Genomic DNA, 144179 nt, shown 5'->3' on the forward strand with positions numbered 1-144179 from the left:
ACGTGAATGATCAAGTAATTTTGAAAAAATGTCCCTTGAAAGTTGCATGTTGAGGATAAAGCAATGATGTCCAATTTTCCATGAAGTGGTCAGAGAAATTCCATTTGTCATCTGCGATTATTTGGAATGTTGAGTAGTAGATTGACAGCTTATATGAAATCCCAGGAAGCAGACGGTGCTGTAATTGAGGAGAGTAGGACATTTGGCTTTTACATTCTGTAGTAGAGCTACAAGCCACAACTTATGTTGTACGGAGCGTTAAGCTGCTACTCACACATCTAGAAATGCATAAGAATCAGGACGGGGCAGCCTACAATATATTCTGTGAGGTAGATTGGTGTCCCACTGTTCTGACACTATGCCCCTCATTATGACTTCGGCGGACGGAAAAGGCTGTCCGCCGAAGTCACGCGGTCGGGTTAGCGCCAGTGCAGTCCCCTTCCTGTGGCCCCTATAAAGAGTTTCCGGCTGGGTCAGCGGGCAGAAACAAAGTTTCCGCCCGCTGGCCCAGCCGGACACAGCCCACAACATTGACGCCGGCTCATAATTGAGCCAGCGGCAATGTTGCGGTGCGTAGGGTGCACCAGCAGCCAGACAGTGAAAATCGCGACAGGCAGGCTATGCCAGCTCGTAATGTGGCTGTCAGACTGCCACATCGTCGTAATGAGGGGCTATGTGCTTTCGCTCATCATAAAATAGAGACTTTCGAACTTTGCGCACATTTTAGGAAAGTGTCAATTCTATGACTATGAAAGATGGAAGCTAATGATGTCTTGTTCAAACAACATAACATATGAGCACTAACTATAAGAAAAATCATGAACTCTAACATGATGACCCTGAAGTTGATTGACTATTCTGAGGACTTTAATATTATTCTATATGCTGCGTAACTGATATATCTTGCTTTGCATGGATGGCTACTGTAGGAAGCTGGCTCTGTATATACTGAATCAAAATGAGATATAGTATGCACAGAGTCCAAGGGTTCCCCAGAGGCTTAACAGAGGCTAAAGTAGATAATACTAATGCTCTCTTATGTGGTAGTGTGGTCGAGCAGTTAGGCTTATCAGAGGGTAGTACAAAGCATTTATTCTACACACACAGACAATAGAAGAAGCACACACTCAATGACAACTCCAGACCAATGGTTTTTATGTATGACAAATATATTTTCTTAATTTATTTTTAGAACTACAAGATTCAAGTTGCAGGTAAGTACTTCAATAGATTCGTATTTCATACATGTATCAACAGTACTTTGTTTGAAATCAATAAGTTATACAGTTTTTGAAATAGTGGCAATTATCTGTTTTAATAATGGATACACTGCAATTTTCAGAACAGTTCCTGGGGGGAAGAAATGTTAGTTCGATTTTAGGTAAGTACAGCACTTACAGTTTCAGTCTCCATGTTTTAGGAAATCGACCGGTTGGGGTTCAAGTTAACCCCAAACACCCACCACCAGCAACACTGGGCCGGCAGGGTGTAGAGATCGAAGGTGAGCAAATTTAACGTGGGCTCCTACGGAGACGGGGGTACTCGGACTCAGGCCCGCTTGTGGTAAGTACCTGCGACTTGGAGGACAGACTAGAGGGGATTGAAGGAGCACTGGGGGTGGGCCACAAGTAGGCACCAAACACACACCTTCATTGGCACAGGGGCGGCCAGGTGCAGGGTGCAAACAGGACGTCGGGCTTCCAATGCTGGTCTGTGAGGGGACCCTAGGGGTCACTCAGAGGGTGCAGGTGAGGTCCAGGGGGGTGTCTCGGGCACGCCTCCAGTTGGACAGGGAGGAGGGCTGCCTGCTGAACGTGGCTGCACCGGATGTCGGTTTCTCCAAGGCCTGGGGGCTGCGGGTGCAGTGTGTCCTTAGGTGTCGGATATCTTCGTATGGAGCTTCGCGGTCAGGGGGGTCCTTGTGATTCCCTCTGCAGATGTTGTAGTGGAGGGGTGGAGAGGTCAACCCAGGTTGTGCACTTGCTCACAATCACCTGGGGACCCTCTCTAACTGGGTGAACCACCTGCACACGGGCCGTGGGCGTTGGGTGCAAAGTGGTCAGGACTCACACATCCGGAGTGAGGAGAGAGTCCTTAGTTGTTGGCATTTCTTAGACAGGGCTGCTGTCTTCAGGAGTTCTTGGTCCTTCTGGGTGCAGGGCAGTCCTCTGGAGCTTGGCAGAGGTTGCTAGTCCCGCTGGACGCGTAGCTGCACATAGGCTCTCACCCCATGTGGTCAGAAACTTGTCTGAAAGTGACAGGCTGGCACAGACTGGTCAGTCCTACACTAGCAGTTTGGCTAACATACAGGGGGCATCTCTAAGATGCCCTCTGTGTACATTTCTCAATAAATCCCACACTGGCATCTGTGTGGGTTTATTATGCTGAGAAGTTTGATATCAAACTTCCCAGTATTCAGTGAAGCCATTATGCAGCTGTGGAGTTCCTAATTACAAACTCCCAGACCATATACTCAATATGGCTACACTGCACTTACAATGTCTAAGAATGGACTTAGGCACTGTAGCAGCATATTGCTCATGCAGCTATGCCCTAACATGCAGTATAGTGCACCCTGCCTTAGGGCTGTAAGGCCTGCTAGAGGGGTGACTTACCTATGCCACAGGCAGTGGTTTGTGGGCATGGCACACTGAGAGCGGTGCCATGTCGACTTTGCCTTTTTCTCCCCACCAGCACACACAAGCTGCAAGGGCAGTGTACATGTGCTTGGTGAGGGGTCACCTAGGGTGGCATAGTAATTGCTGAAGCCCTTGGAGACCTTCCCTGGCCAAAGGGCTCTTGGTATGATGGGTACCTTTTACAAGGGACTTAGCTGTGTGCCAGGGTTGGGCCAATTGTGGAAACAAAGGGACAGATTTTGGAAAAGAACACTGATGCTGGGGCCTGGTTAGCAGGATACCAGCACACTTGCAATCAAAGTTGACATCAACACTAGGCACAAAGTGGGGAGGTAACCATGCCAACAGTGGCACTTTCCTACAGCTACCTCATGTCAAGAATACCTTAATGTCAAGAATGACCACGATTATGCTAAGAATGTTCACAATATGCCAGAGGGCCGTCACATGCCAAGGCCTTCATGTCCATAATATTCCAAAAAGGGCTACTGTGTGCCTAGTTCAGCATAATAGCTACAATATGCCAAATATGGTATTTTATGACAGGAAAGAGCTCTTGAGAGAGTGTGCAGTGATCATGAGAGGCCAGAGGTGGTGAACATAGTGCTAGGGGGTGTCAGCTACCACATATAAACGACTGGTGGGTACTAGAAGGTGAAGGTGGCCACCACACCCTCACACATGCATGCAAATGCACACACATATGCTCAGGTATATGCACACACGTGCAAAGTAATATGATGGGCACACATGCTCACACATAGACACACTTAATGGCTCATGTACTCAGGCACAGAAACAGACAGACACAAAACGCACTTGTGCACAGACACACTCTCCATTTCTCTATTCAGCACGTGCCAGCTACTCTTCCTCTGCTATCTTGTGACAGTGGCATTGGATTCTAGGGACAGCATCATCAGCATTCTCCTGCACAGCAGCATATCCTATGCTCACGCAAACTAGTGGGACTAGAAGCGCATGGCCTTCAATACATGGTCAGTCATTATCCAACCTCTAGTGGAACAAAGGGTATTGGGCCATGGTTTGCAGGCCCTGAGCTGTCAGCCATGCTGTATGTTTAAGTATTGCTATAGAACCCTAAGATTTCTGCACCCAAAAAACAAAGTTGGCACTAAAACACTAAGCTGTTATTTCATTGTAGTGGCCACTGTCGTTCAAAGAGGCTTGACCGGTGAGGGGCCACCTCTTGCAGTTTGCAAAAGGTGGTGCCAGACACTTCCATTTCCACGTAATTAAATTTTTAGGAAACTTCTGCTAAAACGATTCCCAATACGTTTACAGGGAAGCAAGCACTGATATTCACATCCTTTAAATGTAGGCCCTTTATGTTTTTTCACATTAGTCAGAAATCCTGTGTTGCAAACCATTTTCCAAGAGTGGATAACACTGTTGCAGCTGCCTTGTATATCACCTCAGTGACTTTGAACAATCTTGAATTTCCAGCCATAATGACTAGACGTCTAGACCTATGTAATTCATAGAAACCCACAGTTGGATATTTCTGGACAGTACTAAAGAGGACACACTTTGTCAAAGGCCCTGCACATAAAGATTTGTATGTGATCTGGCAGATGTGACAACTCTTTATGGTGTTGTTGATCAAGTATACAACATCAGAAACGACATGTTCTGGCAGTTTGATATTTTGTGTCCATTACTCCTCTAAGACTCTCATACACCTCACTGTCATGGCGTCTTTGGTGTGGATTCATCATATCATAACCCCATTGTAGGTTAACTACATTTCTCCATTTGCTCATTTGCAAGGATTTCATCTTCAACATAGGTAGAAGATTTATTGACATCAGTGATGTACCCAGTGCTTAATTTTAGCCGGTGGTTCCCGGTGCGGAGCACCAGCAATTATTTTTGAGGGCCGACACTTAGGGGGTCATTCCAACCCTGGCGGTCGGTGTTAAAGCGGCGGCCAACCCGCCACCAGGCAGGCGGTAAAAAAAATGGAATTCTGACCCTGGCGGGAACCGCCAACACAGCCCGCCACTTTAACACTCCGACCGCCACGGCGGGACAAACAAACAGTGCGGCGGTCACCGCCAACAGGCAGGCGGCAGACAATGTACCGCCCACCCTATCACAACTCACCAATCCGCCACCTTTTCCGGAGTGGGAGCCCCGCCGATAAAAACACGGCGGAAACAGACTACGAACGGGAAAACGCTCACCTCTATACACTCCACGAGGAATCAGGACAGCATGGAACCCGAATTAAACATCCTACCAGCTATTGTCTACCTGCTCCTCTACCAGGAGCACGAATGCTGGCGCAGACGACAACGGTGAGTACTGCACCTACGACACAGGGGAGGGGGGAGGAGAAAAGGTTACGGGCACACACATACGCGATGCGCCCCCCCCATGCCCCCCCCAAATACCTACACACCAATGCAGAGCAACAAGTCAGAGTGACACCCCCCAAACCCCACGGAATAATGCAAAGACAAAATAAAATGATCATTAAAACTGAAGTATATTATAGCAAATATTAAGTAATGTGAAATATGAAATATATAAATTACATAGAATCATTAACAATATATACCTATGGCAAAAGTCCGGCACATTTTGGCAACCTTCCATTGTCCGTGGGCCAATGTGCATAAACACATGGGCAAAGCCCACACACGAGACCCGATTCCATTGGAGAGAACACTGCTGGGGCATCAGATAATAAAACTACAGGCACCTCAGGGGGAAGGGAAGGGGGGCACCTCAGCCACATGAGTCCACGACGCCAGATCCACGAGGGGCCTCCATGGCCACTGTACCATCCTGGGGAGTGCAAAGCCACAGTCTCTCAAGTCTCTACAGTGGGTGGATTGCCCACTGCTGCATCCTGGGGAGTGCAAAGCCACAGTCTCTCAAGTCTCTACAGTGGGTGGTTTGCCCACTGCTTTATCCTTCCTGGGGAGTGCCAAGCCACAGTCTCACAAGTCTAAACAGTGGGTGGATTGCCCACTGCTGCATCCTGGGGAGTGCAAAGCCACAGTCTCACAAGTCTAAACAGTGGGTGGATTGCCCACTGCTGCATCCTGGGGAGTGCAAAGCCACAGTTTCACAAGTCTAAACAGTGGGTGGATTGCCCACTGCTGCATCCTGGGGAGTGCAAAGCCACAGTCCATCAGGTGGATTACAGACTCCACTGGTTATGGAGGAGGCATGGTGGCCAGAGTGCTTCGTGAAGCCCTGCCCGACACAGATCCGGCCCTGCCAATGGGCCAGCGGTGCTTGAGAGGAAGGGCCCAGCAGAGCAGTTCAGAGATGGCGGTGCCCAGCAAAGCGGTGCTTGAGATGAAGGGCCCAGCGGAGCGGTGCTTGAGAGGAAGGGCCCAGCGGAGCGGTGCTTGAGAGGAAGGGCCCAGCGGAGCAGTTCAGAGACGGCGGTGCCCAGCGGAGCGGTGCTTGAGATGAAGGGCCCAGCGGAGCGTTGCTTGAGAGGAAGGGCCCAGCAGAGCAGTTCAGAGACGGCGGTGCCCAGCGGAGCGGTGCTTGAGATGAAGGGCCCAGCGGAGCGGTGCTTGAGAGGAAGGGCCCAGCAGAGCAGTTCAGAGACGCCGGTGCCCAGCGGAGCGGTGCTTGAGATGAAGGGCCCAGCAGAGCGGTGCTTGAGATGAAGGGCCCAGCGGAGCGGTGCTTGAGAGGAAGGGCCCAGCGGAGCGGTGCTTGAGAGGAAGGGCCCAGCGGAGCGGTGCTTGAGATGAAGGGTCCAACGGAGCGGTGCTTGAGAGGAAGGGCCCAGCGGAGCGGTGCTTGAGAGGAAGGGCCCAGCAGAGCGGTGCTTGAGATGAAGGGCCCAGTGGAGCGGTGCTTGAGAGGAAGGGCCCAGCAGAGCAGTTCAGAGACGGCGGTGCCCAGCGGAGCGGTGCTTGAGATGAAGGGCCCAGCGGAGCGGTGCTTGAGATGAAGGGCCCAGTGGAGCGGTGCTTGAGATGAAGGGCCCAGCGGAGCGGTGCTTGAGAGGAAGGGCCCAGCAGAGCAGTTCAGAGACGGCGGTGCCCGGCGGTGCCCAGCGGAGCGGTGCTTGAGAGGAAGGGCCCAGCGGAGCGGTGCTTGTCACGGCGGGCCCTGTTCAGCGGTGCTTGTCACGGCGGGGCCCTGTTCAGCGGTGCTTGTCACGGCGGGGCCCTGTTCAGCGGTGCTTCTCACGGCGGGCCCTGTTCAGCGGTGCTTGTCACGGCGGGCCCTGTTCAGTGGTGCTTGTCACGGCGGGGCCCTGTTCAGCGGTGCTTGTCACGGCGGGCCCTGTTCAGCGGTGCTTGTCTTGGCGGGGCCCTGTTCAGCGGTGCTTGTCATGGCGGGCCCTGTTCAGCGGGGCTTGTCACGGCGGGGCCCTGTTCAGCGGTGCTTGTCACGGCGGGCCCTGTTCAGCGGTGCTTGTCTTGGCGGGCCCTGTTCAGCGGTGCTTGTCACGGCGGGGCCCTGTTCAGCGGTGCTTGTCACGGCGGGCCCTGTTCAGCTGTGCTTGTCTTGGTGGGGCCCTGTTCAGCGGTGCTTGTCTTGGCGGGGCCCTGTTCAGCGGTGCTTGTCACGGCGGGCCCTGTTCAGCGGTGCTTGTCACGGCGGGCCCTGTTCAGCGGTGTTTGTCACGGCGGGGCCCTGTTCAGCGGTGCTTGTCATGGCGGGCCCTGTTCAGCGGTGCTTGTCACGGCGGGGCCCTGTTCAGCGGTGCTTCTCAGGGCGTGCCCTGTTCAGCGGTGCTGGTCTTGTGTTCCTAGGGAACCAGATCTGGCCAGTATTTCCCGCTCAGTCGCCATCCGACCTTTCGCTTGCGGGGCCCTCCTGTGCTGGAGTCCTGGGCCCGTGGGTGTCCTCCGTCACACCCGCAATGGGGCTGGTGGGGCCCTCCTGGGCAGCTCGCCTGCTGCCGGACTTGTCTGCCCTGCTGCCCTTGCCCTCCTTCGCAGAATCTCTGGGGCCCTTGCCTCCCTTTGTGGATGTGCCAGGTGACGGGGCAAGGCTAGTGTCCTTGGGGGCAGCCGTCTCAGGCCTGTTGCGCCGGGCCTTGACTTTTTTGGTCCTCTTCCCAGGGGGTGGGCTGGCTGTCCCCTTGCTGCTGGCCGATGTTCCTGCCCTAGGAGCTGGTGGACTCCAATAGCCCTGAACTATGGTCCTAGAAGATGCAGGGCTTGTGGTGGCTGAGGTGCTGTTTGGACTCTTACGAGATGGAGGGGGTGGGTCAGTTGTTGGAAAGAGGTCAAGGTTGGAAAGGAAAATCAATTTAGAAAGACAGGGACGGGTAGGTGTAGTGGGTATGGGAGTGGAGGAAGAGGATGTGGTTGTAGGAGAGTCAAGTGTGCTGTCTTTGGGTGCAGGTGCTTGTGACGGAGGCTGTCGTGAGGTGGATGGCTGTTGGGTGGGTGGCTGCCTGCGTTTGTGTGGTTTGGAAGAGGGGGTGACAGACACACTGGGAGAGGACACAGGGGACGTGTAAATGGCAGTGGGGGTGGTGACTGCACGTGTGCGGACTGTACTGGAGGGTGTGCTGGTGATAGACGTACTGGCTGATGGTGGTGTGCATGCAGGTGTGAGAGGAGACGTCACAGGGAGGGAGGAGGGAGACGAGGAGGAGGGGGACAAAGAGGAGGCAGTGGCTGTTGGCATGTCTGCATGTGGATGTTGCTTGGGTGAATGCTTGTGTGATCTGTGGTGCTTATGTCTGGATGAGCTGCGCTTGGGTGTTGAGGTGTGTGCAGGCTGGTCTGTAGGTGTGGATGGGATAGGCAGAGGAACAGGGGAGTGGGACTGGGTGGAGGGAGTTGGAGGAGGGAGGCTGGAGACAGGGACAATGGCTGCCGTCAGTGCTGAGGCCAGAGCGTTGAACGATCGCTGATGGGCAGCCTGACCCGAATGAATGCCCTCCAGGTATGCATTGCTCCGATGCACCTCCCTTTCTACACCCTGGATGGCATTCAAAAGGGTAGACTGCCCAACAATGATGGTCCTCAGGAGGTCAATGACCTCCTCACTGAGGGCAGCAGGGGTAACTGGGGCAGGGCCTGAGGTGCCTGGGGCGAAGGAGATGGCCGGCTTCCTGGCCGAGCGGGCACGGGGCGAACGCTGAGGGGCTGCTGGGAGGGCGGAGCTGGTGCGCTGGGTGGCGGCTGTACCTGTTGTAGCGGTGGGCACGGATGTTGCCGCCACCACAAGGGAGCTCCCTTCCGAGGACGTGTTGGTGTCGCTGACGTCTCCACGGGTCCCCGTTGTGGAGCTCCCCTCGCCCTCCGTCTCACTGGTGAACTCGGAGTCGGTTGCATGGCCCTCAGGGGCCATGTGAGATGCAGCTCCCTCGTGCGCCGATGCCACTTCTCCTCCGCCTGATGATGCTAATGCACACATGAACAGGAAGACCAAAAAAAAGGTGGGGAGAACAAATAAAGATATGTTGAGTGCATGCATTGGCGACACCGTTGGCGGAGAGGACAGACACAGAAGCCCACTGCACTACGCCGCGCACTTGGGGTAGGCACCCTACAGAGGTGGGGGGTGGGGGCAGAGGGCCATGCCTCACGGAGGGGCCTAGCCTACAGAAATCGCCCTGGCCTAGGGATACCCACAGCCCTCCTCCCCCAACCAGGCACCTCCACTGCGCGCAAAGATAGCAGAATGTGCTGGTACTCACCCCCTTGTGTCTGCTGTGATGTCCTCACGCGCCCATCCAAATCGGGGTAGGCCACCGCCAGGATCCGGGACATCAGAGGGGTCAATTGTCGTGCGGCACCCCTCCTAGGTTGGGAGGCCATCCCCAGCAGAGCCTCGGCGGTCTTTCTGCTCCCGCGGCGGATGTCCTCCCACCTCTTGCGGCAGTGGGTGCCCCGTCTGTTGTGGACCCCCAGGGCCCGGACGTCCTTGGCGATGGCACGCCAAATGTCGATCTTCTGATGGGCGCTGACCTATGTGACATGTACAGGGTGGGAAAAGAAACATCATCACTTTTCTGCATGGTCGATGTGAGTGGCCCCCCCTCCCCAACCTTGCCATGTGGCACATGCTCTCATCTGTCGTGCGATGCATTCCTCATTCGCTCCCCTCCCCACCATTGTTCATTCACCCCACTCAACCCAGGCATTGCCCACTAAGCATGGTCCCAGTGTACTCACCTGTTGGTCTGGAGGACCGTAGAGTAGCACATACTGGGGGAGGACCCCATCCACGAGTGTCTCCAACTCTTCTGAAGTGAAGGCAGGGGCCCTTTCCCCAGTCGCAGCAGCCATTGTCACTTCCAGACCGAGGTCGCAGCAGCACTTGCAGTATAGGTCCTCTCCTGTGGATGATCAGGTCTCGAGTGATTAAGCAGATAGAAAATGGCGGTCACGGCCGCGGCGGTGCGTACCGCGACCGCCGGCGCACATCCTCATTGGCTCCTGAAACCCATAGGGTTCAATGTTAACCAATGCGGCTTTGCACAGCGGTCTTCAACCGCCTACCGCCACGGTGTGCCACGCCAGCGCAATGACCTCACATCACATTGTCACACTTCACAGGTTAGGCAGCCGCCATTTCAAAGGCCCACATGGCTTAATTTCTACTGCGTCACACAGGCCTAGGCCTTGCATTGCCACTCATACAAGCCATTCAATGCATAGAGAATCGTGTACAGTGCAAGCTGTGTGAGCGTACCTGTGGGTTGATTGACTCTGTGCTCCATGTTGTCCTTCCTAGGCACCGTCCACAGGGACTTGTGAGGAGATGGAGGGCTGTTCCCGTGTACAGACCGCTGGTGGACCTGTCGACAATGGCAGAACGACATGTCATACTCACCTACAGACTTGACCGTGCCACTATACAGCAACTGTGTGCCCAGCTGGAGCCAGACCTGATGTCACCCATCCGCCAACCCACAGGGATCCCCCCTCTAGTGCAGGTTCTGCCGGTACTCCATTTTTTGGCTAGAGGATCACTCCAAACAACAGTGGCCATTTCATCTCGGATGTCTCAGCCTATGTTTTCTAAGGTTTTATCCAGAGTGTTGTCTGCCCTGATGAAATACATGCGGAGCTACATTGTTTTCCCAGAGGTGGAGAAATTGGCTACAGTGAAGGGTGATTTCTATACCCTTGGACATATTCCCAACGTCATTGGTGCCATTGATGGGACCCATGTGGCTTTGGTACCCCCCAGAGGAAGTGAACAGGTGTACAGGAACAGAAAAAGTTATCATTCGATGAATGTCCAGGTGGTCTGTTTGGCAGACCAGTACATCTCCCATGTAAATGCCAAGTACCCGGGATCAGTGCATGACGCGTACATCATGCGAAATAGCAGCATCCCTTACGTGATGGAACTACTTCAGAGACACCGTGTGTGGCTAATAGGTGACTCTGGTTACCCCAACCTGTCGTGGCTATTGACCCCAGTGAGGAATCCCAGGACAAGGGCAGAGGAACGGTACAATGAGGCCCATGGGCGGACTAGGAGGGTGATCGAGCAGACCTTCGGCCTCCTGAAGGCCAGGTTTAGGTGCCTGCATATGACAGGTGGATCCCTAATGTACTCACCAAAGAAGGTGTGTCATATCATCGTGGCCTGCTGTATGCTTCACAACCTGGCTTTGCGACGCCAGGTGCCTTTCCTGCAGGAGGATGGTCCAGATGGTGGTGTTGTGGCAGCGGTGGAACCTGTGGAGAGTGAAGAGGAGGAAGACGACGGGGACGACACAGACAACAGGGACACAGTGATACTACAGTATTTTCAATGACACACAGGTAAGATTCAACATCGGCATTTTACAATTACTTACAGTCTCCTGCCTCTCTACTGTCTGGCCTATTCCCCCAATGTATGTTAACTGAGTTGTGACTTTCCCTTCCAATTTCAGCGATGTGGCCCCCACTGCGTGACCTCTGCTTTGTTTTCCCATGGACTACAGCTGTATGACATTGGTATTTTTTATCACTGTGTAACTGGACATTTTGGCAGCATTATGTTCAATACATTTGTTCACAATACAGGCAGACTCCAGTTTGTTTTTGTGCAATAAGTGTTTTTATTAAAATGCTGAATTTAGGGACATCGTGGGAAATCGGTGATGGGTGATGGTGGAGGAATGTCCATGGCAGAGACCAGCTTTTCAGTCTCACAGGTGCATTGTCCATATGCCTGTGGAAGGTGGAGCAGGGGCAGTTCAAGGTTGGACAGGGTGACAATGTGGGACAGTGGGATGACATCAGGGGGTATCCTTAGCTGGCGGGGGTCTTGACATCCTACTCTGTCTTCTTACGAGATCTCAGGCCCCGCTTGCGGGGTGGTTCTTCTTCTGCAGGAGGTGGGGTTCTGGTGGCCTGTTGTTGTGTGGGGGCCTCCTGTCCACTAGCGCCGGCGGAGGTGGTTACCTGTTCTTGGTCCATGCTAGTGACAGGGGCCATTTGTGGTGCCACATGGTCCCGCAATGTGGTGACAATCAGGTTGAGTGCCCCTACGATGGTGCCCATTGCGGAACTGATGCTTCTAAGTTCTTCCCTGAACCCCATGTACTGTTGCTCCTGCGTGACCTGGATCTCCTGGAAACTGGCCAGTACCGTCGCCATCGTCTCCTGGGAGTGGTGGTATGCTCCCATGATGGAGGAGAGGGCCTTGTGGAGAGTGGGTTCCCTGGGCCTGTCCCCCCCCGTCGCACAGCAGCCCTCCCAGTTCCCCTGTTTCCAGGTGCCTCTGTCCCCTGGACCGTGTGCCCACTACCACTGCCCCCAGGTCCCTGTTGTTGGGGTGGTGGGTTAACCTGGGTGCCCTGTAGTGGTGGACACACCGCTGATTGACGTGTCCTGGAGACAGAGGCATGGGCCCGCTGGGTGGGAGCTGTGCTGGTGTTCCCAGAGGGGGTTGGGTCTGCTGTGGCCTGTGGCTGTGTGAGGGGAACCGACTGTCCCGAGGTCCCCGATGGTCTGGGCTGGTCATCTGGGTCCAGGGAGACAGAGCTGCTGTCATCACTGGGGGCCTCTTCTGGGGGTGGGATGGACATTTCTGGACCCTCCTGGGCGGTGTGGTGGCGTTCGGGTCCTGCAAGGGTATAGAGGTATGGTTATTGCTTCAGTATGTGCCATAGCGGTCAATGGGTGGGTGCCCGTGTACCCCAGTGCTGGCATTCCTGTGTGTGGGCGTTTGTGAGGGTGGCTTGTGGTGGAGATGTGTTTGTGCAGTGGGCATGCTTTGGTGATGGGTGTCCATGCTTTGTGGACGCATGCAGGTCTTGGTGTTGGGATGGGTGGGTTGTGATGGTGAGCCATTTGCAGGGAGTAGGTGTGATGGGGTGGGGGTGAGGGTGGGGGTATGTGCTGGCATGCAGGTGGGGTGGGGGTGGGAAGATGTAGTTAAGATTTGACTTACCAGAGTCCATTCCTCTGCCTACTCCTGCGAGGCCCTCAGGATGCAGGATGTGCAAGACTTCCTCCTCCCATGCTGTAAATTCTGGGGGAGTAGGTGGGGGTCCGCCGCCAGTCTTCTGCACCGCAATGTTGTGCCTTGATACCAAGGAACACACCTTCCCCCGTAGGTCGTTCCAGCGCTTCCTGATGTCATCCCGATTTCGTGGATGCTGTCCCACAGCGTTGACCCTGTCGACTATCCTTTGCCATAGCTCCATCTTCCTGGCAATGGTGGTGTGCTGCACCTGTGTCCCGAAGAGCTGGGGCTCTACCCGAACTATTTCCTCCACCATGACCCGGAGTTCGGCGTCTGAGAACCGGGGGTGTCTTTGGGGTGCCATAGGGTGATGTGGATGGGGTGTGGGGTGGTGTATGTGTTGTAGAGTGTGGTGAGTGTGGTGATGTGTGGTGTTTTATGCGTGGATATTGTGTGGGTGATGGTGTGGTTTGCCTCTGTGTGATGGTGTTCTCTAAGCAGTGCTGTCTATCTCTGGCTTTCTGTCGATTTTTTTTTTCGAAGGGGTTTGTGGGTGATGTGGGTGTGTGTTTTATATTGTATTGGGTGTGTGGGAGTGGTGTGTGTATGTGTCTCAGGTGTGTGTATTTTGAATTGTCCAATGTGGTTGTGTTTTGTAAGGGTGTGTGTATTTTGACCGCGGCGGTGTGTACCGCCAATGGAATACCGCGGGTGAAAGACCGCCGCGTGGATTCGTGGGTCGTAATGGCAGGGGCGTTTTTCTGTTGGCGTGACGGTGGAGGTTTGGTCATCGCCAGTTTTTCGCTGACCTTTGGTGTGGCGGACTTTTGTGGATGTCGGGTTTTTGGCGGTTTGCCAGTTGTGGGTCAGAATGACCGTGGTGGTTTACCGCGGCCGCGGCGGTGTTATGGCGGTCTTCTGACCGGCGGTAAGCGCCTTTTACCGCCGAGGTCAGAATGATCCCCCTATTCTTCTGTCTCAAGCACTTACCGCAAGTTAAAGATACATATGGGAAAGATGGAGGAAGAGAAAAAAGAAAAAAGCCTCACAAAGAGAGAAAGCAGAAAGCTGCAAGAGTGAGCTGAAGGGGCAGGGAGTGGCTGCAAATGGATTAAAGAGGCACGAGATGGGTTCAGGATTGCGCTGCCTCAGTTTTCTATGCTCGCACATTTAACTGCAGCAGCTGCGTGTTTCAGAGGAGAGCTGACACCTGCACGCTTTATTTTACAAATTAAGCACCAAATGTACCTCTTTCTATAGGTGTTAGAAATAGCTCTTGTAAGGGGAAATTTCCCTTGCCTGTTTCCAGTTACTCTCAAATTGTTTTGCTGCAGTCAACCATTGCATTACAAAATTGATGTATTCCACTTCTAGAGAAACATGAGTAGTTGATTGGTACAAGGGAAATGATAAGAAGTGGAACATCTGGGGCTGTTAGATGTCCATTTACAGAAATCCTGCTATGGGGGTGCCAGAGTGCCTCTGGCATGACTGTATTTAGTATCAATGTCTGTAAGCCTTACTATGAGAGAGTATGATAGAATAATTATGAAACAATATATTTGTCTTTCTGGCGGACTCCCTAAGAATATGTTTTTTGCACCATGGAGGGACTTGTGTTAAAGGGTCTACAGTGGCTGTGTGGCCCTTCCACAGTGTGCCGTGCTTAATCCACAGGGCATTAATGGCTGTGCAGTTGGCTACCTGCACACTATGCAGCACAGTGGCTCATGCAGCGATGCACTTAGGGCCTGATTTATGAAAAGTCAGCGCTAAATTTAGGTCATTTTTTTTAAGCAAAAGCGGTGCAAATGAACAAAATATATTTGTCTTTTGTAAGTTTGCGCCGCTTTTGCGTCAAAAAATGACGTAAAGGCGGAGCTAACTTTTCATAAATCAGGCCCTTAGTGCTTAAGTTGAGGAGGTGGTTGCAGGTGCCACCGCCACTCATTTGTTAGGGTCCAGCACTTATTTTTCTTCAAAAAACTTTGATCCATAGCAAGAGAGAAAAAACACACAAAAGGGGTAAAGAAGGAGGAAGGAAAAGGTGGAAAACCAGTGACAAGGAGAGAAAGCAAGGATGAAAAGGAACCTGCAAAAGTGAGAAAGAAGGCAGGGAGTGTGTGGTGGTGGATTCAAAAGGCATGAGGTGGACTCAGGACTACACAACTTTGATATACGACAGCGCGGCCTCCGATAGCCCTGGCAGCGGGCTTTTTAACAAAACTTTGGGCCCGGCACATATTCCTTTAGAAACTACATATTGGATGCAATTATTAATCTTGGGGGTACCATGAAGGCAGGCGCTGATGTGCTGGGGGTGGTAGTCTCTGCATTTTGGTAGCTATGGTGTCTTGGTGTTGTACAACAGGCAAACGGATTAAAATTCAGGTGAGCCTGTCATACTCTCATTTCAATATCCCCCAAATATATTCGCTATTGGACTTGTAATAAGGCAGATGGGACTTCAGGGCACTCACCTGCTAAACTCTAAATCCGGCCCTTTGTCTTCCACAAGTGTGGACATGTTCCAAAGAGCTTTTACGACAAGGAGAGGGACCAAAACCTGTACTTTCTGTACTGTAATAGTCTGTCTTCAGCAAAGAAGCCCTGAATATAAGAAATGTTCTCATCAAATAATTACTTAAGAATCAACTAAAGCTCGAGTTGCAAACCATTGCTTTGCGATGTCCAGGGCGTGCAACGGAATTTGACCCGATTCGTCAACCGCTGCCATCATCCTGGAGGTAATCAATTATTTAATCTGTCTTTAAAGAGTTTCTGTTTGTCACTGTAAAGCCAAATATCCAAAATAAACAAGCTGCCTTTTCACAAGCTAACATGACTCAGCAGCTAAGAGCATAACAACGTATCATGCCCTTCTTATAGCTAATCCCTAAATTCCTCTTAAATCCTCAGATGAATTTGCCAAATGCCAGCATCAGTGCCTTAGTATAATTATTATTTATTCATTTAGAGGGAAGTCCAGGGCTCCATCAGGGAGCCAGAACTCGACCCTTTTATCTTGGGCCACTCTAAAAATAAAAGACGTATTGACTAACACATGTGAATGTGTTTTTTCACCAAATTGCATTAAAAAATATTTTTATTAGGTTTCCAACAGACAGTGGACACAGAGATCAAAAATAAGATAAAAACAAGAAAAATGTTATCATAGTTTGGATTTCTTACAGAGATTAGCTTGTGAATCATGCCACTGGCATTCCAGAAAGGCGTCATTCGATGCATTGTGGCATACGCCCTAAGTCTTCCTCCTTAGACAGTGCCACCCAGTGGCAGCTGCCACTGAACGGGGGTGGTGGGGTCAGGGAGGAATACAAATAAAATAAAATAAAAAACCACACATGTTTCCTCTGGAGACGGGTTTGTTTCCTTCGTCCTCCTCGTCTGGGAAGTGCAGAGGCTCCCAGACTCCCCTCAGCCAATCACAAAGCTGCTGTCACCAGCATGACAGCAGCTTCGTGAGTGGTATGAGCGGCCTGCTTCGGAGCTAACAGAGGGAGTGAAGGCCTGTGCACTTTCTCCTCCTGGCTGTGCAATACAGCCGGGAGGAGAAATGTAAAGAGTGCAAGTGTGTTTGGCTGGCCCAACATCGCTGGCCAAGCAGACATGCGCACTTTTATTCCACGAACCACTCCTCCGTCCATCCCCGCCCCACCCTAACCTGGCTCAGCTGAAAAATAAAATGATAATAACATATGTTATTATCATTTTATTTTTCTGTCTGCTAAAAGCAGTGAGGTGACGCTCGCCAGAGGAACCGCCCCTGGTGCCACCACAGAAGGTCTGGCAGTCAGTGTGGCATACATTTCTCTCCATTTTGCTAAATCCTCCATTACCTTCCTATCAGTTCGTACTATTCCAGTTCCAAAATTCCCTCCCAGCAGCCAAGTATAGGCTGCAGCCCTAGCAAGCAATGTTGTACAAGAACTATTGCTCCGCCCACAGTTGACTATGCTCCAGTAATCACCATCACTTGCCATTGCCATCTGACATGTATAAAATTTGCTTCAGTTGCGGTGTATCTAGAACCTTTTCCCAAATGGGTTGTGTACTATATTGAAATTTGTACTGGGCATACCAAAATCTAGCTTTAAATTTGTATTATAAATTAACATTTTCTGACAGACCCCAAATTTCTCTATCATCTAGATTTAACTTTTAAAATGATTCTTGGGCAGTGTCTGTGGCGCTCTCTATAGTTTAAGGCTATGGGTCTGCCTCCCCCAGTCAACAAGGCTGATTCCAACAGTGTATGAGTTTCCAGTGGTCTTTCTAGTTAGTCCTCCCATATGAGCCTTGTAGTATCTGTTAGTTGAGCATATAGTAAGTGCTGACCCGGTTGAATTTCAAAGTGGTCCCATGGAACTGAATGTAAAGAACTTGTCCTACAAATCACTCATCATGTTAGAGCAGCCGGTATCCTATTCATCACCTTGGTTTGGTTATTCAAGACCATAAAATGAGGAAAACCCCAGATCACAGAATCCATAGCATATGAGGAATGTTGAACCACTGTCTTTACTACTCCAGCCCATACTTCAGACTTCCCTATCCCATACTTGAGGCAATAGAACGATCAAGTGTGTGGTCTCAGTACTCTGGTCCAAAATGACATACGTAGCGTATTTAATGGTGTGCATCCTTGGCAGACTACCAGCAGTGAACACTCTCTATTAGACTGTATATTCAACCACTGTTGCAAGTGCTGCAGCTAAGAGGCAAAATAACTCTAGGTCTGGCATTGCCAATCAACGTTCTTCATGCATCAGCTTAGGGGTTGTAGGTTTTATTCTCGGTCTGGACTTAGCCCATGTTTGGGAAACCAGCATGGGCAAAGTCTCTAAACATAGCATGTGGTATCAGAGTTCCTTGGAACATGCAGACATTGAAGGGGTATTACCATCTTTATTAGTGCCACTCAACCCAGCAGCAACGAGGGTAGCGTAACTGAGAACTCAATGGATCTACATATCCCATTCTTTACTCTATGTTGTCTCTGTCTTATTGCACCATTCTGATCCACAGGTATTTCAAGACTCTGGGCTTTCATGTCATCCCCAAGTCAGGCAAGACTTAAGTCTAGTTTCTTCTAATTTCCTTTGCAATGAAAGGGAGCAGAATAATGCACCTGAGCACCCATCATTGCCATGGTGTCACTTAATGCCCTGGAGACAAAGGCATGGCCCTGGTCCAAATGGAATGCTGTGAATGCATATTCCCCGATGAAGACTTGCAAACAGTTTGAGCATCAGCCAATCACTGTGGCCATAGGAATCCGGAGCAAGAATTGACAGCAAGTAAAATATATTTGTATGCACCATCTGGTTGTAAGAAACTGCAATGGTCCAGGTACACACACTGCAAAGGCTTGTTGGAAATTAGGAAGGAATCTGCGGTGGGCGTTTGACGGTGGACCCTTTAATTTGTTGGCAAATGTTAAATAAAATCATAAACATACACAGGTCAGTAATCTTAAAATCCTACATTCAGAAAAAGGCTAAAAATATTGCATGATTAGGATTAAGCGAACACTAGTGCAAAAGAGCTATTTAAAATACAAAAATAAGTGATCCAAGCCTTTCATGGCCTGTCTGACCACACAAACCAAAATAGAAAGTGCATTGTGCAAACATTACGTGCAAAGCAGAACTCAACTAATCGTGCAAAGAACGCAATATGAAAGCATGAAGGCGGGACTACTCTACTGCAAAAACATCGTCCTTAAGCTTGTAGGGCCGTAGAGCAAGCTCTATTACCCAGGGCTGAACAGCCTGAGTGGTCGGGATGGAAGTCAATGATCTTTGCGCCATGCCCGTAGGCATTCGTGTTATTTTGTTTGCATGGTTAATTAAACATTTTGCATCCATAAGACTGTGAATTTACACCAACATATAAAATAATTCCACAGAGCAATATTCTTAAAATAAGGTTTGGTAATGCCACTGCAAATAATTTCAGGAAGATTCTTAGAAACACTGGAGTGGCTGGTGCTCCGTGTAAGCATGTAAACGCACATTGAGCATCAGTAGTGTTGCAGAATAGCTTATAGGATAAAATGTTAGAAGGTACTTTTGCACAATGCGAGTAGACGCAGTTATGGGTACAGTGTTACCTTCACTGAATGTGACATATGAGAATCCGATAGTACCTGGAATTACCTTGATTACCACATTTGTTTTGTTTTCACATGTATGTAAATGTTTTGTTTCAAGCATGTCAGTCTGTAGTGATCTGAGAATCTGAGTGTGTTGCGGTGTCCAATGTTTACATGAAAAATCAGGACAAATTAAGTCATAAAGAAGTTTGATGCATTGTGCATAGCCTGGAATGTAAGTAGTGCCACAATTAAAGAAACCAAGCAATGATTGTAGTCTCTTGATAGTATTTGGTGGTTGTAATTGTGCACATTTCTTCAGGAATTGTGGTGCCAGGCTTCTCCCCTCATTCGATAGTTCGTACCCTAAAAATAGGACACTAAGAAAAATATTTTTTGTTTTCTAGAAATTGAATTTATAGCTATAATCAGCTAATCTCAATATAATGCGATCCACCTTGGGAAAATATGTGTTGAGGTCATCATCCATCAGAGGGATGTCATCTACATAGGACAATGCCTCAGGATCAATATCATGCAATATTGATGTCACACAGGCAGGGAGCAATCCTGGACTGTTCTTATAACCTCAAAGGAGATTACAAAAATTGTGCTGCGAACCCAATGCGGAAAATGCACTTAAATACCTGATTTCAGGCACTAGATTTTGACAGAAAAAAAGTTGGAAATATCCAAGGTTGTTTTGTATTTTTTGTGCACTATGTTGTTGATTAGTGGTGTACTGTATGAGTTTTGTATGACAAATGTGTATGTGTGACTGTTTAAATGTCTGTAATCTAAGACTATTCTATATGAATGATCTGGCTTACCTACGGGAAACAAAGGGTTAGTCATAGGAGATATACAGGCTCCACTTACTCTCTGTGTCTCAAGTTGTGAGAGAATTTCCCTCACTGGGGCTTTAGCCTCATGTTTAATGGGATACTGTGGTTGTATCTGCGGGTTGGACCGTATTGGTATTACATGATAAGGGGAATCCCTATCTCAACCCACATGGTTGCGGTACAGCGGGGAAGTCTGTGCCAAAGCCCAATCTGCAGCATAGGCTTCTTTTACTGTATGAGGAACAAGGACTGAGAAAGATGGCAAAATGACATCTTCCCCTTAGTGGGAAAGTATGGACAAATTCTGGTGGCTAATCTTTTTCCTCCAGTAGAATATCATAACTTAGTGTTAATCTTTCCCAGAAGATTACTTTGATGGTGAGTTCAATGTCTCCCTTAATTTGAAGTTTTAGTCTGCACACCCTGTCGGGGGGTGAGACACTCCTGTTCGCTGCTTCATTTTCCATGTAGTCATTAGTTGCTGTCACATGCAGAAGCTCTTGAAGATGCTGGCGAACTATTGTGACCTCTGCCACACTGTCCAGTAGAGTCAGTGCCCACATCCTGTTCTTCAGTAATGTTCTCAGTATGTGTGGCATATTTAGCCGAAATTGCTGCAACCTTTTTCTTTTTGAACTGGGGTTTTTATTGTGGAAGTTTATCTTCCTTTTCAACTGTGACTTCTGAAGAGCGTGACTCCTTTTTCAGTTTCACGTATTCATTTTGGTGTTCTGACCACCCTCCTCTCTCACTTCATTTATCAGGTGAGTCCTGAAAGGAATGAGATGGGCGTCTATCAGTATACTGATATCTGCCAGGAATTTTTAAAGTATCATAATGTCTTAAATTATGGGTTTTTCAGAGAACTCCGATTGGGATGATTCTCCTCTTTGCTTTACTTCATCTCTGTTATTTTTCTGTGTATCCCAGCATTGTTAAGAATCCTCTTGTGCTTGATTGGTATTATCCTTACTGGATTTACCCTGTAATTGTGGTTTACTTGGTCTGGCCCCCAGACTATCCCGACCTTTACTAGTATGAGTCTTGTCAATAATCATTGGCGCTCACCGGTCTTGTTGAGGAATGTCCGGGAGACGCTGGCGTACTGCTAATGCTACGTCTCCCCCTTTATTATTACTTAATATGATTGAGGAGACTGTGGAGAAATTGCCATTAATTTCATCCCCAAATCCAGGGCAGGGGCCACCCTGTGTTCATTTTGATTTGTTTTAACACTTTCGGAATATTCGCAAGTGTTGGTACACCATTTGTGGTAGTATAAATTGCAGCACATACTGTGCCCCAAGTGGCACAGTCGCCTGTAGAGGGAACCATTCCAAACAGAAAGCACATGGTGAGAATTATTTGTTTATCTTGGGGTCCCATATGGGGAAGCACTGCTTTCAGCTTATTTGTTTTCTGTGCTATCTAGAATGGAATTTCATCGCGTTTGGAGGAAATCTTGCCCATATTGAATGCACAGTAGATGGGCTTATCCCGGGTGTAGCCAATTGTAGTATTGTCGGAGCAGCCTTCGCTGGGGCGGTATTTAAGGTCTGCATTACGAATTGTATTAAGCGTATATATATATATATCATGAATTACTATATAAGCGGCGTACACCAACTACTGGCATTTTTTGTACATTCTGATATTCTGGCCATGTAGGGCTGTTGTTACTTAGGGAACCTCAGCTACCATTTTGAGTAATGTGTTCTTGATAATAGAGGGGTATTCCTGAATATGCATAATCTCTGTATTGTGTAGGTATGTTTGGTATAGTACAATTATGAAAGTGATGTGTATCTGCATCTGCTGCAGAAAAGGTGACCCACGAACAGAATATTTCTGTTCTGTATGTTTCGTGTGCCTCTACCACAAACGTAACATCTCCTTCCTCATCAGTGAGCTTGAGTTAATACATTTTGTGTGAGAGGAAGTCTTATATTTACTGGAATTACCAAACATTAAGATTCTGCCATATTGAAAAGAAAAAAGGTACATTAAGAGATAGAAACACCAATTTGGGGAATCCTTTAAGGTTCAAGCTTGAACAACCTACAGGCTAAGATAGGTAGTCCCTACTTAGCTGAGGAGGATTTTCCCTAATACCACTGACATGTTTGTATAAAGGTAATTAGGGTACCTTTGGCATGTGAGAGAGAGAGAGAGAAATACACAAGAGAACTGTTAAATTTGTGTCTGACAAACATTGGTGGTGCCATGTCGTAGGATTCTTGGGGATAAATCTGCGTAGTTTAGGGTAGCAGCACTACCAAGTGTGGGTGAATGAGTCTGTCCCATACCGTCTGGAAGCTGTCAGCCTGACTTGTAGGCTAGCTCGCAGTGACTCACCTGAACCAAGAAAGTAAAGGTGATTTGTGGTAGCCTAAAATCATGCTCCTCAGGGAAGTCGTGGTGAACATAATGTACCCTTTCACTCAGTTACACAAAGTATCACACATGCCAGGGCAAACGAGGAAATGCAAAATAGGCTTCAAAATGTTTATTGAAGTGATTGCATTTGAATTTAAAAAGTGTGGGCTGTGATAACTAGGCAGATGAAACATAAAACAGTAATTATGGTTACCCTTAAAGTGAAAAAGATAAACAATCCCACCATCCTGGTATTTTCCTAAAAACCTAATGATTCCTACCTGACATAATAATATGTCTGAAGTTGAGTATTGTCTCTGTAACTCCTGGAACGACGATCGTTGTTAGAATATCATGTACCGATCATAACAGCTTTGAGCAGGGCACAGAGTGAAATGTGTTCTAATGTGTTGATAAAATGTGCAGTGCGAATAACTATGCCTTCTCAGAAAAGGCAGCTGAATAAAATATAAAAACTACAAGCTGAAAGATAGCTGCGCTAAAAAATATTAAGAGGAATAAAATGAATAATACATGTGTGTGCATTTAAAGGCACAGGCTACGTGCCTGGAAATAAGGATGTCCAGCATAGGAACAAAGGGGAACCCACAGCACAATACTTCAAACAAAAACTCCCATCCCACTGAGTCAAAAAGACTTTCCCATCTGAAAAGATGAAATCACATAATCATCATTATTTGTCAGAGGGAATGTTGCACATGGGCCAACCTCCGTAAGTCAGCAACTGTGCACCTGCCTGGTACAAATTCAGTTTGATATGGGTGTACCAGTTTGGGTATCACTCCCATCGGCATCTTTGGTTTTACTAATGATTTTAATATCAGTGTGGATCACCAAAAGGGGATCAGTACCTGGTTTGAGGAGCATTGCTATCGTCACTCATGCATTGAGCCTCATAATTGACCTCTCTCCAGAACCACCTCTCAGACTTCTAGCAAAAAAGGGTTATAGCTATGGAACAACAAGGGTCCAGAAGGAAATGACTGACAAAACAAAGACAGAGGTCCAACTGCCATTAGTAGGAAATTCATCTGCATATCTAGCAGGTCTAAGGGATCAAAAACATGTTTTTATTGGGCATTTGTCAATTTGTTTTCGAGACTGGGATTTACATGGTTGCCTTAGTCCAGAGCATGGGAGGGGAGTCCTATTTTGATCTAGAATAGCCAGTCTGTGGTTTCAAATATTTTAATGCTCAGTGGTTGCAGTGGTTGGAATGCGCGTAGCTGAAACTGGTTGGAGACTCAGTCCGAAGTATCCAATTATGAATGAATGAATCATAATTTATAGAGTACACTGTCACTCAAACAAATGAGCATCCTGGGTCTAATACTAAACAGCAATGCAAGTCTTTACCCTATCCTGAGAAGTGTGATTTAAATGAGGGAATGACAGAGCTCATCAGAGGCTTGAAACAGACATATCTTCAATATCTTTTTAAAAGTCTCTTCCAAGTTTATAAATCAAAAGTACATTGACAATTGATTCCATGCCTTGGTGCCTTTTACCGCGAGGGATTTTCCACCTCTAGTTTTTAATCTAAATGGGGAGGACTTCAGCAGATTTGCGTTTGAGGATCTCAGTGTTCTCAGGATCTATAATGCCTCAATCTGTCTATAAGATATGTCGGTCCTGTGGCTTTAAAAGCCCTGAAAGCTAGCAGCAGAGTCTTAAACAAGATTCTTTAATGTATGGGTAACCAGTGAAGCCTTTTTAATGCAGCTGGTGCCAAGCACCGTTTTAGGAGTTGTAGCACCATTCTAGCTTCTGCATGTTGGACCATCTTAAGTTTCTGCATTAGCTGTTTTGTACATCCCACATACAAGCTGTTACAATAATCCAGTCTTGATGTGATAAGTGTAAATGCTTCTGTCTTCCTAGCATTCGGGGGAAGAGAGCGAAAACATTTTTTGAGAGATTTGATTAAGTTAAATCACACCCTGGCTACTGGAGCCACTTGGGGTTGGAAAGTTAGCCCTGTATCAAAGTATACCTCCAAATTCTTGGCAACTTCAACCGCTCTCTGGTGGAGGGGGGACTGAGTTGGCCCACCATTGTGTAGGAGAAAAGAAGTTAGTTTTTCCAAAGAGGAGAATTTCCGTTTTCTCCAAGTTGCATTTCAAGTGGTTGTTTGGCATCCACTAAACCATATTTGAGAGGCATTTTTGGAAATTCAATTAAGACCCAGTTGACCTCTTCTATAAAGAAAGAATCAGCTGGGTGTCATCCGCATATTATGTGGTTGCGATTCCTTGGGACTCTATTAGCAAGATAAGCGGTGCAAAATAGATATTTAAAAAAGCAGGGTTTAGGGTGGATCCCTGTGGTACGCCTCTGGGAACCAGTGTTTCTTTAGAGGAAAATCATCAGGAAGTTACGGCTGATATAACCAGCATAGATGCACCAAGTGAAGGTAGGGATAGCAGACCATGCTTGGAGATTAGCCTTTTAGTTGGGACAAGTCTCGAAAAACAGTACTCAGGTGTATGATGGTTCCATGAGAAAGAAAACAGGTATTCTACAGTGGAGATACCCGATAACAGATGTTGATATTTGCCACTCAAAGGATAGCTGTGTGCCTTGGTTTGGTAATAAAACACATTATGGGAAGGGGTTTTCTTTCCTCGGAAGTAGTGATTGTGGTGACTTAGTCCTAAGATACTGTTCTCTGTAGATAAATTGAATTGAATAGAATAGTATATGTATAAAGCACAGCAATTGCTCCAAACTGAGGTATCCTGGTGCGAGACTGAAGGACTAGATAGACGTTGTAGTTAAACAGCAACGTTTTGATATTTTCCTGAGAGGAAGACGGTTGGATTGTGATCTCTTCTTCAGAAGAACCTTTCTAGATCTTAGTAGCATGGTAGTAGGAAGATCTGCCACCAAGTAAGCCTTTTATTTTGGGAATGGGCAGCAAACATGCAGAACATGCAGATGAAGAATGAAGCTTGCATGAGGGAGAATGGGGAATGATGTGAGCCCTGGTGTCCAGAGGGCCTTTGCCAGACAGCACCTTGTTACTAATATACAGAGCCTTAAAAATAATTATCTTTCGTATCGGAAGCCAGTGTAAAGCATGTACTTGTTTGGCTATGGATTGGCACCAAGAGATGCCTAAAAATAGTCTTGCAGCAATACTTTGAGTGAGTTGTAATATTTTGTCAAAGTAATTAATTTATTATGAAGGAATATCATTCTGATCATTGGGTGGTTGTTGTATTCACCCAACTGGATGAAAAGGGACAGACAACCTATTGGCTGCATAGTCAATAAGTAACATTAAAGGGGATCTTAAATAATCATCACTTGAAATTGTGTGTCAGTCCTCAGCAGTTTGCAACTCAAGTGTTGAAATGAGAAATGTTTTTTAGCATTTTCAGATTCACAGTTATGTCGACCACGGTTGAGTTAGATTTTCAGATACTTGTACTATTTGGTTTGAGGTGTACATCAAATTGTCAGCTACGTGCCTAGGCTGAAGAAAATCAAGACCTATAATTTCATGATCCATAAACTGTGCCATAGAAAGGCCTGACGGCTCTGTCATGCAGAGGGCTTAAGGTATGCAGGCAGAGCTCAGAGACCTTACCTAAGCAACAACTGTCATTTATTAATCCGAAACTGCACTGAGGTTGGGTTAGGTCAAGTGGAGCTGGACACATTCCTTCTAGAAGGAATTCACCAGGAAAAAAGTTATATATGATCAGGTACAGTTCACCGCAGTATTTGTGTTAGGATTTTATAAAGTGTGGTGAGGAGGAGGCAGTATACACCAGGGTTGTAAAGACTTTATCATGTGGTTCCACATCTAGCACTGAGAGGCATCATTAGGTGACTCCGGTTCGGTGCTGGACTCCAGCCTTAGTATATATTTTGCAGTGATGATGGTGAGAATTTATTTACTGAGTGGAATGTGCTACCTCTTTGATAATTGTATTAGTGGCTCTCCTCACCATAAGATTAAAAAGAGAAAGACTGTCAGGATTGGTTCCTTTTCACAGGAGTAAAATGGGCAAGATGTAGTTCCCTACTTCCTTGTAACTCAAACAGACCAATGAATGATCAGTCTGACCTGGCAGGGCCAAGGGATGAAGCTGTACCAATCCAACACCTGGTTGCACTTGACAACTTTGGGTATATACCTAGCTTCTACAGCAAATAACAACACTACGTAATGCTTGGATATTATTACAATAAGTTATATGTTACAAAAACACTGTTGTTTCCCCCTTGACACCAACCGAATGTCCCTTCTTCCCTTTCATGAAGACGCAGGTTCCTAGTATGCTGGAAATTAGGTGCACTAAATCTAGAAAGCAAGCTAAAGATTAATATCACTATACATATCACATGAACTTATTTATGTATTTGAATGGGTCAGTAATCTCTGCACACCTCCCTATAATGTCTAAATCAGGAGCTATTAAAAATAAAGGAAAACAAAAGTACAACGCTATCTATATTTCATAGATGCAGAGTTCATCTCATACATAAATAGCAGTCAGTTCATAAGTTCATAACTTAGTAGTCTTTTCAAGCAGGCAATGGATAGCATGTTCAGGAGTAGATAAGAAATCAAGACTTATACATAACACCAATAGTTCCTCTATAAGCAATAATGATGAGTTTAAAAAGAATCTTATTGCAAAACTTATGTGTATCACTTATTCCTTTGCAGGCGGCAAAAAACACTGTCTAACCACTTATATTCACAGTAATCAATTAGATAAATATCTGTCTTTGTATATTTTTTACATTAATTCAAATGTTATGGTCCTGAGAGGTTTGACACTGTAGCATTGTTAATCTCTTGTAGTTTCTGCAGGTACTTCAGAGTTCCAGAGATGCACCCAGAAGAAACATAACAAACCTGATGCCAAGAACGAACCTGTTGCGACTTTGGGAACGAGGACACCAACGTTAGAAGGATTCAAGGCATGAAGTGACAGGAGATCACCACGTGACAAAACAGAGACCCCAAGGATTAACAGGTGAGTACAGGGGAGGAAAAAGAGGACTGATGATAAGCAGTCGTCATGGTGTAGCACGCAGTCTTACAGGCTACGAGCTCCACCTTAAAGGGACTGCCACCGGCATGCCGCAAAATGCAGTGTGGTATGCCTGACACTACAGCCCCCCATAACTTCCCCCACAGGTTTGGTCTTATCAGGGTACTGCTGTTGAAAAAGATTAATAAGACGAGGGGCATGCACATGACATGCAGTTTCCCATGTGCAGTCCTCAGCTCCATATTCTTTCCAGTGAATCAAATAAAACAGTCTGTGGCATACCCGTTTTGAGTCCAGGTTTGCTTCTATTTCGTATTCTGGTTCATTTTCCACCATCACAACTGATAGTTTGGAAGTAAGAACGGTTCCAGGGGTGATTGCTTTCAACAAAGACACGTGAAAAACAGGGTGTGCTTGAATCTATGGAGGTAGGTCCAATTTCATGGCAACATCAGTAATTTTCTTGCTAATCAGATAGGGGCCTATAAATCGAAGTTGAAATTTTTGCGGGCCCTTCAACTTGAGGTGTTGTGTAGATAAACAAACTTGATCACCAACCTAATATTCAGGACTTGCATCTACGATATTCACCTGAAATTCTTTTATACATCAATTTTGCCTGTTCCAAACTGCTTTGTGCTCTTTCCTGAATGATCTTAATTTGATCTGCATATGTCTGTACTGCCGGAACTCCAGTAGTAGGAGTAGAGGAGGGTAACAGAAATTGAGGATGTAGACCATAATTGCATTGAAACGGTATAACCCTGGTAGAACAATGATGTGCATTACTATAAGCAAACTCTGCAGCTCAAAGGAACTTGTTGCATTCTGCATAATCGCTCGGTACTTGACAACTTATGTATTGTGCTAAGCATTGATTCACTCTCTCCATCTGACCGTCTGTTTGTAGGTGATAACCCATAGACATATGGAGTTCTATCTGTAAAACCCCGTACAAGGCTTTCCAAAACTTTGAGACAAATTGAGGGCCCTAATCAGATACAATTATGGATGGGCGTGTATGCGAATGTACTACAGATTGTAAAAGGATATCCGCAAGTGTCTTAGCAGCTGGTAAACCTGGCAATGGTGTAAAGAAAACATGTCCACAGTGACCATGATAGTAGTGTAACCAGTGTGTGTTTTAGATAATTCTACTTTAAAAGTCCTGAGAAATGATGTGCCATGAGTGTAGAGGAGTGGGTAAAGGATGCAGTAGGCCTGCAGATGCTTGATGGGGATCTTTATTCTGAGCACAAACTGCACATCTTTGTGCAAACTGTTTAGAATCTGTTACAACTGTAGACAACCAAAAATAACGCCTAACTAGTTCTAACATTTTCTTTCCTCTTGGGTGCCCTGCCAGTATGTGATCATGACCCCATTATAATGTAAAACTGTAGTGAGAACAAAGAGTCCATTCTGTACATAATACATATTGTTTCTTGATTTCTTGTGCTTCTCTACTTTTTGTGCTGCAGCTACCTCTTCTACAATACCTACTATCTGGTGCAAATGAATAAACTCTGTAAAACATTCAGCTGAGGTTATTCTGTAACTTCTATACATAGAAAAGATTGTAACCTGAGATTTCATACAAAAAGAACTTACAAAGCCAATATGCTTTGTAACTGGTGAGATTGTTTTACTGCAAGCATGTGACAAAAACAAACAGAAACAAAATGCAGCCACCAAATCATGATCACCACATGCTCTCAATAAAAATGTTTACATTAAAACATTCAGTATTTCAACTGTTACTGGAGATGTTTCTTAAATAACACGCCTTTTAACTGCACCATTGATTTTATTATTATTACCATAATTATTTTTTAAGGCAACCAGAATAAATCGCTACCCTACTAAGCAATAAAATCATAGGCAGAAACAATGTTACAAAGCCACTTATAGATTTTATAATACAAACTTTAAAAAAGACACAAAATAAAATCTTCACCTAACTGGTGACCTCTAGTGCAAAAGTTAATGTAAAAAATAAGCTAAACTACACTTTGAACCAGAGGTAACACTTAAGAGAAAGATCTGTGTGAACAATGTGTGCAAACATTGTGCAGTTACTCAAAGTAAAAGAAGGCAATGCGTAAAGTAAGTTGACCCGCTGATGCGTCTGCTGAAGCAAAATTTGAAAGACAATTTACCATACAAATAGATGAATCTTGCTGACAGAATTCCATTATATGTATATTTAAAAAAAATATACTGGCAATAAAAAAAGCTAAAGTGGGGTCAAAGGGTTGACCTAAATAGTAGATATGGCTGATCCAATATGGGTGAAAGATCAGATATTAATTCCCAAGCACGTTTATGACAATATCTTAACTACTACAAACCAAATGGAAAAAGTAACATAGATGATAGACACATACATAGAAGCAAACACACACCCATACACCACAAACAAGACCAGCCACGTGCACAATCATAAAATACACCTACATATGCTTATATTGGAAGGAACACATCAAATCCAACTACCTCCTTAAAACTGCATTCCTCAATGTAAAAAAAAGAAATGCCATTTAGTACATAACCCACAACAGACTTTTAGTTTCTGTGTAAAGTACTATATGCTAATCTATTAATATAAAGATCTGGCTCACTGTAAAACTACGTAAGGGAGTTTAATGACAAGAAATAGTTTATTGGTAATGGTACCTGGGACTATGAAAACACTACAGATTTCTGGATTGAGAAACACACGAGTTTACTATAATCTCACCTCTGAAGTAAGTCATTTCAAGATTGCTGTAATGTTCACAAGTAATCTCTATTTACTACTTCTGTGGGCTTTGAATATATCACTCTACGCCACTCCACATTGCATCATTACACTTGACTCCTCTGGACCACTCCACACTATGCCTCTATTCCACTGCACTCTACACCACTCCTCTCTATGCCAGTGCACTCTAACCCACACTACTCTACTATGCACTACTGCACTCTACACCACTCTACTTTGTGATATGGCACTCTACTCTATGCCACAGTGCTCCCAAATTGCATGATGTAGTGTGAATAATATTATACAGACGCTATCAAACTGAATGTTACTTAGTGTTTTTCTCTGTTAATGTGTTTACCACTTAAGTCCATTACTTAGGTTCTGTATTTGATGTTACAGAAAATATTTCATTTCAACCTTGTTGTTTAAACTCTGTGGTTGCAAGGTGTTTAATTTTCATTTTCAGAATTTTTGTCTTTAAAAAGGGTATTTGCCTGGGTCCCCCGCTCTTTTTGTTGTTTGTCACGCCCTGCACTTGGGAGTATCCTAATTGTGTTGCATCTGAATCCAAATGAGTCACTAATGGTGCTTTTTGTTCTAATATTGCTTTCGTGTTTTCTAAACACTATCTTTCTTTTCCGGCTTGTCTTTGCTGCACGGGCACTTGATACGGTTTTTACAACTTGTAGTGCTCCCCTGGCATTTTCTTTATGGGTGCACCCAATAATCTCCCGGTACTCTCCCACCCAGTGTCACAAATACGGTTGGTATTTAGAGTTGAGAGTAGAAATACGCCAACAAACACTGGAACACTCCCAATGCAACCCTTCTGGCCCATTGCAAGCCTGACTGTTTTCTGCCCAATAGCCAATCTCCCCTCCTTCTCAACCCCCCACCCACACTCTCGTCCCCGTGGTGACCATCACCAGGAGCATCAGTAATTCTGAGTGATATAAATACTCCTGATTATGGGGTTTGGGAAATAAATGTGGGAATCGGTGTCCCTGCACTGATTTCAACTGGTCTGTACTTCAGTCGGAGTTTCCCAATGATTTTAGCAGCCGAAGTCTCCGGTGATGCACCGCAGATCTGCGGAGATACTGTTGATTCCATACTCTGGTTACCGGCACCATCAGCATCACCGAGCAGGCCCATAGTATGTGTTCAGTGATGAAGATGTGAAATTGTATGAGGACATGGAGCCCCTGACGTTATGGGCCAGGCACCTGGCATGTCACCTCAGGGACTGCGCATGCGTAAACATACGCACCACGTATTGTTATCAAATGTCACTCACTGCAGGACTTGGGACAGCAAATGTGTTTTGAAAGTAGACTGCGGAAGACCTTGCTAACTCCAGCTGCTTCGTATCACTGGGGTCAGAGTCTTTCCAGTTCTCACACTTTAAAGCCAGATTATAAAAGTTATATTTACTATATTCGTGGAATTTAATTCCCCGTTGCCTCATCCTGCGATAAAACCTTTTTCTGATGGTAAAAGTGTTATCAGCGCGGTGTGCACTTTGTTCATGTGCCACCTCAGAAGAATAGCCGCACCCAGCAGAATTCCTACAACACGGAGCAAGCGTACAGTGGACCAGAGCTGCACACCTTGGGCATTCCCTTTGTAGTTCTGTTTGTAGGCGCACGTCTCATCTTTTAAGTTATTTTCTTTGCACTTCATATTTATACGAGGCTTACGCGAATATTTTGATAACTTGAACTTTCAAGGTATGTTATCAGTGTTTAATTTCTAAAAAAATATATTTAAGGGCCCCAGAGTTGTCATTAGAGCGCGTGCCAACTCCTCCAAATGCCAGGCTGGCGAGTGCCAAGCCTGCTTGATTTCCGCTCGTGTGTCTTTCTTCCAGTTTACACTTCCTGTTTCTTTATCTCACTTCCGGAGTTCCTTTTCAACCGTGTTTGCTTTCTTTGTCTTTGTTTTCCTATATTTCTCTCTTTTGTGCCATCATCTCTCTTGTTCTGGGTCAATGTCTGATGATGAAAAAAACCTGCAACCACTTTGCACAAATTAAGCATGAAGTAGATGAACTCGAAATTTGTGCAATTTGCATTTATGTAATTATGCGAAATGTTGGGTAAAATTACTTGAAATGCTGCGTAATTACACGAAATGTGAAACATTCATTGCGCTCTAAAAAGAGCAAAAAAACGAAAGCCCTGCAAACCACAACTGCTCGCTCTCTGTTAGTCATATTGTTCTCGTGCCTTTGTGGTAATATTTTGTGAAATTTGCGCTACATTTTTACAGTGAATGGTGCCTAGTTATTCAATGTGGTATGATAGAGTGAAATTCAGGAATTTTGTGCAACAAGAGTGGTGAGAAATTATCAAAATGACTCTAATTATGCTAGCATAAACCTTACCAGGGCCTAGCACGGAGGACCATATTAAGTAGGATGGGATGGGATCCCGCAGTGGGAGTATTCCTCCACCAAATTACAAGTAGTTTTGCGTCCTGGTTCTGAAATTACTGGGTTCGAAAATGCCAGACATTAGCAATCAGGAAGACAATCATAGGACTTGAGCGCTCACAGTAAATCCACATAGTAACATATGAATCCTAATCTTGGCACGGTGCTCCTGGCAAGAGGATCTTCCTTACTCCTCTAGTGTTTCCAGGGAAACTAAACAGCGATAGAACAGCTGTCAGGGCACTCATGAATCAAGGATCAATTCCTTAAAGCTATTTTGAGTTCAAATCTTCAGTATATAGTAACAATAACGACACAATGAATTTCACTATAGGACCGGGATTCATGAAACAAATATGAGTAAATTGAAAAGTAAATTCAGTCCTCCAAAACAATTTGAATATCTTATTGTGTCACAGTAAGTGAATAACACATAGTATTGCGAAGTAATATCTTAAAGTATCCTATCTGTAGGAAGTATAAAATGCAGAGATACCGCATTCAGATAATCACGCGGCGTATCTGTGTACCGGTGAGAAAGTTAGTAAGTTTCTCACCGGTACACAGATACGCCGCATGATTAATTTACTCATTGCAAAGCCCTGATGAAGTCTTTGAGATTGATGCCTCATAGGACGAAACACATGTTGGCTGTGGTTGCTACATGAATATTGTTTTCAAGGACGGCTTTTTGCTGCTGTGATGAACTTTATATCTCAAGAATAAATTGAGCTCTATACATATTTGTTTCATGAATCCCGGTCCTATAGTGAAATTAATTGTGTCGTTCTTGTTACTATATACTGAAGATTTGAACTCAAAATAGCTTTAAGGAATTGATCCTTGATTCATGAGTGCCCTGACAGCTGTTCTATCGAAAATGCCAGACCTAGTTTAACTGTGTGTGGATTTGCACCCAGTAAGACAGCAGGTAAAGCAGGGAGGGGCAGAAGGCAGAGGCACTGCCAGGTCTCCGCTTAACTCATCCAGCACCATGGGTTGGGAGGGTGGGCGGCAGGGAATGTTCCTCCCTGCAAGGCCACAGCCTGGCACCATTTCTGCCCTCCACCCCTGACTCCTGACCAGCACCGGGCCCCCTGCTGACATTTACCACCTCCTGGGGGCAAGTGGTAAAGGCCAGCACCATCAAGGAAAAACATGTTGATGTTCACCTATTTGTAATGGCTGGACTTAGGTGTAGGGCTAAAGGCTGAAATCAGACATTCTGGGACCCCTGCACCCCCGTGCCTATGTCAAGCCAACCTGTAATAAGGGTTGGAATGTTATCACTGAACATATACAGATGTCTGCTGGTTAATAACGTGAGCACCTCTCTAGGCTATGGCAATGGTCTTCTTGGATCTTGTTTTGGGATAAAGTCTGCACAACTTGCTCCACCGTTATCTGCTAATATTGATAAGATTTGTACATTGCACCTTTGGGAGTCAGCTCGAAAGTCCCGCCTGCTGCTCGGAGCCTTACCTGCAAGCATCAGTGGCGTAATATGCACACAAGGTGAAACATACAGAGCCTTCTCTCCATGATCTTGGCCGGTTTATCATTTGTTAATATTTGCAAATGTTACATTGTGTACTGCAGGGATTACATGTGATTCGCTCTGGAAACCTATGCTTCTGATGGTCGATGAACCGCAAGTGCAAACGCTGAGGTTCTGCCTGCAAGAGCATTGTCTCATGGGCATGAAGTTAATAGTCATTTTAAAAGAAAAGCATAGTTTACTCCTCACTATCCTGATTACGTTCGAATGAGTGTAGGTATAGTATGTGCAGAACAGTTCGCTAATAAAGTCTCTAGTTAGACCTGGTGTTTGAATCCAGAAGTAAACTGATTGTACTACAACGGTAATGACAGAGACAAAAGATTCAGCAGAGGTAATTATTCCTTTTATTGAATCAATGCTAATGATATGCAGATGCTGCAAATTTATGTGAACTTTCAGGTCTGCACAGATCTATTTTGAGGTCGACCCTACTAACCAGTGCATGCTCTGGCTTACTGTGGCTTACTAAGAACTCACAGGGGCTTGGAGCCCGCCCTTTGCTTACCATTGTTTGGCTTTTCTTGTCATTCACATATGCCTACTTTTTATGTGGGTCACAGCTTGTCAATTCTGTGTGTTTTCATCTATTGGAGTATTGCCTCTTTACAATCTCTTTGACTGACTGGCTTCACAGCTTCCACTGCTTGCTTTTCAAGCACTACTTTTTCTTTTGCAATAAGCACTCCATTATAGTGCATGTGTTTTCGAGCTGTCTCCCTCATGTGGGTCTCTCCCCCGCACTCTGTGTTGCTCTGTTGCCCGACTGCTTCTCTTTGTCCTTCTCCCACTTGTGCTTGCGCATGTGCATCTCCTCATTGCTTCCCCCGCTGTGCCTTCCATGTTGCTTTCCATCAAACCCAGTAATGCTTTTGCCCCCACCCTCTCCTTTGCATATGTGTCCCCTCCACACCTACCTCCTGTTGCTTTCACATCCTCTCCCATGTTGCACTAGAATTCGCTTCCCCACCTTACCACGTGTTGCGTCGCCGTTCATCCCCACCGTTCCCCTTGTTGTTTCACCTTCACCCACTCTCCCCTTTGTTGCTTCTGCTCCCGTCGTCCACCAATTTAAAATAAAACTAAATCTGTTGTATGTTATTTTCAAATACTGATCCAACGTGGATTGCTAAGTACAAAGAAAAACAAAATGCCTATATCATTTTGCATGAGTGATTTGCGATTACACAATGACGTGGGTTGCGCCGTCAAAGGCTTTTTTATCATTTTAGCCACGTTGCGCAACATCAGGCACACACTGTGGCACATCTAAAAATCATTGGCAAAGCCAATAGGTCACAAAGGTGAGAGTTATTGGATTTGCCAGCTCCTGTTTCACATAGCAGTACCATGAGTTGCTTTAAGACAGATTTTGGCGACGATGTCTGTGGCCAAATATGAAGGTTTAGCAAATTCACGTTACTCATATTTGAAGAAAATATTTTATTTCCTTTGATACATATTTATTTTCTTCTGTGGATCCTCAAAAAGACCATAGTGTGTTCATTATATTGTCTTTTGTTTATGACTTGGCATGACCTTAATTAACAAGATAACCACCAATCTTTATTAAAGTGGCTAAATATCGGAGATGAGACATTAAAGATGTACTGAATAGCTTCATAAGGCAAAATGATATACCATAAGTGAAACAAATCACACACACCCTTTTCCCCTTACCCCCTCTACAACTATCCACTGTTTCTTTCATTGCTGCCAGCATCTAATCCTCTGAATGATGCTATTGTGCATATCAGATTGGGGATCAGACATAAATTAATCTCCTCGGCAAGGGTTAATTCCTTTTGATGCCTCTTCAGTGCTTATGGCGCAGTTCTTTCCATATTCTTATTGTGCATGTTGTCAGTTCCCTTTCACTAAAACTGTGTAGTTTTATATATTGTCTCAGCAGACTATGAATGGGTGTACTGAAGGAAAGCATAGATTTGAGCCTGTTTGAGCCTGAGTACTACTTGCGTAGATTTGGGTGTAACTTTTGTTAATTGCGAGTGACTTACCCTTTTTTAGGTATCATTTTGTATTTTGCATGTACCTCCCTGCGCCACTCTCTGGTTGTCCCTCTCCTCGCCCAACTTTGCTTTAGCTATTTCCCATTTTCTACTCACGCCTTGTTCCCAATCCTACCATTACATCTACATATCAGGTTTATATGTGCATTGTTCAATGTCCTTTCTGCACACGAGAGAAAGAATAGACATAGGGGTGGATCTATGCTGGTATCTGTGTATATTGTATTTGTAAGAGATGAAGTACTACTGTCCAGTTAGTACAGATACTCATAAATGATTTCATGGATTGCTCCCTCAACACTTAAACAACCCAGGTGGTGTATGGCATGTCTTGAAGACAGTAGTTAGAGAAAAGTAATTGGCCTAGCCTTCAAAGCAGAAAAGCAGACATGCATAAGTATTTTATTTCATTAAGTATTTCATTCTGAAAAAAGGGAATGTTAAACAATGGGGAACTGTTTGTCAACAACATTCATAGGAGGCCTTATGATAATCAGATGAACACTGGGCATAGTGCAAACATCTGGTAGTGATAGGCTCATATACGGGGAAGCAGAGGTCATACAAACAAGATTTAGATCCCCTTTCTGCCAAAAAAGTATGACTAAAAAAAGCACAACAATATTTTTTTAGCAATGACAGACAGAAGAGGGTGGACAATATTGATATGGACTCGTGCAAAAGAGCTCTCTATAGTTGACAAAGTGTGGGCACCCACATTGAAAAAAACGTAAAACATTACACAAAAAAGCAACTCTGTGAAGCACTTAACATTTCAAAAGCAGAAGTTTGTGCAATCCAAAACAATCACTATTTGAAGACTTTAATTGTAAATAAACTGGCAGGCCAAAGTGTTGATATTTATTTACTTAATTGTTTCCTATGGGTTGGCTTGTGATAGACAAGCACTTTTTGGCCCTAATGACTATGTAGAAAGGAAATATGAAGTTAACTGAAACCTGTGTCCGTGAAGCATTGGAAAGTTAGTGTGGATTTTCAGATCTGGACTTCGGTAGTGATGACCTGCACTCAGGAGTGACTAATCCTTTTTTTAGGGGTGTTTTTGTGACGTTATGGAAGGGCTTCTTTGGAGATGCAGCTTTTGGCAGATTTTATTGGCTTCTAAGGTCTCAGGCCCAGCTCTCCTCGTACTGCTGCCTTGCACTTGCTTCTGTCTTTTCCTTGCTTTTTTCCCTGTTTTTATGTGCCTTCTCCTTGCTTTTCCCTTGTTTCTCACTGCTTTCTCCTTACTTTTTCTCCCATTCTTCTGTGTGCCTCCTCCTTGTTTTCCCTCCTTTTCACCCCTCCTTTTCACTGCTCTCTTCTTGCTTTCCCCCCTTTTTATGTGTGCACTTCCTTGCTTTTCCCTCGTTTTCTCTGCTTTCTCCCTGGTTTTCCCCTCATTTTTGTTGCTTTCTCCTTGCTTTTCCCTCGTTCTCACTTCTTTATCCTTGCTTTCCTCCCCAATTATTGTGCAGCCTCCCCACCCAACTCTGGACCGTGACCTCACTTCCGGAATTCCAAAGGGCCCTCAAGACCTGGCTGTTAGAAAGAGGCCTGGGACCTGCAAGCGCCTGGATACCCTGTGGGGTGATTAGCCTCCCTTTACAAATACTGATTGATTGATTGAAGGCCTGAGATACATGAGTTCCAGTGGAGTGTGGCAATACTTGGATTGACATGATTCGGTAAGATTGATCAAGTTTATACTGTTAGACCTCAGGTGTGATATTTGAAAATAATGCCCATATGTTGTGTGGGTCGTGGACTTGGTGTACTTCAAAACAGTGAAGAGTACTTTTAATTTTTGTTTTCTGCACCACTGGCAGCAATTAAAGTTTTTTGAGTGATAAGAGTGATATTGTTAACTTAAAACAGTGTCTGGATACCTGTTTTTGCAGTCTTGCTGTTTTGCAGATCTGGACATTTAATACCTCTTTCCCTGTAGCTGAAGCCACAGAATGTATTACAGTAATCATGTCTTAACAGCAAGAAGGTCCTAGTCAGTTTGACGGATTGTGGTACATAAAGCCACAGAAGCATTCCTCACAGCAACATCAGATAAGAATCTGTATTTTTGGTCACTGCTGAGGTTTTGTGACCAAATTTTACTTTTGCAAGGAACCATACTCCATGGCTCCCAAATACTCTTTGCAAGTGATTGTTATATCAAGGATTTCCAACTCTGAGTATTTTAGTCTTTGTGCTGCGTAAACAGAGGTAGCCCTCCTTTAAAACCTTTACGTTTTTAAGGCCGGCAGTGATACTTATGTGACCTGTTCTTTGTTGTTTCCCAGATTGATGTGGAGTTGGCTAATATCTGTGCACATTAAGAACAGTAGATGATGCTGTGAATTCAACTGGGCCAGTATCTTCTGATTTTTATGGCTGTGATTTAATTTAATATTTAATTATTGGCACCAGGGAGGAGCTGTTACGGTCATCCCAGTCCAATTTTCTAGGTGCTGCAATAGTGCTTTATGGTTCATAGTATCATATGTAGCAGTCGCATCAAGTAGGTTTAGGATTTCGGGTTGCTCCCCACCATAGGATGGCAGCAGTTTTTCTATGATATAGGCTGTTGCAGTTTCTGTCCCTACTCCTGATATAAAACATGACTATCTTTAATGTAGACCTCTTGCAGATGGTGCATGACCTTAACCTCCACGATTTTACAAAGATAGGGGACGTTCAAGATGGAGCTGTAGTTTCCATATTCCAGTGAGTTGGCTTAAGTTCCCTTTAGCAAAAGAGCAGTGATTGTACCTTTTAAGGGGATGGAAGCTACTCCTTGTCAAAGTAAGGCACTGAGGCATAATGCTTGATATCTCTGGGACATGTGTGGCAATGTGGACTTTTATTGTGCTGGTGGGACAATGCTTGGCTGACATGCTTGAGGCTTTCAGCTTGCCAGCTACTTTGCACACTCTGCTTGAGATTCAATACTGTGAAAGATGAGAATGATGTTTAGATGTTGGGGATTTGGTTGTGTGCAAGTTGTCTTTCACCTTTGTAACTTTACAGTATGTCATAAACAGTTCCCTGGTTTGGTTTGAGGCTTCATTAGTTTAGGGTGGAATCTAAGCTGTTACAACTGGTTGCGAGTGCCTACTCACTAAGGTTCTGACCTCTCCCTTATTCCCCTTTATGTCTCCTTTTTTCCCTTCCCCTTCCCCCTCCTACCTTCTAGTTCATGGTTCACCTTCCACCATTTCTGTGGCCATTCGGATTGGTCCCTGCTACCATTGCTTTCCAATGCATACTGCGGAGAATTTTAGAGGACATTCTGATTTTCTTACGTTTCTAATATGACAACTTGTGCATGGTAAGGATGAAGCATGTCACGACGCACACTTGCCAATAACCCTGATTCATGGGGGAGACTCAAGATTTTTGAAGCAAATATGGCTTTATTTTTGGATATCTCCTGCCTGAAATTGTCTCCACTTCAATAGAAGTTAATGGGGAACATACATTCTCCTGATTCATTTTTTTTTAAAATCTCCCTCTTCCCTCTTCTAAAATGTTTACATGTATGATGTCCCCCTAAGGGCAGTGTTACAGAGGCTTAAAAAAGCAGGTCTCACCATAGGAGGAGAAATGTGAGTTTTACTTATTTCCGAGTTAAGTCTATATCCTGACACACAAACAAACTGGTTCTGTTGTTATCCGTATTGTGCACTCCTAGACAGGAGCCTACCTCCCTCGCATGATCACAGGAGCAAGGGAACTTTGTAAAACCTAGTTGCTGGTAACCATTAACTCTGACTAAAAACTTAGATCAACTGCACGGTCAAACAAATTGGTGACCAAGCAGAACCTGCCGGGCTGTAATTAAACCTACTACCATTAATAGATCTCAGAGAGAGTCACCTCAGAAGAAAACCCAATGCATGTGACGCTTATTTGTATATGGCTGAAGCAGTGGTCCGTCAACAGCCTTCCTCCAACGAAGAGCCGTGGGAGGAAAAATACGGAATGGTTGGTAGAGGCCAAAATGGGACCTTTGCGCGCTGCGGAGATCAGGTGGCGCGCCGGGGATCTGCGCGGCGGAATGTTGATTGGAGTAGACCGCTCCGGGGCGATGAAAGGCAAATTCCATTCTCGTTAAACATTTTAAATCGCAGGGCAACTCGGGTCCTCCGTTTCCAGCAGTCTGCTGCATTCCAAACACGTAATTGTGGCGGCGGAAGCCATTTTCCAGCCTTGGAACCAACAATGTTCTCGTTCTGAAGTACTCAGCCACTGCCATTGGCTACAAGCAAGAGTTAGGGAGCTCAGCTGAACCCTAAAAGCTTGTTCACTGGCCTATCACCGAGCACCTTGTCCATTGGCAGGTGAATGAACATATGCGAAAGTCTTAACCACAAGGTTAATGCGTATTTTATTGTAAATACGTGTATGGGTCCCTAAAGCAAAACAGTGGGATAATAATACATGTGTCGTGTGGTGAGAACGGGTGCAAGGATAAATAACCTTTTGTTTCACTTTGTCATCCCAGGTGTGAGGTAATGAGGTGACGCTCCGGGTTACTGAAACCCCAGGCGACTAAAGAAGGCCTCTCTCTCACTCAAGTGATATAATGTTGATAATGTAAAATACACGTGTTCAGTGATGATGATAATAACAACGGTAATAATAGTTTTTTATTTTCCGTTAGATTTGAAATCATAAAAACGCAACTTAAAAAATGCCATCTTTAAATTACTGTAGCAGATTCAATAATTAACTTCAGAAATGGCAGTTAAGAATTAAACATTTTCTTGTTTATACAGATAAACATCTATGTTAAAATTATAGTGTCATCAACTTTTCTGCCATTAAAAATGTTAAAACAGATCAGACGAGCGCTGCTAGCAGGCTGCAATGGAACGTAAGGTAGCAGGACGTGACAACGTTCCTAGTCAGCAGAGCATACGGTGGCTATCAGGCGCCCACGTAAACCCAGCCGTGCCTCCCTGGTGGCTAATAGAAGCAGGTGCCCCAGCCCAAGCAGTAAAAACAATTGCCTTTCATCGGAGACAAGCATCGAGGCCATCCCAAATTGATCTTGTTTCTGGATGCTAACACCAGATGACCAGGAAACACACAAAAGGTGAGAGAGGAATGCTTGCTATTTGTTAAAACGAGGCAATCGCTCAGGGTAGCATTCCAACCCATCTCATTCGCCCTGATTGAGGCTCTTTAGTCAGTTTAAGCTTGGATCCATTGGCACAGTGAGCATGGGACCCACGTCGGAGCATACCCTTGCCATTTAGGGCAGTGAATCAAACACAGAAAAGGTGAAGCAAGGAATGCTTGCAATTTGTCTAACTACTCACAATTGCTTGGGTAGCAGTCCAATCCATTGCCCTTTTGCCCCCGTGCTACTCCAGTTTGGACCGAGCCATATGCAAATCATGCTTGACTCTGCTCCAATAGAAAAAGTCCAGCACAAACGGCCAGATTAGATCCTCCTGGTCCCGGAACACAAGCAACCCGAGTCCTAAGACGCAGGGGTGTGACCAGACGTGAGTTCAATGCTCACTGTGCCACTGGAACCAAGCTATACCTAACTGATGAGCCCTAATAAGGGCAAAACCAATCTTGAGTTGCTTGTGTTCCAGCTCGGTAAGGACCTGGCAGTTCGGGCTCAACTATTCCCATTAGAGCAGGGTCAAGACTGATTTGGATATGGCTGAGTCCAAACTGAAATAGTGGTGCAGAAGCTATATTACTGCGGTGTTATAAGGCTCATGCATTCCACACAGCACTGATAACTAGGCATGAAATGAGAACCTGTAGTGAAGAAACCTGGGGTGGAGAAGGAACAAAGTGGGGGCCGCTGACTACACTGGCCCACTTGAAGCACTCTGAAGCCTAATCCGTTCAGACGCCCTGCCCCAAACCTGCAGGGGAAATGCAGAGCGCAAAGACAGGCGAAGGTGCTCTGTAGATGTGACTGATTACCCATACCCTCAGGGGCAGGGGGAGCATCTCTAAATGGGGCCTTAACGGACTTAAAGTTAGAGCCATTAAAAAAGTGGCCAAAAATGATATTACACCACCAAATCAATAAGCTTATCAGTAGTGAAAGGGAGCCATTATGTAAAGCCATAAAGATGAGCTACCTTCAGTAAGGTTTAAAACACTCTCTGAAAAAAAGAAAAAGAACAGGTAGAGCTGCAACATGACACCATAATCACCCGAACACTCTGTTAGTGTCAACTCTACCAGGTAACTTGAAATTGCAGAAAGTACAAACATGAAGTTTAATTATCTAAAATAATGGGAGAGTGCGGCCCTCCCGGTGGCCTAGAGCGCTTTGTTCTGGCCTCTTTTCACCTAATTCGAAAGGTTTGGTTAGTATTCAAGAGAGCACGCTGCCTTTGACATACATAATTTCCATGACTTTGTTTTTCTCCGAAGTGCCCTGAAGGCAGGAATATTCAGTAGAGGTGCAAGGAAAGTATTTGGCAAAGCACAGGCCTGCACTTGCCTTCCTTATAATCAGCCTCCACCTTCCCCGCGCCCTCTCCTGTGCTAGGTAGTAACAACCAATTCATGAATGTGTGCAACAGACTAACCATGAGTGGATGTGGTGTATTTCAGCTCGCAGGAAAACATAGGTTTTCACACAGAAAATGTGTTTTCCTCATGATGGGATTGTTGAAGGGAAACCCAACGACAGATATTTTTGTGTTCCTTCTCTGGCAGAAGCTTGGCACCATTTAATGACAATGACAGGAGGCCAGGATTTTGGATTCTCTCTGTATGCAGGACACCTTCATAGAAGGCTCTGTAGTCGAGGCGCCATCCGTTTTGCCGGACATTAACGCACCATCAAAAAGCCATAGATAACGGAAGTGACATCGTAGGCCCTTCCACTCCCAATCACTTCACAGGAAGTGGTGACATGCAGCCTTCGACAGACTACAGCACAGAAAGTGACTTCATTTAAGGTATCAAATGCCTACAATAAGTGCAAGGTTAACAACATAATAAAACATTAACAAAGCAGATACTGACAGAGATTATGTCCCACCCACATATTAAACAAGTGCTGCTATAACATACCAGTGATGTAGCCATGGGCTGCCTTTGGTGCAGCCAACACCATCCAAGTGTGCTCCTCATAGACCACACAAGGTCATGATTTGTCTAAATAAAACGTTTCATGGCCAGCTACACCCTCCGCTTCCAAGGCACGGCCGCATCTTCCAGCACAGCCCAAACCTTGAGGTGGAGCCTCAGGTGGACAATTACTGCCTTGAAGTTCAAGGCAGAGGGTTGAATGCCCAGCCAGACATCTGAATGCTCGATTGCCTAGACAGAGCTCGGAATGCTCTGAGTGCCTAGAGGGTGCCCTGAATGCTCTGAGTGCCTAGAGAGAAAGAACTGAGTGCCTAGAGAGTGCTCTGAATGCTCTAACTGCCCAGAGAGTGCTCTGAATGCTCTGAGTGTCTAGAGAGAGACCTCTGAATGCTCTGAGTGCCTAGACGGAGTTCAGCATGCGTCGAGTGCCTTGAGAGTGCTCTGAATGCTGTGAGTGCCTAGAGAGTGCTCTGAATGCTCTGAGTACCTACACAGAGCATGGAATGATGGAGTGCCTAGAGACTGCTCTGAATGCTCTCAGTGCCCAGAGAGTGCTCTGAATGCTTTGAATGTCTAGAGAGTGCTCTGAATGCTGAGACTGCCGAGAGAGTGCTCTGAATGCTCCGAATGCCTAGAAAGTGCTCTGAATGCTCGAGTGCCTAGACAGAGCTCGGCATCCTCCTAGTGCATACAGAGTGCTCTGAATGCTCTGAGTGCCTAGAGAGTGCTCTGAATGCTGAGAGTGCTTAGACAGAGCACGGAATGCTGGAGTGCCTAGAGTGCTTTGAATACTCCAAGTGCCTAAAAACAGCTCGGAATACTCTGAGTGCTTAGAGAGTGCTCTGAATGTTCTGAGTGTCTAGAGACTGCTCTGAATGTTCAGAGTGCTTAGAGAGTGCCCTGAATGCTCCGAGTAGCTAGAGAGTGCTCTGAATGCTCCAAGTGCCTTGATAGAGCTCTGAATGCTCCGAGTGCCTAGAAAGTGCCGTGAATGCTCGAGTGCCTAGACAGAGTTCGGCATGCTCCTAGTGCCTACAGAGTGTTCTGAATGCTGTGAGTGCCTAGAGTGTGCCCTTAAAACCCCGAGCGCCTAAAAACAGCTCTGAATGCTGAGAATGTCTAGAGAGTGCTCTGAATGCTGAGAATGTCTAGAGAGTGCTCTGAATGCTAAGAATGTCGAGAGAGTGCTCTGAATGCTCAGAGTGCCAAGAGAGTGCTCTGAATGCTCTTGGTGTCTAGATCGAGCTCTCAATGCTCCGAGTGCCTGGACAGAGCTCTGAACGCGATTGGACTGTTCTACATGGTCATGCAAAGCTTGAAAGGGACAGACAGAGCTGAAAATCCACTGACACAGTCTGAAAAGGCCCAAGTGCACAGCCAGAGTCTAAATCACGCAAGCACAGAGCATCCGGAGGCTTGGTCCCAAATGTCCGATGCAGCCTCAGAAAGCTGAAGCACCATAAATGATGCCAGACTCCACCTGCAATGATTATCTTCAAATGACCAGCGCAGTCTCCAAGTGTGTAGGTTTGTCCTCAGATACCCAGCCAGTCTCCTTATGAACATTAAACCTCACATGCATAGTAAGCCCCCGACTCAGTTATATCTCTAAGTGGCTAACGCCACCCTCCATGTGTAGAAGTGTGGACTTCATTGCACTTGGTAATTACTAGGTGCTGTAAACTAAGCACTACTTGCATTGATAGCTCTTGCACCAGACACACTTGGACTTTAAAACAAAGCACATTTTAACATGCCGATGTATACAACCGTGTGGTTCCTCACAGCACAAGTAGTACACGTCTTCTTGATTTTCAAGTTCACTGTGTCTAGTCATCGCTTCCTCCGCTGCAACCTGGGACAGTCAGAGGAACGACGGGGATTGGTCCGGAGCCCCTGGTCTGCTGCAGGCACTGCGTGGTCAGGCGATTCTGTACCGCCAGTCTCACTTTTTCTTCCTCCGAACCGTCCCTTTCTTTAAATTATCCTATTAACCTTTCACTCCCCGCTTTTGTTGCACTCAATCTTCTATTTTTTTCATTTATTCTATTGATTTGTCCCTAACTCTATTCCTTTAATTCCCCTCCTTTCCTTGTTACACTCACGCCCGTTCATTCAGCCCTGTCATGTACCACGCATCTCGTGTTAATAGAACGCATTTGTTATTTTTTACCGCACCACAGCAGTCACCGGTGGTCGCCATGAAATCAGAGGAAGCAGCGTGTTCTTTGTGACTCAGGGTGTCCATAGTGTCACTGTCACCTCATTAACTACGTTCCTTCTTTTCAAAGGTGCTCTCTGCTGGGCCTGCACCCCAGAGCCACCAGATGTCGCCTCTCTGGGTATGTTCAGAAAGAGGAGGCAGGGTGTCTCTTGGCCTTGCCTCCTCCTTTTGTAACTGCGTAAAGATGAGTTAGACCCATTATGCACACTAAGCAGCCTCCCGACTTGAGAGTTGTTTTAATTATTTACACTTTTATTTAGCTCGTACTTAACCCAAAGGCATTGGGGCGCTTTACATGCGCACCAGCTACAACACACTAGGGCACATTCCTTTTTAGTCACTGGGGAGAGAAAGGGATTTTGCCCAGATTCATAGGATGTTGAGCCAACGCTGAGACTCGAACCTGGTTCCCCAGTTCGAGACAGGCAGCTCTGTCAAGACACCACATCCTCTGTTGGCGAGTGAAAAAACAATGCGCTGGGGGCCCCAGTGTAGCCGAATGGCTTTTCCATCCACTACCAACCACTCCATGCCACTTTACCTCTCTGGTGCAGGTTCCTGTTTTCTCCTTTTGCCTGTTTTTTATCTGTCTTTTTCATCCTACTTCTTTCCCGTTTGCGTTTTTCCCTCTCGCTCGAGGTCAGCGTCTGAGGAGGAAATATAAGTGCTGGTCTCCAAAACAAGAGGTGGTGGCCCTCACCGGCAACCACCCACTCAAATTAAACATTGGCTGGGGCTATAGCACCCCCATCAGGTGGCGCCAGTCTTGCCGGGGCCGAGTACGCTCTTTATGCCGACTGTGGCGCATTTCTGTACCTGAATCGCGGGCACCGCTGTGGCCTACACAAAATATTAGTCACAGGTGGGAGCCCGGCTGGGGCTACCGATAAGCAAGAGGTGGCGTAACAAAACTTAAACAGCCCCCTCTGCAAAGTACCTGTAGAGAATCTCTTCCCCATGGATCCAGTCAGGCGCCTGCCGCCGGTGCACAGTGTACTGTGCTGAGGGGCCCCCCTGGAGCTCGCCCCCGCTATCACCGGCGCTGCGAGGGCCTTTGTTACGCCGCTGTAGGCAAGAATTCTATTCCAGCTTAGAGTCTGAGGCCGGCGGCCGTACCACAGGCCCGTCTCTCCTTTGTAATTAGCTTGAAAGTCGGCTCTTTTGATCTTGCCGGGAGAGAATACATATTAAGAGGCTGGTCCTACAAAATTGCTTGCTTTATTATTCCATTATAATGACACATTTCTAAAAATAACATATCTTTCAAGCATTTCATGCACAAGTCTAATTATATTTTCTAAGAAAACGAGCGCAAGAGAATGTCTACAGTGGCTCTTACATTCAGAAGCATGAAACGGTGTAAGTTGGGCTCCGGTGTGAAAGTCACCAATGGATGTCATAACATGAATTAGAATTTGGGGTGTCGGGTGAGAACACTATTTACTGTGCGGATCACTTCTGACGCACTAAGGTTCATTTTTGGCCGAGTTCTGCCTCAGGGTTTAGGCCCTCTCCAAAGCAATAGAGTATATTTACATAATGTCAAAAGCAATGCCTGTAAGATTGGGTTCAAAAGAGCCCATTTCCACTTTCCCCCCAAATGTGGTGAGAACAGGAAGAACAACATTTCACCCGCGTGCCATAACGGCAGTGACATCACATGTAGGGACCACTTTTCGCCTTTTCAGGCCTCCTTATCCCTTTGGATGTACAACTCACCCAGTGGGGTATCCCTGGTGCATACCTCACCCAGGAGCTCAGGAGGGTATCGATAGCGCATAATTCACCCAGAAGGGTATTCTGACGCACAACTCACCTAGGAGGGTACCTATAGCGCATAATTCACCCTTCTGTTTCACAAGAAAGTGTGTGAGATCCCTCCTGCCATCAATGAGACTCAGACACACTTGGCCGACAGCTGGTCCAATATCTTGGAATTTACATTAAAGCAAAAAGAATACTTGCAGTTTGGAAAAGCCCAGAAAGTCCAATAGCACAGGGACTACATAAATATTGAGGCAAAAAGGAGTCTCATCTGAAATGTAAGCATTTAAATCAGTCAGCAGAGCTGCTTAGTTTTCATACATAAAATTGCCTCTTAGAGTGTCAAACATGGGGCTCTGAAGTGGCCCACACAATCACAAGACAGACAAGGAAATGTTACACATTTGCAAAGAGAAGTCTTGGCAGCTCTGCTCATTCTACCCATGCCACCTGTTAGAAATTGGATTTCTGGTTGGCAGAGGTATGCATCTTGTCCATGCAGGAACCAAAATCCTAGTCAGGGTAAGTCAAATACACACCATAAATTAACCTGTGATTACTCTCTGGTAGTGTGGCACAGAGCAGGCAGGCTTAACTTAAGAGGCAATGTGTAAAGTATTTGTGCAACAATTCAAACAGTAACACAGTGAAATCACCACATAAAGACTCCACACCAATTTAGAAAAATAGATTATATTTTTATGAACAAGACAAGACCAAAATGACAAAAATCAGATAAGTAGAAGTCGAGATACACATTTTTAAAGAATAAACTTAGTTGTAACTCTTAAAAGCATGAAGCGCCAACCTGGGATATTTGGTTGTGCTAGACCGGGTCGATCTGAAAAGTCAGCTGACCATGATGGGGTGTGGTTCAGATACAGGGACCAGCCTTAGCCAGCTGAAAACAATACTTTAGTTCAGAGATGCTTCGACATTGAGAACAAGATGCGAGGAGCAAGGGAAGTGATGCGTTGGCGTCTGTCCCGAAGATGTAGGCAATGCCCTCTCTCCGAGCTGAGCAAAGTGTGAGATGCATTGGGAATGGAGGTGATGCATCATGCAGTTGGCAATATGATGCTCTAGATTCTTGCAGTAGGAGCGATGTGCTGGTGTTGATGGCAATTGCGTGTCCTTGATGTTCACAGTGTCGTTGTCGATGGAGATGCACCAGCTCTGACTGGCATAACAGTGTTGATGCACAGGTTCTGGTAGTTGCAGTACTTTGCAGTACTTTAAATCCACTTCTAAGGGCCCAGTACTGGATTGGCACCACTTGGCAGGGCAAGACTTGTGGCAAGCAAAGTCTAGGTGCTGTTTCAGGATGAAGAGAGGTCTTTGATGTCTCTGAGAATTCGAAAGAACAGGAGGCAAACCAGCAAGCCCTTAGAGCCTAAGAGTCACTTTGGTTCTGGGTTGGAAATATTCAGGTCCAGTCCTTCTCACCGCCAGGCAAGGAGGACAGCAGACAGGCAGATCAGCACAGAAGAGCGGGAGCCCAGCAGAGTCCAGCAGTCTGGCAGTCCTTTCAGCAGCACCACAGTCATTCTTCCTGGCAGAATATCCACAGGTCCAGAAGTGTAATGAGTTGGTGGTGCCTGAGGTCCAGTTCTTATACCCAGTGGAGCTCTGGAAGTGGGGGAGACTTCAAAGAGAGGATTTTGAAGTGCACGGAGTTCCTGTCATTTCTGCCCTTGCTCCAGACTCTCTAAAGGGGATTATGCAGCCCTTTGTGTGGTTTCAGGACACAACCATTTCAGGAGTAGGTGTCAACTTCTCCTTCCCACCCTGCCCAGGGTGGGCCATCAGGTTGTTGATGGTCCATCAGGCTCACCTAAGCTTCCTTTTTGTGTGATTGTCTGGAAGAAATGCACAAGGGCCCAGCTTTCACCCACTCAGACTTATATTCAGAGACAGGCAGCAGGCACCAGATGGCTTAAAGTAGGAAAACACAAACTTTCTAAAAGAGGCATTTGCAGAGTCAAAATTTAAAATCAACTTCACTATAAGTTGTGATTTTAAATTGTGATTCCAGAGACACCAAACGTGGGGGTCCCATCTCTTCCCAATTGGAAATTACGCTTATAAAATGTAATAAGGCAATCCCAATGTTATCCTATGGGAGAGACAGGCCTTGCAGTAATGAAAAACAAATTTAAGAGTTTTTCAGTACAAGGACATATAAAACATAAAAATATATGTCCTACTTTTTAAATACACTACACCCTGCCCTTGGACTGTTCAGGGCCTACCTTAGGGGTGACATATGTATCAAAAAGAAAGGTTTCTGCTTCGCAAGAGAGGTAACTTGCTAGGTCGATATAGCAGTTTAAAACTGCACACACAGACTCTGCAATGGCAGGCACGAGTCATGTTTAAAGGGCTACTAAAGTGGGTGGCACAATCAGCGCTGCAGGCACACCAGCAGCATTTAGTTTGCTGTCCCTGGGCACATGTAGTGCACCTTAATAGGGACATACAAGTACATTAAATGTGCCAATTGTGGATAAGCCAATGTTAGCATGTTTTAAGCAGACAGCACATGCACTTTAGCTCTGCTTAGCAGTGGTAAAGTGCCCAGAGTCCTAAAGCCAGCAAAACAAGGTCTGGAAAACAGGAGGTCAGAAGGCAAAAAAAGTTAGGGGAAACCACGCCAAGGATACCAGGTCTAACACCACCTTACCATGGAGTGGATTTTGCTGTAGACCCTCTCTCTGCCCTGTTTCGTAGAGATGAGGATATTATTGGTATAGGAGGTGCATATGTCAAGTGATCTGAGGTGCCCACTGCACGCCAATTAGTGCTGTCTTTTACAAACAAACCGGGGGTGGATAGTTAGGGGTTTTTCTCCTTCCACTGTAGCTCTCAGCAGTTGCTATGCTACTGCTGCTCCCAGCTCTCTACAGGCTGCTCCCACAACACTTCTTTTGCTGACCCACAGTGGCCTGGCTGCTCAGGGCAAATGGCATGGATAAATTGATTTAGCTACTTGAGGCCTCTGAAGCGTCCCAAAGCGCCAGCATACCCTCTGTGCAGGTGAAAGATCATAGAGCAGCATCCTGGTTCAGCCTGGCCTATGGGGCAAGCTGGTAGTCTGTTGGGCTGGTTTGACAGGGCAGTGTCTGGGCAGGTTGTTTAGCAGTTCATGGGCTTATGTCATGGCCAGTTGGCTGTTTTTTACTGTTAATTTCCATGATATTTCCACAAGCTTTGCCTGCAGCAAACATAAATGCACACAGTTTTCTACACCTGGGAAAATACCTATGCATCGTGTGTTTACACGTTCAAAAGTGGCTTGATTTGCCAATCAGAGGCACTTATTTAGCCATGTGGGTGAATGGTACAAGTGTAGCGCTAGAGGTAGCAATTGCTACCCATGGTGACCCCTTAATGACATTCATGCCATTCTGTTTTTGATCAGAGCAATTGTTTTTTCAATGCTGAATGTGGTTGCCATGTATTTGGCTTTTTTGTCCAGCTTTTAGCCTGTCTTTAGGGCAAAAGATAGTCTTTGCTGCAAATCAGACTAGTGAAAGTTAAAAAAAACAAGTATTTTTACTTGTGCAACACGTCACTGTGAAGCTTACCGATGGGCCCAGATTTACTAATGGTTTGCAACGAGTTTACATTACTCTTGTAATGCAAACCCGATACAAAGTGTAATGCTGGGATTTACTATCCAACAAAAATCAGGGTTTGCGTTGGATGGTTTCCCAAAGTAATGCAAAGTTGTGCTTTACAACTTTTTGCATTACTTTGAGTCATGAGTAGAACATGGGTGTTTCTGTGCCACCAGACATGGGTTTTGATGCAAATCTCTCTCTACAAACATTCATATACAGGAATTTGCTCCAAAATCTTACTCTTCCTCAAGGTAGGTGTAATGAGGAGAAACGTTTTCATTTCAGCTTGTTTTTCCTCCTTTGCATGTGTGCTGCATTGTGCAGCACACATACAAAGCAGTGAAAGTGTTAAAGGATAGTTTAAATATTCTTCATAGAACACACATGCTCTTGCGCTATGATGCAAGTGTATGTGCAATGACATATGGCAGACTAAAATGTGCAATCACAGGAAGTGAGGAAGGCAGTTCCATATCTTAGTAGATATGGCACTGTTCTGCTCTCTACCTTTCATGCAACATAGCACAGCAACTTTATTTGCCATACTGAGTTACATGAATGTTTGTAACTCTGGGCTTTATTGTGTACTGTGGCTGCACTTAGGGCCTTAGAGCTATGGATACTAGATTGGGTATGTGTGTAGGGCCAAGAAGCACCTCACATTGTTGCTTGACTGATTTTCCCCTAATAGCATGCATTCATTTGGGCCCATATTTATACTTTTTTAGCGCCGCATTTGCGCCGCTTTTTGACGCAAAATCGATGCAAACTTACAAAATACAATTGTATTTTGTAAGTTTGCGCCAATTTTGCATCAAAAAATTACGCAAATGTGGCGCTAAAAAAGTATAAATATGGGCCTTGGTCTCTTTTGGTTTGACCATTTAGTGACCCCGGTACTCCATTTTAGGCCTCTGCCTCTTGCAACAATTTATTGCTTTAAAAAAAAAAAACTCTACAAAGGAACTTCCTTTTTAGTGGTGAGACCATGTCAATGCATGTCAGTTTCACCTCATCTCTGTGTGTTTCTTTATTTTACTGGAGCATGTACAAAGTACTGAATGATTTCTTGATGAGTGTTCTTCTGTGCTGCTTGCGCTAAGATGGTGATACTCTTTCTTGTTTTCGTTTTCAAGACAACTTAAAACGTACAGAGTTGAAGCTTGTGCTTCCTGGTACTTTTAAGAACTGAACACAAACAATTAGCAATAAAAATACTTTGTGGCATGTGACCACTTTCCGAAGCATACATTTCAGTCACCTGTCGCTTACATTGATGACAATGTAAACACACTCCCTTAGTTAAAGACCATTGCCATGCAGTCTACCTTTTTATTTTATAAATTAACGTTTGTCCCTGTGTCACATTACTTATTTGTTGGAATTTACAGGATGTTTTATTCCTCATCAAACATGCAGTGATTTCAAAAGTTTTAATTTGACTTTTAACTCCTTTACCTTTACCCACCCCGCACCCTCATGCCACCCTCTCCTCCCTTTACCTCTAATTACCACTGAACCCTCAAGTCCCACTCAACTCTCTTTACTTCCACACTCCCCATAACTCTCAAGTCACCCTCTTCTCCTCTTACCTCTGCCAACCCCTGAACCCTCAAGTTAGCCTCACCTCCCTTTACCTCTTCCCACATCTGAACACTCCAATCACCCTAACTTCCTTTTACCTCTACCCACCCCATTACCCCAAAGTTAGCCTTGCCTCCCTCCACCTACCCCTGAATCTCCTAGTCTTCCTTACCTCCCTTTATTTCTATCAATTCCTGAACCTTCAAGTCACCCTCACATCCCTCTACCTCTACTCATCCATGAACCCTCATTTTGCCCTCACCTCACCTACCTCACCCACCCCTTAACCCTCAAGTCACACTCTTCTCTCTACATGTCTACCCACCCTGAACCCTCAAGTCACTCTCAACTCCCTTTACCCCTCAGGTAGGAAAAATCCCTACCTCTTCTTTAAACACTCTCCTGCCTTCACCTTAGCACCCCTAAAAGTTTTGGGGGCACTTTCAATTGTTTTATGTCCTTCAGTATGTTTGGAGGGCACCTTTGCCTCTTTGACAGCTGGCTACATTCCTCTCCCTCGCACCCTGCATTTTGGACCTCGCCAGAGACAACACATGCACTGTTGCTTGTGAGTCATTTTGTTTACACAGAGCAGCTTAGAGTCTGCCCCTTGCTTAGCATTCAATTCATTCAGTGGTGGCAATGCATAAAAGGTCTGCACATCCAATAGTAGCCCAAATTGTAATTGCACATATAACATACAGGAAAGTATACATGTAACAGGTGCTAGTCCGGTGTGGTAACCTGCCACTGGGTAAAAGGCACCTGTCTATTGATTCAGACTGGGAAATATTTAATTAAAACACCAGAGCACACAGAAATAGTAAATTAAGAGTCCACAAAACTGATGTATTCAAGAAAACAAAACAGATGTGCTGTTTATTTCTTAGATCGTCAGAACAATGAAGTCCACAGTAATACAGCAGCCAACATCGGTTTCATCCTCTGGACTTTATCAAGGCTGGAAATAACACATTTGAAATTACTTGGTATTATCATTATTTATGCATTGTAACAAAGGGACATACCTCAAACCTGATATATAATGAAAAAAACATAGGCTCTCATTTGGCGATAGTACCATCAACAGGCTGGCGGTACTCGTAACCTTATTTGGACTGTGGCGGTTCCGCCGTGGTAACATCGCCGGCACCAGCGCTATACTGCCATGGCGGTCCCGGCGGTCGTAAACCACCAGGGCAGTGCTGCCCTGGTTATTTCGACTCCCCTTACCGCCAGCCTGCCCCATCGCGCATTTCACTGCCGGAATTTCAGGCAGTGAAATGTGTGACAGGTGCCACTGCACCCGCTGCGCATCAACATTGCCGCCGGCTCTATTACGAGCCAGCTGCAATGTTGATGTGACTTTTCCGCTGGGCCAGCAGACGGTAACACTGTTACCATTCACTGGCCCAGCGGAAAAGTCAAAATAGAGAGCCAGTGATACCGCCACCACTGGCGGTATACTGGAGCCCGCAGCCTTGGCGGTCTTTGGGAAAGACAGCAGAGGTTGTAATGAGGCCCATAATGTATAAAGGTCCGGAAGGACCCACAATACTGTGAAAATCCATAATATTATAGGCCCAGTTATAAATGTAGGTAATTGCCACCACAGCGTGAACAGAAAACATGCAAAAAGTAAGTATTACATGCCCCAAAATAGTAAAATCCGAGGTGTACATCATAATAAATTAGTAAAGATGGTAGTATAGGATAATAAGCCTGTGAAAAAAGTTTTCTAGTGAACCACTAAGAGTATACCTATGTAGAGGCATAAGGAAAAAAGTAAGAGTAAAAACAATGTTGAGACCCACTTCATTGTCTGTGCAAAATACGAGTGAGCATGAAAACCAACTGGAACGAAACAACAACGAAATGAGAAAAGCTGAAAAATAAAGGATGATTGATTGAAATGATGGTAAGGATAGAAGATAATGTGCAACCTGTGGTTGCAGTCCGATGTGTGCCTCAAGCGGGGTCCCTTATAAGTTGAAAATGTGACACCCAATGGAAATTCTTAAGCGGACATGGAATGACAAGTCACATAAAGGACAAAATAAGCCTATAAAGAATAGGGAAATAGTGAAAATTGGAAATTGCCACACGAATAAGTGTCATAAGCTCACTTTGCGAGAGAACCTTACCATAGATTGTATGTAAAAAATGAAGATGCACTGGCATGTAAAAAATGTACTCCAATGTATCCGTAGAGCATAAAATGAATTAAGGTGAAGAAGCTATGATAAGCCTGTAACAAGTAAAACCTATAGTTAAAGTCTGAATACGATATATGTAAACCATGTGGTGTCACATATCAGACAAGGAAGCCTTACCTACAGCGTGTATGGTGCCGCAAAATTTCTAATGATAGTAAAACACTGAGCGTGGCGAGCATGAACGCCATGTTGTTATAGAAATGGAAATAAAGAACAAGTTTGGGATGACAGGAGAGGACAAAAGCACAGCCATTACAGTGTGTGCAATGATGAGACCAATGTGCTAAGGTAACAATGTCAACAACTAAGAGGAAGAACACAGTACAATATAGACAGAAAAAAGGATTAAGTGTTACAGTAAGATGCAAGAAATGTAGTTAGAACACCCAAATGTAAATGAGATAAACAAAAAGTGTGATTTGATATGTAAAAGATCACATAGCTATGTGCCAAATAAACATGTCAAAATTAATGTAACAGAGGATATCCCACATATATTAACAGTTAACCCCTTAGCTGCTGGGCCTTTCCCCCCCCAGTGCTGAGCCCTTTTTTGGCTATTTGGGGTAGTTCGCGCTTAGGGCTTCATAACTTTTTGTCCACATAAGCTAACCATGCCAAATTTGCGTCCTTTTTTTCCGACATCCTAGGGATTCTAATGGTACCCAGAGTTGGTGGTTTCCCCTGGAGGAGACCAAGAAAATAGCCAAAATACAGTGAAAATTTAGTTTTTTCCAAAAAAATGGGAAAAAAGGGCTGCCGAAGAAGGCTTGTGGTTTTTTCCCTGAAAATGCCATCAACAAAGGGTTTCTGGTGCTGAAATCACTATCTTCCCACCTTTCAGGAACGGGCAGACTTGAATCAGAAAACCAAATTTTTCAACACAAATTTGGCATTTTACTGGGACATACCCCATTTCTACTATATTTGGTGCTTTCAGCCTCCTTCCAGTTAGTGACAGGAATGGGTGTGAAACCAATGCTGGATCCCGGAATGCTAAACATTTCTGAAAACTAGACAAAATTCTGAATTCAGCAAGGGGTCATTTGTGTAGATCCTACAAGGTTTTCCTACAGAAAATAACAGCTGAAATGAAAAAATATTGAAATTGAGCTGAAAACAACAGCCATTTTTCTTTATATTTTACTCTGTAACTTTTTCCTGCGATATCAGATTTCTGAAAGCAATATACCGTTTTGTCTGCTGGACTCTTCTGGTTGCGGGGATATAAAGGGCTTGTAGGTTCATCAAGAACCCTAGGTACCCAGAGCCAATAAATGAGCTGCACCCTGCAGTTGGTTTTCATTCTATACTGGGTATACAGCAATTCATTTGCTGAAATATGAAGAGTGAAAAAGAGGTATCAAGAAAACCTTTGCATTTCCAAAATGGGATCAAGATAAGGTTTTGAGGAGCAGTGGTTATTTGCACATCGCTGAATTCCGAGGTGCCCATACTAGCATGTGAATTGCAGGGCATTTCTCAAATAGACGTCTTTTTTACACACTCTCTTATATTTGGAAGGAAAAAATGTAGAGAAAGATAAGGGGCAATAACACTTGTTTTGCTATTCTGTGTTCCCCCAAGTCTCCCGATAAAAATGATACCTCACTTGTGTGGGTAGGCCTAGTGCCCGCGACAGGAAATGCCCCAAAACACAACATGGACACATCCTATTTTTTTTATAGAAAACACAGCTGTTTTTTCCAAAGTGCCTACCTGTAGATTTTGGCCTCTAGCTCAGCCGGCACATAGGGAAACCTACCAAACCTGTGCATTTCTGAAAACTAGAGACCTAGGGGAATCCAAGGAGGGGTGACTTGCGGAGCTCGGACCAGGTTCCGTTACCCTGAATCCTTTGCAAACCTCAAAAAGTGGCTAAAAAAACAAGTTTTCCTCACATTTCGGTGACAGAAAGTTCTGGAATCTGAGAGGAGCCACAAATTTCCTTCCACCCGGCGTTCCCCTAAGTCTCCCGATAAAAATGATACCTCACTTGTGTGGGTAGGCCTAGCGCCCGCGACAGGAAATGCCCCAAAACAGAACGTGGACACATCACATTTTTTCATAGAAAACAGTGCCTACCTGTGGATTTTGGCCTCTAGCTCAGGCGGCACCTGGGGAAACCTAGCAAACCAGCACATTTTTGAAAACTAGAAACCCAGGGGAATCCAAGATGAGGTGACTTGTGGGGCTCGGACCAGGTTCTGTTACCCAGAATCCTTTGCAAACCTCAAAATGTGGCTAAAATACCACGTTTTCCTCACATTTCGGTGACAGAAAGTTCTGGAATCTGAGAGGAGCCACAAATTTCCTTCCACCCAGCGTTCCCCCAAGTCTCCCGATAAATATGATACCTCACTTGTGTGGTTAGGCCTGGTGCCTGCGACAGGAATAGATCACACAACGGTCAATGTTGGTCCTTACGTGAGGCAGCTGTTGACCCTGGGGTGATCCATTCCTGACACAGGCACTAGGTGTAGGAACTCAAGTGGGGTAGTGTTTTTATCAGGACAGGTGAGGAGTCACTGGGTGGTAGGAATGTTGTGGATCCCAGCATATTCCTGTAGTTTGTGTGACAGAAATGCGAGAAAAATAGAGTTTTTTTTCAACATTTCAGCTTTGCAGGGTATTCTGGGTAAGAAAACTTTGGGGAATCCACACAAGTCACACCTCTGTGGACTCCCCCGAATGTCTAGTTTCCAGAAATGTTTGGGTTTAGTGTGTTTCTCTATATGGCCGCCGAATCCAGGACCAAAAACACAGGTGCCTGCCTTACAAAACCAGTTTGTTTTGCCATAGACAATTTTGATGTCTCCACAATATGATTTGGGTGGTGGAATTTGGGGCTGAACTAAATTGGTGAGCTCCCAAGAGAGCACTCTCTCTCTGCTTGCCGCCGCATTCACCTGCTCTCTGGGTTGGCCTAACCCACTATTACCCAGTTGCACGAACAGCTTGCGAAGGGACAGCAGGACTGTCCTCATCACCTCCCTCATAATGTACTGGAAGAGGAGTTTTCGAATGGGACTCCTCTGACTGAAAAATCACTCCCAGAGTCTGCGCCATTGTCCTATCCCTCAGATGCTGTCTCAGTATCTGATGTCTCAGTCTCTGATCCTATGTCAGAGCGGTCCTCTATAACCCGAGTGCAGGCAGCAGTCATTCATCAAGATGCCATCTCTGCTATTGGCTAAACTGTTGCTCTAAAACACTAGCCTACGTAGACAGTCACAAAATCGATGGTGTGTGTGAGATACGTGCAACAGTAGAGGCCACCTTACCTGCGCTTCTTCCCTCAATCAGCACATACTTTCAAGACACTCAAAAAACACCTTGTCACATACCATTCGTCACAGTCTTTAGCACCTCCTGCGCCCAGTCCAACAATCATTATTGGTGCTCCCACTCCCTCCTCCTCGGATTCCCTCATTACCACCCAGCAAAAGTGCCCTTCATCTCTCCATAGACTTTACTAATGTACTCAGCTATTTACATAAAATACAGATGTGCTCTTTGCAGTAGGCATATAAACCTTCTGCGCTTCTTTATGGCACTAAAACTGCCACTAGAGAAGTCGGACCCTTTTCCACTCAGGGAAACCACACACATATTGACAAAAGTGATATATATATGACAGCCAACCACCTGAAACTCAACTCAAGCAAAACCGAAATAATCCTCTTTGGCCCACACAAAAACACCTGGGACCCCCCATGGTGTCCCACCACGCTAGGCCCTGCACCCACCCCCGCCAACTACGCACGCAACCTCAGCATCATCCTAGACTCCTCCCTCTCTATGACCCAACAAATCAACGCTCTTACCTCCTCATGCTTCAACAAACTCCGTATACTGAAAAACATTCAAATGGATCCCCACAGAGACCAGAAAAACTGTCACTCACGCACTCATCAGCAGCAGGCTTGATTACAGAAACGCCCTCTACGCCGGCACCACTCTAAAACTCAAGTGCAAACTACACGCATCCAGAACTCAGCAGCACGACTCATCCTCGACCTCCGCCGACACGAACACATCTCTCCACACCTCAAATCCCTCCACTGGCTCCCCATTGACAAAAGGATCACCTTCAAGATCCTCATCCTCGCACACAAATCACTCCACAACACAGGCCCTGCCTACCTCAACGAGAGTCACCTTCCACACCCCCACACGAAACGTCCGTTCAGCTGACCTCTCTCTCGCCTCTGTCCCCCGCATCAAACACACCACCACCGGGGGCAGATCCTTCTCCTACATTGCACCCAAAACATGGAACGCACTCACAACCCACATCCGCAAGACCCAAAACCTACTTCTTTTCAGGAAGGGCCTCAAAACCTGGCTTTTTGAACAGTGAACCTCCTAGCCCCTTTCCCTCCCCCCGTCCCCCCCCCAGCGCCTTGAGACCCTCACAGGTGAGTAGCGCGCTTTATAAATCTCTTTGATACAGATCTACCTATATATATATATATATATATATAAATATATATATATATATATATATATATATATATATCTATATAGATATATCTATAGATATATCCATGTACCTAGATATATCTATCTACATAGATATATATATATATAGATATATACATATATATTTTTTTAGTTGTTGTATGGTTTCCTTGGGGGCCAAAATGGCCCCCAGGGAAACCCTACAACATCTAAAAAAAAAATTGCCCCCACAGGGGGTCACCCTGCCCACGGGCGACCCCCTGTCATTTAATCAATTTTTTTTTTTGAAAAAAAAAAAATGCCCTGGGGGCACCTACCTTTTTTTTTTTTAAAGAAAATTATGCCGGGGCGGGGGGCGGCCCGTTTTCCGGGGGGGGGGGGCCGCCCCCCAAAAGTGAAATCCCTGGTGTCTAGTGGGGTTTCCTGGCCCCCGATCGCAGCTGTGCCAGGAAACCGTTTCAGAAGGCCTCGTAAGAAAGGGGAGACTCTCCCCTTTCTTACGAGGCCTTCCCGAACGTGTAAAAGGCCGTTTTCCCCATGAAAGCAGGAAGCGGCCGCAAGGCTGCTTCCTGCTTTCATGGGGAAAACACCTTTGCAACGTACAAAGGGGCGGGTGGGGGGCGGGGGGAGACACGGTAGCTTCCGTGTCTCCCGGGGGGAGTAAAAAAAATAAAATAAATCCTCGGGTGCGACGCACCCGAGGATTTATTAATGCCCTTCCTGGTGTCGGCCACTGGTCATGACCCGCACCAGGGAGGGTGTGTGGGCGTCGGCCAGTGGCCGACGCCCGCACTTAAGAGGTTAACATACACAGCTCAAGGAACAAAACAATCAGGGTGGAGTATGTGGTCAGTATATTCAGCCACAGAGGAGAACGTAGCCCATGTCAAAAGCAGTCACGAAGGACATGGCAGAAAAATCAAAGCAAAAAATCCAATATTAGATATGTAAAACAGTCAGTTTGGAAGTTATTTATCACAAACTTGATTACACATAGCAACATTTGTGAAACATTAAGTCATGAGCAACGTATGATACAACAAAGCCTAGCTTGTAACCAATAGTATAGTATAAGGGTTGCACATAGTAGCAATAGACCATGAGCAATTTGGGAAACAATTACTTCTGGTATGACACCAATAGACTAGTATTGTGATTAGATTGCACACACATGTTTAGATGTTATGGTGTCCTAATGGGTGCTAATGTAACAAACATAATTCATAGAAACACATGCAGTTCTCTATCAACATTTATACCCTTGTAAACCGCTCTAAGAAGAATAATCCAATTGCTTTCAAGACGTCTAAGGGCTAGGGTCCTATCGCCCCAGCGAGGTGGAGGTTCCATGACATCTATTTCATGGAATTTGATGTTGATTACTTCACATTGTTGATGAACCATGTTGTGGTGAACGGCAAGTGGAAAGGTACTATTATTGTTTCTTATGCCACTTAGATGTTCTTGTATTCTTTCCTTAAGTCGCCTGATGGTGCTGCCAAAATAGATACTGTAACTTTGACAAATAACACAGTACATGACAAGTCTGGTGTTGCAATTCATTAACCTTTTGATGGTATATTGAATACCCATGTTGTACTGAAAAACAAAGGTCTTATCCAGAGCAAATTGACATATATTACAACAACTAAAGTGAAAGAAACCATTAGGAGGTAGAGGTAACCAAGTCTTCACAATAGGGCCCTGGGATTGTGACATAAGATATTACGGCAGAGCCGGCGGCGCATTGTTTCTTTAGCTGCTTTCAGAGGTTGCGTCGGAAATTTCCCCGCACAGCGATCTGTGTGTGGATTTCCAACCTTGGTCCACCAGCTTCACCTGTCAAGGCCCCAGGAAGTGGATAGGGCACCACTTGGCTGGAGTCTCAGCAGAGGCTCCGGGTGCTGGCAGAGAGAAGTCTTTGCTGTCCCTGAGACTTCAACAACAGGAGGCAAGCTCAGTTTCAAGCCCTTGGAGAGTTCTTCACATGCAGGAAGGCACACAAAGTCCAGTCATTGTCCTCTTGCACAGGCAGAAGCAGCAACTGCAGGATAGCTCCATAAACACAGTCACAGGCAGGGCAGCTCTTCTTCCTCAGCTCTTCAGCTGTTCTCCAGGCAGAGGTTCCTCTAGGTTTCGAGAAGTGATCTAAAGTCTGTGGTTTTGGGTACCCTTCTTATACCCACTTTGCCCTTGGAAGTAGGCTTACTTCAATGGAAAGTCTCTCTTGTTTGTGAAATACTGCCTTGCCCAGGCCATGCAGCAGACACACACCAGGGGGTTGGAGTCTGCATTGTGTGAGGGCAGGCACAGCCCTTTCAGGTGTGAGTGACCACTCCCCCCCTCCCTGATAGCACAGATGGCTCATCAGGATATGCAGGCTACACCCCTTCTCCCTTTGTGTCATTGTCTAGAGAGTGGTGCAAACAGTCCAACTGTCAAACTGACCCAGACAGGGAATCCACAAACAGGCAGAGTCACAGAATGGTTTAAGCAAGAAAATGCTCACTTTCTAAAAGTGGCATTTTCAAACACACAATCTCAAAATCAACTTTACTAAAAGATGTATTTTTAAATTGTGAGCTCAGAGACCCCACATTTCACATGTCTATCCGCTCCCAAAAAGGAATCTACACTTTAATCATATTTGTAATCATATTTAAAGGCAGCCTCCATGTTAACCTATGAGAGGGATAGGCCTTGCAACAGTGAAAAACGAATTTGGCAGTATTTCACTGTTAGGACATATAAAACACATTACTATATGTCCTACCTTAACCATACACTGCACCCTGCCCTTGGGGCTACCTAGGGACCACCTGAGGGGTGTCTTACATATAAGAAAAGGGAAGGTTTAGGCCTGGCAAGTGGGTACATTTGCCAAGTCAAATTGGCAGTTGAAAACTAAACACACAGACACTGCAGTGGCAGGTCTGAGCCATGTTTATAGAGCTACATATGTGGGTGGCACAACCAGTGCTGCAGGCCACTAATAGCATTTGATTTACAGGCCCTAGGCACCTCTAGTGCACTGTACTAGGGACTTAACAGCAAAGCAAATATGCCAATCATGGATGAACCAATTACATACACATTTTGTATAGGAGCACTTGCACTTTAGCACTGGATAGCAGTGGTAAAGTGCCCAGAGTACCAAAAAGAGCAAAAACAGAGTCCAGCACACATCAACAACCTGCGAAACAGAGGCAAGAAAGTTAAGGGAGACCACACCAAGGATGAAAAGTCTAACAATCACTACAGTTCCGTCTCAGTCTAGTCATCTCACTATAGGTTATAGCCCGTATTTGGGAGATGGGGTGTCCACTGGTGCCATGCAATATTGTGTTGAATGCCGTGCTTTTTCAAAATAGTTTGGAACAAATTCTGTTACCTTGAATGTACAGAGTAAGATCCAAAAAGTCAATAAACTGTTGGTCAAAGTGATGCAAAAAGGAGATGTACGTTTTAATATAGAGATATTGTTTAAGCAATGTCAATTGAGTTTCATTACCATACCAAAACATAATGACATCATCGATGTAACAGCCCCAGTAAATGATGTGTTCAGGAAGGGTTGCAGGACAGTTGGACCACAGGTGGAAATTTTCATACCAACCCATGTATAAGTTTGCAAAAGATGGAGAGAATTTAGACCCCATGGCCACGCCCTGTATTTGGCTGTAGGGTTATCTTGTCTATTAATATATCAGTGTGCTCATACAAAGTGGCATCCCCATTGTCTAGAAAATGCCAGGCAGTCAAAATGCCCTTATACATACGAATATATATATATAATGAATTGACATCAAGTGTCACCAAAAAGCTGCCCCCTGTTTATTCAAAATCTGATATTTTGCCTATTAGGTCCTTTGTGTCTTTGATGTATGAAGGTAAGTTCTTTACCAGAGGTTATAAGACCATATCAATATATTCTGAAATTCTCTCTGTAGGGGAACCTACAACAGATATGATAGGCCTTCCTGGGGGAAAATGATAACCCTGTTTGTGAATCTTTGGCAGAATATACATGTAGGGTGCCTTCTGTGCAGAGTTGTAAAGATATCAGAAGTCCATTTCAGAAATTAGACATTGTCCTTTCCAGTTCTCCAGACTGTATTTGATCGTCTTGATGGTGTGGGTCATGGGGTTAGTTAGTCTTTGATAAGCTTTTACATTTGACAGTTGTCTATTTATTTCAGCTACATAGTCTTCAAGGTTCATAACAACTATGTTGCACCCTTTATCCACTTCCTTGATAGTGATCTTATTGGTGCCTGAAAGACTGTTCAAGACCACCCTCCCATGTGTAGAGATGGTGTAATTCTGATGCATTTAGAACCAGAGAACTAAGAGGATTCCAGATCATAAAGATCCTGCATAACCACCACATAGAACATATCAATGGCATTATTGGGAGGTTAGGAGGGAATCACCCTGGATTGAGCTTTAAGATGACTATCCATTTCTAAATTGGGAGCTTTATTGAGATCCTCAAGGATGTGACTCAAGGGGTATATAATACCTTGCGTGTCCTCTAAACACATTAAGAGCTGAATGTCCCTCAGATCACCAATAGTTAAATTACATTGACTGCCCCCAGTGTTTGTTGCAGAATGTGGTGACTTTTTGTTGTGAAAGAATTTCTTCAACTTAAGTTTTTGCATACATTTAAAACAGTCAATATCCATGTTGACAAAATTGGGTAGAGTAGTTGGACAAAAGCCCAAACCTTTGCTTAAAACTTTAGTCTCTAGTTGCTTTAGTACATAATCAGAAATATTAATGACAGAGACATCATCATAATTGTCCAATCCACCCGGTATTCACCCACTATTTACTGCCTCCTTTAATTGCAAGGGACAGATCTTATGGTCATCCCTTCCCTGGCTGTGGTGTCTTCCTTGTTTGAATTTTGATTTGCCCCTCCTTTGTTTTTTTGTATCTTTGTATTGATATCCCATTTGATAAACTGTTCGTCTTGTGCCCCGGCGGTATTTTTCCATTTCTACTAAAAAAAGGATTGGTTGACGCAGTTGTTATGACATCTGTGTTGAGTGAGCGGGCACTGGTGTGGTTAGAAATGTTGGGTAAATCTGCATCACTGGCAGACACTGTGGCACCTTGTCTATTATGATTAAACCCGGGAGGGCCTACTGGGGTCTGTGTTTTGATATTGTCAAGTTTACATGCATAAGTGAAGACCCTGCCATTCTCGTGGTAATTGCCATCCCTGCGTAGCTTACAAATTCTTTGCCCTTAATGTAAAGTTGGCGTTTATGTAAGACTTCCTTGTGAATGGCATTATTCTTTTCTGTTGCCTCTGGTAAGTTTAAATCTCTAATTTCATTTTCTAAAATCTAGATATCCGATAGAAGTATTTCCCTGTTATGAGTGGCATCCCTGATGAGGATGTCCATAATTCTGAAAGAAGTAAAGAGTAGAAGTTCCTCTCTTTCTTTAAGTAAATCATCACCTAAATCTTCAAATGAAGGAAAAATAACCAGACACAACCCCATCGGGGGCTGTTGGTTAACAATATGCTTTTTAAGAATGGTAAGATCCCGCCACCTGGATAATTCTTGTTTGTTTAATACTTCCAGTCTAATGAATTTGTCCTTAAATCCCTCCGTGGTTGCATTACAAATATTTTTAGTGGATGTTCTGAAAAGTTCTTCTAAGTGTGGGTCCCTATCGTCATCAAAGGTAGACATACTTTAGATTTAGTGTAAATCTCCTTAGTCAGTAACATGGATGGGCATCAAGTGCAGGAAAGGATAACTGTTAGATTCAATTCATTCAGTTGGGACAATGCATAAAAGGTCCGCACATCCAAAAGTAGCCCAAAGTGTAATTGCACGTACAACATACAGAAGAGTATACATGTAGCAGGTGATAGTCCAGTGTGGTTACCCTGCCACAGGATAATAGGTGCCGGTCTGATGATTCAGACTGGGAAATATTGAGTCAAAATACCAGAGCACACTGAGATAGTAAATTAAGAGTCCACAAAACTGATGTATTCAAGTAAACTGAGGTGCTGTTTATTCCTTTGAACAATGAAGTCCACAGTAATACAGCAGCTGACACGTGTTTAGTCCTCTGGACTTTATCAAGGTAGCAAGTAACACATTTGAAATTACTTGGTAACATAATTTTTTATGCATTGTAACAAAGGGACACACCTCAAACCTGATATATAATGAAAAAGCCATAGTGTATAAAGGTCAGGAAGTACCCACAATACTGTGACGATCTATAATATCATAGGAACAGTCATAAATGTAGGTAATTGCCACCACAACATGAACAGAAAACATGCAAAATGTAAGAATAAGGTGCCCCAAAATAGTAAAGTCCAAGGTGTACATCGTAATAAATTAGTAAAGCTTAGCTTAGCATTCGTTGGCAGAATCGTCACTCTCCTTTCTTTGATTCTCATTTATCAGCGAGTGCTGGCTTCACTTCCTCTTCATGTGTTTGTCCCTGCCCTGCACCATAGCCTAAGTACTGCGTCTCTTGCCCACTGTCCTTCCTTTGATTGCCTCTTTCAGAGGCACTTTTCTCTTTTACCTGCACCTCCTTCTTCCGTCCGCCTCCTGCATTGTTGCTTGCCCTGCCCCCCACCAGATAGGCTCAGGGATGTTTGTGAGTGAGCTACGGCGGAGGAAATCCATATGCAACATGTCTGTATGGATGACAAACTTGAAGATAATGTGAGAGCCTGGGCAGCTATATTATCTGACTTGAAAGACCCTCCAACAGCTGATTTGTATGGGGGGGGCAGCTTGATTATTTGAGGTTGGGAACTGGGCCTTTATACACACTATAACCGCATAAATGGGCATTGAATCTGTCCTAGATCAGTCTTGCTGTACGTTACTGTACAAGACACACTGAACAAGAGCACAGGTGGAGGGGAGAAAATTGGGGATTCTTTCCATGATCTTGTCCTGCTTTATGTTTACCAATTTTGGCAAAACATTACGATTTACTATTAATGTCACATACATCCTATGAAATTCCTATAAAGATCATTACAAAAAGTGTGCCGTGCCTTCATCGCTGGCTGCGTGGTAGGGCTTTTTTCCCTAACTTTCAGCCATGCTGCCTTGCAGCTGTGCTGCCGTACAACATGGTTAAAAGAAATTAGCAAATTCAACAGCTCTCTCGTAGGTGAGAACTATTGGCGTTGCGAATGCTTGCTCGTTTTGCTGTGTTTTCTATTTTGTCTTCTGGGTAATATTCAAGTCGAATACTATCATTGAATGGCGTGGTACATGTTCGTGGTTCTCTTTTTATTTTTAGCTGTTTTGATGGTATGTGGTAGTTATTTTCATGGTGGGCCCTTTCAATCAGTTTGCATACTCTACTGTTGACTTTATTTTAGATGAGAGGAAGGATTGTGTAGAGCTATGGAGCTTATTTTCTTAATAATTATTGATAACATACAAGAGAAGCGTACATGGCCATTTTCTTTGTATGATGCTATTAGGACATTCATTTGAATCCTGTCACTGGTGTTTGATTTGCTATTCTCACTGGCGTAACGAAACTTGAAGGGGGGCTGCAAAGTACCTGGAGGGGGGCCCAAGTCCCGTCAAAGAGGGGCCTGCCCCCGTGCACAGTGTTCTGTGCTGTTGGGCCCCCTGGAGCTGCGGGGCGCATGGGTGGGGGGGGGAGGGTGGAGGCTTTGTTACGCCACTGACAATTCTATCAAATGTATCGAAATGATTAGCGAGTGAGTGGTGTGACATTTGTTCTATTTAACAAAAGTAGACGGCAAGGTACGTTGCCCTGATATTTACTTATATGTTTTCAGGTGTGTGTAGGTTGCATTAAGTTGCCTACTATCTGACAGAGTACTTAATGATTAAAGGTTTTCTGTGGTGTTTCCAACGCAGTGAGTGTTTCTCTATGGCGTTGTGGACTAATATGCAAATAGTTCATGATTATTTATAGGAGGGCAGGTGACAAAAAAGTAAAAATTGCATATTGTCTGGTTCTGATGTGTTTTATTCAGCATCCCTGTAGCAAAGGAGATTTCGTCTGAAGGGAATGCATAATTTACAATTATGATCGAGGAAGACCTATTTAATGAGGCACTGCTATTCCCAAAAAGATTGCTATAAGGGTTTCCATATGCAACCAAAATCAGTTGAAAATTTACCGACTTCTGAGTTGGATTGGTCAGCCAATCACAACTCATCATGGCACCCTTTTACATTAAAAAATAAAACCAGATGTTTGTTGGGGAGTATGTAGTGGTCCAGATATCACTGCCAATTCTGAAATAGTCTTTTTTTCAAGAAAATGCAACTATTTTTTATATGCAGTCCTGTTTCCTGTTAAGAAACAATACTACATATACAAATATTACTTTATTTAAATGTGATCATAGACATGATGGTCCACTGACCTCAGCATGCCACTGGCCCTGTGGTGGGATCCAAGCGGAGTAAGTCACAATTTGCAACCTATCTCATTAATATTCATCAGTAACATCAGATTGCAACATACTCCAAATGGAAATTTTGAGACTTGACCTATTAATACATATGTTGATTTGCACAATTCCACACTGGGTGCAAAAATATATATCAGGCACCTGGGGCCAGATGTAGCAATATTCCGAATTGCGACCCGCAAATTGCGAGTCGCAATTCGGAATGTTGGATGGTGTCCCTGACACCATCTGCGACTCCAATAGGGTCGCAAAGGCCCACCTCATGAATATTCATGAGATGGGTCGCAATTTGCGACCCCCTTGCGAGTGGCAGCATCCTTAAGGGAAAACGAGATGCATTACAAAAACAAAAAAAATGAAACGTTTTTGTTTCATTTTTTCAGAGCAGGCAGTGTCCATAGGACCACCACTGCCTGCTCTGAAAAAATGTTTGCAGTGCCATTCACAACGGGGAAGGGGTCCCCTGGGGACCCCTTCCCTTTTGCGAATGGGTTACCACCCATTTCAAAAGGGTGCAAACTGCGATTGGTTTGCGACCGCATTCGCGGTCACAAAGCAATCCTGCATTGCACTGCGACTCGCAATTAGGAAGGGGACACCCCTTCCTAATTGCGACTCGCAAACCCGTTTTGCGATTCGGTAACCAGGTTACCGAATCGCAAAACTTGTTTTGTGCATTGCAAAGTGCATTTTGAACGTCGCAAACAGTGAAATTTGCTGTTTGCGACGTGCAAACTGCTTCCTACATCTGGCCCTTAATTACTAAGAGATAGCTCTTGTCCTGATGATGGTCCAATAAAGCAGTTAGGAGAGTACCAAAACGTTAACCTCTTTAGGCAGCTTTTTTATATTGCTGCTAGTCAGTCTAGTGCTTTCATGTTCAATGTGCAACAAACATATAATATATGTTCTGTCTCTATATGTTTTTTGTCTTTTGTATGCATTGTGTATTGTGATTTATGTTGTTATATGTGAGTAGATCCTTCCTCATTACCAATGAGGTAGTTATGTAGATAAATGCTTGATTCTGTGATAAGAAATAATAGATTTTATATTTTGATTACCCATGATTTGATTTACCACCTATTCTTTGACAAACCGAATATGAAATTTATAATCATAAATTGGTCCAGTTGAAACTCCATTATGTTTTATGTGCTGCATTAGTTCGCTGAGCACACAAAATGCATGACTGACGGCACAACAGGTGAAGACATAGGGCCAGAAATTATGTATCTTATTCTAAAGAGTTGCGTTGGAGCTCACCTATGGGAGGTCCCTTTACCGGTGTTACTATGGATGGGATGCCTTTAAAGTCATGCAAAGTTACGAAAAAATTCAAGAAATCAAATACCCCTGCATTTTTAGCTTCAGTTTCTGGTCTACATTTAAATGAGGATGAGAAAGATTGCCTTTGTCCCAGACCTTCTTTATTAGTAAAGCCCAAGTGTATATTTGTTGAAAACATATTAAGCATAAACGTGCGATTAACGTAATTGACTCTAGTAACTGCTATAAATCCTTTACTGTGAGTGAAAGATTTAGCCCGTGCAATCCAGACTACTAAGGTTCTCAGACAATGGCTCCTGCGACCAAATGGCTTTCTTCCTTTCCCATTGTGTTGACGTGTCCCACAACTAATCAAAATGTATATTTGAGAGATATAACCAATGATTTATCTTCACGTCCTGTCAAAAATGTTGATTAAAAATAACAAATTAAAATATTGAAGAAAAGAAGCTAATTCTCCAAATAGTCATATTCTGGGTGGGTCAATCAGTAATATCCTGCCACCTCCTCAACGTTAAGGTAGATGATGCTAATACAAACCACTCTTTAAGATATGCTGGTAGCATTATTATCTGTTAATAGCCAATGACAAACCCAATACTCATCATTATTGTCAATACAAGAAGAATTGTGTGCAATTATTAACAAATTCCCTCAAACTAAGACAGAAACTTGGGGTGATAAAGTTCCTCAGGCATCAATTCACTAAAATGCTTGGGGCAGCGGAAGTTACATCACTTAACCACCCTTTGATCCAGTGACACTACATGAAGTGACATCACATGACCTTTGACACGTTCTCTTTCTGGACAGTGATATCATATGACCTTAATCCTGATGACATAATAGTAGCTGCCATTGTTGAAGTGGAGAGCCTGTTAAGTGCACAATTATAAAATACCACAACGGTTACTAATACAGTTAAATGTCCATTTTTCATGCCACATTCGTTTTAAATAGGGCACTGACATGACAGGAACGTTGCATCTTTCTCTTTTTTTTAATTGATGAACAAATATTTATTTGTTGAAAGAAGAGAATTTAGTGCAACTAAAACACAAAACACTAGGAACCCAAAGTATTTATACAATATTCATGAGTTATTGTTTTCTCCAGTTTACATCTCAAGTTTAAAATGTAGAAGACAAACAAAAAGATTTAAAAACATAATAGTGGTTTTGGCCACATGTATATATTTTTTTGACCATATATTGAGTGTGAACTAGGTTATTGACATAAATGATTCCTTAGCATTGTTAGTACATTTTGATTAGTATTGCTCACTAAAGCACAGAGGCGAGGTTTTTATTTACACATAATTTTCCATACGTTCATAATAACAAAAGATATTGTTTAAAAATGTGTAATTTTTCATGTTTTTTTATTTCATTAAGAACAGTATACTTTGCACTGCTGTATTTATTTGTTTTACAGAGCTGAGACCATTATAACTGTGCTTCTGCTCCTCCATCGCAACATGAGTTATTAACGTCTTAGCTCCGCAAGACAAACCTGAATAAAACAATTAAATGCTTTCCTTCTATTCGTGGCATTTCCTTTGCCACAACTGAGGACGGGGTCGCACAGACAGTGCCAGGAGTCGCAAGGAGCAAGCCAGGGGTTGTAAATACAGAAAAGGTGGTGTTTCTAGCTATAATGTACTCTATATATGTGTCACAGTGGACATTTATAGTCAAAAGGATTTAAGATAAAATGTCCACCCACCAGAATTTGAGATACAGTGCCCATGTACCTCTTTAAGACTACCTTTTTGGTTTTAGAAATTGTGCTTTAATAATGAATGGTAAGGCAAAGCAGCAGAAGGAAAGTTGATGAATTTTTAATAAACAAGATAAAGAAAATAAAGACTATCCCATGCTATCTAAACTTTAGGTGTCTCATACATAGTAAAAGAAACAGGTGGTGAGGAGCAGGCCTATTGATATACAATATGCCCCTGACAAAACTGTGCATGAAGTGAAGGGAGAGCATGTCAAAAACATGTTCTCCATATTGACACAGACAGGATGGACAGACGCACATTGAAACATAAGCCCATAAATTAACAGTGTATTTTAATGCAGTTTGGCCTTGTTCTGGGTTTTAAATCTATTTTGCCTTCAGAATTTGTGCTGACTAGGTAACGGAATCACAAAAGCAGATTTTTACTCTCCTTCTTTTGGACCAAAAATCGAAATTGGTGTTTGTTCTTTGGCGAATGAAGATAACATCCTTGCTGTTAGACTTGGCATATTTGGCGCGGTTTGCCCTAACTTTTTACCTTCAGATCTGTTTTGCTGACCTTGTTTTTTGCGGGCTTCATGACTCTGCACACTTAACCATTGCTAACCAGTGCCAAGATGCATGTGTACTCTGCTTAAAACATGGAAACATTGGCTTATTCATAATTGGCATATTTAATTCAATTGTAAGTCCCTCGTAAAGTGCACTACCTGTACCCAGGACATGTAAATTAAATGCTATTAGTGGGCATGCATCACTGATTGTGCCACCTACTTAAGTAGTCCTTCACAAATGTCTCAGGCTCGACATTACAGAGCCTGTGTGTGTAGTTTTAGACTGTCATGTCGACCTCGCAAGTTAACCTTCTTGCCAGGCCCAAACCTTCATTTTTATTACATATACTTCACCCTTAAGGTAGGCGCTGGACAGCACAAGGGCAGGGCACAGTGTGTTTAAAAAATAAATGTCATAGTAGTGAAAAACTCTCCCATTTATTTTTCACTACTGCAAAGACTATCTCTTCTATAAGATAACATTGGGGTTGCCTTGTTACATTTTATAAGTGTCACTTCTAATTGGAAAGAGATGACACCCAAGTTTGGTGTCTCTGGAAACACAATTTTAAATCACAACTTATGGTGAAGTTGGAGTTCAAATTGTAATTCTGAAATGCTATTTTTAGAAAGTTAGCATTTGAACTTTGTGCACTTCTTCTAGACAGCCACACACAAAGGGAGCTTAGATGTGACTGATAGGGCAACCTCAGCCTGATAGGCCATCCTGGGCAGGATGTGAGGATGTGAGGAAAGAGCTGACACATCTGAAAATGCTGTGTCCTGTTCCCACACAAAGGGGTGCATACCCCACTGTAGTGAGCCTGGAGCCAGTGCAGGATAGGTAGGGGCTCTGTGTCCTGAAAAGTCACCCCCACTTCAAAGGCAAAACTAGATATAAGTACTGGACCTCAGACACCACCAACTCAGTGCACTTCTGGAGTTGTAGATACTTTGCCAGGAAGAAGGACTGCTGTGCTGAAAGGACTGCCACTCTTCTGGTCTACTGCTCTGGTGGACTCCTGCTCTGTTGTGCTGACCTGCTGTCTTCTGCTCTCCTTGCCTGGGTGTAAGAAGGACTGGACTTACATCTCTCCAACCCAGAACCAAAGTGATTCCAAGGGCTTTCTTGCTTGCCTCCTGTTCTCCCAAAGTCTTACGGACACAAAAGACTTCGGACTCACCTGCTACATCACCTGGACTCTGCCAACTCTGAGTTGTGCCCTGCCAAGTGGGGCCAGTCCACTTCTGGGCCCTTGGAAGTGGGTATAAAGGGCTGCTGTAGTCAAAATCAATGCATCATCGCTGCTGTGCGGACCAGAACTGGCACATCTGCCCCCCATTGCGTGGACTGGAGTTGACCCATCGCCTCTCCAGCGTGAATTGACCTCGGTGCATCGCCTTTGGATCCGCTGCATCTCAGACCCACTACATCGCCACTATTATGGGAAAATTGACACATCTTTGCTACTGTGTGGAAAGGATCAGCGCATCACCTCCACTGTGGGGATCAACACTGACACATCGCTTCAGCTTTCTCCACACATCTTGGACTTTGGCACAACCAGGAGTAAGGTACTTTTGTTCAGCGGGCCCAATGGGGTTCCTGTAGCCGGCCCATGCTCCATTGTAATTGGCCTAACCTTTTGACTCTGTCCCAGTGCAGCGCGACCAGATGCCCCCGGTTGGCACTTCTTGTTTCTTAGCACTATTTCAATGTTTATGATTGAATAATTCATATCTCAACTTCTTGTTTTATTTATTAAATTAAGCTTTTTTTCTAAGTAGGTGTGGCATCTTTTTGTTTGGTGAGTTCACTGTTTTACTTTTTGAAGTGTTGTACAAACACTTAACACATTGCCTCTTAGGTTAAGCTTCACTGCACTGTGCCAAGCTACCAAAGTATGAGCACAGGTTAATTTAGGGTGTGTTTGTGACTTACCCTGAATAGGACTGTAGTTCCTGCTTGGACAGAGTTCGTACCTATGCCAACCAGAAACCCAATTTCTAACATTTGTCAATATTTGGCCATTTCAAGGGGCAAGACCGGGATGTCAAGGCCTTTCAAACCATCATATTTCCCAGGTGCTAGCGAAAGAATTGTTCTTTCTAGGGAGTATCAAATCTGTAGGAGATTATTTGTGCAATTTTCAAATGGACATAGTGGTAGAGGTTTTAATCTCCAAACTGTGTATACTTAGTTCTAATAACTGGAGCCCATTCACTGCAAAATTTGCTTTCACATCATATCTTGGAATATTCATGGCCTGCTCCATGCTTCTAGAACATGAACAATTCACTCTTTGGACTTGACTGAATTTACTTGTTTTCATATTTTAGTTAATAAAATTGGTAATTGTTGCTCCTAAGGGGGGCGTTTTAACCATGGTTTCTACAGAAATGAATTGGAATATTTTGCAGTTGAATGTGATTTGTACTTGACGCATTGACTTGGTAGACTTTTGTGGTGAATGGAATCACCTTGGACTAGTTATTTTTATCAATTTATATATTCCACAATTAACTCAGAGTGCATTTAAGTATGAAATAAATTGTTTGAGTTATGATCATTCACTGTTTAAAAAACAATGTCCACAGGTTAACTTCCCTGGAGGAAGGGAGTGGGAGTGACTTTAATATAAAGATAGATTTAAATAAAGCTGACTCATGTTTGAATGATATTCTTGAGGTTCCCGTCATTCCAACTGGATACTGCAACTTATGTTGGAAAAACCCAGACAGCTGGTTACTAGGGATGCTGTTAATTGCATACCATTAAATTAACCTCAGTGGTAGATATAAGGATCAGCCAGCTGCTAGAACCTTCAGATTCTGGGAAACCTTTTCATGTCACAGAGATAATTGTCTAATAGTGGGATTTTTGGCTCCTCCTGTAGCTGAATAGTGACCATTTGGTCTTCAGATCCATGTTATCTCCTTTAGGGAAAATATGTGGAAGTTATATAACATCTGTAGAAGAAGTGGCCCCAAAGATTGCACACTAAATATAATAAAGCTGCCAAGCAAAGAAATATGCTACTAATAATGGATAATGCCTATAGTGTGTCATGTATTTAGATAGGAATTTGTTATGGTGGCATACAACATTAACTAAAGCGCTGTGGAATTGCCTTTATCTCATAACGATAGGGGCACAGGGAAAGCTGATCAAACTGAGTCCCTTAGTCATGACTTGTATTGGTTTGATGCAGGATACTGTCATGCTAAATTGGAATTCTGGAAATGTCACATATTATATTGCAAGGTGAGTTCTTTGGAAATCAGACCTGCTTATGATCAAATTTTGAAGAGGTTTAAACCTATGCATAAAGTGAAGACAACATTATATATAGACAGAGGTGTTGGGACAAACTACTTGATGTAATAAGAGAAGGAGATAATCACAAAATTTGGCAGATATCTCATTGAGGATTGTGCAATTCCCAGGTAAGACGAAAATTAGTAATTAAAACATTTGAATAGGGAAAAATTAATAGTAAATGATAGCCTCAAAATGGCACTGCCATCACATCTTTATACTGTTGAATTCTCCCTATCAAAGACCATTACATTAGGAAATATTTTAGATGCAATTAACCAATTGAACATATCTCAGGCCACAGAACAGCTGTCAGAGGGGGAGGGGGCAGAAGGCAAGCCTTTGTGCCCATTCTACAAATAGATGCTTTTAAATGGTAAAATACCTTAATATTGGAAAGGACTCATATTCACCTTTTTATTTAAATGTCTTAATAGAAATTATGAGTGCTGTATTCTAATTCCCCTCATATACGTAGCAGTACAGCAATTTCCTAAACTGTTTCTTAATAAGATAAAGAACTAGATAGTGGAAAATAAATTGATCTGGTTAGAGCAAGATGGCGTTCAACTGTATAATTGCATAATGGACCAGTGTTATGTTTAATCAGAGGCATTGTGTAGATCTATAAAGAAACCAGGGTAATGTTTTTGCTGCTTTGTTGATTTCAAAGCAGATTTTGACTCAGAAGATTTCTCCCTAATATGGCTTGATGTAATAGCTTTAAAAGTACCTTCAGGCCTTGTTTATAATTCAATTTTTGCACAGTGAAATATGGGTTTAAGTTGAACTGTCAGTTAACAGCCATCTCTATAAGAATATTCCTACATGAAATGACCTTAAACAATAGTGTTTATCAGTGCCATTTTTGTTTAAAGTCTTTGTAGAATATCTGTTGGACCTAATTTGTCAAGATAATTCTTATTCTTCAAAGTAAAGTACCACCCAAGTGAGTTGCTTACTCTTTGGCGATGATTTTAAACTGATAGCGCTTCAAAGAAAAACTGATTTGCTTCAACACCACTGCTCAACTAATAGGCTGGTGGCAAAACTAAAACATTGGTCTTTAGTAATTTTCAGTTTACTAATGTAATCAGGACACCCTTAATCAGAGCAATTTTTGGAACAATTATTCCTTTAGCATTGCTTGGGCTGAGATTATTTTCTTAGACAGCTGACTTGATACTCACTTCATGAAGACTTAGGGCCTGATATAGAGCTTGATGATGTTACTACCAAGCTGTGTCGGCGGTGGACCCAAAAAGATCATCAAGTCAACTGTGTTCCGCCTGCCATATTTAGATGTATTGTGGCTGAGCCGAAGACAGCCACAATGGCGTGTACTATGTTGCACCAACTGCATCCTGCAGCCGACACAACAGACTCCAGTGCTGATGAGTAGCCCACCATCACCGTCTCGATGGTGGGATCCCACAGAGTCTATTTAGATAAGACAGCTGTGCTGGTGGCGTATCAGCGGCAGTCCCATGACAGCGGGAGCCTGTTAAGGAATCAGTTCAGTAAAGTACTATGGTTGTGGCTATTGCTTGGATGTTAGCAGCCCACACCTGTTTTATACTGAGCAATTGTGAACAGCTGAAAACCACACTACAAGTCTTTTCTGTGTTTCTCTCCCTCTGTGTTTTTTTATAATAATAAATGTTTTTTGATTATCCCACATCTGGTTGGGCACTATTTCACAGAGGGAGAATTGTCTGTCATGGTAGATGAAATCATTAGAGTAGAGCCATAATTATTTGGAGCTCAAGTACAAAATACAACCATATCTCAGAAAAGGCAAATGTGTTCTAGAATAGTTGACAGAGTGAATGCTGTATCAAACAACCTGTGCACACAGGAGGACATTAGAAAGAGGTGGAATAACCTGCGGGGGAGAGTGTGTTCCCTGGCCTCCAAGTATCACCTGGAGGCCCAGAGGACTGTTGGTGTTTCTCCCAGGCCCACATTACAATTCTTTCCCTGGTAGACAAAGGTCCTGTAGATTCTACATCCTGAATGCTTGATAGGAATCCCTGGTGGAGTGGAGAGTGCTAAGTTGCACTTACCAGTGTCTCAACAATCACAAATGGAGTTTTGCCATTACGTTAGACATTTAGAATGGTTCAACACACTTATCGAAACAGATATATCTAAACTTGACTCCACAACATATCTTGTTTCATACCAATTACTAGCATCAGGGTTGCATCTCTCTTTATAACAATCTGCAATATGGTTAGTCAGATTGTGTGTTGTTCCAAATGGATCATCCCTTGCATTTGCTTCGTCCCTTGTTTTCTATCAATGTAGGTTGCTGTTCTCCCAAAACAGATCAAAAACTCCATCCATTTTCACATGAAGGTATACTGCTTATAAGTGGTATTTTCACCTATTCACATTATGCCAATAATGGTATGTGTACACGCTGTAAATGTGTGTTCATCTCCACTATAGTTATTGAACTAGATATATGTAACAAAATTTTTTACAACTATTGTCTATGGTGTCAACAGATGACTACAACTACCATGATGCACTGTGTTGGGCTGAATGTCTGGTACATGTAATGCACAAATAACATTTTGTATTTCAGGACATCTCTACAACATCATCACTGGAATTTGCATCTGTGTAAATCAGCCTGCATGTGTAAAACAATGAAAAATCATACAAAGGCGTAATCATACTATCAGTCTGAATTTACTTTTTTAGGTTGCCCCATGTGTAACTAAAGTTACATATGAGGTAGAAATCAGATATTAATTTCATATTGTCTACTATCTTCTCTGGTCCAATCCCAAGGCCAGTGTACCACCGTTTGCCACTCAAGACACCTCCACTTCAGACCAGGATCAAGCCTTCAGTCAGTACTCAATTCCTCTACATCCAGATGATCAGGAGCAGCCTGGTCCATCTGGTCAGTTTGGCCAGGCAGGTCCAGTGAGTCACACTCTGCCCACACCTACACTTCCCACTCCAGCTGCAACCACATCTCAGCAACAGGATATGTTCACTACTGTGTACCAAGGAACTACACACGAGTCTTGTGCCCCCAGTCGTGACTGCTGCTTAGGCCACGTCTGGCCACAGTGGTCATTCCACGGTCATTGACTGCAGCCTCCTACCCTCCCCAACCTCATGCCCCAACCCCTACCCCTGCCCCATCCAAAATCCCTTTACTCAGCCCTATCCATAGTGCACAAACACCTTTACTTGCACACACGCCAACACACAGAAGCAGCACATCCTCACATACACACAAGCATGGTAAAAAACACAGCAACACCAACACACATGCTGACACCAGACACGCCACCACCACAAGCATACCCGCAGTCACCACACCCACCACGACAAAGACATCCACACTCACCCAACAGCACACCTGCAGTCAGCACAGCACCACAACACAAACACCCACACACACCACCAGCACATCTGCAGTCAGCAGACACACCACAACACAAACACCAACACATCCAGGCATGTGCGCTACTTTTGCACGTTACGCGATAAGACGCTAGTCACATATTTTAAATGGGAAACATTTATTTCAACTTTTAAACCTACACAGCAATATCGCGCTCAGTAAGCAGGAGAGAATTAATTCTCTTAGCGTTATCGATAAATGCGCGGTCTCTGCATATCGCCAGAGCACGCTACTCACACATTTCAAATATCATGTATGCCGGACGTACATGGTCTAGCCACACATGCTCTTGGTACAGGTTAGTGCGCACATGCACATACTTATAGTACTACATATTTCGGTTGAATATGGCGCATATTAGCTGGCGACGGACGGAATATGTTCGGGACTTACCATTGTACGGAAACAAGTGGTGCAGCCACGGATACTTTTTTCATTCCGGTTCATTACAATTATTATCTCAAATGAGTGTCGTTCTTTATCTAGAACGCTGCTCACATTGAATATGCCTGTATTCGACTCTTCTCTTTTACTCCTAACAATTGACCAGTGCTAGCTCTAACTTCTCTTCCCCGCTCTTCTTTTTTTTTTTTTTTCTTCTCACGTTTAGACTTATTATGGTCTGGATGCAACTATTGGTTTAGTTCGAAATTTCACCTATGAACTAAACATGAAGTATCTTCACATACGAAAGGATTCCTCTCTCTGATTAATAGATCGTGGACATAAACGACATATATTGAGTACCATACGTTATATCAGTAAGGTATGTCCTTATAGATAAACTTCAATCTCCTATGCACTACTCTCATTGCGGTCACGTCAACATATAGGCGTGCACTTCTTATAATGAACAATTTAATTTCAAATATACATTCATTTTTATGTGTTATTTCACCTAGTATATCTTATCTTATGGGGAGCACCAATTAGTTTATTTTGTGTTAACCATACACTGTGGTAAGTGTAATGGAATGCATGTAGGTTTTTTTGGGCAATCTATGCAGCCAAATACTTCGGCTTATCACATTTCGGGTGTTAGATAATAACCTCACACCAAGACGATTGGAACTATGAGTTAGTTTATCATTGTGTTTGAACATTGTTCCACAGCCTTGAAAAAGTCGTTATCACGACGAAACACGTGTTGGATGTCTTCACATTGAACAATTTGGCAGATGTTACAACGGATAAACTATATGGAAGAATAAAGGACATTATTTGGAATATTTGGATGTGCAGTGGTTCCTTTTACTCGATTTACCTACTGTGGGCCAGTTGGCTCACAGCCTACACACCCTGTGGCTGGGTGTGGAACTACTTTGGCACTCCGAAAGTTTATACGTTTCAAGTTTCAACATGAATGACTGTTTTTTCATAATAACAAAATAAGCAAAAAAATCTTGGAAGTGCGCACCAGTTTCTACACAGCCACACTTCGATTTATAAATTATAAACACCAACACACACCACCAGCACGCCTGCAGTCAGCACACCCACCATGACACACACATGCACCAGCACACCCACAGGCACCACAACAACACACACCACCACCACAACAGACACATCCACACACACATGCTGAACACAAACACCCATACTAACCCACACAACAGATACCCAGTAATAACACAATGCAAAACAATACAGCACATATAACAGACCCACAGGCACCCACACCTTCAACAGACACATGTACATCAGACACTACCACTCCCTCTACCTCCCAACCCGAACTCCCTGCCAAACACCCTACCCATTTTCCCAAGGAAGACCTTCTTATTGCCCTGGCCCTGACCCCTCACACATCCCAAACCAAAAAGTCTTTGTACCCCTTCCACACCTCAACACACCCCTTCCGCATCCCAAACCACCCCTCTCAAATGTATATCCACCCCCAAGTGTCTTTCAACTCCTTCCACACCTCAAACCAACCCTGCCAAACCCAAACCCACCCCTCCCAAAATCAAACCCACCCCTCCCAAATGCAAAACCCAGCCCTCCAAACCCAAGGATCCCCTCACCCCCAAGTAAGATCATTGAGGTGCCTGCTCTCTGTCTAATAGATGCCCCTTCTTGAAGAGGTTGTACCTGGTAGTGAAATTAAGAGGCAAGTACAGGGTTGGAAACCTACGTATCCAGTTGTGGACAATTTGGATATTACTCATTGATAATAACATGAGTTAAATGAGAGACATATCTTATGCTAATATTAAAAATCATTTAGTTATAAATACCTTAGTCCTGGCCTTATTTTTGGATTGTTACAAGTTGTTTGCTGATGATGTTATCTCTGCACCTACTCTTACCAGTGACAGTCACAAGCACAAGCTGTATATTTTAGTTATTATTTTAAATGCATACATTAGTGTTATACATTTGTGATGGACATATTTATTTTGGGGCAGGCATTCATAATGTTACTGGACACTTACACCAACATTAAATGTGTTTCAGATATTGTGGCTGGAGGATGCACATGTCTTTGTTTTAACATGATGTGTCAATAATATGCACATATGCATTACACAGGGAACCTGGCATTTTACAGTTAAATTATATCAAATGTTTATAATAAATTGCACACATCAAGGGGACATGCGACCTTCATAGATCTCTGCCATGTTTGCAGTTTAGAGTTAAGTTTGGTAGTACAATCTCTGTGCACCCACTTGTAACATGTTGTAGTGAAATTGCTACATTATCATAGGATTGAGTAGTTCCTATAGGGTATACTGTTTATGTTTATGATTTCCTATTCATTGGAAATGTATTGCACACATCTGCATGGACAAATTTCTATATGCGATTGCTGTGACTTTTTGTGTAGGTGTCCTTTGCCATGAAGGCAGTTAGTACCAGATTGGTGGGTGCTACTAATATCTTGAGGTGTGTTATGATACAGTTTTCTAAGTACGATATTACACACACATATGTATTGAACATCACTATGGTGTTGTTTGCTAACATTTTTTACATATTCTTGAGTCCAGTGCTAATGTACAGCAACAATTCAGAGAATTTTAGGTATAACAGTGGCTTACCACTGGTTCTAGCAAAGATGGCATTGATTTTCTTCTTGGTCCAGGAGCAGCAGCAATGGCAGGACTTGTATAACTGTGTTCATGGTGGCAGGAAATCGGAAAAATGGGAAAAGGTGAGTTTTGTCCTTGAATTACTCCCAACCTACCAACTCAGGTGTGAAGGTTTAGTTGCTACAGCTGCTTCAGTGGCAATTCACATCGTGATTGGCTCGGTGGGAAAAGGGGCTGGAGTCCTGCCACCAGCCACTTTAGCCTATTGTGCCATTAAAGTGGGTGAAGATTCTCAGCAGTGACAGTGGAACGTCAGTGTTTTTTCGCTTATGCTACCGTGAACTTCTTAATAGGATGGGTGGACGGGCATGGTGTCGGACGGGTTTCCAGATGAAAAATCAATAGCGGGACCATTACCGTCAAAATCTAAATCGGGCCCTTAATCTTGAAGTGTACTTTATGTCTTCCCAGGACGTTGGTGCTGCAAACTTTAAACTTGAATTGGGCTTATGCGTTTGACAGAGAATGGCAAATTGAAGACTTTTTAAGAAATTTGATGGGGATAATTATGTTGAGGCTACCGTCAATGGCTTTCCAGTTTATAGATTCTTATGAAGATTGTCTTTCAAAATCTCTTGTTTTAAAACTTTTAAAGTTACCTGAACCAGGTGTACAATGTAGATGCTTGGAAGTAAATGGGAGAGACACACCAAGCTTGCTGGTTATGGCTAAAAGTAGCAAACTAATTGCTAATATTTGCAAACTGAGGAAGTGGCCCTAACCCATGACTACCTGTGCAGGAAGAGGATATTTTGATTATACAGATTAAAATGTCCTGACCCTCACATTAGAAATAAATTTTAAGAAAGACAATTGAGGTTCATCCAAGTTTGTCTCTTTGCATTGTATGCTTGGCACTCGGTCGTGTGCTGTGAGTAGAAAATGCTCCCGTTTTCATCCCATTTGAGATTGTTTTTGGCTACAACAGTTAAATTGTTGCATCTTATGTCCCCTGTTTTTGAAGTTTCATGTTACTATTTGAAGAGATCCAATCTCAGTTTGACCTTTGCTCTAGGTAAATATGTTTGATGTTCAGGGCTTTTTGCCAACTGAAATTTTAATACACTTGAATTTGAAAAGAAAGAAGGCCCATCAGGAAACTCTGCAATTGCACAATGTAATATGCAGTTAACAAATGCATTTGCCTTGTATGAAGATTTGTGTCCTTGAGTGAGTGCCAGATGTTATCACTTCACTATTAAACAGGCTGACACACCTTACCTCCAGACTTAACAGGCCATTAAGAGCCAATAAGGTGCACCTCAACCACAAATTGCCCTACAGATAAACTGTTACTAATGGTTTGTAGTCTTCTAAGCTCTATAAAAAAAATGAATGGATTTATAAATAAAATGTGTATGATAATACCAGAAGAAAAGTACATATAACAATAATTAGTTTCTGCAGGATATGTTGAATCCTGCTTTAACACAGCTAAGGGACGTAACACATGTATTCAATACAACATAACGTGCTCATTCAACTAAATATAATGTACCATTTACATACAAGTGTTTGTGTTCAATAATACCAATAATGGCCAGGATGCAATGGGATGAACTTACCTTCATGATTTGTGACATGCTACTCCAAAGCTCCTGAACATCTCCAGAAAGTAGAAGAGTATAGATCGGTGCACAGAAAGTGGACACTATCTGGGCAGACGCCTCATGTTTTAGAGAGACGTGCTTTGTTAAACATCTGTGTAAAGACAATAAGGACTACATTTCCTATAAAGCCACAGTCCACAGTGTCCTTGGTATGGAATAATCATGCATAGTTGAGGCAGCAGGGAGGACCTGCAGTTCAGAGTTAGAACCTCTTTAACTCGTTAACCTGAGATAAAAAGAAAGACCTCATTATTATCAGAGACGTATTCTCCTACTACAAGTTCAAAATTCTTGACTTGCACTTTTGTTATTTCCACCATGAGTCAACTGTTAATCATAAGAGCTTATTACATTTGTTCATTTCCACAAGGGGTGGTCTATTAGGATTGCAAACTCTATTTTGCATGTTATTATTCCCACAAAGAGTAATTCATTTGTATTAGGAACTCAATCACTACTGTAGTGTTTTCATAAACAGAATCAGTGGAATGATGCTGGAATATATTTTTTTCTGTGAGACAAATATGGTATTAAGCTATTGATGATATATATGAGTACCAAGGGGTAGGTGAACAATATTAATTAATGCTTTTCATATTACAGCTATAACCCTCTTACATTGAATGTAAAAAGTACCATGGAAAATTGCTGTATAACACTGTAGCTAGTTCTCATTATTAAACAGCATTTCATAACTCAGAATCCAAGTGATGTTTGCAATTGTTATCATTTCAACCGAGTTTCTTTCCAGTGTAAATTGTGGGAAATGCACAGTGTCAACAAATACAATATATATAATCAACATGTATCTCATTTATAATATCTTCCAATGCCCTCAATATAGGCTTACTAAAATTGTTCTCTTGTTTTTAGATAACAATGCTCCTGCAGTATAGATTAAGTCCTGTTGTACAACCACGCAGTCTGACAATATGCATGGTTTCTCATTCACTCTCTTCTCCCATTCCCCTTCCCCTGGGTGTTCTGCTAATCACCACAGTAATAGTGTGAGGTTGGATGTGGGTTCAGCAAAGGGTGGATATTCCCATAGCTCCTCCTAAATCTGGTTTGCAAGATTAGTGCATGTTTACATTTTTATACATCACAAAAACAAATCTTAACTATGTTCGGCACTTAATGATGGAAGTAAATTACTATCAAACTGAACTCAACATTACTTATGTTATCAATCTCAAAAGATTGAAAGATTGAGTTAAACCATCAGGGAGTCAAATGTATACCTTGACAGTTATTTGGTGAAGTTTGAAGCGGGTGCATAACCCACTGAACATATTTGATGACTATTTTAGCCTGTACCCAGATGTTTCTACATATATGAATGTAAGAAATTGGGTTGTTGATTGACTGGGGTGTGAGACCTGGTCAAGCAACAACCACAGTCTTTGTCAGGGTGATGCAGAAGCCATCCAAGACTCACAAGTTCAGGCCAACAGCGGTGAAGAATGGACCGGCTACACTGACCCAGTTAGGCCTGCTGAACAAAGTATCTTAAATCATGGCTTGCGGAGCATTGCGTGAATCATTGAAGCTGTGTCGTGCAGCAAAAGCGATGCTTCGGTTCTGAGATGCAGCAAGATTGTAATGCAAGGGCCTGTGTCGTAGTTGAGGATCCTGTCAAAGGAGCCTGCAGTGCGAAGTCTGACATTGAGAATGCTGTGCGCAGTCTGGGCAATGCTTTGGTTCCGAGGAGCTGCGAGGCTGTGATGTGCAGTCCGGCATCGTCATCGAGCGGCTGTCGTTGAGGGAAGCAAGCGCCTGTGCCAATGACCCGTTGCGCTGCGGTGGTTCTGAAGGGCTGAGATGTGGGTCTAATCCAGGCAGCAGTGGCGGTGTTGGTTCTGCTCAGGTTTGTGCATCTAGCAGAGGAGATATGTCAGTTCCACTAGAGCCACAGAGGCTGGCAGAGCACCTTAAGTTCACTTCCAATGGCCCAGGACTGAGATGGCACCACTTGGCAGGGTAGACTCACAGACGGCAGAGTCCAGGTGCAGGTATAAGGCTGTTGGAAGCCTGTTGTGTCCCTGAAGCCTCAGATCAAGAGGCCAGCATACTAGCCCTTGCAGTCACTCTGGGTTCTGGGTTCAAGAGATGGAGGTCCAGCCCTTCTCATCCAGGCAAGAGACAGCAGGTCAGCTCAGCAGATAAGCATTCCTTTAGCGCAGCAGTCCAGCAGAGTTGCCATCCTTTCAGCAGTACAGCAGTCCTTCTTTCTGGCAGAGTATTCACAGGTCCAGAAGTGTATTGAAGAGTTGGCATCTGAGGTACAGTTTGTATACCCAGTTGTGCCTTTGAAGTGGAGAAAAGCTTTCAGAGGCATGCATTTGAAGTGCACAGGTGCTCTGTCTTCCTGGCCCGAGCTCCAGACTATTTACATGGGGTACGCAGCCTTTTGTGGTGAGATAGGACACAGCCTATTCAGGTGCAAGAGAAGCTGGGCCTAGCTCCTCACCCCATCCTGTCAGTGATAGCCCCACAAGTCACCTAATCCCATTATTATGTGAGGCTGTCTAGAAGGAATACACAAAGCCCATCTGTCAACTACACCCAGTCATGTGACAAAGATACAGGCTGCCAGCACCTAATGGCTAAGCCAAGAAAATGCCAACTTTCTAAAAGTGGCATTTTCAAAATGATAATTCAAATCCCAACTTCACCAAGTTAGGATTTTCCATTACAATTCCAGAGGCATCAAACATGTTCTGGTTACCTGTTACCATTTGGAAATTACACTTATGAAATGTAATAAGAAAACTTCAATGTTATAAAAAATACATTTTTCCTCAAATGCATTTGCGTCTAGGATACATTGTACTTCATATTATTTATGATCTCCTACTACCACTGGGGGAGGAGGCCTATCCTTTATTGTGTGTGGATGACTTGGTTTGATAAAGGAAACGTGAAACACTGGATGTATAGCATATTCATCTGGTAAGTATAAACGTACTGTGACAGGTCTCAGAATATCAATAGTCGGAAAAGGACCTATGAATCATGGTTGAAGTTTCCTTGGGCCCACAAGTTTGATGTTGCAAATGGATAACCACATCATGTCTCCTTTTTTATATTTAGGTTCAGGAATTCTATGTTTATCAGCTTGTGCTTTCATGACTAGTTTGTTTTGTGCTAAACATTTACGGGCTTGTTCTTGTGTACCTTGTAACATCAGGAACCTTTCAGAGACTCAAGACATTAGCTCTGGTGTGTTGGGTAACATCACTGGGAGGGACCTTGGATGATAACTGGTGAGGAAGAAGAAAGGAGAGCACCCTGAGGCGGTATGAACACTATTATTATAAGACAACTAGACCTGTGGAAGGGCCTGGTCCCATTGACTAGTAAGGCTGGAGATTAAACATTTAAGGATCTGTTCTAAAGATTGGTTGACTCTCTCCGTTTGACCATCTGTTTGGGAATGATAGGATGTTCAAAGAGTCAACTCAATTGCTAATGTAGTACATAGGACTTTCCAGAATTTTGACATGAATTGTGAAACGTGATCTGAAATAATCTCAGTTGGTAATCCATGTAACCTACAATTTGTTGTAGACTATAACACTAAACTCCACGGCTGAGGGAATCTTTCTGAGGGGAGTGAAGTGGGCCGTTTTGGATAGCATATTTATCACTACTAGAATGGTGGTCAATCTGTTAGATTCTGGTAAATCAGTGACAAAATCTAAACTGATTGTATGCCAAGGAGCTAATGGAATGGGTAATGACTGTTGAAGACCCTTGGGTGCTAAATCTTATTATGAGCACATACAGAGCAAGAATTTATGTAAGTCTGAACCTCTTTTCGAATATTTCCCCACCAGAAATTTGTTAACATTTTCTCACGGGTCTTCTGGATACCTGGGTGTCCAGATAAGGCCGAATCACGGTTCCATTCTATGATTTGGTGTCTCAAATCTCTTTGTGGTATAAACATCTTTTGGTCATGAAAAAGGTAACCTTCTTTTATGCTGGGTTTTGGTCTAGGAAGCAAGCAATCCTGAGTCTTAACTGTTTGTAGTGCCTTCTTAACTTCAGTCAAGCAAATATCAGCTATTGTCACTGCCACTGTCTTTTCAGAGGGTATAATACTAGGAGGGGGTGTAGAATTCTCCTTGTCTTCTTTTTGCCTTAACCTAAGCAAAATGTCTGATTGTGATTGCTTTGTTTCAGGACAATAAGTGATAAGGAAATTGAAATCACAAAAAAGTATAGCCAAACCATTTTGCGAGGTGTGAGATCTTTTATTGAAGGACTGTAAGTTCTTATGATCTGTGGAAATTGCAATGGTGTGTTTTGCCCCCAATAGGCGATGACACCATTCTGCAAAAACTGCCTTATTGGCCAATAACTCTTTCTCTGCCACTGTGTAGTTCTGTTCAGCAGGAAGTAGCTTTCAAGGATAATATGCTAAAGGGTGCAGATGGCTGGTCTTGGGATTTCTTTGAGATAACACCCCACCAATGGCTTTTTGTGAAGCGTCCGCTTCAACAAAGAATAGCTGATCAGGATCTGAATGTAACAGAAAGGGAAATGTTCTGAATTTCTGCTTTAACCCCGTGGGTGCCCAGGACGAGCTGGTCTCGCCCTCGGCAACGGTTGCCCGGTGCCGAGGACGAGACCAGCTCGTCCTGCTATAGGCCCCCGGGGGGAGCCCTAGTGCTCCCCCTGGGCAGGGATGGAAGGGGAACCGCTTCCCCTTCCACCTCCGACCTTCCCGTGGTGTCTGATGGCGTCAGCGCTCTAATGCGCACTCACCTCATCATAGGCCTTCCCCTCCACGCTGGAAGCTAATATTATTAGGCCGATCTGCCCCCGGGGGGCAGAAAACCACTAAACACCAGGGATAAATGTTTTTTGTTTATTTATTTTTTTGTTTTTGTTTGGGGAGCGACCCCTTAGGCAAGGGTCGCTCCGGGGGGCCAAAATATTTTTAGGCCATTTCTGCCTCCCCTGGGGGCAGAAACTTCTAGACACCAAGGATTATTTATTTTATTCATGCTTGCGCATAAGGGGAGCAGCCCCTTGGGAAAGGGCCACTTCCCAGGGGGGCAAGTGATTTTTAGGCCATTTCTGCCCCCCCCCCGGGGGTAGATTGGCCTAATATTATTAGGCTGATCTGCCCCCGGGTTTGGGGCAGAAAACCACTAGACACCAGGGATCATTTTTTTTTGTTTACTTTTATTTTTTTATGTATGGGGAGCGACCCCTTAGGCAAGAGTCACTCCCGGGGGGCCAAATTATTTTTAGGTCATTTCTGCCCCCCCTGAACCCCCTGGGGACAGAAACCACAAGGGATTTTGTTTTTATGCTAACGTATAAGGGGAGTGGCCCCTTTGTCAAGCACCACTCCCCAGGGGGAGGCAAAATATTTTTAGGCCTTTTCTGCCCCCCCCGGAGGCAGATCGGCCTAATATAATTAGGCGGATCAGCCCCCGGGGGGGCAAAAACCTCTAGACACCAGGGATATATATATATTTGTATTTACTTTATGTTTTTATGTATGGGTAGCGACCCCTTAGACAAGGGTCACTCCCCTGGGGGGAAATTGTATTTAGGCCATTTCTGCCCCCCTTGGGGGCAGATCGGCCTATTTTTGTTAGGCCAATCTGCCCCCAAAGGGGGCAGAAACCTCTAGACACCATGGATTGGTGTGTGTGTATGTGTGTGTTTTGTTTGAGGGGCAGCCCCTTGGTCAAGGGTCGCTCCTCATGGGGGCACATTATTGTTGGCCATAACTGCCCCCCTTGGAGGCAGATTGGCCTATTTTTGGAAGGCTCATCTGCCCCCAAGTGGGGCAGAAACCCCACCAGAGACCAGGGAGGTTATGACCATACCCCCATCCCAAATAAATAGGGCCAAAGTTGTTCTGCCCACCAGTGGGAAGATTGGGCAATTACGCCAGATCCACACCCCGGGGGGACAGAAAGTCTACTAGATGCCAGGGAATAAAAAAAAAAAAAAAGAAAATAGTGGGTGGTGGCTACCAACCAGTATGGGCCTGGTTATGCCCCCACCTGAACTGAAGGGGCTAACAGTCTTTCAGCTCTCCCCCGCACACTAAAACATCTGATCCCATGGCAAGCAAGAAATCATTTCATTATTTTTGATGTTTGTTTTACATTTGGGCTATGAGAGCTTGGTAACTCTCAAAATCGTCCCGCTTGGAATGGTGAGGGCTGCACTTTTTTTTTACTTTGGGACGCTGCCATGTAGAAAAATCCACAAGACCTAGACACATCTGAAAACTAAACATCTCGTTGACTCCAGGGTGGTGTGCTTCACATGCACCCCGCACCATTTCCTTACCCAGAATGCCCCAGCAAACCTGCAACTTTGCTGGAAAGCACACATTTTTCCCACATTTTTGTGATGGAACCTTCTGGAATCTGCAGGAATCCACAAAATTCCTACCACCCAGCATTGTCTCATCTATACCGATAACATTCCTGCTGCACTTGTCAGCCTAAATTTTTTTTTTTTCAAACTGCCCTTTTGGACCCACTTTGGTTCCCCCTCAATTTTTACACGTTTTTCGCTCTTACCTGTCACAAGCACTTGGCCCACCTACACAAGTGAGGTATCATTCTTACCGGGAGACTGAACGGAACGTTGGGTGGTAGGAAATGTGTCAGGTGCAGTGATCCCACACAGAAATGTGGGAAAAATTTGATTTTATTTTAGCTAAATTTGAGGGTTGCTGAAGATTCTGGGTAAGAAAACTTTGGGGGATCCACGCAAGTCACACCTCCCTGAACTCCCTCAGGTGTCTAGTTTTCAGAAATGTCTGGGTTTGGTAGGTCTCTAGATGGCTGCTGAGCCCAGGACCAAAAACGCACGTGCACCCCCCTGATAATTTTGATGTGTCCAGATAGTGTTTTGGGGCATTTCCTGTTGCAAGCACAAGGCCTACCCACACAAGTGGGTACCATTTTTATCGGGAGACTTGAGGGAACGCTGGATGGAAGGAAATTTGTGGCTCCTCTCAGATTCCAGACCTTTCTGTCACCGACATGTGTGGGAAAAGTGTTTTTTTTGGTCAAATTTTGAGGTTTGCAAAGGATTCTGGGTAACAGAACCTGGTGAGAGCCCCACAAGTCTCCCATCTTGGATTCCCCTAGGTCTCTAGTTTTTACAAATGCACAGGTTTGGTAGGTTTCCATAGGTGGCGGCTGAGCTAGAGGCCAAAATCCACAGGTAGGCACTTTGCAAAAAACACCTCTGTTTTCTCTGGAAAAATGTGATGTGTACATGGTGTGTTTTGGGGCATTTCCTGTCGCTGGTGCTAGGCCTACCCACACGAGTGAGGTACCATTTTTATCAGGAGACTTGGGGAAACGCTGGGTGGAAGGAAATTTGTGGCTGCTCTGAGATTCCAGAACTTTCTGTCACCGAACTGTGAGGAAAAAGTGTTTTTTAGCCAAAGTTTGAGGTTTGCAAAGGCTTCTGGGTAACAGAACCTGGTGAGAGACCCACAAGTCACCCCATCTTGGATTCCCCTAGGTCTCTAGTTTAAAAAAATGCACAGGTTTGGTAGGTTTCCCTAGGTGCCGGCTGAGCTAGAGGCCAAAATCCACAGGTAGGCACTTTGCAACAAACACCTCTGTTTTCTTTGGGAAAATATGATGTGTCCACATTGTGGTTTGGGGCATTGTTGCGGGCGCTAGGCCTCCCCACACAAGTGAGGTACCATTTTTATCAGGAGACTTGGGGGAACATAGAATAGCAAAACAAGTGTTATTGCCCCTTGTATTTCTCTAAATTATTTCCTTCCACATAGAAGACAGTGTGAAAAAAAGACATCTATTTGAGAAATGCCCTGTAATTCACATGCTAGTATGAGAACCCCAGAATTCAGAGATGTGCAAATAACCACTGCTCCTCAACACCTTATCTTGTGCCCATTTTGGAAATACAAAGGTTTTCTTGATATCTATTTTTCACTCTTTCTATTTCAGCAAATGAATTGCTGTATACCCGGTAAATAATGAAAACCCACTGCAAGGTGCAGCTCATTTATTGGCTCTGGGTACCTAGGGTTCTTGATGAACCTACAAGCCCTATATATCCCTGCAACCAGAGGATGGTAACCCAAAAATTCCACTGACCTGGAGTGAAATGTAAATTTATCTAATTTACCGCACAGAGAATGCTCTCTCAAATGCTGAAGAATAGCTCTTACATGCAGGACATGATCCTGCTCAGTCTTAGAGAAAATCAAAACATAGTCCATGTAGACATTCTCACAAACATTCAAGAACTCATGGAGAACTTTGTTGATAAAATACTGAAATGCCGCTGGGGCATTAGAGAGACCAAAAGGCATTGCAGTATACTCAAATAGGCCATATTTCATTCTGAAAGCCGTTTTCCACTCATCTTCAACTTTAACACATATGAGGTGGTAAACACTGCGTTGATATAACTTTTTATAAATACTGGAGCCACGTACTTGATCTAATAGCACGGGAATGAGAGGTAATGGGTAATGATTTTTAATTGTAGCCTTATTAATTGTGCAAACGTCAATGTAGGTCCGTAATTCCCCATTCAGTGTTGGGACAAAAGAGAGGGGAAATGAGTGAGTTGGAATGCCTTATGAATTCTAGTTCTAGCATTTTGTCCAAATATTTACATAAATGTTGGGTTTCTGGCTCAGTAACAGCATACATTCTACTGGATGGGAGTACTGCCCCAGGAACGGGATCAATTCTACAATCATACACCCTGTGAGGTGGTAACTGGGCAGCTTTAATAGGATCAAAGACATCTGAAAAGACATGATATTCCTGTGTGTGAGAAAGTAGCCTCTTTCTAGCCTTGTTACCCCCACTTTTGGCCTGTTTGTGAGTGTATGTCAGGGTGTTTTCACTGTCTCACTGGGACCCTGCCAGCCAGGGCCCAGTGCTCATAGTGAAAACCCTATGTTTTCAGTATGTTTGCTATGTGTCACTGGGATCCTGCTAGCCAGGACCCCAGTGTTCATAAGTTTGTGACCTATATGTATGTGTTCTCTGTGTGATGCCTAACTGTCTCACTGAGGCTCTGCTATCCAGAACCTCAGTGGTTAGGCTAGTGACCAATTTCACCAATTTACATTGGCACACTGGAACACCCTTATAATTCCCTAGTATATGGTACTAAGGTACCCAGGGTATTGGGGTTCCAGGAGATCCCTATGGGCTGCAGCATTTCTTTTGCCACCCATAGAGAGCTCTGACAATTCTTACACAGGCCTGCCACTGCAGCCTGAGTGAAATAACGTCCACGTTATTTCACAGCCAATTACCACTGCACTTAGGTAACTTATAAGTCACCTATATGTCTAACCTTTACCTGGTAAAGGTTGGGTGCTAAGTTACTTAGTGTGTGGGCACCCTGGCACTAGCCAAGGTGCCCCCACATGGTTCAGGGCAATTTCCCCGGACTTTGTGAGTGCGGGGACACCATTACACGCGTGCACTATACATAGGTCACTACCTATGTATAGCTTCACAATGGTAACTCCGAATATGGCCATGTAACATGTCTAAGATCATGGAATTGCCCCCTCTATGCCATCCTGGCATTGTTGGCACAATCCCATGATCCCACGGGTCTCTAGCACAGACCCGGGTACTGCCAAACTGCCTTTTCAGGGGTTTCACTGCAGCTGCTGCTGCTGCCAACCCCTCAGACAGGTTTCTGCCCTCCTGGGGTCCAGCCAGGCTTGGCCCAGGAAGGCAGAACAAAGGACTTCCTCAGAGAGAGGGTGTTACACCCTCTCCCTTTGGAAAAAGGTGTTAAGGCAGGGGAGGAGTAGCCTCCCCCAGCCTCTGGAAATGCTTTCATGGGCACAGATGGTGCCCATTTCTGCATAAGCCAGTCTACACCGGTTCAGGGACCCCTCAGCCCTGCTCTGGCGCGAAACTGGACAAAGGAAAGGGGAGTGACCACTCCCCTGACCTGCACCTCCCCTGGGAGGTGCCCAGAGCTCCTCCAGTGTGCTCCAGGCCTCTGCCATCTTGGAAACAGAGGTGCTGCTGGCACACTGGACTGCTCTGAGTGGCCAGGGCCAGCAGGTGACGTCAGAGACTCCTTCTGATAGGCTCCTTCAGGTGTTGCTAGCCTATTCTCTCTCCTAAGTAGCTAAACCCTCTTTTCTGGCTATTTAGGGTCTCTGCTCTGGGGAATTCATTGGATAACGAATGCAAGAGCTCATCAGAGATCCTCTGCATCTCTCTCTTCACCTTCTGCCAAGGAATCGACTGCTGACCGCGCTGGAAGCCTGCAAAACTGCAACAAAGTTGCAAAGACGACTACTGCAACACTGTAACGCTGATCCTGCCACCTTCTCAACAGTTTTCCTGGTGGTGCATGCTGTGGGGGTAGTCTGCCTCCTCTCTGCACTAGAAGCTCTGAAGAAATCTCCTGTGGGTCGACGGAATCGTCCCCCTGCAACCGCAGGCACCAAAGAACTGCATCACCGGTCCTCTGGGTCTTCTCTCAGCATGACGAGCGAGGTCCCTTGAACTCAGCAACTCTGTCCAAGTGACTCCCACAGTCCAGTGACTCTTCAGTCCAAGTTTGGTGGAGGTAAGTCCTTGCCTCCCCACGCCAGACTGCATTGCTGAGAACCGCGTCTTTTGCAGCTACTCTGGCTCCTGTGCACTTTTCCAGGATTTCCTTTGTGCACAGCCAAGCCTGGGTCCACGGCACTCTAACCTGCATTGCATGACCTCCTGAGTTGTCCTCCGGCGGCGTGGGACTCTCTTGTGCAACTTCGGGTGAGCACCATTTCACTCCACTTCATAGTGCCTGTGATGACGCAGAAATGCAGGTTTTACATTTATTAGCGCATAGACGTAGTGCCGCAATAATCAAGTTAAGATTGTACGGGGACAAATGTGCCCTCAGAGTAGTTCGCCAACATTTATAAGCGTGCTTTATATAACGTGATGTATTAGAATTGTATTAGTTTGACATAACCGTAAACGTGTGCCATGATTTGCTTGTTTGAAATGTTTTAGCTTAGCGTAACTTTAGTGGAGGCTTTGGCCTAGTTGCCATGTCTCACGGTTTAGATGCTCGTATTTTTCCAATGTGCTAATAAAACGTGTATTCTTGCTTGAAGCTGTACTTTTCCAGTGAGATCAGTTCACATGCTTATCTTTAAGGTTTCGTGCCAGCCTGGCATCTTCTTCTTTGCTCCAAGGTCAATCTGCAGGTGCAGACAATGGAAGCTCTGAAAGTGAGTTAATTGGTAAAATATGTTGCAACTTACGTTCCCGACTCCAAGGATAATGTATGCCTAGGTAGAAGCTTGTAAATTGTTGTTTTTGATTGGACAATTTGAAGCTAACCTATGAACCCTCCAATGGAAGACCCTACTGGATTTGAACTGTTGTCTATTTAAACCAGGTGCACAAGAAGAAAGCAGCCCATTACGAACTTTACCAGCCATTACCCGCCATTTACAGACATTACGGACATTACCTATCGAACATTATTGCCCATTGCAGCTATTATGGCCCATCTTGCTGCGACGCCATTTTGGAAGAGACTTTGATGCTTTCTCTAATCGAGAGAAAGAGACTTTAAGTAATTCTCGCCCTAGAGACTTTAACTTTGATTCATCCCTTTGCATGAAGTAGTAGTTTGTCATTTTATCTTGCCGCTGTGAGGCAATTGCCCCGTCCACCCTACCCCTTTGCCCCCGTCCCATGCTGATCGAAACCGGTACCTGTGAGACGAAGGCTTCCTTGAATGCTGATTGAATTTGGTAAATATGAAAGGAAATTGTACAATTGCATTGTGTTTCTTTTTAGGTAACCAACTGCTGATTTTTGATAAGAGCCCTAGTTAGGAGTTTTCCAAATTAATGTTGCTAAATTGTTTTTGCATGAAATCCCACATGCAGATGCTAATTTGAGGTTAGTTGAGGATTCATTTGTTGCACGATGCAATTTGAGACCTTGTTGTGCTGACTAATGTATGCAATTAGCTCATTACAGATTATAGTTTTAGTGGTTTGTGTTGCTATCATCGAATGTATTGTTATTCAAATGCTGCATAGATTGCATCTTTTTCGCTGTTATGGACAGCTATTAATGTTCATTTACATATATCATTTGGTGTTGAGACACATCTATATTGTGCTAGCTTTGTTAATATAGGGAAATAAATTCATTAACTTTGCATAAACTGGTGTGGTTATTCATGGCCGAAAGGTCATGGTTCGCCGAAATGTTTTCTGGATTAATTGTGAAGTGTTATGTTGATCAGGGCATTGCTTATGTTCGTTATTGATTATTGATTTGATTAAATTGATTACTCTCGGGTGAAGAGAGCCCCACTTGGTCAAAAGATTCATCGACCTAAGAGCGTCCAGATACAGGTAATTTATTAGGTCGGAACGCTCTATCAGTAGATGGTAGCAGAGGACGGTTACGCCCTTTTGGGACCCCATTCGAGAGGTAACGGTTTCGCCCTTTGGGACCCCATTCGAGAGGTAACGGTTACGCCCTTTGGGACCCCATTCGAGAGGTAACGGTTTCGCCCTTTTGGGACCCCACTCGAGAAGTATATGGTGGAATTAGATTTTTCTTGGGTAAAACAGATTGAGAGAATGATGATGCCCTAAGTCCCCCGCGACTTTCCCGGGATCTCGGAGCTTGCGAATGGAGAGAATGGAGAGAATGGAGGTGTGAGATCGGCGTTGGCGGTACTAGTGACGGTATGAGTGAAGTTAGGGTTTTGCGCTTGCACAGCTTATTGCCGCAGATTGTTTGAAAAAGTTGCGAGGATTTTAGAGAATAGCGGAGGTGCGACTCCAAGTGTGAGAGTAGGGAAGTCGTCGAACTTCATGTGCATGTGGCGCTTTGTGCAGAAAAAGGTCCACGTGGTTGTTGTTGTTGAGACGGGCCCTGCGAGGTCAAGAGACTCCGGAGTATGTTGAAAAGTGTATGAGACACTTGTTTTATGTTGTGGTCTGGTCGGTTTAATAGGTTGACCGGGCGTGGTCAACGAGTCGGTACGTGTGTTAAGGGAGTGAAAGAAAACTTCGACTTCGGGCTTTGACAAATTCTAAGTGCACTAGAATAGATCATTGACAAGTTGAGAGCAGAGTCTGCGGGTCAGATTTGCTTGCGAAAGTGGGGACCGAGAAAGATGGAATAACTGCCGAGGCTAGTGAAAAATCCCTAAGGTCCTGAACCCATTGTGTTACCCTTCCTGTAGTAAACCGACAGATCTGTTTTATTATTATTTGGTTGCTCGCGATACATGCTAGAAGTTGTTACGAGAGGAGCTGAGTGAAGGAGGACTAGCCGCGAGGCTTTGTCAGCCGCAGTGTGTGTGAGTGTGACGTTACTAGGAGCCGCGCTGGGATAGGTTGGTTGCAGAGAAGGGTCGCGCACGGATTGGACGCAGTCCGTGGGGCTCGATTGGAAGGGGAAAGGCAAGCGAAGAGTATTCCGGGAATTAAAGTCACTTATTGATTACAAACTTTGTGAAATAAAAGGACGAGAAAATGAAATTTTTTAAAGCATTAAAGAGTGCGATGAAGGGGGAGTCTTACATTAAAGCGAGCGTAGGAGGGGAGACGCCGCCCGAAGGTACACCAGCTTACATTGTAATGGAGGAAAAGGGGGTAGCTCCGTGCCTTTGGCTAAAGCAATGGCACAAGTTGACAGAGAAACATGGGAGCGTAGCGTTCCCGATCCATGGGACATTCAATATAAGGATCCTAGAGAATTTGAGATTTGCGATGTACGACATGAAGGTACCTCCAAGGCCAGCACAGTTTGAGGCTCTAGCGATTTGGGAACTAATGGCTAGACAGCAACAGCAAAAGAAGTTCGAGACCAGGATAAGGAAGGTAGAAAAGACACTAGCGGACGCTAGGTGGGATAATGCGCAGAAGGTGTGGAGGTCAGAGATATTGCAGGGGATAAAATTGTTTCCCGCAATTGCTAAGGAAGAAGAGGCGACAGGCAAGAAAGCTACCTGTAAGACAAACAGGAGGTGTTCCAAAGATAGAGAGGAAGACGAGTTAGAGGATGAGGAGTTCATCATGCAATTGCTGAACGACTGTCCCCCACCTTATGCAGAGAGTGAACAAGGTCCAAGTACCAGTTCTGCCCCTCCGGCACCGGTACAGAATAATGAAACTCCGAATTCAGAAACACCATCGGGATCTAAGGACCCGAGTTTACTGTTCACCCCGCAGATACCGCAGGTTAGGAGAATATATCCAGATGTGCCTATGTTGAAAACAGCAGAAAATTATCAGCCGCAGGTCCCAAGGTACTACAGCAGTGACAACTGTACGGGAATGATTCTAGATCCAACCGTAATGGGAGTACAGAATGGTCGCAACCCAACATTGGCACAAGCTGAATCAACCCAGCTTTTGATGCCTCAAAAGCAGATGCAGGGGGGAACCGCACATGCTCAGATGACGGGGAGTCAGACGGGCATGCCGGCAATGATGACCCATAGTGTGGGAATGAACATGCCTCAGAACCTGGGGAACGGACAGAACGCAGATGCGATATCCCTACCCATTACTGTAGGTCCACTGGTACCTTTGTACATTCAGCCTAACTCAGGTATGAGCGGTCAAGGATCAGTGGTGCAGAGTGGGATAGAAAGGAGGTGCATAGAAAACACTCCAGAGACAACTCCGATAGCGGCTCTGCCAACTGGATCTGGGTCCTTGATGGAGTTTAGTCCCATATGTGCTCAGTCAACAGTGGTGAGGTCGAGTCCCCCACTGATGTTACCGCTATCATCGAACACTGAAAAGTTGCCGCAACCATCAATGGCAGTCGATGTGAATGCTACACTGATGGGGTTGAATGCGCAACAGCTGACACAATGGTTCAACAGTCTGAATTCCACACAAAGCTCAGCCAGTGGGAAGGGAGAAGACTATCTGAATAGGGTAAGGTTGAACATGGAAGCAGAAGAATTGGTGGAAGGGACTATGGGTGTGAATAGGTTAGAGTCCTACTCGGAAGAAGAGCTGAGGTATCTATGTCCCAGGATTACGAGAGAAGTGAACAAGGTACATAGAAGGTTGCAAGAAATAGCTGACAAAAACGGGGTTGAGATAGACAAGACAAAACACTTGAGCAGGAGCTATAGATTGGATTTCGGGACCACAGACTTTGAACACATGAGGTCAGCAGGCATGAAAACGCACCTTAGAGAATTGCTGCAGAGTGCACAAGTGTGGAGGTGCTTAGACAAATGGGAGAGCAGATGGGCAAAGAAAAAGGAAAATAGGAAAGACAGTGTCCCAGAGCACAAGGAGAAAAGACCACAGAGTAGTGATGCAATAGCCATGTTACCAATGAGGGAGACAGCAGGGGGAAAATTAATACATGTACCGTGGCACAGAAGCGACATTCAGTCTTTTACGGATGATTTCCCCAAACTGAGAGAGAAACCGATTGAATGGTATCAACAGACTGATAGGTTTGTGAAGCTTGCAAAATGTCTTTGGTAAGACCTGAACACCCTCTTTGAGATTGTGGTTCCGGCAGACTTGTGGGAAGAATGCAAAAGGGCTGTAGGTTGGCCGACAAGTGAACCAGAGAGAGACAGGGATACGGGTGCACCGTCACCTATGGTAATGTGCTTGTACTATAAGGTGATTGAGCATTTGAAGACGAAGGTTGCCGCGAAAAATGTGGATTGGCAGAAGATTGATCGAACTGCCCAAGAGGCTAAAGAGTCGATTCATGGTTACTATGAGAGGTTGTTGAAGGCGTTCAAGAACTACAGTGGCACGGAAACAATAGAGGCGAAGGACATGCTTCATTTTGTGTTTAGATTTGTGGAAGGGCTGAGACCAGAGATAAGTCAGATGATAAAGACGCATTTGATTTGTTGGCAGTCGAAACCGATTGATGAGGTGTTGAATTATGCGAAATACTGTAGCGACGAAATTGAAGTGAAACAGAAAAGGTTGAAAGAGAAAGTGATGATGATGCAACTTAAAGCAGCTCAGACAGGTTTGCAAGGGTTGCAAGGGTTTCAACAGCAGATACCGCAGCCGCAGCCGCAGGGAAATATGGTGTTTCAGCCACAGGCGAGAGGCAGAGGAGGCTTTGGGAGTAATGGTCCGGATTTGAACACTGTTGTGGTTCCGAATGGTGCGCAGGCAATGAAAAGGGTGATGCCGTGTCACGTGTGCGCAATCGTCGGACATTGGAAACGCGAGTGCCCGATGGAGGTGCAGGAAGGTGCAGGTGTTGGTCAGCAAAACAATGATGTCAATGCATTCCAGACAATGAGGGGACCGAAAATGAGAGGTCCAAACCCAAATTTCCAGACCATAAATCAGCTGCAAGGATTACAGCCCATGCAGCCGCAGCAGATGCAGATGCCCCGTATGCAGATGACGCAAATGCAGCCAATGCAACAGCAGTTTCCCATGGTACCTAATCAGCAAATGCAAATACCTTTGGCACCAATGAGTCAGCAGCAAGCGATGGTTCCTCCACAGGTCTCGAGTCAGGTGATGAGTACAAATGGCACAGTACAACAGTTCCCACTACACAGTGAGAATGGAATAAACAATGTATGGGAGAGTGAAAGTTCAGATGAGGAGGGAAATTGTGTGCTTGCAGCATCCTTGGAAGATGATCAAAAGGGTCCGTATGTGGAGGGAAGAGTTATGGGTCATCGTGTTTCATTCTTGGTTGACACAGGAGCCACACGTTCAACTGTTAGGAGCATTGAAGTACCAAATTTACCACTCTCAGGGAGAACAGTTCAAGTGGTGGGAGTAGCAAACAGGCACCTGACGAACCCAATCACAGATCCGGTACCAGTAAGAATTGGTAACTATCAAGGGTCACATAATTTTGTGGTATGTGACTCAAGCCTGATAGCACTGTTAGGGAGAGACCTATTGTGCAAATTGGGATGTTCGATTATGTGTTCGAACGATGGAATTAGAATACAGACGAGCAGTGATGGGGAAGAAGAGGACAGTGTAGAAGGGGATGAGATGGAAACTGTCGATGAAGAATATCCTCTGATTAACCTTTTCCCGATGATAACTGAAGAAGATATTCCAGCTGAATTACGGGAAACAGTCGGAAAAGAAGTGTGGGATATGACAGGAAAAGAGGTGGGATTGGTGAAAGGAGTGGAACCAGTGAAAGTGACCGTAAAACCCAATGTGACTTTTCCCCAGACCCCACAATACCACATGGCACAAGACACCCTCATGAAAGTCGCCTAACTCATTGACGAGTTTGTAAAACAGGGAGTACTGAAAGAAGTGTTAAGCAGTCCATGTAATTCACCAATCATGGGACTAATAAAGCCAAGTGGAAAGGTCCGAATTGTGCAGGACTTGAGGAAAATAAATGACATCATAGTCAAATGCTGCCCTGTAGTACCGAATCCAGTTGTGATAATGTTTCAAGTCCCTTGCGATGCCGAGTGGTTCTCAGTCATCGACTTGTCACAAGCATTCTTTTCGGTGCCTCTTCATGAGGACAGCCAATTTCTCTTTTGTTTCAAATTCTTAGACAGAGTTTACAGTTGGTGTCGAATTCCTCAAGGGTTTTCTGAGTCACCGTCAATTTTCAATCAGATTCTAAAGAAAGACTTGGAAGCGTTAGAATTGCCATTCGAGTCAACCCTAGTACAGTACATTGATGACTTACTGATTGCATCTAAGACAGAAAGTGGCTGCACAGCCGACACCATTGCCCTACTGAACCATTTGGGAAGGAATGGACACAAGGTGTCTCCTTCAAAGTTGCAGTTCTGTCAGAAGAAAGTGAAATACTTGGGTCATCAAATAGAGAAAGGGTCACGGAGAATAATGAAGGAAAGAATAACAAGTGTACTTCAAATGAGTCCACCAAAGACGAGGAGGGAGGTGAGGAAGTTTTTGGGGATGGTGAGCTACTGTCGCCAGTGGATTCCCAACTTCTCAACTCTAGCAAAGCCTTTATTGAAACTGACCCAGAAGGATGCCTTGGATGAAATTGAGCTGAAAGGAGATGAGATAGATGCTTTTATTGAATTGAAAGAATGCATGTGTAGGGCTCCAGCTTTAGGTATGCCTGATTACACAAAGCCTTTCACATTGTTTTGTCATGAACGTGATGCATGTTCTTTGTCTGTCTTGACCCAAGCCCATGGTGGCATAAACAGACCAGTAGCGTATTTTTCAGCTACTTTGGATCCGGTTGCAGCAGCCCTGCCAGGGTGTTTGCGCGCCGTAGCAGCAGTTGGTATCAGCCTCACTCAGAGTGAAGGAATAGTGATGGGACACCCATTAACAGTCATGGTCCCTCACTCAGTTGAGATACTTTTGACCCGCTCCCGAACGCAACACATGACTGGAGCAAGACTCACAAGGTATGAAACAATAATTCTGGGCTCACCGAATGTGCAGCTGAAAAGGTGCACTACGTTGAATCCAGCAACCTTGCCTCCCGGTGAAAATGCTGAAATTGAGAACGCTGAAGACGTCGAGCACGACTGCCTTCAGGTGACTGAATTTTGCACAAAACCCTGACCTGACATTAAGGATACTAAGCTTGATGAAAATGACCAAATTGTTTTTGTTGATGGGTCATGTTTAAGAGATGCATTGGGAATATTGAAAGCAGGATATGCTGTATGTACTGTAACAGGTGTCTTGGAAGCCTCCTGGCTTCAAGGAGTCTATTCCGCACAAGTAGCAGAACTTGTAGCCCTTACAAGAGCATGCCAACTGTCTACATTGATGAAGGTTACCATTTACACTGATAGTCAGTACGGGTTTGGAATTGTGCACGACTTTGGGCAACTATGGTCACAGAGAGGTTTTCTGACCTCTTCAGGGTCCCCAGTGAAAAACGGGGAGAGAATAAGGGAATTGTTACACGCCATTCAGATGCCAGCCGAAATTGCAGTGGTAAAGTGTAGTGCTCATACAAAAGGACAGGACTATGTTTCCCTGGGAAATGCATATGCGGATCAAGTCGCAAGATTTTGTGCCTTAAACTGTATATTGCTCAGGGATGAATGGAATTCGATAAGTGAGCCAGAGCTTGAACCAGCTGAAGCATTTGCCTTGAAAGTCGTGGATACAATGGATGAACTAAAAGCATTACAGAATAGCGTCAGGGAGGATGAGAGAGTTTCCTGGATTAAGTCACAATGTACAAAGAGACCAGATGAGTTATGGGTTTCAAATGAGGGAAAATTTGTTTTACCAAATTGTCTCTTATCGCAGCTAGCGCGGTTCTATCATGGGCAGGCTCACCTGGGGAGAGATGCCATGATAAGATTGTTCAAAACTGATTGGTTTAACCCCAGATTCCGTCAAGTTGCAGAAGCAGTTTGCCATCGTTGTGTCATTTGTCAGCAGATGAACCCAGGAAAGGGAACAGTTGTGAACATGGGCCACATTGGCAGGGCGGGTGGCCCGTTCAGCAGAATGCAGATGGACTTTATTGAGATGCCTGTGCATGGAGGTCTGAAGTATGTGTTGGTGATTGTGTGCATTTTAGTCACTGGATTGAAGCATACCCCACACGTAGAAATGACAGCCTTACAGTTGCAAAACTATTGTTGAGGGAGTTGATACCACGTTTCGGATTCCCGATCTCTTTAGAATCGGATAGGGGAAGTCACTTCAATAAAGAGGTGATAAAGTTACTCTGCGCAGCGCTGAACATTGAGCAAAAACTGCATTGTAGCTATCGCCCTGAAGCCTCAGGACTGGTGGAACAAATGAATGGTACACTGAAATCAAGAATGGCGAAAATATGTGCATCGACAAATTTGAAATGGCCTGACGCATTGCCTTTGGTGTTAATGTCAATGAGAAACACCCCTGACAGAAAGACTGGATTGTCCCCGCACAAAATTCTCATGGGCAGGGCCATGAGACTTCCTGCAGTTCCCGCAAACGCGCTTTTGAATATTACAGATGATATGGTGTTAGACTACTGCAAAGGTCTGGCTGACGTGGTTCGCTCTTTCTCTCACCAGGTGGAAGCAACCACCTTGCCACCGATCCAAGGTCCAGGACACACACTGAAAGCAGGTGACTGGGTCGTGATAAAGAAGCACGTGAGGAAGTCGTGTCTGGAACCCCGTTGGAAAGGCCCTTTCCAAGTGATCCTGACGACCACTACCGCTGTGAATTGTGCGGGAGTTCCCAACTGGATCCACGCCAGTCACACAAAGAAAGTGTTGTGTCCCACAGATGAGGAAGTTGAAGCGCTGAAACTGCCAGTACCTGATAACAAAGTGCCGAGCGCTGAGACAGAGCAAAACAGAACTAGAAGCGAACAGGCAGAAATAGAGGAGAGAGAAATATTCTCTGAGGACGAAACAACCGATTCACTTGGGGAAGACCAAGGAGGAACCTCAGACAGCGACGAAGCAGCTGAAGGTAACAAAGAGCCTGAAGCAGCTGAAAGTGACAAAGAGCCTGAAGAAAGTAACGGTGACAAAGGGCTCGAAAGAGGTGAAGAAGCAGGAAAGCCTGATCAGAGGAGGGCTTTCCCAGAAGCAGACGGTACAGAAAAAGAAAAGGAAAACCTGATTGACTCCCCAGAAGGAGGGGACAAGGCAGAACAGAACAAAACTGTTCAAACTTCTTCAGAAGAGATCGCAGGTCCATCAGGTGGACACAGTGCAAAGAGAAAACAAAGTATATCACCAGTAAAACTAAGAACTAGAGAAGCGTTGAACGACAGTGAAGGGCCAAGAGTGAAAGAGAAAAGAAAGGAAGTGTCTGTCGTGATACCAACATCGAGTGAAGGAAAAGACTTGGCCAAAGAGGAAAGTACCAGTGAGGCAGAATCAAAGAGAGATGCAAAATTGAAAAGGAAAAGGATACCAAACAGGAGATATTCCGGTCCAGAATGGGCATATGTAGTCCATGACGATTGGACTGACGAATTTGTATCTCTTAGCCTCGAGAACGAAGAAGAAGAGATACCAATAGAAAAGAAAAGTTTTATGGACACTGTTGATTGAAAAGCTGGTAAATGACATTGCTTGCTATAATCTAACGTGATACAACCAGCTGAGACATTGCTAAACCGGATGAGACATTTGCTAACTTGATAAGACTTTGATAACCTGATTGACTCTTAAACCCGATTTGAGACAACGTTGCTAACTTTGAAAAAAAAAAAAAAAAAAAAAAAGGACTGAGTTATTGCCGAATTGAGACAAATGCTGCTAACCGATAAGTGACTGGGCTCCTGAAGAAAACTGTGTGAACATTGCGCTCGTTCAGCTTTGTAACTGATTGCTAAATCGTTTCTTTATAGGTGCTTCTAGCTCTCTGATTCTATACAGATCATGACACAAAACAGTAGAGTGAAATATTGTAAATATATGTGTATAGGCTTGATAGCTGCATGTGTACTAATAATAATGGCAATAGTGCTTGGAATGCGTGGGAAGGGTGAGAATGAGAAAGTTGATGCTTCTACTTCTGCTCCTATTACTGTCACTGAACTAACCGCACTGAAAAGACTAGAATTAGATGAGAGACACTTGCATGATAAGAAGGAACTTTCGTATAATGTTTTCTATCGCTTACTGACAGAATATGTTGAGACTATGGATGCGAAAGATTGTTATGTGTGTACACAGATACCGACATCGGTAACGGAAGGGGTGACTTATCACCACATGCCTCTTACATATGGGATTACATGTAGTTTAGTAACTTCTAGATTTTATGGTCAAACCAACATACAGTATTTTTACTCAAATTATGATGTTACTTTTGCATATGTTCCTATAATCACGCAGCTAAGCCAGATTGCTAAAGATTGGGATGCTAAAATAATGAGGGAATTTTTTGAGCCAATGCAACCTTTTGAAACAGCTCACGCTCATAGGGAAAATCTTACCTGCTCCCTCTCTGCAGTAGAAATTAGCTTTTTAGATCGCACAGATGATAGAAGGGCACAAATGAATGCGAAATTAGAAAAAGAGCTAAGTAAGAGGACTTCAGTAGATAATTATGCTTTTGCCGCAATAAAAACACAAGGGAGAATAGCTTTAGACGCTTGGCATGTAGGGAAATTTTGTATATATCGTGGTGAATCTTATTATGACAACATTTTTGTGGGAGCGAGTGAATGTAAACATACGTTTATCTTTAAAGCCAAATGGACATTCATGCTGAACGGACTTGACCCTGTCATACCAGGTGTATATTACATTTGTGGGCATAATGCCTATTATCGTCTTCCAAAGGGATGGTGGGGGAGATGTTATTTGGGTATAGTGTTCCCAAAGGTTTATCAACTGCATGACCTATCAGTGATTCCAAAGACGCCTGGATCTCATCGTATCCAGAAAAGAGAGACCGCAGCTGCTGTGGTAGGAGATATATTTGGAGCCATGATTCCTTCATTGGGAGTTGTGTTGAATTCCATAAAAATAAGAAAGTTGTCTACTATAGTGGATAACATGTTGACAAAGTTTTCAGGTGCTATAATGCTGATGGATGCTGAACTTGCAGCGGAAAGAGCTATGACTCTTCAAAACAGGCTTGCCCTAGACATTCTTTTAGCAAAGGATGGCGGCGTTTGCAAAATGCTTGGTGCGCGCCACTGTTGCACGTATATACCAGACAACAGTGTGAAGATTAAAACAATGCTTGCAAATTTAACGAAAGAGAGTGCAGACTTGAAGGAATTGAAAGAACCAGGAGTTTGGGAGAAGGTTGGAAAGGGAATTGCTTCAGTGGGAAATTGGCTTGGTGGCATTTGGAATGGAATATTATTAAAAATAATACAGGGAATATTAATAGTACTGATTTGCATTTTTGGGATTTGGGGAATAAAGAGGGGAATATTAATGATCATGGCAAGAATTAAGAGAAGGAAGGAAGAGAAAAGGATGAAAAGAATGGCAGAAGAATACAAAGCAAGAACAAGGGGAACTAAAAGGCAAAGAGAACTGACAGAATTTTAATGGAATAAAATTTGTGGGAATAGTTTTGTGTGATGACAAGTAGTCATCAGAGGAGGGATTGATGACGCAGAAATGAAGGTTTTACATTTATTAGCGCATAGACGTAGTGCCGCAATAATCAAGTTAAGATTGTACGGGGACAAATGTGCCCTCAGAGTAGTTCGCCAACATTTATAAGCGTGCTTTATATAACGTGATGTATTAGAATTGTATTAGTTTGACATAACCGTAAACGTGTGCCATGATTTGCTTGTTTGAAATGTTTTAGCTTAGCGTAACTTTAGTGGAGGCTTTGGCCTAGTTGCCATGTCTCACGGTTTAGATGCTCGTATTTTTCCAATGTGCTAATAAAACGTGCATTCTTGCTTGAAGCTGTACTTTTCCAGTGAGATCAGTTCACATGCTTATCTTTAAGGTTTCGTGCCAGCCTGGCATCTTCTTCTTTGCTCCAAGGTCAATCTGCAGGTGCAGACAATGGAAGCTCTGAAAGTGAGTTAATTGGTAAAATATGTTGCAACTTACGTTCCCGACTCCAAGGATAATGTATGCCTAGGTAGAAGCTTGTAAATTGTTGTTTTTGATTGGACAATTTGAAGCTAACCTATGAACCCTCCAATGGAAGACCCTACTGGATTTGAACTGTTGTCTATTTAAACCAGGTGCACAAGAAGAAAGCAGCCCATTACGAACTTTACCAGCCATTACCCGCCATTTACAGACATTACGGACATTACCTATCGAACATTATTGCCCATTGCAGCTATTATGGCCCATCTTGCTGCGACGCCATTTTGGAAGAGACTTTGATGCTTTCTCTAATCGAGAGAAAGAGACTTTAAGTAATTCTCGCCCTAGAGACTTTAACTTTGATTCATCCCTTTGCATGAAGTAGTAGTTTGTCATTTTATCTTGCCGCTGTGAGGCAATTGCCCCGTCCACCCTACCCCTTTGCCCCCGTCCCATGCTGATCGAAACCGGTACCTGTGAGACGAAGACTTCCTTGAATGCTGATTGAATTTGGTAAATATGAAAGGAAATTGTACAATTGCATTGTGTTTCTTTTTAGGTAACCAACTGCTGATTTTTGATAAGAGCCCTAGTTAGGAGTTTTCCAAATTAATGTTGCTAAATTGTTTTTGCATGAAATCCCACATGCAGATGCTAATTTGAGGTTAGTTGAGGATTCATTTGTTGCACGATGCAATTTGAGACCTTGTTGTGCTGACTAATGTATGCAATTAGCTCATTACAGATTATAGTTTTAGTGGTTTGTGTTGCTATCATCGAATGTATTGTTATTCAAATGCTGCATAGATTGCATCTTTTTCGCCGTTATGGACAGCTATTAATGTTCATTTACATATATCATTTGGTGTTGAGACACATCTATATTGTGCTAGCTTTGTTAATATAGGGAAATAAATTCATTAACTTTGCATAAACTGGTGTGGTTATTCATGGCTGAAAGGTCATGGTTCGCCGAAATGTTTTCTGGATTAATTGTGAAGTGTTATGTTGATCAGGGCATTGCTTATGTTCGTTATTGATTATTGATTTGATTAAATTGATTACTCTCGGGTGAAGAGAGCCCCACTTGGTCAAAAGATTCATCGACCTAAGAGCGTCCAGATACAGGTAATTTATTAGGTCGGAACGCTCTATCACCTGTTCTGGCACTTCTGTGGGTGCTGCCTGCTTCTGAGAGGGCTCCTTGTCTTGCTGGACGCCCCCTTTGTCCCTTCACGCAATTGGCGACATCCTGGTCCCTCCTGGGCCACAGCAGCATCCAAAAACCTTAACCGCAATCTTTGCAGCTAGCAAGGCTTGTTTGCGGTCTTTCTTCAGGAAAACACTTCTGCACAACTCTTCACAACGTGGGACATCCATCCTCCAAAGGGGAAGTTTCTAGCCCTTGTCGTTCTTGCAGAATCCTTAGCTTCTACTGTCCAGTAGCAGCTTCTTTGCACCCACAGCTGGCATTTCGTGGGCATCTGCCCACTCTCGACTTGATCGTGACTTTTGGACTTGGTCCCCTTGTTCCACAGGTACCCTCGTCTGGAAATCCATTGTTGTTGCATTGCTGGTTTTGGTCTTTCCTGCAGAATTCCCCTATCACGACTTCTGTGCTCTTTGGGGAACTTTAGTGCACTTTGCACTCACTTTTCAGGGACTTGGGGTGGGCTATTTTTCTAACCCTCACTGTTTTCTTACAGTCCCAGCGACCCTCTACAAGGTCACATAGGTTTGGGGTCCATTCGTGGTTCGCATTCCACTTTTGGAGTATATGGTTTGTGTTGCCCCTATCCCTATGTGTCCCCAGTGCATCCTATTGTAACTATACATTGTTTGCACTGTTTTCTATTACTATACTGCATATTTTTGGTATTGTGTACATATATCTTGTGTATATTTGCTATCCTCATACTGAGGGTACTCACTGAGATACTTTGGCATATTGTCATAAAAATAAAGTACCTTTATTTTTAGTATATCTGTGTATTGTGTTTTCTTATGATATTGTGCAAGTGACACTAGTGGTACTGTAGGAGCTTCACTCGTCTCCTAGTTCAGCCTAAGCTGCTCTGCTAAGCTACCATTATCTATCAGCCTAAGCTGCTAGACACCCTATACACTAATAAGGCATACCTGGGCCTGGTGCAAGGTGTAAGTACCCCTTGGTACTCACTATAAGCCAGTCCAGCCTCCTTCATTGGTTGTGCAGCGGTGGGATAAGTACTTTGCAACTACTTACCACTTTTGTCAATGTACTTTTCATAAGAGAAAAATATACAAAACAAGTTCAGTGTATGTACACCTAACCGAATAAGTTTTGCTTTTCTCCTTTCACTTCTTTGCTAAAGTGCTGAAAAGTACTTCTAAACTTTCAAAAAAAGTTCTTAAAAAGTTTTAAAAGTTTTTTTTTCTGTCTTTCAAAAAGTTCTGAAAAACTTTTTCTCACTTTTTCTATCACTTAAACACTTTCTAAAATGTCTGGCACAGGCCAAACTGTTGATCTGTCCAAACTTGCTTATGATCACCTTAGCTGGAAAGGAGCAAGGAGTCTCTGCATAGAAAGAGGTTTAAGTGTAGGGAAGAATCCCTCTAGAGAACTGTTGGTTAATATGCTTGTTGAACAGGATACGGCCAGAGGTGGCACTTCTGTTGAGAAATTAGCTGATGGTTCCCAATCTGACCCTGGGGCACCCCTAGCAAAACATTTAGAAGGGAAACTTCCTAGCCTGCCCATTAGCAGACCACCTAGCCTAGCTGGTACTGATGTAGAGTCACATCACAGTAATAGTGTTGCCTCACATCACAGTAAGAGTATTCCTTCTCATCATAGTAGAAGTGCTGTTTCTGTTAGCCAGGCTGTTAGGGTGCCATCTGTTAGGGACAGGTCTCCTTCTGTTCATTCTCACCATACTTCTGTTTCAAGGAATGTCCCACCCACCCACCCTGATGACAGAGTGTTAGAAAGGGAGCTCAATAGATTGAGAGTGGAAGAATCCAGGCTGAAGCTCAAGAAGCAACAGCTGGATTTAGATAGGCAGTCCTTAGAAATAGAAAGAGAAAGACAGAAAATTGGGTTAGAAACCCATGGTGGCAGCAGCAGTATTCCCCATAGTCATCCTGCAAGAGAGCATGATTCAAGGAATCTGCACAAGATAGTTCCCCCTTATAAGGAGGGGGTTGACATTAACAAGTGGTTTGCTGCACTTGAGAGGGCCTGTGTTGTACAGGATGTCCCTCAAAGGCAGTGGGCTGCTATCCTATGGCTATCATTTAGTGGAAAGGGTAGGGATAGGCTCCTTACTGTGAAAGAAAGTGATGCCAATAATTTTGCAGTTCTTAAGAATGCACTCCTAGATGGTTATGGCTTAACCACTGAACAGTACAGGATGAAGTTCAGAGAAACCAAAAAGGAGTCTTCACAAGACTGGGTAGACTTTGTTGACCATTCAGTGAAGGCCTTGGAGTGGTGGTTACATGGCAGTAAAGTTACTGACTATGAAAGCCTGTATAACTTAATCCTGAGAGAGCATATTCTTAATAATTGTGTGTCTGATTTGTTGCACCAGTATCTAGTGGACTCAGATCTGACCTCTCCCCAAGAATTGGGAAAGAAGACAGACAAATGGGTCAGAACAAGAGTGAACAGAAAAGTTCATACAGGTGGTGACAAGGATGGCAAGAAGAAAGATAGTGAGAAATCTCAAGATAAGCATGGGGATAAGGGTAAAACTAAAGATCCCACTTCAAATCTTAAACACTCTTCAGGGGGTGGGGATAAAACAAATTCTTCCTCTTCTGCTCAACCTACACAATTTAAAAAGCCTTGGTGCTTTGTGTGTAAAAACAGAGGCCATAGTCTAGGGGATAAGTCCTGTCCAGGTAAACCCCCTGAGCCTACCACCACTAATACATCAAGCTCTAGTGCCCCTAGCAGTAGTGGTACTAGTGGTGGGACTGCTGGCAACAGTCAAGTTAAGAGTGTAGTTGGGTTCACTTATGGGTCCATCATAGAAACTTCGGTAGTCAGTCCCAAGACAGTTTCTGTCACACCTAGTGGCATTGGCCTTGCCACACTGGCTGCTTGTCCCCTTACAATGGATAAGTACAGGCAGACAGTTTCAATAAATGGTGTTGAGGCCTTGGCCTACAGGGACACAGGTGCCAGTATCACTTTGGTGACTGAAAACCTAGTGCATCCTGAACAACACATCATTGGACAACAGTATAAGATTATTGATGTCCATAACTCCACTAAGTTTCTTCCCTTAGCTATAATTCAGTTTAGTTGGGGTGGAGTTACTGGCCCTAAGCAGGTGGTAGTGTCACCTAACTTACCTGTAGACTGTCTCTTAGGTAATGACCTAGAGGCCTCAGGTTGGGCTGATGTAGAGTTTTATACCCAGGCAGCCATGCTGGGTATCCCTGAGGAATTGTTCCCTCTCATTTCTACTGAAATGAAAAAGCAAAGGAGAGAAGGCCTGAAAACTCAGGATCCCTCTCCAACAACAGGTAAAAAGGGTATCACAGTATCCCCTAACCACCCTGCCATTCAGGATACCATTCCTGTGTTGGGAGAAACCTCTCCTAGGGTGGCACCTGTTCCAAGGGAATCATCAGCTGGCATAGCTGTACTCCCTGAGGTAGAAGTACCTCTCTGTGGGATAACTCATATTGGTGAGAAAAAGAACACCATTTTTGTTAACATGGAGCATCCCTCCAACCCTACCAGAGAAACTTTAGTGCAGAAACCCTGCACTGCCTCACAACACTTAGGACAGCATCCCTGCCCTAGTGTGGAGCTCATAGGACAGCATCCCTGCCCTGCTCCAAATCAAGAGAAACAGCACCCCTGTTCTCTCTTCCAGCCATATGGACAAAGTTTTTGCCCAGCTATGGCTTTATTGAGACAGCATCCCTGTCTGGCATTTTCATCACTACAAATAGGTTCAGTGGACAATTCCCACTGCTCTAAACTAAAACTTACTGATAGAAACTCTGAAAATACATCTTCACATTGTTGCGTAGCTAAAAAACTTCAAACAGGGTGGTTTACATCCCCACAGGGAAGTAACCATATAGTGGATGATAAAGGGAGTAACCAATCTATTTCAGAGCTACTCTCTACTTATCACCACTTAGACAATAAAGTCTCAACTGGCCAAGGTTAGCCTTATTGTCCTTCGTTTGGGGGGGTTGTGTGAGAAAGTAGCCTCTTTCTAGCCTTGTTACCCCCACTTTTGGCCTATTTGTGAGTGTATGTCAGGGTGTTTTCACTGTCTCACTGGGATCCTGCCAGCCAGGGCCCAGTGCTCATAGTGAAAACCCTATGTTTTCAGTATGTTTGCTATGTGTCACTGGGATCCTGCCAGCCAGGACCCCAGTGCTCATAAGTTTGTGACCTATATGTATGTGTTTTTCTGTGTGATGCCTAACTGTCTCACTGAGGCTCTGCTATCCAGAACCTCAGTGGTTATGCTCTCTCATTTCTTTCCAAATTGTCACTAACAGGCTAGTGACCAATTTCACCAATTTACATTGGCACACTGGAACACCCTTATAATTCCCTAGTATATGGTACTAAGGTACCCAGGGTATTGGGGTGCCAGGAGATCCCTATGGGCTGCAGCATTTCTTTTGCCACCCATAGGGAGCTCTGACAATTCTTACACAGGCCTGCCACTGCAGCCTGAGTGAAATAACATCCACGTTATTTCACAGCCAATTACCACTGCACTTAAGTAACTTATAAGTCACCTATATGTCTAACCTTTACCTGGTAAAGGTTGGGTGCTAAGTTACTTAGTGTGTGGGCACCCTGGCACTAGCCAAGGTGCCCCCACATGGTTCAGGGCAATTTCCCTGGACTTTGTGAGTGCGGGGACACCATTACACGCGTGCACTATACATAGGTCACTACCTATGTATAGCTTCACAATGGTAACTCCGAATATGGCCATGTAACATGTCTAAGATCATGGAATTGCCCCCTCTATGCCATCCTGGCATTGTTGGCACAATCCCATGATCCCACGGGTCTCTAGCACAGACCCGGGTACTGCCAAACTACCTTTTCAGGGGTTTCACTGCAGCTGCTGCTGATGCCAACCGCTCAGACAGGTTTCTGCCCTCCTGGGGTCCAGCCAGGCTTGGCCCAGGAAGGCAGAACAAAGGACTTCCTCAGAGAGAGGGTGTTACACCCTCTCCCTTTGGAAAAAGGTGTTAAGGCAGGGGAGGAGTAGCCTCCCCAGCCTCTGGAAATGCTTTCATGGGCACAGATGGTGCCCATTTCTGCATAAGCCAGTCTACACCGGTTCAGAGACCCCTCAGCCCTGCTCTGGCGCGAAACTGGACAAAGGAAAGGGGAGTGACCACTCCCCTGACCTGCACCTCCCCTGGGAGGTGCCCAGAGCTCCTCCAGTGTGCTCCAGACCTCTGCCACCTTGGAAACAGAGGTGCTGCTTGCACACTGGACTGCTCTGAGTGGCCAGGGCCAGCAGGTGACGTCAGAGACTCCTTCTGATAGGCTCCTTCAGGTGTTGCTAGCCTATCCTCTCTCCTAAGTATCCAAACCCTCTTTTCTGGCTATTTAGGGTCTCTGCTCTGGAGAATTCCTTAGATAACGAATGCAAGAGCTCATCAGAGTTCCTCTGCATCTCTCTCTTCACCTTCTGCCAAGGAATCGACTGCTGACCGCGCTGGAAGCCTGCAAAACTGCAACAAAGTAGCAAAGACAACTACTGCAACACTGTAACACTGATCCTGCCGCCTTCTCGACTGTTTTCCTGGTGGTGCATGCTGTAGGGGTAGTCTGCCTCCTCTCTGCACTAGAAGCTCCGAAGAAATCTCCCGTGTGTCGACAGAATCGTCCCCCTGCAACCGCAGGCACCAAAGAACTGCATCACCGGTCCTCTGGGTCTCCTCTCAGCACAACGAGCGAGGTCCCTTGAACTCAGCAACTCTGTCCAAGTGACTCCCACAGTCCAGTGACTCTTCAGTCCAAGTTTGGTGGAGGTAAGTCCTTGCCTCCCCACGCCAGACTGCATTGCTGAGAAACACGTCTTTTGCAGCTACTCCGGCTCCTGTGCACTTCTCCAGGATTTCCTTTGTGCACAGCCAAGCCTGGGTCCATGGCACTCTAACCTGCATTGCACGACCTCCTGAGTTGTCCTCCGGCGGCGTGGGACTCTCTTGTGCAACTTCGGGTGAGCACCGTTTCACTCCACTTCGTAGTGCCTGTTCCGGCACTTCTGCGGGTGCTGCCTGCTTCTGAGAGGGCTCCTTGTCTTGCTGGACGCCCCCTCTGTCCCCTCACGCAATTGGCGACATCCTGGTCCCTCCTGGGCCACAGCAGCATCCAAAAACCCTAACCGCGAGCTTTGCAGCTAGCAAGGCTTGTTTGCGGTCTTTCTTCGGGAAAACACTTCTGCACGACTCTTCACGCGTGGGACATCCATCCTCCAAAGGGGAAGTTTCTAGCCCTTGTCGTTCTTGCAGAATCCTTAGCTTCTACTGTCCAGTAGCAGCTTCTTTGCACCCACAGCTGGCATTTCCTGGGCATCTGCCCACTCTCGACTTGATCGTGACTTTTGGACTTGGTCCCCTTGTTCCACAGGTACCCTCGTCTGGAAATCCATCGTTGTTGCATTGCTGGTTTTGGTCTTTCCTGCAGAATTCCCCTATCACGACTTCTGTGCTCTTTGGGGAACTTTAGTACACTTTGCACTCACTTTTCAGGGTCTTGGGTGGGCTATTTTTCTAACCCTCACTGTTTTCTTACAGTCCCAGCGACCCTCTACAAGGTCACATAGGTTTGGGGTCCATTCGTGGTTCGCATTCCACTTTTGGAGTATATGGTTTGTGTTGCCCATATCCCTATGTGTCCCCATTGAATCCTATTGTAACTATACATTGTTTGCACTGTTTTCTATTACTATACTGCATATTTTTGGTATTGTGTACATATATCTTGTGTATATTTGCTATCCTCATACTGAGGGTACTCACTGAGATACTTTGGCATATTGTCATAAAAATAAAGTACCTTTATTTTTAGTATATCTGTGTATTGTGTTTTCTTATGATATTGTGCAAGTGACACTAGTGGTACTGTAGGAGCTTCACTCGTCTCCTAGTTCAGCCTAAGCTGCTCTGCTAAGCTACCATTATCTATCAGCCTAAGCTGCTAGACACCCTATACACTAATAAGGGATACCTGGGCCTGGTGCAAGGTGTAAGTACCCCTTGGTACTCACTACAAGCCAGTCCAGCCTCCTACACTGTGGTAATGTGAGAGTGATGTGCAACCGCGCAACAAATTGGTGTGACTGGTTCCTAGGCTTCTTGATAACATGCTATCCTACAAAAGGGGGCATCCAAGGTTATAGTTCTTAGGCCCCAATCTTTCTTTGGGTTGTGATGCTCTAACCAAGGAAAGCCTAGAATCACACCAAAAGTTGGTGTGTCAATAAGATCAAAGATTACGTGTTCTGTGTGACTGTTAGCCCCAAACACGATCAATGGTGTGGTAATAAACTTTATCAGTCCAGAGAAAAGAGCTGAACCATCAACTGCTCTCACAGGTTCTGGTTCTGATTTTGTCACTCAGGAGACACAATTTTTCAGCCAGGGATAGATCAAGGAAATTTCCAGTGGTCCCGGAATCAACGAGAAAAGGAAGATTATGGGGGTCAATATGACCCTGGCGGTCACTAGACCGCCAGGGTCACCGTCGGACCGCCGCCAAAGTGGAGTTCCGACCGTGACATTATGACCGTGGCGGAGCTGCCACCGTCAAACCGCGGCCACAGCCGGGCTGCCGCCAGCCTGATGGGCCCAGTGGTTGTAATCCGCCAGGGCAGCCTGGAGATTACGAGTCCCCATTCGACAGCCTGTCCATAGCGGTCAACACGGCCATAGAAAGGCTGGCAGTATGGGGCCTCGGGGGGCCTTGTATTTGGCATGGGCAGTGCAGGGGCCCCTATGCACAGCCCCATTGCGCATTCCACTGCCTGAATTACGGGTGGTGGATTGCGCGATGCGTGCTACTGCACCCGCTGCACGGCCACATTGCCGCAGCAATGTTAAGGCCCTGTGCCCCGCTGGGCAGGCGAGCAGAAACTCTGTTTCCACCCGCCTGCCCAGCGGGGAAGTCATATTAGGGCCAGCAAGGTTCAGGCCGCATAGGCGGCCTGATGGCAGGATGGCATTGGCGGGCGGCCTCCCCCGCCAATGTCATATTGAGGGCCTATGTCTTTTTTTGTGGAGATAGAATGAAAGTCATCCTAATGGTTATGTCTTGGGACTCGATTAATCACATTCGTGCCATTTTGTGAGATCTGAGGAACTATAACTCTTGAAGAGGCAATCTTGTCATTCTTTGAGAGTGTTCGTTTTCCTGCACTGTGTCATCTGTATCTATGCAAGCTACAACCTTTTTCTTTTTGGGCTTGGCAGTACAGTTTCAGGCAAAATGACCAGGCTTGGCACAATAAAGACAACGATAAGCCTTACGTCATCTGTCCTTCTCTTCTCATGACAAGAGCCCCTTGATACCTCCAATTTGCTTGGGTTCTGATTCAGATGCCTTATCATCCTTGTCTTTTCTTTCTGTTTTCAGGACTACTACTCTTGTGTCATTTCATGGTTGCTCACTTCTATGTTCACCTAGTTTATGATCCAGTTTAACAACCAGCTCAATGAATACAACGTGTGCCAGTGAGCCTTTTAAATCGTACTTAAGACTTCTATAAAACAAGGATGTATGTTTTTCCTTAGGCCAATGTGTATTCAAAATAAGGTGATTAAATTGAGTAATGTTGGTTAATATCTTTAGAGCCCTGTCGCGAAATTAATAGCTCATTGTCGTTGGACTGAATGAAAACATGTTGTGCAAAGAGTCTATTCATCGCTACCTTAAAGGCTGCGAAATTGCAGAGGATAAGCCCATTAGATTCTATCAACGGAATGGCCCAATTAGCAGCCACACCATCCAGATAAGAAATAATAAAGGCGACATTGGCTGCATCAGAGTTAAAAATCTGGGGCTTACAAATGAAATATAATTGGCACTGGCTCATGAATCCTGCAAATCTTGTGCTATCTCCATTAAATTTTTCTTGGTTAGACAGTGGAACCGGATGAGTTGTCATGACTGTAACATGTAGGTTTTGGTCTGGGCGAAATGAGGGAGGGGGTGCCATGGAGGGTTTGAATGTATTACCAAATGTAGGTGGCTTACGACTGGGTGATTCCCTTTCTGTGAAGAATTCCTCCACTGTGTTAATTGTTTTGCTTCTGGTTAACTCCTCCCTTAAACTCCCATTCTCTTCTTTTAGCTGTTGCTCTTCTATCTGAAATGTGGACAATATATCAGTTATCTGGGTAGTCTCAGAAGGCGTCACTGCTAAGGCTAAGAGTAAGATATCCATGGTGACATTGTCACCCAAAGAGAACACTGATTTCTTTGTGGCTTAGCCTTCTTTTGCGAGCCACTCACCTTGACTCCAGGTGGTATCGATGGGACGATGATAATCCCTGAATCCCAATGAGAACTGACAGGGCAGCAATGAAGGACACACTTCAACCCTAGGAGTTTCCAAGGGAAGAGGGGTTGGGATGAGAGAGAAGAGAGAAATACCAGCACTTCTGTGTATTCAGATTTCTCTACTCCAGGCACTACAGGGCTCAACGATATCTGGATTATGGTTCTGGATTCAGGATACTGGCAATCAGGATTATTCAGATACAAGGGTCTGGTTTTGGATTTCCCTGTAATGAAACCACACTTTGAAACAGGAAAAACTAAACAGATCTTTGGCATGAGTTAACGTAAAATCAGCATACCAATAATTCACACTAGAAAGACTCCCAGTGTGATTCAAGAAGTATCCAGGAATTATCATGAACTGGAATTATCATGTACAAGGATTCCACTGAGATAACTGGCTTAATCAAAACAAAACTACTTCAAATTCTTCAGTCGTTCAAGAGTCTCAAGAGTTCAAGGTTCATATGCAAATATGCAATGGCAATCAGATTATAGTTCTCAATTGTCCCAAAAGTCTTTATAACACCCACATCAGATTCAGATCAAGAAAACACGGATTGAAAACCACCTTTGAGCACAAGATCCAGGAAGGCGCAGCTATTACAAAAAAATAAAACTTTTCTATAATGTCTTTACAGTCACGCGATTGATCAGAATATTATTGTTGGCTTTAGATGAGTTTGATTAATCAGCACTGATCAAGATCCCAAATTAAACAGAAAAACCTGTGTTACCTCTTTTGGGATACCTTGTGTCTTTTCCAACACAAGAAAGCACAATGCGAGGGATGAATTGCAAGCTGCCTGCCTTTTACAGGTACTGTGGTAACTGTGGAGAAGATCAGAAATACTAGGTCGGAACTTCAGGAAGCTCGTTGGTGTGAGGAGAAGCCTGTCACTGTGAAGATATAGATGCCGCTGCCAAGAGAGGACTGCCACTGCGAAGGGAACGCTGCCGAAGACTGGAGACAGGTAAGCATTGTTTCCAAGTTAAACGTGGCTAAGCAGGGTTTAGACTAAAAAGGAAATACTTTTTTAGCCGGCCTGAACCAGGAGAAAAGAAACACATTGGGAAAACAGAGGAACTTGTTAGTCATTATTGTAATTGCACATTGTTTTTCAACTGTCTTTTTTCCATAAGGAGGATCACTTAAAGAACCTGCAGTTGTAGATAGTTGACAAGTGCTTCCTGGAGGTGTTAGCTTGACAACAAGCATTGGTCTAGATCTGCTTTAAACATTGCCATTATGTTAACAACTGAGTTGCCAATTTACACAAGGTTTCAAAGGCATAACATGATTCAAACTGGTACTGTGATGAAAATAAAATAACAACATCCTTGTCATGACTAAGGCATAAATAAGGCATGACTAGCCCTTCTCACAGTTGGGACCATGAGTTATTCACATATTGTTTGGTCACAAAGTTGTGTAGTCACATAGCCACAGTCATTTCAAAGGGGTTTCCTTTCTGCTGCATGAAATGAAGAAGGCTGCCAACCTGTTTATTAAAACGTTTCCCTCTCCTTCCCACTTGTTTGTGGTAAGGAACAATTTCATGATGGCCCATTAATTTTGAATTTGTCATCTCCCTGAAAACATTGCAAAACGAAAGGGATTCATGGTAAACCAACTTCCATTGAGCAACATATTCACTTTTATGTGTCTGACCAACAATTCCCTTGGAGCTTTTCTGTGATCTCTGGATCATCTGTTGTTCCAGTTTCATACCTGAAGCCACAGCATTGAACCTTCTCTTTCTGTATTTCACCACAAAACGTCTTTGGATGAATTTTCTGTACAGGTATAGTATTTCCACCTCTAGCTTCTTCACTCTTTCCAAATACCAGGACACATATCTGAGGTAGTTTATGCAATCAAATGTGGGAAACACAGTAATCAGTGACTTCACAGTCTTCCTGTGCAGCTCCCAATCACCTTCCTGATCAGCATGTACCAAGTTTTTCACTAGAGCTATCATGTGTAAAACATTTCCCCTGTACTTGCAAAGTTCTGATTTTTCTTCACATTCTTTGACAAACTCTACGAACTTGGTTTTCTGATTTTGAACTGAGTGTATTGAACATTGCCTGTCTTGGCATTATGTCTTTTGAATGAAGTGCACCCTGTGCCTTGTTCACTGCTGAAATAAGATATGCAAAACCTAATTTGTCATTCTTGTTCCAAAAAGCATTTCAACACAATGTTTCTATAGCCTCAGATGTGATAAGCATACCTTGTAATGAACGAACATAGTGAGTTTCGCTCAATACTGACTGGACAGTTTTGCTTCTAAAGGTTTCACCCTCAATAAGTGCATCGTCAATGCCACGTCCGCTGAGATAACTTCCTGCATACCACAACACAACTTTTGTCATGTGAAAAATGTCCATCATTGGAATGAGCTCATCAAATTCTACTGGATTGCTCATAAAAATATCAGCTACAATACGGAAAACACTTTAATCACAGAAACTTAGCAGGATAGGCTGGTCTCCAAGCTGAGTACGCACATTTTGGAAATTGTTTAGAGCTGTGTATACTGTTGTGTAGTTTGTGACTGGAGATGGTATTACTGGTAAAAATCCAACCTTCTTCAGTGGATCAGTCTTTTGGGAGATCAGAGCATGAACTCTAGCCCCTCATAGGAACTGGCTTTTCTTCATCCTTCAGTCCGCACCCAATAAGTGATATGATAAATTCAGTTAAATCAGCTTTGCGGCAGCATCAGGTAGAAAAGATCCATGTCCTCAGCTACCTTGAAATTTTCTGGCAGACTGGGACATGTTGATGGCTTTTAGTGATTTTGCACACATTGGCAAGGCAGTTGGGTTATACGATTACAGCTTTGTTTGTTTATGTCTACAGCCAACACAGCTTGTTTTCCAGCAGCTACTTCATTGGTACAGTCTTGAAAAAACACCATATAAGTATCACGTGTGCTGGATGTTCGAGACAAAGAAGAGCGCTCTTTAAAATTTTAATTATGAAGAGCAGCAATTGTAAATCCTTTCCTGGTAAAGTGGGGTGCTGTTGGATTTACAAGATTTTACATCATGTGCTGCTAACAAGTTCCTGCTCTGTACTATGTTATTTTTAACTTGTAGATACACCAATCCTATTCATTTAAGTGATTAGGGGCCAGATGTAGCAAAGGTTTTTCCCCACTCTGTGTCTATGGGAAAAAGTGTTCGTAAATATTTGGCCCTAGCTCTCTACTTTTGCACTTGTCATAGCTTGCAGGGCATTCATCATGGGTAGCTCAGTTTTCTTTTTGCTGTGATGTCATTCATAAAACAAGATTTGGAAAAGACAGTACATTTGCACAGCATATGCCTGTTGGTTCATGGGATTGTCTTACACTCCTCACTTATATCTTCAAAGCCATCAGCAATGTTGTCAGTTTCTGTTCCGAACTCAAGAACTTTAGTTTGTAACATTTTTGCTTTGCTGATATTAAACAATGATGTGAAAAATATTAAGACAAAATCAGGCATTCTTGTTGACTCCCATGATTTGCGGAGCTCTGGGGCATCACATTTGTCATGAAGCCCAAAATCGAAATCTTTCAGGATGTTTCCTATATGGCTCCTGCTGATTTTACTGCATACTGTGATCTTATTGTGGCAGCAAGAACTTCAGGAGTCAAATAAGCTGAGAACACCATAAGTGACTCATTCTTTTTGTTAGACTGACAAAAATGAATTCTGTTATTGTACATTCTCAACAGGAAAATCATAATTTCATTAGTATTGAACAATTCAGTTTCATCTATGTTGACCATTATTTCTCTGATCTCACTGAGTGTGAACCCGTAGCCAGCACTCAATAGTGACTTTAAAACTTAATTTGCTTTTCCAAAGAGTGCAAACCTAACTGAAGGGCTGATGGTTAAATTGCTGCTGGGAGATCATTGTACATTCCTTTTTTCAAATGTATGCATGCATGCAGTTCAGGCTGGCATACAGATCCGCTGCAAATACATCCAACTCACTGTTTAGATCAGCTACTCAGCTGAAAACTTCAGCTTGGAAGAAACTAGCTGCAGATAAAAACATGTTTGCCTTTTGAGACACACATACCCTGTACTTTGTTCTTTCGTCAGTACCTTTGGCCCCTGTTCTGGCTAAACCACAGAAAACACATTAAAGATCCTCTGCTTTCTGATCAGATGTTGGAGGTGGACGAGGGGTAGCCATTGATCTTCTAAGTGGACAGGCACTGAGTTTGATTGTCAGTGCTTTCTCAGAAGACTCATATTCTTGTTGTGATTCACTGGTTTCTGCTGTTTTTTGACAATTGTTTTCCTTGCTTTTTTCCATTGTATACAACTCATAGCACTTGTTGTTATAATGATAAAATATTTGACTCTCTTCTCCCATCATTTTCAATCTTTTGTGAACTTCATCTTGCTGTATTTCTGCAGCATCTCAAACTCTCTTCTGTCCAGTTGCAGTTGATGTTAACTTTTCTTTCGGATTAGTTTGGCATATGACACATTTTTCTTTGTTGAAGGAGTCCTCAGATTCTGTAGTTAGCAACACTCTGTCAGGAGGTAAAGATCCTCTGCTACTACCTGCTTCGCTCATGTTTACAAATTTGAATCTAAAGAAAACCTGAAACAAAAACAATATTAAAATAAATTGCCAATATGTTGGGTAAAACACATTATTATAGAGTCACCATTTTGGAAAATATTGGAAGGGTTGCTTTGCGGAGTTATTTTCTGTCTCTATAAGATTACTTGACCCCCAAAAACCTATGTTTTGAGATCAAAATTAAGTATATAGGTCTCATGGTTCCTGAAATATTACATCATCACTGCAACACATCCGCCATTTAAAAAAATGTTGGCAAGAAAAATTCTGCCGGGATTAGCAAGGACTTCCAAAGCTAAATTACTTCTCTAAAGATACAAAAACCTAAATTAAAAATGAAAATCTCTGGACAGCAATTTTTGTTTTTACGGCGGTATATCAAAGGGGCAAGACTAATTAAATAGCTTATTATAGACTGTGAGCAAAAATAAACCGTAGTAGTGCATAAAATTCCAGCATCCAGACATCTCATCCCACAGCACCTCATATATAACAATGGTAATCTCTACAAATTAGTTAATAGAAAAACTCACATAGAGAGAATGTATCTACATTTATTAATTATTTGTTTGCTTTGTACCTAAAATGTCACTATCCACCCATCAGCATTTCAGCTTTATACTCCAAATAATTCAACACCTCTTCCAGGAATTGTTCCACAGGCACAGCAGGAATCATACAGAAAAATAAAAAAATGCATGGAAAACTGTGCCAAAACATATATAATATACATATTGTGGATTTGGGGTTAGCCCGCTTCAGCCATTGGCTAGTTTCAGTTAGCTATGTTTAGTTAGTGCTTTGAGACAGTGTCATTCACATCTTGGATCATTCCAAGGGAATTTACATTTGTAATCTCATGCCATTGGCTAGATTATATATCATTCCGCTTCCTAGAAGGTGGGCCCATTGTAATGCATGACGGACTATTTTCTATCTGAAAAGTACACTCAATAATTACACTTTTCTGTCACCTTCAATTCTCTATCTCATAAAAGCATCATACACAAAAAACTATCTTTTTTTATTATTTCTTTCACTGCAACACACATTGGTTCACTTTACAACAAAACAAAGAAATTGATAGGGACTCCACAAGTTTGTTCCCCTAATAGTATCCATTAGTTGTGCGGCATTTTGACATCCCTGCCAAGCACATTCAGCCATGAGGCTGCTGAAACGATTAAGTGTACCTGGCAGCTCCTATGCTCCTGCCTTTGGGACATTGCTGAAATACAAATTTAGGGCCTCATTATGAGTTTGGAAGTCTTTTGGACCGCCATACACCTGGTGGTACGACCGCCCAACCCTTGTGGGAAGACCCAGCCAGAGGACCGCCATTCCCGCCGGGAACATGGCTCCTGATGGCATGACGGTAGTCAGAGTTGAACACAGCCAGGGCGGTGCTGTACTCAGTGCCGCCTGGCTGACTACAACGCCCCTCACCACCACCAGCCTTTCCATGGCAGTTTCGCCGACATGGAAAGGCTGGTGGTGAGGATGTGCTGGAGGCCACAGAGGGGCCCCTGCACTGCCCATGCCCATGGTATGCAGACAATGCGCATTCCAGGGGTGCTGGTCGGCCACCTCCGTGCTATGAGATTACACAGGAGCTGAATGATATCTCATAGCACTGTTCCTGCCGGTCTGACCGGCGGGAACGCTTTATTGCATTGTTCCTGCTGGTCAGACTGGCGGGAACATTGTAATAGGGCAGGGGGGAACGCCACCGCCATGGTGGTGGCATCCTCCCCACGAGTTTGGCGGTCCCGCACTGGGACCACCAAACTCGTAATGAGGTGTAAGTATGTTTGGCAAAGGCGGTAGGTCTGCTTTATTACTGAAAATCCAATCTAGGCATACTGGCTTTACCAATGATTGTTAAAACAAGTTTATTTCCTCTCTCATGCTTGCATCATATTGTTCCTGCTTCCCTCTACCGTTGTCTCCTTGAGCTTTTTCCCCCCTTAATATTAAAATTGTGTTACCTGATCTGGGTTCGCAGAGCGGGTCATCATTTTTTCTTTTAAAATGTTTATTTTTTATAAATACATTTTTATTTTTCTTAATTGTGCTTGGTGATATGGCACTTATTATTTTTGACAAATCTGTTTTTCTATTAATTTGTTTTTTCCACTGAATGAGTTTTCAGTTTCTTAGGCTCTCAGACATGGGTTTATATTATTTTGATTTTCCAATAATTTCTGTACAACAGCACCCAGAAGTGGTCGGTGGGCATTGCAGACTCTGGCAGTGGGTGGATTCTCTTGCCCCCTAACTCTCTGGCAATTAAGTTTTTTTATTTGATATATTAAGCACTGGTTGATTCCAGTGCACGAGGGTAAACTGCAGGGGTGGGTGGAAAGTGAAACACACAATGGGGAATTCTTGTTTGCAGGGCATTTTGCCAGTATTCCTTCCTTTTTTAATTTGTGGAAGGCATATGTGGAAACGGCTGAATTCTAATTCAGGACCGGAGGATCTGATTATGCTTCTCTTTTCTTGACTGTCAAACTTCAGCAGCCAATCATCTTTTAATAAACAAAACACTACATTACCCATTTAAACCATAACATGTCACATATCACATGCCCCAAGAACAGATGACTCCATTTTATGTCCTTTTTCTTTGCTGCTTAGCAGCCAGATAAGTACACTTGTACAACCATTTTTTAATTGAAACTGTAATTGACTTTGTAGTATTTGAGCATATTGCTGAGTTATGGTTGCTGTATGCACACTTAATGCCGCATTGAAAATTCTATAATTTACATACTGTGCGCTGTGCACGCTTTGTCTTAACCTTGTTATTTTTCAGGGGTGTGCAGTGGTGCATGCACTTTATTTCATTTCAGCGGTCTCCCGGCAATGAAACCCTACACTGTGGAGTGGGAGCGGGAAGCAGACTATGCCTGTACAGGCGACAGGTGTAGTCTTATTCCTGTGTATAACACCTTAAGCATGGCGTGCATGCGCGACTTGCCCCACAATGCTTCAGACTTCTTCTAGCGTCTGTGGGTGACTTTCCCCTCAGTTTTTCCATCTCTTAGGTGTGTGGCTCAATGTACTTGCTCCCCGGACACCCTGTTAGCTAAAAACAGCGCAGGGTTGTATTATTTTGACGCAGGCTTGGGTGATATTTCCAGGCAGCTCCCTCCAAGTCCTATCAGCCTTTTCATTAGTTTTGCCTGGCAGGGGTCATACTCCCCCTATCCTTCTTTGAGGTCCCTATCATACAATTCTAGATATACAAAAAATGGCACAGTGAGAGCCTTATGAAGAGGTTTTCCCTGATGATGACAATGGTAACCAGATGGAGCTGAATTTGGTGGAACCACTCGACTGCAGTGTCTAACAGTGTGCTAATAAGGCCTCAGTATGGGCCCCATTACTGATCACCTTTGTGACTTTGCACACCCACAGGAATGGCAACCTCTAAATCCTACAAACGTAGGCAATTTCACCCCTCTTCAAAAGAGCAAAGCCATAGCTCAGACAGACACACATGCAGACGTATTTGAGAAACTATGGTGCAAAAGAGACACTGAACATGACTATAGTGTGTATCTGCAGGAAGATTCTTCTCACAGTTCCTCATCCAATCCCTGAGATTCAGATTCTGTATCCTCTCAGTCAGACAGTAGCATTGAGGATGATGAGCTTGGCCCTAGTACGAAGAAATGTTCTTCTTCTAAAAAAACCAAGAGTGCTTACCTTTGAACCCACGGAGATTATTCACCGCAGATCTTCACATTGGGCCTGTCCCCCAGAGGTCTCAGCCTACGTTCAATCACACCTACATCAGGACTTTGATAAGGAAGCCCACCTCCGTGCGAAACGTCCTCGCCCAGACCTGGCAGGTAAAGTTGCAGATACTTCAGTGGTAGACCCTATGAAGCTTACTTTTATCCGGAAATAAGCTAAGGATCCTAAGAAGGGCCCAGAGCGAGCATGGCATAATTGTCAGGACAAGCTCCTAGATATGAGTTGGCTTTCCATAAAAAGCATCTAACTCTCCTGTGCATTCCGGATGTCCTTGCGGGTTGGGCGCAGAGGGCCATCTGTCAACTGGGAAACCACCAATTGTGCTGTTTCCACAGAAAGCAGGAGATTTATCCTTATGAGAATAGACCCAAAACTTAATGATCTGGCCACCTACGAAGCCTGCCCTGTGGCCGAGGGATTGTTGTTTGGAGATCCCTTTGTTAAGGAACTTGCCAGATTCTGCTCCACTTACTCTACCCTGGATAAGGCCAAAATGTCTCTTTAAAAAGTGTATAGAAGAAACCATTTTTGGCAAGGCCGGGCATTTTGGAGGGTAAGCATCAGGTCAAAGTTCTTTTCAAAACCCCCAGCAAGGATATCATCCTTGAGGCAGAGGTGGATGGTAGGGAGGATCAGCAGATTCCACCTTCTAGCCCTCCCCGTCCCAAGGAGGCCATCACCAATTTTGTTAGGGCAATCGTAGATGTTCACAGGGAGCAATTCAGGATGTTGGATATATTGGTGAGAATTACCCTTTGGGGAAAGAGTGGGATTGTTTTTGGACAATAGAAGGCAAATTACTCAGGATCTATGGGTTCTAGAGACCGTTCACGAATTCAAACTAGAATTCTACAACCCTCCAACTCAGTCCCGCCCTCCATTCCAGATGTATTTCTTCCAGAAAGAACAGTTTTTATAGACTCAGAAATTCAAACTCTGTTGGACAGAAGTGCAATATGCTTGTTGGTTCCCCATCCCAAAGGGTTCATAAGCCCCATCTTTCTGGTCAAAAAGAAGGGTGGTGGGCACGTTTGGTTCTAAGTTTGAAAAAAATCAATGGCCCTCATTACAACCCTGGCGGACGGGGGAGAAGTGGCAGCAATACCGCCAACAGGCTGGCGGAAAAAAATTGAATTATGACCATGGCAGTTACCGCCATGGTCATCCGCCACTTCTCCACTCCGACTGCCAGGGCGGTGACGACCGCTGGGCTGGAGACTTCTGTCTCCAGTCCGGCGGCCGTCACCAGACCGCTGGAGGGTTCACAACCCTGCATACTGCCATGGATTTCCTTCCCTGGCAATGATAGGGGTCTCCCCCACCCCCCTCTCCCACCCGAGTCCTCCCCCCACACCCCCTGCCCCCCTGCCACCCCCCAAAGGTGGCAGGACCCCCCACCCCCAACATGCACAGACACACACCCCCTCCCCACCCCCAACATGCACAGACACACACACCCTCCCCATCCCCAACATGCACAGACACACACCCCAACACGCACACATACACTGCAACAACACATACCCGCACACATACAACAGACATGCACACAGACCGACCCGCACACATTTCCCATACACACCACACACACCCGCATGCATACACGCACTCACACACCCCCTCTACATACTCACACGCACACCCCCATGCACACACACAACACACAACACCCCCCCACCCCCTCCCCTAATGGGGGACTTACCTTGTCCGTTGATCCTCCAGGAGGGGATGGGATCCATGGGGGCTGCTCCGCCGCAAGCTCAAGGTCACCAGAACACCGCCACACCGAATCATGGAATGTGATTTGGTGGGCGGTGTTCGGATGATGGGGCGGTGGAGGTGGAGCAACCTCCACTTCCCTGCCGACCGCCAGTATGGCTGCTGGCGGCTCTCCGTCCGAAAAAGGACGGAGGGCTGCCAGCAGTCATAATACACCGCGTGGCAAACCGCCTGCACTGGTGGTCTTCAGCACGGCGGTTCCTCGTAATGAGGCCCTATGTCTATATCCTATACAGGCATTTCAAAATGGAGGACATTCACCTGCCAAGAGATATCCTTCAAGAAAGCGATTGGATGATGTGACTGGATCTGAAAGATGCATTTCTTTCCATTGCCATCTTCCATGCCCACAGGAGATTCCTTCAGTTCCTGTGGCGCGGTCATTGCCTGGAGTTCATGTCCCTTCCGTTCAGTCTCTCATCTGCCCCCTGGTGCTTCACCAAACTGATGATACCGATAATAGAGTCACTGAGAGCATGAGGAGTCCACCTGATAATGTATCTGGATGACCTGCTCTTGATGGATCCTCAGACACTCAGCACCCACCTTTCAATGCCTATTCATCATCAGATTTTGGGTTTTATAGTCAACTCCTACAAGTCTGTATTGTCCTACACACAACAGATGGAATTCTTGGGTTTTCAGCTAGATTCAGTCCGGACCCAGTTGAATCTTCCCTCCAAGAAGGTTTGCAACATCAAAATAGAATTGAGGTCTGCATTATGCAACCAGACTGCATTGTTGATGTAGATTTCCAGGATCGTGGATCTACAAGCCTCCTCGATCCAGACCATTTGTCCTAGCCCTCTCCACTACAGAGCTCTTCAGAGGTTAAAAATCCAGCATTTGAGGAAGGGTCTCTCTTATGCGGAACAGGTTCCCTGTCAGATGAAGCCAGAACAGATATGAAATAGTGGTTAGAAGACATGGAGTTCTGGAATGGGAAGGCTATTTTTGGCATCTCTCTGGAACTGATGATATAATTGGTTGCCAGCCGTTGGGGCTGGGGAGCAAGGTGCAGACCCCTTTCAATTGGGGGTTGCTGGTCAGAAGCGGAAGTGAAACTTAATAAAATAGTCTAGAACTCCTGACAGGTTCCTTTGCCATCAAGAGTCTTTCGCCCTCAAAGACGGATTGTTGCATATTGCTGTGGATGGACAACATCTCAGCTGTTAGCTACATCAACACAAGGTGGGGGGGATGAAGTCCCATCTAATAGCAGAGATTGCCAAGGACTTTTGGCATTTCTGCCTCAGTCATCAGATTTCGATCACAGCAGAATATCTCCCTGGCAAGGTAAACACAATAGCTGACTAGAATCCCCGTCACCTAAAAGACTAGAGTGACTGGAAACTGCAACCCACTGTATTCTAGGACCTGCCCAACCTCTGGGGTCCTTGCAGAGTAGACCTGTTTGCATTTTGTCTCAATCACCAACTTCCTCGATTTTTCAGCTGCTGCCCAGATCCAGAAACTCAAGCTACAGTTTCTCCAGGACTGGTCTCAGTTTCTGGGTTACCCCTTTTCTCATGATACCCAGAGTGCTGGCACAGGTCAGACAATAGATGTCAAGGATCATTCTTGTGACTCCAGTCTGGAGGGCTCAACCATGGCTCCCGGTAGACCTTTCTCTGGTGAGTGCTCCTCCAGTTCAACTTCCTCTCCTCTCAGATCTGCTACTACATCCAGATGGTCTCCCTCACGCCTTGATCCTTCAGGACAACTCCGATTGAGTTTCAGTGAAAGGTGGTATAGCCCAGGCATTTCTCAGCAAGCTGTCAGTTTCATTAGGCAGGCATGGGCAGTCAGCACTCACAAAAGTTATGCCTCTGCTTGGAGGAGATGGTGTTCTTGGTGTTACCAGCGGGGTATTGATCCCATGAGGTTCAAGTGTTGAATGATAATTCACTTTCTTTGTGACTTGGCATCCTCTAATTTGGCATACAGAACTGTGAATAACTTCAGGTCTGCTATTTGGGCAGGTCATCTACCTTTCGAGGATAAACAAGTGGGTGAACTCTCCTTGATTTGAAAACGTAAGAGACGTATGCGTATGTCTAATCCTCCAATTCCCAAGTACACCTCTCTATGGGATGTGAATGTTGTTTCCAAGTTTTTAGAGCAATGGCTGGCGAACTGGAGATTTTTGTCATGCAAGCAACTTTCGGCTAAACTCACTACTCTATTATGTCTAATTTCGTGTAAATGAGTATCTGATGAGCGAGGACTGGATTTAGCAGGTGGGACTTATTCCCCTGAAGGAGTGATATTCAATATTATTTGTTGCACTAAGAACAATTCCAGGTTGGTATCCTGTCTGGCTTATCCAGGTAATTCTCAGGTATGTAAGGTACAATGTCTTAAAGAGTATGAGACTTCTACTAGTGAAGTATGACAAGACTCTGGGGGGCCAGCTGCTTATTGCTTTAAAAAAGCCATTTAGACCAGTGTTGTCGGCTATGCTAGCAAGGTGGATGAGAAGGTTCCTTGCGGAAGCAGGTATTGACATCTCTAGGTTTGGGGCACAGTCGGCTAGGGTGCCAATGCATTAAAATCATACGATTTAGGGGCAGGTACTGCATTGAGGACATCATGAGAGCAGCAGATTGGTATACTGAATCTACATTCAGAACATTTTACTATAAACCTACTGTGGATGTGGCGTCTCTTGTGGGTAGACAGCTTTAAACAAGCATAATCATAGCCTCCGGTCCTGACATAGAATGAAAAAGTTTTTAGCTCACGCGTCAAGCATTTTCAATTCTATTAAAGACACGTAGGCAAAGATTATCCCATCCAAGATGTGCTTTGCTGTATTTATGGATATGTCTGTATTTTTAACAAATGTTCAAAATTGTGATGATATTGAAAAGCAGTGTCCACCACTGGAGAGCTTTGCTGCTGTCGCTTCTGGGCAGGGTGGCACTCTTCAAGATGATGGCCCTGCCCGCTTTCTCTACACTCTGCACAATACGCATTTCCCCATCCCAGTGACTTATTTCAAAGTGATTGACACCAAACTTAGAACCCTACACTGGGATGGTGGGCTGGCAGGGACTGCAGTCCTCAAATTGGAAGGTACAATGAGGGCATTGCCCTGCCCGACATTCAAAATATTATTGGGCAGCACAACTCACAACCATCAATTATTGGGTACACTCTCCTCCAGACAAGCCAGCCTATCGCTTGGACAGACACCACATGCATCTGGGAGGATACCGCAGAGCCCTCAATGCTAGCCCTAGCCACCCTACCCTTAAAGGCCCAATGGTGGTGATGGTCAGCCTCTGGCACACAGCGCATTGTGCACTGGGATGGGAGGGGAAGATAATGCAGGCTTCCCCCTCTGGGATCCGGAGAAACTGGGTGTTTTCAGGAAACAACCTGGGTTCACCAAATGGGACCTTATTGGGCTTGGGGGGAGCTCTGGTCACAGGGGCAGGTACTTTACTTCTCTAATGTACAATAATAATTTCACCTAGTGCCCACTGAATGCTACCAACTACCTCCAAGTGTGACATGCACTTTAGACAGCACTTTTGAAAAGGGCTGACATACCAGAATCCTCACCCCTAGAGAATAGGTTACTGGTGGAAGCTATGCACTGGAAAGCAATATCCCTCACTTATAAGAAATGAATTAACAACTCACCAGACACACTGCAAAATTTAAGGGCGCACTGGGAGTGTGACTTGGGGGAAATTGAGGATAATGAATGGCTTGAGGCCCTGGCTTTCTCACAAGAAGTGGCAATTAAATAAGGGTTCCGCCTGGTGCAACTGAAAATTCTACTCAGGTCCTATTTTACTTGTAATGTCAAGGTAAAAATGGGTATGCCAGCCGATGCAAGCTGTCTTAGGCATTGTGGCCAAGAGGGATCCTTCTTGCATATAATATGAGACTGTATGGTGGTGCAGCAGTACTGGGACTCAGTGGTTGCTGTGTGAACAATGTATGTGAGACCAAGATGGGGGTCTTGGCAAAATGGTGTTTGTTGAATATATGGAATGAAATGGACCTTAGCATGAAGGAATAATTCTACATGACCCTAGGTCTGGCTGTCTTCAAACGCAACATAGCACGGCAGTGGGGGCATCTCAAGCACCACAACTAGAAGACTGAAAAAGCAATATGATTGGTACATGATGGCAGAGAAGGTGACTTATGAAAGCTGGGGCTGCCCACAAAAATATGTGAAAATATGGAGAAGGTAGAACACCTAAAGGGGGAATCTTTGTACCTTCTGCACTTCGAACTCTCCCACTACAGTGAACTCTGATCAATTCAGTCTGCCTGTGACAATGGATAGGGTGGGTGCAAGGGTTGAGCGCTGCCTGCATGCTGAGTAATATTGTGAGTATTCCATTGATACTTGACCCTTCACTGATGGTATGTACATTCTGTGTTTTCAATGCACTTTTCTTATATGGGTTGCGCTATGATGATTGGGGCAAGTGATATGTGGCGTGTTATGGTTTACATGGGTAATGTCCTTTTTTGTTTATTAAAAGATGATTATCTGCTGAATTTTGACAGTAAAGAAAAGAGAAGCATAATCCTTGCCTCTCTGTCCTTAAAAGAATAGAAAATTCTTGACGCATAAGCTTGACATTTTTCATTGTCCACTGTGTCATCAACCTACAGGGATGGAAAATAAAATTACGCCCAGCCCAAGTTAGCCATAATCCTGTTTATCTACCAGGATGCTTTGCGCTAAGAAAGCTGGGAACATTCTTAACGCCATGCAAAATTCTAAAATGGGAAAATAAGTGAGATATTAAAAGCCTCAATAAGATAGATTGACACACATATTTTATTCCAAGCGAGAAGACTGTAAAAAGAGACTTTCAAGCCAGCTGACTGTTGTGTTTACTTTTAAATACTACATTGTTTAGCTTGAGATAGAACCTTATCTTTGAAGAGTTAGAAATGTATAAGCATCATAGAAGGTTTGGTCAGTTACTACCAGAGTCTCCAGAGAGCAGGGCGTGTTGGTTTTTCTCTGTACTAACATAATAATGAAGGTTATTCTACATTGGTCTCATGGAATATGATTGATACACAACAAATTGTATGGCAAGACCGGAGGCTCCTATTAGGCTTATCTTTCCTTGCTTTAATTCAACAGCAGCAGTCAAGAATAACAACTACAAATCCGAAGTGGCAAGAGAAGAGAGCCAATGGGAAGAAAAAGGTAGTTCAATAACAGTAACCGATCATGAATGCATACACGTATTATGATGTCACTTGACTGCGAACAGCCCTCTTTCCTTTCTGCTCGCAGTCAAGTTAAGTACTACTTGGCATTCTTACGTTACTATTTCAGTACTCATATTTATTTATGTGTGTTTATTTAATTACTTATTCAGTTTACTGTTTTTGCACTGCGTGCTGCTTGGTCTGAGGCTTTGCCAGTCGGCACGCTGCCGCTCTGCCTTAAGCGCGTCTTCCTCGCGCTTCCTTTCTCCCCACGATGGTTAAAACCGTTCCTCTCACAGCGGGCGCCACTTCACACGCGTCTGAGGAACTGCTCGCACGCTCACCATGGTGTCTCAGCCAGGTTTTCTCTTTGTTTGTCCACCCGTTTATTCTGTTCAGTATTTCCTTACTAACGGCCTCTTTCTTCCTTCTTTCGGCTTGCCGCCACGCCCTCGTCCTCCCTCATTCACGCCCATAGGCGAGGCTTGCTCAAACAATCACTCTCCTGGGTTTCTTAGCCCTTGTTTCCCCGGTTTCACGTTTGTTACTCTCTCTGCTTTGGTCAGAATCTAGATTGACAGCTCTCTTTCAATTCAGGAGACTATGGAGGAGGAAACCAATATTAAAGAGGAGTTGAATAATTTTATTCAAGCCTCTGTACAACAGGCAGTTTCTGCCTCATTTAATAAAATTACAAAGAACTTGGAAAATTCTGTCATTAACATTATGTCCAAGAAAATGTTGGCCCATTCTGCAGGGGAAAGCAGAAAGCGCCTGGCAACAAATTTTCAACCCAAAAAACATAAGGTGGTGCTATTGGTTGGTGAGGTTTCCTCACGCAAGGCAGAGGATGCGACTCCTCACAAGCCTCCTTCCAAGTAGGATAATATTCATGAAAAACAAAACATTTCGGCCAAATAATCATCAAAATCTAAAGATATTTCTTCCCCTATTCTGGTCTCCTCCATTCCGGATACAGACAATGACTTGGCCAGTGTGGATTCAGATGATGATGCATCTGATAAAGACAATGATAAAGACAATGAGGTACTCTTAGCTCCCCCAGTTAAGAACTCAAAGACCTCTCACCAGGACGACCCCAAACCTATGGTTATATCTGACTCTGATGGGGTTCCTATGTTCGACCCTTTTCATATTCACCATCCTAATTCTACGGAGTGGCTTCCCACTGATCATGTGGGTGATTAAGTTTCCTCCAGATTACGTACCTCCCTGGACAAACAATCTTGATCCAAATTAAGATCGGAATGCCCCGTCCTTCGTTATCCCACAAAATTACGCTCACTCCTACCGTTGATCCTGCAATTGTTACGTTCTTTTCCAAATTCAGCAAAGACCCCCGCAAGGGTGTGGACAAAGCTTGGACCTCCTGTCAGGACAAACTTTTAGACGTGGCAACCATATTTTTGATCTGGCGGAATCGGCCAGACTGGATAATACTTCTGAAGATCCTGAGGAGTTATCTCTTCTGGGTAACGCTGATTCTGCCATCACGCATGAAAGAAGAAAAGGACTCCTTCTCAAGCTGGATCTCAAATTAGTCAATTAGGCCACCATGGATCCTGACGTCAAAGCGGATGGTTTACTTTTCGGAGACTCTTTTGTCAAGGATCTCAGTAAATATGTCTCTACTTTTGTCTCACTTGACAAGGCTCAGCAATCCCTCAAGAAGACCTTTTCCCAATGGTTTTTTTTCCAGGGCTGGCAGAGGAAGGAACCACTTTGCTGGCTGTGGTTACAACAACCAAGGTTCCAGAGGCTCCTTCGATAGCTCCTACCAAGACTACAAGCCTCACTTCTATCCGCAAAGAGGCAGGTGTAACCGCGGCAGTGGCTCCAGGGGATCCTGCTACCCAAACCAATCAGGTGAGTGTACATTCTGGCCTTCCTATTCCCATTGAGGGCCGTCTTTGGTATTTTCTTCCAAAATGGTTTTCAATATCAGCAGACCCTTGGGTTTTAAATACAGTTCAAGGTTATGTTATTGAACTCTACTCAGAACCTTTTCAATCCTCCCTTCCTCTTTCCCCAAAGTTCTCAAAAGACATGTTCTACCTCATTTTGTCAGAAGTGCAGTCTCTTCTCCAAAAACAAGCCATTGCTCTTCGTCTTCCCGACTCCTCAGGTTTTACCGGCTCCATCTTCTTCGTTCAAAAGAAAAAAAAAAGATGCGACCAGTGATCAATCTCAGGTCGCTCAATCAGTTTGTAGTATGTTATCATTTCAAGATGGAAACAATTTTGCATCTCAGAGACTCCCTTCTTCAAAACAACTCGATGGTTTGTTTAGATTTACAAGATGCCTATCTATCCGTTCCTATTCATCCAAATTACATGAAATTTCTACACCTTCAATGGCTAGGCCAATTCTTTCACTTCACATCCCTTCCTTTTAGACTTTCTTCAGCTCCCTGCTGTTTTACCAAATTAATGGAGCCGGTTGTAGCTTTTCTCAGAGCTCAGGGCGTAAGACTTATCATCTACCTGGATGATATACTTTTAATGAACTAGAATGCCCAATCTCTTCAATCCCAGATTTCCCTTACCTGCTCTCTCCTAAACGATCTTGGTTTTGTTCTCAACAAAGAAAAATCTCTGCTTTCCCCAACTCTACACATAGAGTTTCTCGGGCTTTGTAATAAATTCGGTCTCCTCTACTCTTCACCTTCCTTCGGCAAAAGTAAAATCTATAAAATCAGAAATTCTTCAGGTCCTACGCAAGTCCTCTCTGTCCACCAGGGCTCTTGCCTTTGTAATGGGACTTCTTTCTTCCTCTATCCAAGCCATCTTCCCAGGTCCTCTGCACTATCGTTCCCTCCAAAGGTTAAAAATTCGACAGTTAAGAAAAGGCCTTGCATACTCAGACTCCGTCTTATTGGATCAGGATTCTCGCACAGAACTTCAGTGGTGGCTCCTCCATTTAGATGCCTAGAATGCCAAGACTATATTTCCAACAGCCCCAGATCTTGTGTTAGAATCAGGTGCAAGCCTCTCCGGCTCTGTGTCTTTAATAAAACTAAGACTTTCCTTCATAAATTACGAGGAAAATCTACATTTTGGTGACTACTTGAACCTACTGATGGCTGCTTCGAACTAGCGTAATTTTCCCTGATGGTGTGGCTGACAGCTAGATGGTGAAATTTATGGCTGTGCTACATTGTGCAGATAGGTCAAGTGGATTTGGGTGACATTTGGCAGTTGAGAGGAACTTTAGAAGTATTCCAGGGCCAACACGAGGGGGCGTGGTACCACGACATATGCGAGTTCATGCACGTCTTATACCTTTCCCAAATTTTTCCTCAACTGCTGCAACTGTTGTATGCAAATGTGTACCACATATCGTTAACATGGTTACATGCACTGTGATCAGCACATCCATTGCACGCATAGTTGTTGCAGTTACTGGCAAGCAAATCTACGGTGGACCAGGTTCATCATGTGTACATTACTTAGTCATCACGTCTATGTCATCTTTGAATTGGATGGCTGCCATATACTCAACATTGCATTGATGATAGTTGATTTCCACAGCATTGCAGGAAGTTACACGTGCGTCGCATCACCACAGAAACTGCCAGGCAATATCATTGCACTCGTGATGTACATAAGTGGTGCGCTTCTACACTGTACATTTTCGGCCACCACCACTATTTTTCTAAGGCACCCATATATACGTATATTTGAAAAATCCTCTGGTGGAATATTCACTTCTAATACGGTATGTTAAACCTGTGGAAACTTTTTGGGATTTGTTTTGGCAGTACTGATGAGAGTTGTAATCTCAGCAACATTATTCTTTGCATTTTGAGTAGTGCAGAACATCGTATCTGTTGGGACCTGCAGCTTAAGTACAATTATTCTTGCAAAGGAATTTAAGCAGCACTCTTCATCCCAGTGTGACAATTTGGAGAGCAGGTTAGAACTGATTTTAACTAGTCTTGCTTCCTTGCACCTTAAGTGAGATATACATATACGTATTGTGCTATGTTGTATTTTAGTCATGTGTGCATCACAAACATTTTCATTGACACCACCACAAGCATTTTTAGCAACCACAGGTGACCCCCCCATTAAATGGCATGAATGGAAAAAGCATTTTTGAACTACATTTTTTGAATGACAGATACAATTGAGGATGAAGAACTATCACAGTTAAAGAAAAAATACTCTTACATTCAGTTGGTACTCAATGGCATATTGTGTAAAATGCTATGAAAATGAAAAGCATAGATCTGATGATTCTGATGTTTTTCGACATGCTTTAGAAGGTTTCGATAAGTGCTACTCCACCTCTGTATGTATTGCGATTGATAGACACAATTTTTTTAGAAGGGAACAGAATACATTGGAACCTGTGGAGGATTATGTTTCCACACTAAAGAAGCTTGCTCTTACATGCAGATTTAGGGAATTACATGACAAACGCATTAGAGATCAAATAGTTATGCATGTGAATTATGAACATACGTAAGAAAGATTGTGGATATATGTGGAAGCTTCTCTTAGTGATGTCATTTCAGTAGTAAAAAAGGCAGAGATTTCCAACAAGTGTGCGAAGGCAGCAGGGACGAATTCCAAAAGGTGATCCTAAAGAAATGGCCTGTCAGGTTAAAAGGAAAGAAAAAAGGGAAATAAGGAACCCGAATGAAGGAAGAAATGGTTGCTAAAGACAAAGAAAGAAGATGTTATAGGTGTGGTAATAAAGACCATCTTGCTTACAGTAAGAAGTGTCCTGCTAGGGATGTGAATTGCAGAGAGTGTGGAATTAAAGGACATTTTGCAAAGGTGTGCAGAAAAAGCAGGTTCAACAAAAGTGTAGCTAGAGTAAAGGAGGGTTCGGACTCACAGTCTGAATTAGATAGCTCTGAATCCGAGTTCATTTGCAAGGAAGATGATTGTGTACTGGGTATCAAGGAACCCATGGGAGATGGTAAGGTCAATCATCTTAATAAGCAGTCTAGGACCAAGCGGGTGTGTGATATGTGAATAGGAGGAGTGGCAATACTAATTGTAGCAGATTCTGGTTCATCTTACACAATTGTTGATAAAGAGGCTGGGAAGGAAAAGTTTGCTAGAGTCTCGGGAAATTCCCTTTCACCATCTGAATTAGCCCTGGAACTCATTCCGATGGCTGGATTTAGGAAACTGAAATTTGAATTCAAAGATAGGAAATATATAGGGGGAACTATATGTATCAGAAGAAGGACCATCAGTGTTAGAATGGGTTGACCAAAGAGTTCTGAATATCATTCTTGACCCTAACAGGGAGGAACAAGTTTTGGTTGTTGGTATTAGTGATCAGAATGGATTAGCATTGAAGGAAACATACCCATAAGTATTTTCAGGGAAGATTGGCACCCTTAATAGATTCTCACACAAAATTGTGCATAACAAATGCAGTTCCCAAGGTGCACAAGTCAGGGAGATACCATGAATTTTAAGGGAGGAGGTTAATCAGGAAATTGAGAAACTACTTATGGCAGGGATCGTTGAACCAGTGGATGCCGCTGAGTGGATTGCTCAGTTCGTAGTGGCTAGACAAACCAATGGCAAAATCCGCTTTTGTGTGGACCTCAGACACCTCAATAATGATATTGTGGTTGAAATTTTTCCATTGCCAAAAATAAATGAATTGTTAGCACTAGCTAAAGTAATGGAATGGTTCACTTCTATAGATTTGTCCTCCACACACCACCAGGTGAGGCTGCATGAGGAGAGTAAAAGGTTGACCACTTTTATGACCCACCCAGGGGTGTTATCAATTTGTTCACATGCTGTTCAGCCTTGCCTCAGTAGCTGCAGTTTTCTGGAAATTGATGCACAAACTGTTCATAAATAAATTGGGGATTGTATTCTTTCAAGATTATATTTTGGGCATGGGGGGAAACAGAGATCAACATGATTGCAGGGTGCATGACGTGTTGGAGAATGGATTGACTGCTTGGTTTGCTAAATGTAAGTTTGGAATGAAAGCATTAGATTACTCAGGACATAAGGTCACATCAGAAGGAATAAATCCTAAAAAAGAGTTGCTAAAATCAGTGAAAAAAGCACCAGCACCCACAAATAAGGATGAGTTATGGTCGTTTCTAGGGCTGGTGGAATTATATGCAAAATTTAGCGAGACTTTTTCTGAAAAGACTTAGGGCCTGATTTAGATCTTGGAGAATGAAATACACCGCCCTCTTAAGATCTTCGGAAGATATAATGGGATTGTAGTATGGCACACGGGATATACATCATGTTTGTGATAGAGTATGCCCTTCTGCCAATATCTAAACCAGGCCCTTATTATTTATGCCAGCTCTTACAAAAATTGAATCAAATTCAATTGGTCTGAATCTTTGCAAAATATTTTGAATATATTGTATTTGTGGTGCAGAAAGTTTGCATGGTTTTGATTATAAGTTGAAATATATATTGACTACTGACACATGTGATAAGGGCATTGGTGCAGTGTTTTGTCAAAAATATCATGATGGAAAATAATACACTGTTGGTTTTGCATCAAGAGCAATATCCCCAGCAGAAGAGAAGTACTCTGTTATAGAGAAAGAAACTCTAGCCATTGTATGGGGCTTTGAATAGTTCAGAAATTTTGTGTGGGCATTTGAAGTGAAAATATGATGTGATCATAAACCTTTGCTTAAAGTGCTGTCATCAGAAGGCTTATTTAATGCCACTCCCAGAATTGCTAGAATATCAATACGACTTTTGATTAACAGGTACACTTTGTGATATCTCTCAGAAATAAAGTGGCAGACTGTCTTAGCAGATTACCTTTGCCATTAGAGGAAGTTGCTCTAGACAGTGTAGAGGATGTGAGCATAGCATGGGTGGGTGATGGAAGGATGGATGCTGTTACAGAGGACGAGTGGCAAAAAGCATATGGTCAGGATATCACCCTTTAGAATGTGAAGAAACTTGTTATAGAAGGGTGGCCTGAAAGGAAACTGTTGGATAACTGATGTAGAAATTTTTGGGAAGTTTACAGTAAACTCACATCATAGTGATGAATGAGACTGTTATGAGAAGTAAAAGCAGTTCCGCACAAAGAACTGAGAGAATCTATTATCAAATTGGACCATGATGGGCATTTTGGGATTATAAAAAGCATGAAGAGAATAAAGAAAAGTTATTGATGGCTTGACATTGATACAGAAATTGAGAAAGTAGTTAGAGACTGTAAGTTGTGTATGGATGCGGATACGTCAAAGGTTTTATTGAAACCTGAGTTGTTTCCTGCACCGTGTCCTGATATGGCTTAGGAAACATTAGGGGTGGATATTATGGGGCCTATTGATAGAGCTTCTTGGTTTGTCATAGTCCCTATTGACTACTTTTCCAAATGGCCAGACATTGAATTTGTAATATGTGCTAATACTGAAAGAGTGGTGAAATTCCTTGATGATATTTTTCAAAGGGTAAGCTTTACCAAGAAAAGTCATTACAAATAATGGTGTGCAGTTCAGGAGTGAAATAATGGAAGGTTTCTTATGTTGTAATGGGATTGAACATAAGCTCACTTCTGTCTATCATCCAAGTGGTAATGACAAAGTGGAAAGGTTTAACCGTGTAAAAAAGGGAACCTTACAGTTGGCAAAGAATGAATTGGATGGCTTGCTTTAAGAAAATAGTGTAGATGAATTGCACCACATTGTCTGTCACAAGATATAGGGCCTGATTTAGAAATTGGGTGTAACGGTCCAGCTGTCAACTTTTCGATGGGAAAACTGCCTGCCGACGTGATGGTCTGCCCACTCTATTTAGATGTCAGCAGGAGCATAGGCGAAAGATCACCGACGGTCTGCCGTCACCACCAATAATCTTCTCCTGCGTTGACGGCACCATAGGCAAAAGCGACTGCCACCTTTTAATGCTGAGCCAATCACAATGTGAGTACCACCAACGCAACTGTGGAGGCTAAACCTCCACACCTGAGCTGGCGGATTGGCAGCTACATAAAAAGAAAACCCACCTTGTGAACATGTACAAGTATCCTGTCGCCATGAACCCGCTGTTATCAGTTCTCCTGTTGCTCCTGGGCCAGGTGCAAGGTGGAAATCCCATTGCTGCTGGAACAGAGGTAAGTCACGAGCATTCCTGTTACCTTTGGACTTGTAGTTACTGGACTTGTGCATGTCTCTATAATTTGTTACTGTCACATATGAGAGTAAGTGCATGGCCCACACATTCGCAGAAATAACATCATCAGCAAACAATCAGTAACAACTAGATAATAAAGCCAGAACGAAGGAATCCACAAAATAAAATATTTTGTATAATATAGAGTTTCCTCACTCAAAATAAAGTGCATAAGTCCACATATTTAAATAATAAATGTTGACGCGAATGGGTGCCACAATGGCTTCTAGGCCCATGACTTGTCTCCTAAATTCACTGCCAGAATAAACCTCATCTGGAAGGGTCATCCATGGGGCAGAGAGCAGGCATCTCAATGATCTCACTGGTGGGGTGATTCCTTGGATTTGGGAGGAGTGGGTTTGGGAGAAGTGGGTTGGGATTTGGGAGGGTTGGGTTGGGATTTGGAAGGGGTCAGGGCCAGGGAAAACAGCAAACTTTCCACAGGGAAATGGGTAGGGTGTTCGGGAGGGATTTGGGTTTGGGAGGTAGAGGGAGTGGCTGTGTCTGTTGAAGGTGGGGGTGCATGAGTGTCTGGTGTATGTTCTGCAATTTCAAGTTTGTGTTTTTTAATGATTGTCTGTTGGGTGGGTGAGTGTAGGTGTCTGTGGGTGTGCCAGTGCATGCATGTGTGGTGGTGGGTGTGATGACTGGTGGTGTGTCTGTTTCAACATCGGGGCAGTGCACGGTCTACGGGCGACTGGAATGCAATAACCCAGCTCTTCTGAGATAATGTAATTCATGCATTATGATGATATTCTGTTGTTTAATCTTTTGCATTGCAGAGTTTAATCCTGAAGACTAATATTCAAGGTGCTTATAAATACTGTTCATTTGCAATGTATTGCTGCAGGCTTTCAGGGTGTGTCGGTGTGGTCCCTTTCCTGGGCTTTCTAGAAGCTTTCTCTGCAGCATGACTGGGTGTGGTTTGTGGGCTGGGCCAGACTCTATAAAAGAGAGCCAGCCCAGCTCCACGTGCTCACCACTCAGAGGTCCCGGTGCAGAGCAGCAGTAACTTCCTGAGCTCCTGTCCTGGAGGCCTACATTGGTGTTCCAGGCCTTTGCCCTTCATTACATTGGTGATCCTTGATCAGGGCAGTAAGGTGGAGGTCGGGCTGGCCCCCCGATCCCGTTTTCGAAGACATCGAGTTCTTGGACCTAATTTTCATGTTGAGAGATTTTGCCTTATACGTGTGAATGTGCTCTTGGTTTTTTCTGGCATTTACATGTTGATATTCGAATCGGCAAGACGTGCGATTCATTCCTCGTGTTTAACTCTTGATATTCATTGTGCGCTACCATTTCTTGGCAGTTACATGGTGGCATTCAAATCGGCAAGACGTGCAATTCATTTCTGGGGTTTAACTCATGATATTCATTGTGCGCAACCATTTTATGACACTTACATGGTGGCATTCGAATCGGCAAGACGCGCGATTCATTCCTTGTGTTTAACCCGTGATATTCATTGTGCACAACCATTTCATGACACTTACATGGTGGCATTCGAATCGGCAAGACGCGCGATTCATTCTTTGTGTTTAACCCGTGATATTCATTGTGCGCAACCATTTCTTGACGTTTACATGGTGGCATTCGAATCGGCAAGACGCGCGATTCATTCCTTGTGTTTAACCCGTGATATTCATTGTACGCAACCATTTCTTGGCAGTTACTTGGTGGCGTTCGAATCGGCAAGACGCGCGATTCATATTCCTTACATTTAACTTTTGATACGCATTGTGCGCAACCATTTCTTGGCATTTTCATGGTGATATTTCAATCGGCAAGACGCGCGATTCATTCCTGCATTTAAAACTTAATGTTTCAGATCGCTTGCAGTGTGCGCGATCATTTCATGGCATTTGCATATTCTTGTGGAAATCAGCGATGTGCGCAATTCGTGTTTCTGCATTTTAAAACTAAGTGTTAAAATTCTAGATGCTACATTTATATCTGCATAATAAGTCCCTTAGTACAACTCTTATGGTTTTCCAGAAAAAACTTTCAGATTATTTTCTTCTCCTCATGCAAAAAAAACCATGTTTGATTCAGAAAACATCATTCTAGAAGGGTTCTGATATTTCTAGTCAATGTGTAACATTTCATTAATATGGTCATTGAGAAGTTGTACTAATCATTCTTGATTCCTTCCCAGGTATCCAGACGTCTTGAGGCCTAGTTATTTAGTCCATGCTTAAGTTATCCATGGTTACATTATGACAATGCTTAGAATCATAGTCTAGTAAAGATTAATATGATATAATCCTGATATTGTGTGTTTTAACCTTTTGCTTCCTTATAGGTCTCCTTCCCAGCTGTTCCCTTCCTAATCCCCTTTTCCCCACTTGGACTCTCTTAGACTCTGTGGCATTTTGGTCAGAGTATTGGAGCTGTCTTGTGGTGGACATGTTGGGAGCATGCGCAGACCCCGAGGATCTGGTGACTCTGACAGAATAGTGAGCCCACAAATTAATTATCCTCCTGGTTTGCATATGTTCTCAGCATGGCCACATTGGACAAGCTAGTCAAGGCTATCACGCAGCTCCAAGCAGAGGTAGTGTCATCAAAAGATATAGCAGCTAGCCTAGCTGAGAGAGTGAGTCAGTTACCGGAAAAGGTAGAGAAGAAGGAACAAAATCCCTTAGGTGTGTCTTGGCCTGGCCCTTCTTCTCAGGCTTCTGGAGGTAATCCTCCTACGAACATTTCCCTCAACGTTCCTTCGGCCATTCCCCTAGCTCCTCCAGAACGTTTCTCAGGCGACCCCTTGAAAGCGCAATCTTTCCTGGTTCAAGTGGAACTGCATTTTACCTGCCGACCACACACTTTTCCTGATGCCCAATCCAGAGTGGCTTTTTTGTTATCATACCTGACTGGGGACGCAGCTACTTGGGCAATTCCTCTTGTGCGTAAAGACAGTCCCCTGCTTTACAATTGGGGAAATTTTGTTTGTGAGTTTGAACGAGTATTTGATCGTAGAACTGTAACATTGTCGGCAGATCGTGAACTATTAGACTTGCGACAAGGTAACCAGGATTTAGGGGGTGATTCCAATCTTGGTGGGCGGCGGGAGCCACCGGCCAAGCGGGAACCGCCAGAAGACCGTACCGCGGTCAAAAGACCGCGGCGGTCATTCTGAGTTTCCCGCTGGGCTGGCGGGCGACCGCCAGAAGGCCGCCCGCCCGCCCAGCGGGAAACCCCCTTCCACGAGGATGCCGGCTCCGAATGGAGCCGGCGGAGTGGAAAGGGTGCGACGGTTGCAGTTGCACCTGTCGCGATTTTCAGTGTCTGCTATGCAGACACTGAAAATCTTTGTGGGGCCCTGTTAGGGAGCCCCTGCAGTGCCCATGCCAGTGGCATGGGCACTGCAGGGGACCCCAGGGGCCCCACGACACCCGTTACCGCCATCCTGTTCCTGGCGGGGTCGGAATCCCCATGGCGGCGCTGCAAGCAGCGCCGCCATGGAGGATTCCCTGGGGCAGCGGGAAACCGGCGGCACACCGCCGGTTTCCCGTTTCTGACCGCGGCTGTACCGCCGCGGTCAGAATGCCCATGGAAGCACCGCCAGCCTGTTGGCGGTGCTTCCGCGGGTCAGAATGACCCCCTTAGTGTCATATTTAGCCAATTTTAATCGGCTGGTAGCCGAGACATCCTGGCCGGAAGAAAAGCAAGCGGCCTTGTTCTACAAGGGACTCAAGGAGGAGTTAAAAGACATTCTAGCTCAAAGAGACCCGCAGCCTACAGACTGTCAAGATCTGATAAACCTCGTTTTGAGACTGGATCATCGTTTAGCAGAACGAAGGGGAACACGCAAAAAGACTGTGAAATATTCCTGGTGTGTTCACGAAAATAGAGAAGCAAGAACTCAGAAAGAAAGAACGCCAGAACCTATGGAAATCGGAACAATCAGGAGGCCTTTGACCAAAGACGAAAAGGACCTACGTAGAAAGAATGGACAATGTCTTTATTGCGGACGCAAGGGTCATTTCCCCAAAGAATGTCCAATCAAACCAAAGAGCAAACAAGGTCCTGTCCAGA

This window comes from Pleurodeles waltl, chromosome 5 (genome assembly GCF_031143425.1).
Source record: "Pleurodeles waltl isolate 20211129_DDA chromosome 5, aPleWal1.hap1.20221129, whole genome shotgun sequence".
NCBI lineage: Eukaryota > Metazoa > Chordata > Amphibia > Caudata > Salamandridae > Pleurodeles > Pleurodeles waltl.